This window comes from Brugia malayi (genome assembly GCF_000002995.4).
Source record: "Brugia malayi strain FR3 genome assembly, contig: Bm_v4_Chr3_scaffold_001, whole genome shotgun sequence".
NCBI lineage: Eukaryota > Metazoa > Nematoda > Chromadorea > Rhabditida > Onchocercidae > Brugia > Brugia malayi.
The window spans coordinates 5,690,394-5,834,572 of NW_025062477.1; the positions used below are offsets into that span (position 1 = coordinate 5,690,394).

Genomic DNA, 144,179 nt, shown 5'->3' on the forward strand with positions numbered 1-144,179 from the left:
TGATCAGCGAAAAGATAATACGGAAAAAAATCAATCAACAATTGGATAAACTTAACAATAAAACTATTAAAAAAAAACTTAAATAGCTTGACTAAGCGCAGAAATCTTAACATTAAATCAAATTTCATTTTTCTGAAAAACTAATAAAAATAGTAATTCATTTTAAAACAGTTAAGTAGTTTCAAACTTATTTTTATGAGTTATTATTGACTTACTAAGCCAGTTCGTTGATATAAGTACGAGAAAGTGGTAGAACGAAGAAAAGAAAAGCTTTACAATACTCTCAAATGTATGTGTATTACATTGAGATTTAAGTGATTCTTAGTGATAAAACTCCGTCAACTATTTAAAATATTGCTTGAGAAATCGAAACAAAATTATTTGAAAGAGTTATTCCTGATTAATTAAGCAAGTAAATTACAAAATAATTCGAAAAAAGATCAATCAGAATGGTAAATTTGAAAAACACAAATACGAGTGTTTTTGTACAATGATGAAAAAATATCAATAAAGAATTACTTTAAATAACTGCTGCAATCATTAGCTTTTATTATTTCGAAACATTTTCATGCTTTTTTAGCACCATTTACTAACCTTATAATTATTATTAATCCTATCTCTTTGTGATTTATATTTTTTTCTTTTTACTTTGAACCATTTTCCCAAACATAAACAAACATAAGAAATACTGGCTAAATGTTTATTTTTCTAGCCTATATACTAGAATTTTATTTTTTTCTTAAATGACAATATTTTTTTTTTCATTTTTCATCCATTAGCTTCATTTGAGATTTCATAATTCATTCCTCAATTCACAGATAAATTTCAAACTATACAAATTCATTAAAATGAAAACAAAATACATTCCACGTTATCATATGATTGTTATCATTGTACTTTTTTCCGGATGGCATTACAGTGAAAATTCCGTGTACCGTACACGTAATCGTCTACGAGATAAGTAATAACTAGCGTTGAAAAGAAGAAATATCACGTATTCCTATCTTTATCGCTACCACAACGCTATACAATTAGCATTTCCACAAACCTGAAATGACAGACAAATGACAATGAAAAAAAAAAGAGTACGCACCAAGCACTTCACGCGTTGCGGATCCTCTATGACAAATGGTCTCACCATGCAAACATAAAAATCCCACAAGTATAGGGAGCATTTGTTACTTTTACATTTCTCTAATGTTATACTTATGATTGTATTTGTTTGTTAAGTCAATTAGCATTAGCTATTTCTATGCTAATACATATTTTGATTCAACAAAGATTGGAGAAGGAAAAGGGACAAATAACTTTTTTCGAAGCAAATAAATGTTTAAATTTATACAAAGAATTTAATTTTATTTTATATAATTTTAGCTTTAAAATTTAAAGCTTAAGATATCTACAATTGTTCAAATGCAACTTTACATGATTTCAACATTTAGGTTATTCTTATATAGTGTTAACATGAAATAATTTTCAAAAAAGATTCTTATACTGTTAACTGTTACAAATATTCCTTTAAATGCAACCGTTTAAATGTTGGATGTTAGATAGACTTCCGGTCATTCCGGATGTTTCTTTAATTAGCACACTTTGATAATAACATGCATTTTGAAAGTGTTAGACTGAAAGTGAAAAATATTCGATAGTTTTAAACTCAATCTTCGATAACTTTAAAATACGAAACCTTCTTATTTCTTATTTATCCTTTTTTCTCCCTCTCTCCCTCTCTCTCTCTCTTCCTCCCAATTATTAGCACAGTTTATCGAATATCCTAAATTAAAGTTGATAGAACTGTGTCGGTTTAAATTCCAATTTCATTTATTCTTGTTAACAAAATCTTTATCAAAATCGGTTTAATTAAATCATCAATTTTAACTATCAATTTAATCATTAACAAAGGAAAATTCATACTTTATAATTTTATAACCATTGAAATCAAAATGAATCATTTTTTTCTTAAATTCTTTAAATTTGCATAAGAATTTAGGCACTATTATTTATTCCAATACAAAAATATAACTTATAAGGTTATTTCAGTTTACTGTTAACTTAATATAATGTCAAATGAGGCGGTTGATACTAAACCAGTTATGCTACGATGTCCAATTTGTGAACGTTGGCAAATGGTTAATGAAATGCGTCAACTTTTACCTTGTTTACACCTGTTTTGTTCTACCTGTCTCAATAAGAAGAAAACAGATAAGGTTAGGTTAGATACTATAATTTACTTGGAATAATATTGATTATGAACGAAAGGAAAAGTTGGTTATTTCTTACAAAATCGATATTCATACAGTTTCATTTTTATTCCGGTTTTCTGAAATTAACCAAAATCAATAAAGTAGACAAAATTTAAAATTTTTGAAATATTAAATAGCTAAAGTTAAATTTGAAATTAAATAAGAATTGTTTTTAATAAATTTTGCGAAGTATTCAGATATGTCTAATGCTTCATTGTTTTTCCAATATTTGCACCGGAACTCTCACACTGAATAATTGTGATAACGATATGTGTCCTAGGTAAGAAAGCTTTTTAATTTAAATAATAGTTTAAAAGTTGTACAAAAATAAACTAAATTTTTCTTTTAATTAATAAATTTAAATGCTTAGTAACTCACAAAAATTCTTACTTTTATTATTGTTTTTCGTTAAAACATTATTTTTCAAAATTCTTATCACATAAATTCATTTCTTTTCTCATTTTTTATAAATGTCAATTCTACGTTGCATACTTCAGATTTAGCAGTATGATATTTACTTGAACAAATAAAAAATTGATCAAACTCGAGATGCAAAGATTGAGAGTAAAAGAGAGAACAACATGTAGAAGGGTTGCAAAGATTGAAAGTAAATAAAGAAAACAGTATATGAAGAGATAGTAGAGATTGGGAGTAAAGTAAGAAAACAATATCTGTAAGTACTGTAAAGACTGAGAGTAAAAATTAGAAATTAGTATTCGGAAATTTTATAGCAGTAAAATAATAAATGTGAAGAAAATTTTAAAAAAGGAAAATTAATGAGAATTATAGTGCGTAATATAGGATAAAAGTAATTATTTAATTATCTACAAATAATTGTTTGTCATGATGAAGCTCTCGAGATTATAAATAGTCTTTAAAAAAAAGTAGTAATATTAGCTATCAAATTTTTTTCTTCTGTTCAACGAATTTAAACTTGTATGCATTTTAAAAACTATAAAATAATCAACTGATGAACTTTGCAAAGTTTGTATTCCGTCCACATTTTTCCATTGATTTTAGAAAGATAATAGAAAATCTATTGACTTTTAAAAATAATTGATAATAATTGAAAGTTAAAATTTTAATGGAATTATCAAAATTTCAACTGAATCATTTTAGATGGCAAAAAAAAAAAAACTGATAATGAAATTTTTATTTTTAAAAATTTGAATTCATGTGTGCTACGGAAGTGAAATAATTTCATTTTATTTAAAAGTGGTTTACTTGAAAAATGTTTATTTACTGATAATTTAGAATGATGATAATGGTAAGTATACGCTTATTGTTATATTTACCACTTACATGCTTTAGTGAAATCAGTGGAGTTTAAAAAATAATTTGGATATAAACAAATAGATAAAAGTAATAATATTCAATACTAACAGAACTCGTAAAAAATTTGGGATAAAATTTGAAAATTAAAATTAAAAAAAAGCAAATGGAAAGAAAAAAAAATCTCTGTTATTATAGGAAATTATCATTTTATGACTCAAATCCTATAGGAAATTGCAAGCATGAATTGTGCAGTCCGTATCCAAAATTCAACCAGCAGGTTAAAAAAAATAATTTGAAAATTTTTTAGAAAAAGCAAAAAAGAATTAAATTAAAACTGTGTGGATAATTTATTAGAAAGAATTAATTATCAGTATAAAAAGGAAAGATTAAAGATTTAATATAATTTAGATAAAAAAAATTTTTTTTTGAAATTTCAAAGATTCATTATTAACTCCATCATTTATTATTGACAATAAATTTTATAATTAATTTTATGAAAAAATTTGTAATAATTTTTTTTAATAAACAAAATTATGGAAGGAAAAAAACATTGTTCTAAATATGAAAAAGAACATTTTTTATATATTTTGTTAATCTTTTAATAAAACAATCATTTGATATTGTATTATTTGTTTCAGTATGCCCAGTATCAGACTGCAATGAGCCATTAAGTGACAGTGACACTACTGAATTATGTGATGGTTGTAAAAAAATTTTATTAGATGTCAAATACATTGTCACCAAATGTTGCAATGCACGATACTGTCTTCAATGTGCAGTTAAAAAATCATTTCTCAGTTTAAATCGTTTGTTTTAATTTTTCAAAAACAAATAATTAATTATTTGTTAGCATTTTTTATATTTTAAAATATTGAAATATGGAAAGGATGATGAAAATTACATTAAAAAAAAAATACGGCAAATTAATTTATATCCAAAATATAAGTTTAAAAAATGGAATAAGTGTAACTAGGGTGAAAAAAAGCCAAAAACAAAAGTAAATGTAAGAATAAAAATAAGTTTTTTCTTTTTTTTTAAAAAAAAAAAAAAAGAAATTAGTATAATACGTGTTTTCACGTAATTAGTATCGTATAAATATTTGTAAAATAATTAATATCTTGCATACATTTTATATAAGTTAACATAAATTTTCTGTTTTCTTTCTGTATTAATAATTATGTAAAGCAGTAATTCGGTTAAGTGTTTATAGTTCAATCGTAAATTTGATTCTTATTCCGTACGTTTATGCATTAAATTTTTATTAAATGAAATTACAATATTTTATTTGATTTACTGAATTATATTTGGTCTAAATTTTTTTTTCTGATTTTAATAATAAATGTGTTACATATAACTTGAATGACTTACAAAATTTATTTTTAAAGATTTTTTTTTTTTTTTTTTTAAAGAATTTAACATTTTTGCACTAATAAACTAAACTAATATAACATTTATTTCAATAAAATATTATACCCAATGTAATGAGTATTTAGCGGAAGAGAGTTATGCAAATGTCACATGTCCAGAAGGTAAATGTCTCGAAAAAGATTCTCGAAATAGCAAAAATAATCGTCCTTCCCTTCAAGTTCGTTTTTCATTTCATATTTAATTTTTTAATTTTATTGTTTTTTGTCAAAGTAAAATATTATGTTAAAAAACAAAAAAAATATTACAAAGAAAAAAAAAGAAAATTACATTTAAAAATTTTTGAGAATTTCTTAACAATGTTTGATGATTAAAATAATAAAAATGATTCGTTAACCAATCAATCGATCAATAAACAAAAAAATTCATTAATCAATCAATCAATAATAGATTACTCAATATTACATATCTTAATAATCTAATAAAAACTTTTTGTTCATACTACATTTGATTCTTGAATAATTTTTGTTCTAACCATCAAATATTATTAAGACCACATGCTAGCATGTAAATAAATTAGCAATTGTTAGAAAAAAAGAGCAAAAGATTTGAAATAAATGAACTAAAAAGTATTAGTAAAGATGAGCAATGCAGTACATCTAAGTTAATCTTTGTGACAAAGCCAAAAAGATTAATATAATTTGACAATTTCATTCTCAATTTGTACGATTGTTATTGTCAGTTAGAATAAAAATAACCCAATTAAAACAAAATTTGTTTGAAAAAAATAAATATTTAAATAGAATTTAAAAATTTTAAAAAAAATTAAGAAAGATGAAAGAGAAAAAAAGCTAAAAAAGAAGGAAAAAATTAGTTGAAATAAATGAAATAAGAAAATTTTTAAGTGATGAACATAACGTAGCGTTATTGTACTGATTAAAATAAGTATTTGAGGATACAATTTTAAGATTTCACATTTTATTTTTTTTTTCATTCTCTTTTTACTCTTTAAAATACAAAATGTAAATTTTAAAGTTTAAGTAAATATGAAAAAAAGTGGGCGACAATTCTTCATTTTTTCTTCTTTTTTTTCTCGCTATTAAATATAATTGTTTGAGTATGAATAAGCAAGTATTTAGATATGAATAAGATAAGATGGCATGAATAAATTATTATTTAGCAAATATTCTCTCCGAAAATTTTTTTTCTGATTATTTCCGACTTACTCATTCAGTTTGACTATTTTACTTATTGTTTATTTTAAAGTAGGTTTAAAGTATTTGATTTGCTTAATGATACAGTTTACTAATTTATATATATATATATATGATTAAACATTCGACTGATTGATTTGCAAATTCTTAACTTATTCTGATTAACTTTGCAAAATTAAAATGAACAACTTTAATTTAAATCAATAGTTTGGTTCTATGTAAAATTGATTTAATCACATTTTAAATAATTAAGTCCTGAAATCTTTAAAAATTTAAATTTTAATGTTTGAAAAAATTTTAATTTTTTTTTTTAATAGATTTTTTTAAAATAAATCATTAAAAAATTGCACTACGGTTATTATTAATTATTTCCGGAAATATCATTTCATATAAAAACGATTAAAATTTATAATTTAAATTTTATCTAAATTCGAGCAAAATTTCATCATTATTTAAGTGATTACTTTTGATTTCATTGTTACAGTTGTTGAATTTAATAGTTTTTAATTTCTTATTTTGATATTCCAATCAAAATTTTCCATTGTAATCTCAAAATTTAAATTTGTTTCACTTTTTCATTAGCCTAATTTCTCTTTCCCTTTTTTTTAAAAGATAGCTCAATGTATGGGCCAAGATGGTTGTGAAGGCCAAGCACTTAATGGCTTCCCATCCAGCAATGAGTGTGACCACGAGATTTGCATCGATTGCTTGGACAAAATGCTTACTGAATGTGAAATTACCTGTAATTACATATTTCATTCATTCATTTTTTTTCTAAAATTAATGAAATAAAAAATTTCAAAACAAAAATAAAAATTTTGAAAATTTAAGCTTCACCGCCAGTATGTCCTAATGCATTATGTCATCAACCATATGCGATTGATTCAGTTATTGCGCTTAAAGCATTTTTCCCACAGCGCACCAAATATTTCAATCATTTTGCGCTTGAAAATCAAACTTATTTTCTCATTAAAGATGAATCAATTTCTGTTAGCGCTTTTTTTTAAATTTTTATTTAAAATATTATATTTATTATGAAAATACTAAAAAAAAAAATTAAAATTAACATGCATATATCTTTCAATGTAATTAATTTTATAAAATAATTTTTTAAATATAATTTAGAAATCCGAAATATCACCAAATTTTACGGTTAGTTCACGTCGAATGGAAGTGAAATGTGAACTTCAAGGACCAGATGAAAGTAATCAAACGACTGTTATTTTTGACCGAAAGGGTAATGTAGCAGATTTCATACGTGAAATACGTCGAGCATTGAAAATTTTACCACTTGATAAAGTGATTGTTTAAATTTTTTTTTTCATACTTCAACAGTTTTAGAAATTCAACATAAAATTTATATGTAAATGAATTTACAAAAAAAAAAGCTAAAAACGCTATGAATGATATTATCAATATAAATTTATCATACTGCTATTAACAATAAAATTTAATATCAGTTCTGTTAATTTTCCAAATTTTCCTGACAAAAAGTTTATTAAATTATTAAATATTCAATGATTTACTACTGCAATTGATAATAATTTAAATTAATTTAATTGTTAATTCATTTCATTATTTTCAGTTGTAATTTTTAAATTTGAACACTAATTTTAATGCACTAATTTTTTTTATGTACTGAGAAAAATATTTATTATCATTTTGATTAATATTTATTTATCATAAATAATCAATTTATACCAAAAAAAAAAAAAAAAATTTTTTTTTCATCAATTTTTTTAATTCCTTCATTAGTAGAAAAGTTAAATTTCTTTCTTTTTTGAATTGTTAAAATTTATTTTTTTCAAAAAAACAAAAAAGAAATAAAATTATGGCAAATATATTAATAATTAATTTAAGGTTTATGGATATTACATACGACGCGATTATAACAAAAACGACGAGAAATGCAATGATCGAGAAGAATTAGTGATGGATGCAAAATCGATCGATCGTTCAATTAGTGAATTAAATTTAACAACTGATAGTGTAGTGATCGTTGATACAAGCGGTATTGTACAAATGAAAACATTGTAAAATGTATCTCGAAAATGTTTTTATTAATTAATAATATTTTATTATTAATTAATAATATTATTTCATTTAATATTAATTTCTAATATATTAAATGGAATCTTAAAATTATAATTTTTTTAGAACAAAAAAAGAACGAAGAAAAAACGAAAAATAGAAAGAAAAAGTAGCCATTTTCTGTTTCTTTTTAATAAATAAATTTAATAATAGGTTTTTTTTTTTCTTTCTTTCTTTTCTTTTTTTAAAATATAAATTTTATTTTTGCAAAAAAACTTTAATAAATAAAAAAAAGAAAGAAGAAATTTTATTTTTTGTTGATTTTTCATAGAATTTTTTTCAGAATTACAAGTAATTTTTTTTTTTTTTTTTTGTTTAGAAAGACTGCGCAATTTTTTTTAATAAAAGTTAATAAGCAAAAATCAATTCTAAATTAAAATTAATTATGATAAAAAATAACACATTCCTATTATAATTATTTGTTGAACATTTATTTTAAAATTTTGTTTCTGCAAAAATTTCAATAATTTTTTTCGTAATAATAGTATATAACACAAAACTAAAAAATTGAGAGATAATGAAATATATAAAAGTATTATGTTGTAATAATATTATAAATAGTACGAAATATTAAAATAATAAAAGATAAAAATAAAAAAAATATAAGTTTGAATTCAAATTTTTGGTTTGAATATGAATTTTATTCCATCTGTTTACTTTTCACTTCTAATTTTTTCTTTTTTAAAATTAATTAATAAAGTATCCATACAAATAATAACAACACATAAAATTATTACACTTTAAAAAATTACTATCCAAAAAAAAAAAACGAAAAATAGGAGAATAAAAGTTTTTTTTTTTCATTTATTAATTTGATATAAAAAATTGTTAATAAATTAGATTTGAAATTATAATAGGAATTTAACGAATAACAAAAAAATTGATTGAAAAAAATTTCTTTTAATTGTTGCTGCTTGCTTTTTTACACGTTTTAAATTGAAATTTAATTTTCATCGTTAATTTTCATCGTGAAATATTTTGATATATTAAATTTAAATCATTTTTAATTTTCATTTTATATCAATAATTCTTATTATTCAGTCTGTCATCTTTTTACCATTTCAAACTTTTTTTTAAAAGATTGTTGATTATTTGTTCCATGATTCATTCTATATCATTTCTCCTCTTTACTATTATCATTTATCAGCAGGTTTAAGACTGTCATTCTCATTTCACTTATCATATCAGTGTTATCAAGTACTTTTTACTTTCTCTATTGATCTCTTTTTCATTTTTAAATTTGAAAATTTCTCTGCAATAATTTAAAAAAACAAAATTTAAATTCTACTACATATACATATAAACGTGAAGGAAATTTGTAGAAAAATCACGAAATATTTCAAATTTTAGAATTTTAATTACATCAGCGTTTCATTTAATTAAAATAATGACACTGCGCAATCATTTTTTATTGTTTGCATTTAATCAGTAAGTTTAAACTTTTTTCTATTGAAACACTGAAAATTTTCCACAAAAAACTTTAAAATTTTAAAACAAAAATTCAGAAAATTTTGCAATAAATTAATTAAACCATAAAATTTTAAAGTAATAATAACATCATTGTGTATAAATGCTTTTTTTTTCCTCTTTTTTCATTCTTTTGCATTCATTTCTCTCATTTTTTTTCTTTTTTTGAATATATAAAATTCTCTTTTTCTCTTTTTTTTTTTTACAAATATTTGCTATGAATTTATAAAAGAAAAAAAAATTGTTGTGATGCTAAAAAAGCCAGTTTGATTAATATTTTATAAACCTCTTTAATATTATCTTTCTTCTCACATTTTTGCTTAGTTAATAATCAGAATAGAAATTTAAACAAAAATTCAAATGTCATATTTTTCATATTTAAACAAAAAAAAAATGATTTAAACAAATCTAACGAATATATTTCGTTTCTTAATTTATTTTCTAATTTAAATTCCTCTGATATTGATCTTGTAAAGTCAATTATTAAAATACGTATTCACACACACTTTTGAAATTTAAAATAAGAAAATGAATTAGAATTTCAATTTAATTTTTTTCATTTCATATTATCATTTAAAAGTAAAAAAAAATTCTCTCATCAAAATAAGTGCAAATAGTATGAGTTATCCCATAGATTATAATTGAAATTTAATAGTATTTTAAAATAAATTATTCAAATTAGTACAAATATTTTATTCAGCAAAATTTCATCGAACCATACACTACGCCAATTTTCCTTTTTTTTCCTTTTTTTTAACAAATCTAAAAGTGTTTTTGTCAAATTACACATTACTTTTATGTTAGTGCTTTACTTTTTTTCATGCTAATATATTACTTACTTATAAGTAAATTTAAGTATACCAATAGAAATTCAAATTTATTTCACATTTCAAAAATAAAAAATTCATTTGCTGTAATTGTTGTAATACTAAAAATGCTAATATTTGCTTCATTATTTTAAAATTCATCAAAAGCTAATAAAGATTATTTGTTTTATAAGATTTATCTCCGAGAAATCTCGAGATTTTATTTTTTTTTCTAATATGCATAATTTGGTTTTAGTAGTAGCAAAAAAGAAAAAAAAAACTTTACAACTGTTAAAAAAATCAGTGATAAAAGAAGAAATTATCATTTATCCATTCTTGCTTATTACACTTTATTAAACGAACTTGCAAAGTGTCATCTATCATTCATTCCTGTTTTGCCGGATCGAATATCAATCAGTAATAAAAGTAAATTTATCTACCGGAAACAGTAAATACGGCAAAAAGATTGCTATCCATGAATTCATTAATTTCTGTCATGTAATAATCATCATCTCATTAACATTCATATAATAATAATTTCTGCTTCACATCAAAATTAAAATTTCTCTTCAGTAATTATCGTATTCTTAATTAATATAATAATTTTAAAAATGTCCATCCGTTTTGAATTTAAAGCAACTTTAAAATTAAGATTAAAAAATAATTATTGCTTATAAATTAAATATTTTACACAAAAAGTATCATTTGAAAAATTAACCGATGATAATTTATTATAAAAATCAAAATTAGAAAATCATCAGCAATTATTAGTATTTATTCACAATTTTAATTGTAGCATTTCTTTAAAATATTAAATTTTCGTATAATTTAATAAAAAAAGTCTGAAAAAAAGTCAAAAATTAAGTAATTTAAATTCATTAAAAAAAATATTTTTTTTTTCAATTTTCATTTAACTCTCAAAAAATATTTCAGGAAACAATTAGAAATTGAAAACGAAATTTAAATGAACAATAAGCAATGAATTGTTTTAAATATTATTGTTCAATTAATAATAAAAGAAAATGTGTAAGATATCTTTTTGTTTTGTTTTGCTGATAATTTCAATCATTTAATATTCATTTTTTTATTAATAATTACTTATTACCTTACTAGGATATTTATACTACAATCATTATTATATTATACTAATCATATTGTCATAAAATTTGTACGAAATAATTTTACTTCTCTTTATAAATTGTTCCAATCAAATTATTATTCGATGATAAAATACTGATAATATTCTAAATGGAAAATTATTTTGTGAGTTTCAAATAATGATAATATTCTAGTTTATGCATATCAGTAATGATATTTGAACTTACTTCAGCTAATATTAATTATTTCATTTAAATTTGTTTTGCTGATATACTGAAATTGCAGTAAGTTTTTCATATAAAAGTAAATTAACTTGCAAACTTTTCCTTTTTTTTTCTCTTCCTTATCATAATGATATCATTTTTGATTCATTCATTGCTTACTTTTTCTCGTTTAATTTTTCAAATTAGAAGAATTTCCTTTGATGTGTTAGATTAGTGGCAACCATTAATCAACCAGCCAACCAGCCAACTGGCCAACCAGCCAACTGGCCAACTAGCCAACTAGCTCACTGGCCAACTAGCCAGCTAGCAAACCAGCCAACTAATTAACCTTTAATCTGTAGCTAGCAGATACATCATTCATCCCTTTTGTTTCAAACGCAATTTTAAAACAAAAAATTGATAAGAATAATTTTAGAACTAAACGAAGTCAATAGATGTAAGTTTTGACTAAAGATTAAAAAAGGATTATTACACTAAGCTAATTTATATATTATCAACAATGATAAATGATCGCTTGATTGTTTTATTTTTTTTTTTTTTTCATCGTTTTAAAATATTTCGTTAAACGTTTCATTTACGTTATATTATGTTTATACACGTTTTTAATGATTTGCAGTACTATATATTACTGATAACACACGTAAACGTGTAAACTTGCGTCTTTTGTGTATTTATTATTTATCAATAACATTTTTTTTTTTTGAATATTTAAAAAAAAATTCTCACTTTATAATGTTTGAAGTGTAATACAGTGATATAATTTTGTTGAATTAAATTAGTTATTGCAAAAATTCCAAAAAAAAAAAATGGCTTAATTAATTGATTGTAAAGTTTGCATTATTTTTCTAAACATCAATCTGCAACGTTTATATTTCTCCAAAATTCATTAATTTACTAAAATCTTTTTTTTTCGAAATTTACTAAAAATTTTAAACTTACTGCAATATATGTGAGAAAAGAATTTTAATATTACAACTGAATATTACTTACACATTTATACATGCACTATGCATGCAAACAAGCAGTAAGTATACATATGCAAATTACGCTGACATTGCATAATGTCGTGAAGAAAATTAGCATATTTGTAAATAAACAATTAATTAGTTATCAGCATAATGTGGAATAGTCATTATATTTTAGAAAGATCTAACTATTTCTTTATTTATTCATTCTTTTATTTACTTATTTATTATTTGTTGATTTATTTATTCAGTTATTTATCCACTCTTTTATTTATCTTTCGTTTATTTATATATTAATTGATTTGTTTATCAAATTATTTATTTTCTGTTTGCCAACGTCTTTTTTTTTTCTTTTTTGCGAATTGATTAATTAAGCCTATTTATTTTTTGATTATTTATTTAGTTATTTATTAAAATATTCATTTATTTTGCATCCAATTATATAACTAATTCATTCATTTATTTATAGCTACAGATATGACCAAAAATAAATAAGCAAGCAAATAAACTAGTAAACAAATAACAAATATATCCAAATAAGAATTAATGTAGCATTAAATTCCTATTAGATATGTTTATATTGCAATATAGCGTTTAATTCTTATTTACTTATTGCTGTCATTTTTAGCGATATTAATTTTTTGCTTTAATTACTGACTTATTAACTTTTATTATATTTCAAACCAAATTTAATTTAATTTAGTTTTCATCATTCATTTCAATATTTTAATTAAACATTATAATAATTAATAATTAGTATTACTGAGCTTTAATCTCTCATTTCAAAAAAATATAATTTATTCGAAAAGAAAAAAGCATGCATACATATATTTATGCATACTTTATTCACTTCCTTTAAAATTTTCACAATTAAATATTTATTTGTTTATTTCTCTTCTCATTTCCTAGCACATCACTATTTCTTCTTTCATAATAATAATAATAATAGTAATTTTACTTTAAGTAATAAATTATCACATCTGCTAAGAATTAAAAGTTATAGTTTTCGTGATATCAATTTTCGGTTAGATGAAATTTCATCCTTTGCAATAGCAATGATTCAACCACCTGTTTCATTATCTATCTCAAAATGATCAATCAAAATGATTGGAAGAATTGTCGGGCAATTTTGATATCATTGGTTTGCTTGTCAATTTGTTTTATCATATCACTAGTGTCATTGCTATTATCAAGTAAGTATAATTTGTAGGTATCTTAAATATATTTTTGTTTTGCATTTAACTTTTACAAAAATTTTAATCAATTTTAACTTATTCAATTAGTATGGCAGTTCTTTAATAAGACTAGAATTGTGCTATTTTAATAACTAATAGATAAATGAATGCATTTGAAATGTAAAAAAGTATTAATTTAATCTCCTTTTTTTAAAAATAATAATTTCCGACTTTTTTTTTTTTTTTGTTTACAAATTAATCATATGATCTTCTATCATTACAAAAAGTTACATAATTACTAAGAAAAACAAATAGAAAAATTCATATATATAAGAAATGAAGGAAAGAAAATAAAACAAAAATAATTGCTAGCAGCAATTTAAGTACAATTCAGTTGAAATTTTAGTTAAATAGTTCAAAAAAAAAAAATCTTGAAATTGTCCAAATTCATAAATCAATCCTCTGAGGTAACCTAAAAAAATGAATGAAAGGTTTTTTGATAGATAAAAATGGATGGAACAATTATAAAAGTAATAGAATGGAATTCAATGTAATAACATTTACTTACTTACTTAATTACTCAATTTATGCATTTTTCGAAAATAAAAAAAAGAATTTTCAAAATTTTTTTCGTTTCAATTTCATAATAATGCAAATTTTTTTTTTTGCACACGCAGTTTTCTTCATTCGTCGATTCATTATTTCAGGTAAAAAATAATCACAGCAATTTTACATTAAATCAACTAAGCGATCGTTATAATCTTTATTTCGAGTAATCTAATTCTGATTTATATCCGTTTTATTCATTTATTTTTTTATTTTAATCTTTTTTTTTTTTTTTTGATTAATAAAATATCTGTCATATAATACCAAACATAATTAATGATAGTGATAACATTGCTACTTAAGGTTCATTTCCTAAAATTTTGCATCTTTCTCCTTAAAAAAGAAAAAATTAGCAATTGATTTAGGTGATATTCAAATTTTCAGTATTTAATTGCAATTGCCTATTCATTGGTCAAAATAATTCGATCAGTTTTTATCTTTTTCAGAATGAATTTATCTTATGGCAACATTTTTGCTATTGAAAAGTAATCCAATTTTCTTTTTATCCATTCTTTTTTAAGTTCTATTTAATAATTTTAATTAAAATATTCTGGAAATTTCAGAATGTCAAAACACTAAAAAAATTTATTGAATAGTAATTCTTTCACAAAAAAGTATTGCACAATCATAGAATTAAATTTTAAAATGACTGCTAGCCCTTACTATAACCATTGCCATCTGTAATAATCAATATTTACTATTTTATATCTAAAATGTTAACATATACAATATCCATTCCTAAAATTTATACCTGAAATGTGAATACTGAAATAGCCATTCTCACCTAAAATACAAAAATCTATAACAGTAATTGGTAGTGTAATTTCAGTGCAATATTTTTTAAATTAATTAAAATTTTTAATACAGACATTTTTATTAGTTCGATTTTATTTTATTTCATTTTTATTTTTCTGCAACTTATATTCATTCAATAAGTTTTTTTAACAAATCACTATGGTGATAGTTGTATATATTTGAAATTGGAAATTGAAATTGAATAATTCATAGAAATATCTTAAAATTATGACATATTGTTGAAGTTAATTATATGCATCGATAGATGAAAATAGTAATGAACTGAATATAATCGTTAAATTGAATTGAGGTTGACGGTGGCAGCTGGAATCGGTCTTGTAGATTACCTTGAACGATTCCTTTCAACAGGAAAGGAAGCATTCAGCACAATGCTCAATAAATTCACTTCTAACTGATCCACCCACCCACCCATCCATCTTACAGTTCAAAATTCAAAACTATCGGTCATATAGTAAATTGGAAAAAATCAGTTAGTAAAATGATTTCTAAAATAATTTAGGATAGTAATGATAATAATAATAATAATAATAATAAATTTAATAAAATGAAATTGATTGATTAAACTTTATTCTTAAAATTTAAATTTGAATTTCAAATTAACAAAAAAAAAAAATGGAAATTTCCATAGTATATTTGTTTTTATTTGAATTCTTTTTTTCCATCTATCTAAAAAAAAAAAAGAAAAGAAAAGCCAATTTCATTCTTTTTCTTTTATTGTATACATATTACTAATTTTATTTGTTTATTGTTTCGATCAGTTTATTTCAAAAAAAAAAAAAAAAAAAAAAAAAAAAAAAAACAATGAATAAATAATGAAGAAAGAGTGTTAAAATAGCTAAATAATTTTATTTTAAATTAGTTTACTTATCAGATAAGGTAAGCATTTCAACTGATTCATTGTACAAATATATCAGAATGCTATCTTTTATTTGATAATTATTACATTTTAAGGAAGTAAGAGATGATGAGATGATACGATTGAAGAGGGAATGATAAATACAGGTGGGGAATAATAATATGGGCAGGTAAGAAGAGATGATATGGGTAGGTAAGTAGGAAAGGAAGAGAGAGAGAGAGAGAAATACGACAAAAAGATTAGTGCTATTGAAAATGGAACAATTATCTTTCAATGAAAATTTCAAAAATTACAACCACTATTTTACCTACTATTATTGCAATATTTGACAATTCATATTTATCTTATTATTATTTTTTTTTTTTTCTTTTTTTTCAACAAAATAAGAAAAAAAAAGTGCCGAATTTTCAATAGAATTAATACTGGCTATTTTAATATAAATAGGTGAATAATTATCGGTTAATTATTATAATTTAGGATGAATAAAAAGTATGCAAAATTTTATTCCTTTTTTTATTTTTTTTTTTTTCAGATTATTTCAATGATAGTTTATGAGTTAAATTTCTTTAATGCAATTTAAAGTTATTATTAATTTTAAATCAAATTTAACTTTATTATTCGTAAGAATATTAATGGCAATTCAATTAATTCAAATTTGAAGCAAACATTAATGCATAATATATTTAATGAATAGATGTATCCGTAATTTCATTTACTCTTATTAACTTACAATGTTTAGATTAATTTATTTAAATCAAATGATTGATTACATGTGTAATTAATATAATTAGCATAGTTTTTCCATCTATCAATCTAATATTTGACGCAATGATATATTTCACTCACGTGTTTCATTCACGTAAACGTATACGTCTCCTTCACATCTTTTCTTTCTTCTTATTCGACTAATCTTAGTCACAATTTTTAAATGCAATCTTTTTTTCACTTCAAATTTTCAATTATTTTTTTTAATGCTTAATTTAAAACTTACATAAACACATATTTCCATTAGCTAATGTTACTATCTTTGCTAATTATTCATTAACGTTAATTAATTTAATCTAAATTCATTAAAATTAAAAAAAAATTTTTTTTTTAATATCGCTTTTATACGATAATAAAACAAAGAGAAAAAAGAAATATTTCTGATACAAAAGTCTTTCATCAACGAAGAAAAAATTTTCATTTATCATTAAGAAATGAAACAAAGGAAGAAAGAGAAGTATGTGTGTGCGAGAGAGAGAGAAAGAGAAAGAAAGGGAGGGAGAGAGAGAGAAAGAAAGTGGAATGTTACAATAATTTGAGTTTTGACTTTAAAAAGGAAATATTTTCTTATTTTTTTCTTACTTTAACTAAATATTATTTGATAGATTTGTTTTAATAAATAATGATATATTCTTTTTTAATTTATTATTATTATTTAAAATTAAATTTCTGTTTAGATTAATTTATTTGAATCAAATGATTGATTATATATGTAATTAATAAAATTATTAATCTAACCTAAAATTCATTAACGATAATATCGAATTGTTAATTGCAAGAAGTAAAGCTTTTTGTGTTATTTCAATAATTTCAGTAAGATAATCAAACATTAACTGTAATGTAATACAGACACGAACAAATAGGCAAGCACACATACACATACACACACACACACACACACATACGCACATACATACACATACGCACACGTACGTATATACGTACTAACATTTAGATATGTCTATACAAGCATATCTAAACATATTATTCATTAGATTGTTGACTACGATAATTGAAGCCTGCTAGCTTTAATAATTAAACTGTAATTTGAATCTAAATACACACACACACATACATACACACACATACACATACATAACACACACACAGAGAGAGAGAAGCATACAAACATACACGCACATATATACATAAATACATACACAACCATAAATATGCATAAATATTAATGGCAGAATATTTCAATTTTAATAATTTCAATGAACGATTAAACTACAACTTAAATTCAAACATACACACACAGTTATATAGACACGCACGAACACGTATGTATACGTAAGCTATATATTTTACGGATTACTGTACGGAACATATCACACATTAAATAATAATAACATTTCTAATATTAGTCTTAATTATTGTCGAATTTTTTTTCGTTAAATTTAAATTTTCTTACACTGATTTTTAGATATTAAAAGCATATGCATATATTCCTTATATTTAATTATATTTTGTTTATCGTTGCTATCTATTTGTCATTTATGCATTATTTACTGATTGAATAAATTATTTCTGTATGATTTATAATAGTAAAATACGATTTATTTTACTATCATTGGGTATTCATAAATTACTCTCATTTTATTCCCATCAATGTTAAATATTTATTAAATATATTAATTGTATGTGTTAATTTAATTAATTAGAAGTTTGTCGAATTATGAATTATTCATATATTAATAATAACTATTTAATTTGAGTAATTGATAAAATATTTGTAGTAAAAAGTGAATAATTTATGCATAAATTATACATCCTGATGTGATTTTCATAAATAATGCAAAAAGTTACAGTTATCAATAATTTGAAATAAAAGTTTGAACTATTATAGGAAAACTTTCTATGCATAAAAAAAAAAAATTTTGCTTATTGACGGTTAATTAACTATTCAAATTGCACCTATTCATTCCATTTTCATGAAAAAAGTTTCTTCAAAGTAAAAATTTTTGCAAAAATTAATGAATGATTTAGAAAATATTTCTTTTTCTTTTTTTAAAATTACGTTCATTAAACAGAATAGCTTAGATAATGCTGCAAACACAATTTTGAAGATTTTTCGATGAATTAAATTTTTTTAAACTCATTTTACATTAGCAACGAATCAAATCACTGAGTAATACAAATAAACTATGGCATAAAAAGTGCAAAAGTTGATAATAAAGGATTATTATTATTATTATTAATTATTATTACTATATTACTATAAAAACAATACTAATAATTATATAAATAATGATAATAGCAATAACAAATTTGCATAATTTTGATATTATTAAATTTGTCCTTCCCAAAAAGAAAAATACAAATAACTCTTTCATTTCATTTCTTACGTACTTTTCCACGTTCTTGTTTCGTTTTTAAAAAGTTAATCAATTTTACGATGCAATTATTTTCCATAAATAATTCCTAATTACTTATACATTTCGTAAAGTATATACTTATGTCATAAGTTATTGTTGTATTATATTTCAATTGTTATATTTGTTGTTATATTTCAATAATTTATTAATGTTCGTTAGTTAGTGAGCGAATTTGTGCTCCAATTGATATGAATAATATTTGTTTGTTTGTGCTGTGTTACCCGCAGAAGGATAGTGTGACAGACGGATTGGCGGGTAAAGATGCTAGTCAGTTGGTCGGGTAGGTAAGTTAGTGGGAAGTAAATGAAGGGAAAAGTATAAAAGTGCTGTGTTGATGATAGTTAATGATGAAGAAAGCATAAATTACCATAAATCGAAAAAATCGATAAGCAATAGCAACAATTTGCTGGATGAATTCGTCGAATCAAACTGATTGCATAATGTGTTTACTTTCTTTATAATGAATTATCTAAAGTAATAATTATTTGTATTTAGTAACTATCAGTAAGTGCGTTTTTGTTAATTATTACTGATATTTCTTAATTTATAGTTCAAATTATCATAAAGAGAAAAAATAAGACAATAAATTGCACAAATAGATCAACGTTTAATATATGTTAGTTAATTTATTCATTCATATAAAAAATTCATTAATGTTTCCATTCAATAAAAAACTTAATCGCTTTCTTTCAATAAAAATTTGATCGATTTAATAAATTCCATCTAATAAAAATATGAAATAAAAACTTTCACACAATAATATTTCTCTTTCCCTTTATCATTTTCCTATATGATTTTATCATGAAAAGAATTTAGTTTTGTATCCTTCAGAATCCCTAAATTTCTATCAGAAAAACTTAAGTGAAAAAAAATTTTCAGTTTCCTATTTTATTGAATTATTATGCATATTTAGACTGTCTTGATCGTTTGTTTTATTTTAATACAATAAAATTATATTAACCAAATATTTTCATTTTATGATTCTCAATTTTCAAATTCAATTAAACAAATAAATAAGTATAATTTCATCTCTCTGTCTTCATCTTTTCCTTCCCTTTTTTTCACTTCCAGTAATTTCATTCGCTTATTCCGGAACATTTTCAAATCACCAAAAAATTTTCATCAGAAAGTTTTTTGGTGATACATTAGTAATTTGTATTCATTAGATATAACATAATGATGAGAATGTAGGAATTGAACTGATGAAATCAAAAGGGATAAAATAGCGGAAGATAGAATATTTGAGATGAAAGATGACCAATTTCAGAATGCAGAAGAGGAAGGAGAAGAGATGACCAATACAAATTTCAGAATGCAGAAGAGGAAGGAGAAGAGATGACCAATACAAATTTCAGAATGCAGAAGAGGAAGGAGAAGAGATGACCAATACAAATTTCAGAATGCAGAAGAGGAAGGAGAAGAGATGACCAATACAAATTTCAGAATGCAGAAGAGGAAGGAAAAGAGATGACCAATACAAATTTCAGAATGCAGAAGAGGAAGGAAAAGAGATGACCAATACAAATTTCAGAATGCAGAAGAGGAAGGAGAGAGATGACCAATACAAATTTCAGAATGCAGAAGAGGAAGGAGAGAGGAATGAGTGACCATTATGAATTAACCGACTATGGCAAATCACTTCATCCTTCTCATTTCTCCCATCAAAATCCATCTCTAATAATTCCCACTTCAAAATATATAATGTCATAAAGTTGCTTACTTTTAAGCTTCTTTTCAATTATTTTCTAAAGCTTCTTAATGAATTATTAATTACTCTTTTATTTAGTAAAATAAAAAAATTTCTTTCCTACTTTTTCATTTGTTCATCTTTTTCGGCGAACTTTTAACACTCTTTCAATTTAATAAAATAAAGTTTTATTAATGAAACATTCAAATTTCTAAGTTCAAATTTTCAATTTTTGATATGTCATTAATTCCAATTAACCAATAATATTTCATTAGTGAGAAGAAATTTTCGATTTCTGATACGTAATTCATTCCGGTTGATCCAGTAATATCTTAATAATGATTCATTTTGATCATTGAATTTTCAGTTTACGATTTTCGATGGGTCATTTGTTTATTCTAACTGAATAACATTTAGTTAATGAAACATTTCAATCTCTGATTTCCAATTTACGATTTTCGATGGGTCATTTGTTCTAGCTAATCCATTAACATTCGCTTAATGAGACCTTTCGATCTTTGATTTCCAATTGTTAATTTTTGATGAGTGTTCCAAACTGATCCAAATATATTTGACCAATGAAGAATTTCGAAATTTAAAATGATTAATTTTTTTAAATTGAATTTAATTTTAAGTTTCTTTCATTTCAGTTTTTTTCTTCGCTATTTCCCTTCTAATTTTCCTATGTACTATCCCTTTTTCCCTCAGAATTCCCTCAACTTACACACACATTTCTACCACTTCCACTTTCACGTTTCTTTCTTTTTTTCGCAATTCGATCCACAACCACTTCGCTCGCGTGCAACGCATCCGTGTAGATACGTGTGTTACGTGATGGACTGTATCCTTTCAAATGCTACACGCATTATGTTTAAATTTACATATGATTGTATATGGTTATGTCTTTGTGCGCTACGTTTCAATCTTAAGAATTCGAGTTTTTTTCCTACTAAAATTTTAGATCTATGTATTCATATAATTTATCCTTATTCTTATCATACATTATTTCGAAAAGTGTTTGTCCGCAGTGCACAGTATCACGTTAAAACGTGAAACTTCACACGTGGAATTAAAGAGATTAGATAGAGTAAAGTTTCGTTATCATACGTATAGCATTTTGTTATTGTTGTAAAATTTTGGTAAACATTAATTCCTTAGTTTTATGCATTTCATTTTATGTATTGCTGATTTATCATTTTTTTTTTATATTTTTAATTTTTTAATAAGTTTATTCAAGTATTGGAATGGAATGAATAAATTATATAAATTAAATATTAATGTTATACTTATACATTTTTTTATTTCCAAAGCGATAAATCCATACATATATAATATTTTTTCGTTCTAAAACATTCTAAAACAATAAATCTTTATCTTATATATTTTTTTCTAATATTTGGCAAAATTTCAGTCCTTTGTAGAATTCCAAGTTTCTTTTGTCAAATATGAAGTAAATTAAAATAAGTGATTAGTAATTTTGATAATTCATCTGAAGTTTTCGTGTGTAAAGTTTTCGAAAAATTGTGTTTTTTTCAATTTTTAATTTTAATTAGTACATGTATTATATAATACTAGAAATGGAGCATAACATGTTATATCTTACATTTATATATTTTATTTTTTTTCCAAATGATTCGTTAAAGTTTGTAATCATAAATAGTTTACATAAATATATTTCAAGAAATGGATATTATATATTTACCAATAAGTTTCAGTGTTAATAATGGTCAGTTTGTTTTATCTCTTTTATTCTTTCTTATTAATCATTTTCGTGGTATTTATTTTATATTAATTATTCATGTTGTATTCTTATCATTTGATATTAATGATAATGATATTATTTATAGGACTATCAGCTCTGCTTGTATATCATTGTGCTAATCTTATTGTTGAAGTGATATAGCTAACAAATATTTTGGATCTTTTTCTTATTAATTTTGAACTTATATTTTGGCTACGAATTGCCTTAAGTTAAAATTACTAATACTAGTAGCACTGCTGGAAATTATTTATATTTAAGTATATTTTTATATGAATATATTGCCAATGATAAAGCATTTTCTTAATTTATGTAAAAACTTTGGGATATTCCAGTTCTGATATGTTGTGATCATTCGCAAGCTGATTTCTATTGGACAAAATTCTGAAAATTTTTTGGTGCAATTTTTTCTTGTGCAATTGGAGTAAAGATGAAGAGAAGAAAATGTTTTATTAAAATAAGAAAATAATGTTAACCAGTTCGTGGAATTTAATATGTATTGATATACCTATAATTTCTGTACTTATACTTCAAAGACAATTATCAGTTTTTTCATACTGAGAAATATTTGATGATGAATAATAGACTTCTATAGTTCTATTACCCATTATTATCCTAGATATGAGTTTTAGTAAATTGCAATAATTCATTTACCTGTCGAACATCGAAATGAAATAATCCATAAAGATGCAAAATTATCTGAAACTAAATTATCAATATTATGGATGAAATAAAATATTTTTTCGTATTTTTAGAATATTTTCTTCCTTTCTTTCTTTTTCTTTCTTTTTGGTTTCAGAAACAAATAAATCAACAGAAGTGAATAACAAAGATTTATCTTATAGAAATGTTAAAATTAAATTTAGAGAGTTAGTTTATTGGTATTAGATTGATGCAGTTTGGAAAAAAATGATTTGAATTTTAGGTTGCTTTCTTTTTCTTTTCTTTTCATTCTGCTTCAAATCACATTAGATGTTCCCACAATTGTAATGAACCATACGACCTATTTTCTTATGACATATTTATTCACAATTAAAATATCAGTAAATATTTGGATGTTTATTTATATTATCATGATAATTTGCAACATTTAAAACTATTATCGTTGGAGAAAACTCTTTCAATCTTTTCTTTTCTCATTTTTTATTTTTATCGATTTTAATATTGTTTTCATCTAACATAATTTAGGAAAAATCAAATTTTCAAAATTGTCAAAAAATTTGATACACTGAAGTTTTTATTTTTGTTTGAAAATTATATCTTACGATAATTTTTGCGTTTGTAAATGTTGAAATTTTATTTCAGTTTAATATTCGGTATCAATCGTTTTTGCTGCTTTTTTTTGCTTCATTTCTTCAAATAAAGATTCTTCATATATTGCAGGCGGCGGACGACGGTATCTTTAGGACCGTCAAGTTTTCGTAATGGTGGATGCTATTGATATATCAAGTCTACCATCTGACGTACGTGAACGCCTCGCCCAGCTTGATTTAGAGTTATCAGAAGGTGAAGATATTTGAAATTTAATCATATTGTTATCTTCATTGATAAAGTTTACGTTTTTCTTTTCTTTTACTTGAAATCAATAAAATTGTTCGATTTATTTCACGTAAACACTCCACAAAATGATGCATGCGTGATCGTATATGTATATATAGCATATATTAGCAGTGGTTAAATCTGTTTGTTTGATAAATGCTTTGATAATTGGATTATTGATAATGTTTTTTCAAAATGTTTAATAATTATTTGTTCATTTCAGGTGACATCACGCAAAAAGGATATGATAAGAAAAAACAGTTGTTATTAGGACCCTACTTACGAATTAAAAAAGATGGTATGATTGTTGTTGTTGTTTTTCTTTTTTTAAGCTACAAAAAAAATTTTTAAGAAAAAAATGAACGAATATCAGTTTGGTTTTTTCAGTAAAAAATTTATTTCTGCAACAGTTAACATTGTTATGAATATGCTGAATATGTGATATTTATGAAACAGAACATGTAAATAAGTTCAAAGTTATACTAAGCATTAATTTCCTGTGTTTGCAGGTAATAAAGTTGCTTCAAGTCCAAGTACAAAAGCACAAAGGAAACACCAGCGACGTCTTACGCGTGATGAATCACGTTTTCATTCTGGTATTCCTTGAATATATATACAAAACAGTTGACGAATTTTTGCATTATATTTATTCCATTAAACTTATTCCACTAACTTCACACATTCAATAACATTATTTACAAATAACTCTTTAGTTTTTGGAGAGGAAGATAAAACTCATTACGTGGAAACCTTTCGATCTTATTAATATTAGATTCATCTGCTTGATCTATCAGCCTGTATCATGCCTAAGATGCAGGACTGACTCATCAGTTACAACCTCAAATAATACCTAATTCCAAGCAGTATTTGGTCTTCTCTTGCTCATCCATTTCTTTTGACCTCATTTACGATCGCTATAAAGTTGTTTTGGCCAGCTAGTTCGACAGATTATTTATTGGTCAATCTAGTAAATTGAGTTGATGGTTTTCTTTCTTAATTAGCAGCGTGGAATTTATTTTATGAATGCTTGTATAAGATTATATCTAACTTGCATTCACGTCATATTAAAAGAATGACTTTAGTGAATAGCTTTCCAGACAATATTACAATTTTTTTTAATCATTTTATTATATCTTTGGATATTTGCATCATTTTTTTTTTCCTTTATTAATTGATTAGCAAATTATAAATACTTAAAAAATTTTAGAAATACATGCTGAAGCAGTGCAACAGGCATTAGCAGAATATTCGGAAGGTTTTGTTTTCATTGCCTTTTTTTAAAAAATTTTCGATAAAAAATAAAGCTATGAAGTAAATTAGTGAAATATAGAGTGAGGAAAAAAGATCGTAAGGAATTAATGGGTGTTGCTTTATCTCATTGATGTTTTATTTGCTACTAATAGTATTAATAGCGAAATATAGATGAAACATCTGTTCAAAGTTGGAAGAGGAAAAGATGAGCGAGAATATTGAATTAGCAAAGAATGCTTTTGTTTCAAAATTTTATAACTAACGAATCAATATTTGCAGGGAAAAAAGAAAAGCCGAATATTTTACCACCCTTAAAACGACGTGGTACTGAGATAAAACGAGAAAGGCATCGAGCATCTGGTAATTCTACAAATATTTTTGATAGTTTACTGAATATAAACTGTAATTATTACTATGAAAATTTACAAAGAAAAAAGTTTTCGATTGACAATTTAACTCCTTAAATCTTTTACCTGATATACAATGATTTTTGAGTCTAAAATCATATGTAGTTGAAATTTGCGATTATTCAAGAGTTCGTAATAATTTTCGAAATTCTAGTTTTATTAAAAAAAAAAAAAAAAAAGGAAAAGAAAAGATGAAATTGAAATCGGATTTGCTTTCACAAAATTGTTGTACAGATAGCAGTTCCGAAGATGATAGCATGTTTGGTAGTACTGATCGTAGCAAAGGTACATCATCAACGTTATCATTAAATGAACAACGAAAGAAAAATTTAGCTAATGGCTCACAAAAGCCAGGTAGAGCTTTTGATATCAATTTTTTTTCTTCCCATTATTTATATTTATAAATAACTGGAGGAGTAAGTTAAATTTTAAAGATTTTTTCTAAACCATAATTAATTTGATGACACCATTGTCAAATATTGTCAAATTTTGAGAGTAATAACAGTGATGAAAATTTTGGCTTATATTTTTCAAGTAAGGGATCAATTTTTTGAATTCCGAATTTTAGATGCTTCATCTCCACCTCCTGATATTACAGCAACTGCTTTGGCAAACGATGCTGTAATACGAAAGGTATTTCAGGATCGGAGAAAACAAGTAATATTTATGCGTCAAATAGTGCATTACTAGTTTGATTTTTTTTTTTTTTTTTCAGTTATTTTTATTGTCTCTGAAATGTCTGAAATAAGACTGCCCTACTATTGCATAATATAATTTTTGTTTCTATTACTTCTAGTAAATTTCCATCCATGTAATTCATTGTAGATTTAAACAATTTTATCATATTTATATATTTGTTTTCTTTCTTCAATATTTTGAGAGAGTATAGGATAACTAGAGAGTATAGCACACTTCAAATAGTTTGCCATAATTATCTATATATTAACTTCAAGTAAATTATTGATGCAAAAGTGTTCTTTGTTTTTAGGTGATAATTTTCAGGATAGGAATATTATAAGTGAAAATGAGCGGAATGCTATGAAGAAAGTGGCAGATGCTGATGAAACCGTATTGAAGACTGATATCATTTATGCAAATGACGTTGCAGGAAATGATATAGCTATAACAAATATAACTAACCAAGATTATCAAAACGCAGTTGTGCGTAAGTTAATTTAACATCTCTTATAAGATGGTTCATTTACTACTTCTAACGTTGATAGCATTTTAGCAAGCATAGAATTATATTCATTTTGCTTTTTGACTGACAAATGATTTAAAACTTTGTAACTTTTTGAAATCAATCAAATCTTTTAAATTCATATATAAGCTGATGCTATATAATTGCTATGCAGTTTTATTATCACTGTTTTTCTGTAATGCACTGATTTAACTAATAGTTTTTATGTTATGTTATATGCTTTCTTTAATTCGAATAATTTCTTTTCAATTTAGTTTCCTCGTTGTCAGCACTGAAACCGGTCAGAGTTTCGTTGAAAATTCAACAATTAGTGCATTCATTGCAAGTAAGTTAGTTTGTGTTTTCATTTCATTTTTCTTGTTTAATTAATAATTTCATATACTTTAACTTATGAATAGAAAAAAGAAATAAAGGAGAAAAATAGGATGGGAAAGGGATGAATAATCGTTACAAATTTTATTTGTAAACTTCTGTTTCTCAACTTATTTGCTCAATCATTTTAGTCAGTTTTGTTGCGCTTTGTTGAATTATCAAATTTGATTAACTTTTTTCTAAAAATCATTTGTAATGCATCAAATTTGATTGGAATACTAAATTGTGTTTATCAATTTTATCGATCATTGCTTTGATATTACATTTCATATTTTTTAGCAGAAAATTACTTATTTAATACTCTTAAAAAGCTTTATTTTCTTATTTATAGCAAGTTAACATTTAGGAGAAGAACCAGCATTATACTTATTGGTTTTGAAGTTTAAAAACTTAGTTATTATCAACCAAATTTAACGCCAAATAGAATAAGATTATAAAACATGGCTGAACATTTATCTGTTGTTTTTCCTTACTTATTTCAACTTAGTAAGTAAATTATTGCAAAGGTATATTTCCTATTTACATAAAGTAGAATTCTTCACCTAATATACTTTTTTCGGACATATAAAATGCTTAGAATTTGTAAAATTTTTGTGTTAGAAACTTTTAATGAAGAAGAGCTTTAATTTTACGCTGCAAATTTTAGTATTACTAATGAAATGAAATTGTTCTAAGTTTTCTTTTTCTCATATTAATATTACAGTGTAATATTTAGGAATAATTTATCATTAGGAAAATTTTCACAGCACATCATTTTATTTCTTTACAATCAAACATACTATGGTTTAATGATTAATGACTGATCTACGACCATAAATATGGTTTTCAATAATTTCATCTATTATTATATCTAAATAATCTAAAGCATTTTTATTAGAATGGAAATTTTTTATTAAAACTTTTTATTTATCATTTCTTAGCGATTTATTATCAGTCAACGTTTATTTCTATGATTTCTTCATCTTTTCCATGATTTTCATTCATTCTTATGGTTTTCCCAAAATTTCATTACCCTTAAATTGATTGCTATATTTTTATTTTAGCACAGCTCCTATATTCTTCTTAATTTTTATAAAATGCCTTCATTAACTGTTGCGACCGAGAAATTAATAATCTTGTGGACTGTTTTTTCCTAAGATTTCAATTGATGTACAATTACTGATAACAGCATAATTTAAAATTAATCATATATGTTACATTTTGTTATCCTTTTTCACATACTAATGTACTGATTTTTATTATTTAAATTTATTCGATTTATAATACCAAGGAAAAATTGGTAAATATGTGTATCCGAATTCTTTCCAGTCTATTCATTATAACATATTTTGAAAGCAAATCATAGCTCTGATAACCAAAAGTTCTCATCCATCCATCATCTCTTATCATATGTGATTATATACCGTGATGGTTTGTTTTATTTTCTCACGATCTTAATTTTTTTTTTTTTTAATTTGAAAAGAATAAAATTTTATATCTTATCATTTTAATAAATTCTTGAAAGGATATCACAAATATCATATAATACATTTATCAATTTGCTGTTTATCCACTAAATCTGCTTCATTAAATCTATTTATCAATTAATCTATATATGTATATATTTATTTATTTTATTTGTTACATACATATTTATTCATTTATTCATTCACTCATTAAAATTTATTAGAATTTTCAACTTTTTTATTACTCAAAAATGTTGTAAGCTTTGCTATTTTGTCATAAAATTGAGAAATAATTTTATTTTATATTTTATAAATCAAATATCATTACAAAATTAGTGTAACAAATAATATCAATTTTTATGTGTTACTAAAATAAATTGATAAATGCTATTTGTAATAAATAAATTATAGAAAAAATACGATCAATAATTTTGTTATTGTTATATTTGTTAGCTAAATTATTTAGAGCAAAGAATGAAGAATTACAATTTACACTTGATTTTCATTTTCTTCTTTTTTATTTTTTGTTTTGTTTTGGTTTTTATTTTTACGTTTTCTTTTTTCCTACTTTGTTTTGCCTTTCTTTTTTCTTAAAATTATATTTTTATTTGTCACACTTATTTTTTCTTTGCTCAATTTTTTTTTTCTTTTTGATTTTATTAATTAACATGAAGATGACATATTGTATTTTAATCTATGGAATACATCTCTATTGAAATCTTTGAAAATAAATACATTGTAATTTAAATGTACTATGATGTGAATTAGTTTAATCACTTCAACATTGTAAATAATCATTAATTATTTTGTGATTTTCATCTCTTATTTTCAAACATACGCATACATATATATAAGAAAAAAAGGAAAAAAAGATTTTTTAAAAGAAAGTTTTTTTTTTTTTGCTTTTGGAAGAAGAAAAAAGGAAGTGCAAGATGATGTGAAAGTGGAAAAATAATTATATCAATCTGTAACTTTTTTTTTTTAATTAGCTCTAAATCTTTAAATACATTTAAATTCTTAATTTATGCCATTTTTCTTTTTATTATTATATGACTAATACTTTTCTCATCAGTTATTTTTCTTTTTCTTTTCCCTTTTTTTTGTCTTTACTCAATCTTAAAACATTTGAATTGTTGTTACACCGTGTAAATTTATCTTAATGCATTTCAAAAAAGCTAGTCATTTTGCATTAGCTTCAATCATCAATTCATCTTAAATTATTGATTTTGAAATTAGATGACATAAAATGTTTCACATGATACAATCCTATCTGATATCTTTTCATTTCTAACAACGCTCTCCTCAATTTTTTCTCAAATTTAATTTATTATTTTATTACTATTAATCAGTATGTCTTTACTACTGATGAATATTTTTCATCCACAACAATCATCATTACTTCATACGCAGTCCAATCATCCGTTACACTTCACGTATCAGCTATCATCATCACGTAATATCACATCGAAATTTGTAGCTAAAATTTCGAAAAAAGCACATGAAGCTAGTAATATTCGAACAAATCTTCGTCATAAATTGGAGTCACATGATATTAGTAAAAGATCGAAACGATTTGGCATATGTAATATTTGGAAGAGAAAATTTTCATCGTTATTAAATGAAAATGATATTATTAAATTTAACACTGTTAATATATTGCTACAAAATTCCATTGCAACAGTAATGCTTCCTATAATGATATTGCAACATTTCTCTGAAAGAGATATGATGACGAATAATTGTAATAAGGTGTCAAGTGATTATCGTAATTATAATCATAATCATCATCATGCTATCAATGAATCAATAAGTAGTTGTCTGAATGATGGGAGTAAAATTGATGTTGCTACTGAAACAAAACCTGGATTATTTATTGTTCAAAATGCTACTACCAATTCATTATTCTCAAAATCTTATCATCTATCAATGAATAATACTGCTACATGTCGATTATCTAGTGATGCTACTACTAATTTAACATCAGCAGAATCTTTAAATGAAACATTTGAAGCTGTATTGGAATCATTACGACGTTCATTGAAAAAGCATCGTCCTCGAAATACATCATTTGAACGAACTTTATTAACACAAGGATTTTCAATTGCTGTCAAAAAATTTAATCCATTACATGCTTATAAAAAGTTATCATTGAAACGTTTCAAAGATGAGCGTAATTTTGTGGAACAGAAGTTAAATACATTTATAAGAATTTCGGATTTGGGTTTGGGTCGAAAATTCATCAAAGTATCTGATCTAAAATGTTGCAATTATTTCTATCAATTGCATATAATACATGAATGCCGATTAATGGGTTTACAGAGACCAAAGAAAAAACCTTTGCATGAATACTACAATGATGATGATGCGGAATTAGAAGGTTATTCTTTCTAAAAAAATAAAAAATTTCATTTTCAATTATTTTAATTAACGTGAGGAAATGAAATTATGTTAGAAAATTTAATTACCAGAAATTTCAAAATACGTTCCTTTAATTTTTTTTTTTATAGAAAGGATTTTTCTGAAAATTTACATCCTGAATTACGAATGAAATTACAGCATTAGCTAGGGTTGTTGATCCGTTAGCACCACGTCCGGAAGGTTCTATAATCTGTCCAGCACGTGGTGATCATGCGTCCGTATCTACAAGTTTACCACGTTCTATTGATTCCGCATTGCATAAGTATGGTACATCACAACCAAGAATGGTAGCTGCTGTTGTACTGGATCATTCTGCTCGACCGGCGTACTCACTTACTTATGGTATGTGTTTACTGGTGCAATTACTTTAGTATAAAAGAAGTATTTGGGATATCTCAAAAAAGAAAATAAAATGAAAGTGACACTAATGTGTAATATTATTTATCTTACATTTGTGTTATCGTTATGTTTCAATAATTATTATTTATTTTGTGAGATTGTCTTTAATGAGTTTTTTTTTTTCAACTTTTAGGTAAACTTCTAAATCGTGCTACAAAAGTTGCTCATATGTTGTTAACCAAGCTTATTCCTGGCGTAGTTGGCAAGGAAAAGGTTCAATTATGTAAAAGTGGTGATCGAGTAGCTTTGGTAAGTGTTTTTAATTAATAGTCATTGATATTGTACTGATTTGTTTTAAATTTGAAATTTATATGTATTTCTAAATGAGTTTATGAATAAATTCATAAAACATATTGTTAAGTGGAATAATTTTACAATGCATTTCAATTTTCGAAACATTGAAATTTTGCTTTTTTCTACAAATATATGCGGTATGATGACTGCGACAATTTAACACATAACTGAATATGTCACAGTTTATTTTAGTCTTAAAATTTGATTAAATTTATGATTTTCTTTTTTATCAGGTTTATCCGAATACGGAACCTCTTTCATTTTTGGTTGCTTTCTACGGGTGTATTCTTGCTGGAATCATTCCAGTACCAGTTGAAGTGCCGCTTACTAAACGGGTATTTTTTTTTTTTTGTTGAGTAAACAAACAATTTTACTTATTGTTAGCTATTTGACTAAGTAGCAGTTAGTCTATTTGACTAGTATTTTTAAATGTGTTTGTTCTCACTTTTATTGGAACTATACTTTTAATGTAGTAACCTATGAAATATACGTTTACTTATTTCAGGATGCGGGTATCCAGCAACTTGGCTTTTTGCTTGGAAGTTGTGGTGTGAAGGTAGCTCTTACATCTGATGCATGTTATAAGGGTTTACCGAAACGTTCATCAAACAATCAAAGCTATCCTAATTCGAATGTTTCATTATTACCTGGCAGTGAAATTATTGATTTCAAGGGATGGCCACGGCTTGTTTGGCTTACAACTGAACATTTGGTAAGTTTGGTAGAATTTATTTAAGACCATCACATAACTACTTAAAAATTTTAATTATGCATTATTTCCGCTGCTTTCCAATCCTAGTAATATGCTTTATTGAATTTTTAACAAATTATCATTGGATAATTACTGATGTAAATGAATTATTGTTTGAAAATACTACTCTGTGAGTGCCACATTTTATAAGAAGTTAAATTGTGCATTATCTTTTTAGATTTACAGATGTTTAGTTATCATATGAAAATAGTAATATCTTCAGTTTGTATTTGTATTGAAAAGCGAGAATAATCAAGTTCTTAGATATGGCAAATTTTACGTTTTTAACATTATCGGTCATTTCTTTCATAGCTTCTGTTTGTTTTATTGAATACCTAACACGAGTTTTGGCGTTTTGAAGAATTTTACACACCAGTGATTATTACTTGAAACTGGCAATTAATTTTTTAAATTCAAGAACTATTTGTTATGTGCTGGATTAAAATACTTATTAAGGTTACGAATCGACTGATGACTTACTGAGAAGTTAAAAAGAAGGTGTTAATTCATTCATTTTAAGTTAGGCATAGTTTTTTTGATTTAACTTACATTGATTGTGTAATTGGTTGCTTTAAAATACTTTAAAACTTATCTTCATTTCCCATGATTAGTTCTATATAATACTATCATTGCATGCGCTAAATTTATAGAATAAGCCGCCAAGAGATTGGTCAGTACCGCCACGGGTTACGGATGATTCTGTTGCATATATTGAATATACAACAGATAAGGAAGGTAGTGTAAAAGGTGTATGCATAACTCGACAGGCTTTACTTTCACATTGCAGGTATGTTAACCGGAATTATATGGCATAAATGAATGTTTATTTTTCGGGTTACATTTTCATGCTTCATCCATTATGCATTCCAGTTTAACTGAAGTATTTCAGGTCTTTAACAATAGCAATGAATTATTCAGAATCAGATACATTGGTATCAGTTCTTGATTTCAAACGTGAAGCAGGCTTATGGCATTCAATTTTAGCGGTACAATTCATTTATTAGTTTTTATTCTATAACTTTCTTTTTCTTCTTCTCGTCAGTTATTAGTAACTTGATTGCTTTACTCATTTAAAATATATGATCAATTTCAAATCTTTTGTATATTATATGAAATAGTTAATTTCAGAGTGTTTTTTCCGGTTTACGTGTTATTTTTGTTCCATATTCATTGATGAAAATCAATCCGGCATCATGGATGTTGATGGTCACAAAATATCAAGGTAAAAAAAAAAAAATACTTTTTCTTTTGTTAGGAAAAAATAAAAGAATTAGCTTTTATGCAGTTAAATCTTTTTAATTCATATTTTATTTCATTAGAAATATTTAGAAAAGAAAATTGACACCAATTAAGTTTACTTTTATATAATTTTATTTATATTTATGTCTTATCATTTCTCGTTTTTATAAGCAATCACGAAAATTCATTAAACATGATTAATTAATGCTATATGGTTTTTATTTTGCTTTAGCAAAAACAGCTTTGGTGAAATCACGTGATTTGCATTGGGGCTTGTTGGCAACTCGTGATCATAAAGAAATCAATTTATCATCGTTACGTTCAATCCTAGTAGCCGATGGAGCAAATCCATGGTCTTTATCATCATGTGATCAGTTTGCTTCCGTTTTCCAATCACGTGGCTTAAAACCTGATGCAGTTTGCCCGTGTGCAGGTTCTTCTGAAACTGGTACAGTATCACTACGAAGGTTTGCTTTGTTACATCGATTAATATACAAAAGATTTGAAATTGATCATATGTTTTAAATAAGCAAAGGTATGTTATAAATATGCTAATGAATATATTTGAAAAAAGAAAAGAATTAGCATAGGTACTTTATAATGCAACTTATCATTTTACTTGTTAGTTAGCCTTTTTACAAGCGTTTTGATGCAATTATATTTCATAGTAATATATGTCTAATATGAATAAATTTGACAGATTTACTTATATATCGTCTAAAGGTGACATTTTTGGTTTCTGTTGTAGACCTTATACAGAGGGAAGTGTTCATAATTCTGGTCGAGGTGTTCTGTCGATGTCTGCTTTAAGTCATTCGGTAGTCCGTGTGGATCAAGAAAATTCATTAACATCATTAACATTGCAGGTAAAAATAAACCTATTTAAATTTTATTTATTAGTCTTAATGCTGAATAGTTATTAAGAATATAAATTTTAAATTCTAGGATGCTGGTCAAGTTATTACTGGTGGTGTTGTTGTTGTTGTTAAACTTTCTGGACCACCACGATTATGTATGACTGATGAAGTTGGTGAAATTTGTTTGTATGCACACAGCACAGGTTCTGCTTATTGGGGTTTGGATGGTTTATCAGCTAATATTTTTAAGGTTAAACAGATTTTTTGATTTTCTTTTTGTTAATCTAAAGTATGGATGAATTATCATCAAGCTAATTTTCACTTTTCTAAAGTTATTTTAAATGATATGCCAAATTCCATTTTTTTTCCCTAATATTTTTTACTGATAATATTTATATTAGTTCGCATTATCGGACTGATGACTGATTTTGTACTTTTCTTTTTTTTTGCTTTGAAAGAATTTTTGTTATAGGTGGAACCCTTGGGTAACGATGACAAGCCATTGGGACCAGTGCCGTATGTTCGCAGCGGTTTGCTAGGATTTCTTGGACCGGTAATGTATTTTTTGTAAACTCGTTTGATGGTTCATTTATTTGTTGCAGTAGTATTAAATTTTCACTCAAATACTGAAGCTTTAAATTTTAGAACGGTTTGATTTTTGTGGTAGGTAATCGTAATTCACAAATGTATGTATCCGGTCGACAACATGGTGCTGATGATCTAATTGCTACAGCACTGGCTGTTGAACCAATGAAATTTATTTATCGCGGTGTGTTATTTGAATTTTTTTCAATATGAATTTGAAATCAAATTTAAATTAATTCTTCATGTCTTTAAAAATGCCTTATTGTCATGTATCAAAATATGTGAGGGAAGCTTATCAGCATTTAGTGAAATAAAAACAGCATATAAGCATTGATATTAGTTGTAAGAAAAATTATAATATTTGATATTTAATTAAAAGTAATTGTTGCTTGCAGGTAGGATTGCTGTATTTTCTGTGAATGTTCTCCGCGATGAACGAATATGCATCATAGCTGAGCAGAAACCTGGCGTATCTGAGGAAGATTCTTTTAGTGTAATGTATTTTATTACTTTTCTTTAAGAAACTGTTGGCATTTATTTGGATTTCAAAATAAATTTTGGGTAATATTACTTGATAGATAGAGTTATAATATAATGGGTATATTTTCAGATTTTTCAACTATTGTTAGAATTATGAGAGCGATAAATAATTAGACTACATATTTTATTTATTATAAAAAAAAGATACAGTTTTTTTTTTTTTTTTTTCATCTATCTTGCGCTATGCTTATTTTGAATTATCTTAAATCTAATTTCAGTGGATGAGTCGCGTACTGCAAGCAATAGATAGCATTCACCAAGTGGGCATTTACTGTTTGGCTCTTGTACCATCCAATCAGCTACCAAAAGTAAATTTTTGAAAAATTTCTTTTGTAGGATGCTTCACACAATTGTTATCAAATACATAAGTAAATTATTCTTTATTCCTGAACAGGATTTAGCACTCTACTGAGTGATATTAGTTACTTTTTCTTCACGAGCATATAAAATGTTGTAATTAATTTCAAAATCTTTTGAATATTATAATTTATATTCTGTAAACCAAACATCGAGGCATAACTAGAACTGTGTTAGATTTTTTCAAAAAAAAAAAAATTGTTGAGAATGAAATCTCGAAATATTTCAGACACCATTAGGTGGTATCCATGTGTCGGAAACACGGCAACGATTTATTGACGGTGTTTTGCATCCAACAACGCTTCTGATGTGTCCCCATACCTGTGTAATAAATTTACCGAAACCTCGCGAGCAACAATCAGATGTTGGACCAGCAGCTATGTTTGTTGGTAATATTGTTCAAGGTGTACGAATTGCTGCTGCTAAAGGGAGACAAATTAGTGCCGATGATGAAAAGGTTTGTTAATGTTTTGAAATCTGTTAATGTTACTTGTGTCAATTTTTAAGTTTCATTTTTTAATGAATAGCTAATAATACGTTACAGTTTTATTTGCTTGAATTATAATATATAGTATAATGTATTATTATAATATAGTTAAAAATTATAACAATTTAAAAATTTCGACTGTTTTGTGTTGATAATTATATTTCTCAGCAAAGTTTACAGTTTTTGTATGCACAGTATGGTTATTACAGGTGACTAGTTTGATGGAAGTCTTACGTCAACGTTCACAAACATCTCCTGATCACATATTGTTTACACTAATGAATTCACGTGGAACGGAGATAGAAAGTATAACTTGTGCACAATTGTTAAAAAGAGCAGAACGGATTGGTTCGATGTTAACTGATAAGGGAAGATTAAATCCAGGCGAACATGTTGCTTTGATTTTTCCACCTGGGATTGATTTGATTGCAGCATTTTATGGATGTCAAGCAGCAGGTGCGTTGATACTAATAATTTTATGTCAAAATTACTTAAGTTAGTTGTGATCTTTGACTCAATATGAAAGTATGAAATTCGGTCTCTGTACGAACTCTTTGGTATCGATGCTAAAATCCAGTGCTTGTCAAGTTATAAATTTAGTTATGATTTCAATAAGAAATTTGAAAATAATCGATCTTGCATAAGCATACAGTTTGGCGGAATGTTTTATCGGTCAGTTTTATGAGTTTCTTTTCAGAATTTGATATCAAGTTGTGACCACTATGTAGTAGTAACTTCATTGCTGGAATATATTACTCACTAGTGACAAAACTATTAAAAGTTTCATTTCCTAATGTCGTGATGATTTCCAATGCGCAGTGAAGTGTTTTAATTAGTATTAAATAAGTTGCATTAAAGGATTGGTACCCGTTTGTATACGACCACCACATCCACATAATCTGCAAATAACTCTACCGACAGTACGAATGATTGTAGATGTTTCAAAAGCAGTTGCAGTGATTTCGACTTCATCTTTAATTAAATTACTTAAATGCAAGGAAGCTTCTCTCAGAGTTGATGCAAAGGTAAGTTTTCTTTTGATGTCTGTTTACCTGTTTTATTAAAAAGACGTCGCGCTATAGCTCTAAATTAATCAAATGATATATGATAAATGATATGTGCAAAAAAAAAAAAAAAACACTGATATATGAGTTAGTTAAAAGAACGATATAAAGAACATTTCCAGGCATGGCCTACCATTTTAGATGTTGATGATCTTCCATCACTTAGCAGAAAAAAATGGGAATCTGAATGTTTTGAGAGAAAATCAACTGATGTTTGTTATCTGGTAAGATAGTACTACTGTTGGAGTAGTTCATAAATTTTTTAATTAGTTCCCATATTTTTTTATTAAGCTTATGAATTATTTTCATCATACTGCTTTGTATTTTGATCCAAATTAATCGAATTTATCACATAATGTCATTTTTGTTAATTGTAAATGAATGTTATTTGACAGTTTATGTAAAAATTTCAGGACTTCTCAGTGAGTACTACAGGACAATTAGCTGGGATCGTTGTTAGTATTGCTGGTGCTACAGCATTATGTAGGAGTTTAAAAGTAGCCTGTGAATTATATCCATCGCGACATATTACTTTGTGCCTTGATCCGTACTGCGGTCTTGGATTAACACTATGGTGTCTCTCTGGGTAACTTCATTTCCTTTAGTTATTTTCATCACTTTTTTCTCATTTCATTTGTCAAAGCGGCTAACTTGGGTGATATGCGTTCGTCCAATTGCATTTCCCTTTACCTACTCATAATGTTAAAGTATAATTTAGATAGAATATGTAGACATTGATATAACTGTCAATTTTATCATGACGATTATTTTTTGCTTATCTCCGTAATAATATTACTTGCAATATATTACATATTGACATCACAACATGCGTAAAAAAAATATATGATTATATAAGTTTCATTTCAGCGTTTATTCCGGTCATCACTCATTGTTAATTCCTCCAGCGGAAGTTGAGCAAAATGCTGCCTTATGGTTGACAGCAGTTTCACAACGAAAAGGTTTTTATCTCTTAGCTGTTCTTTTATACTTTTATGCATGGAACTAGATTTAAGTAAAGAAAAAATGTATTTTTATAATGGTTATATTGCGAAAAAATTTTTAAATTTAATGTTGGATAGATTGAAGAAGAAAGGAAAAACAAGATAGTTGATTATTAACACAGTAAATTTCCTTAATATATTAAAATGTAATATTTAAATTACTTTTAGACAGTTCACGTTAGGAACGCGAGAATAGATGTAATAATTTAAAAGAAAAAGTTTTTGCTTCATTTTTATGATAATTATTAGACTTATTTTTATATTTAGTTCGTGACACGTTTTGTTCATATGGTGTAATGGAATTATGTGTCCGGGAATTAGCACCTCAAATTTCGCTTCTGAAAGAGAAAGGTGTTTCACTTGCATGGTAAGTATGTACTTTTTTTTTTGCAATCATTCTTTAGTTTTTTAAAATTTTATCTGATGTTATTATCGTATGATTGCTCCCTGTATTCCAAGTATATCAAATAATTTAAATTAGTTTGATTTCAGTAAACTATGACCTTTTGAATCATAAACTATATTCAATTACTAACGAAGTTTTACCTTTACTATGTGTATCACAGGAAAAAATGAATCATCACATAAGTAACACATTGTTGAAAAAAATACAAAATTTCAAGTCATTAATTTGTTTACGTGAAAAAATTTTTGTTGTAGCGTGCGTACGTGTGTTGTAGTTGCGGAGGAACGACCACGAGTTGCTTTATGTGCAGCATTTTCGAAGCTTTTTGCACCTTTAGGTCTTAATTCGCGTGCAGTGTCTACATCATTCGGTTGTCGGGTATTACACTTTATGCCATTTAATTTTAGACTTTTTCAGAGACAAATGAGATTTTGATCAAAAATGGATTAAATTATATTTCGGAAATATAGCTATCTTGTCTGCATATTTTGCTTTCTCTTTGTAGCTATTTGACAAAATTGCATTGAAATTCTTGGTTGTTCTGAAAATTTTAAGCTCCGGTATTGCTTTCGTAATGGTGATTGTTATTTTCTACTAAACACTGGAGCATTTCTATACTGGCAAATACTGGTTTTCTCTTGACCCCAGCATTTTTTCTAATTCAATGTTTTGAAAAGAAAAAAGTTTGTATATAAATTGATGCTATAGGTTAACACTGCAATTTGTATGCAAGGAGCAGCAAGTCCGGATCCGGCAACGGTATACGTTGATGCACGAGCACTACGTAATGATCGCGTAACGCTTGTTGAAAAGGGTGCACCACACAGCATAGCACTAATGGAAAGCGGAAAAGTATTCATTATTTGAAAGATATATTTTTAAAACTTGACATTTATTTGCATTCCGGTCATTTATTTTTCAGGTTATAAAAAATACTCCGTTATGGTAGTTAAAATGAAATAATTTTAGTTGTTACCTGGTGTTGAAGTGGTCATTGCAAATCCGGAAACTAGAGGTCAGTGTGCTGATTCACATTTGGGTGAAATTTGGGTTGCATGTTCACATAATGCAGTTGGTTATTTCACGTTGTACGGTGAAGAAGCATCGTTACATATTGATCACTTTAATGCAAGGTAATATTTGTATGGATAAACATTAATAGTTATTCACTAGTACACATTAATTTGACTATTTATATCGTCAGCTTTATTGTCATTTTATTTCTGTTTCATTATTTATTAGTTGGCTTGTTTTGAAATTGTATGTATTATTTGTATTAGTGTAACTTGTTTTAATTGTATCAAATGAATATTTTGACATTGAAAATTCTGCTTAATTAATTAGTAGTTATGAGTTTGTTGCCATTTTATTTTATTTTGAATAATATTATCTTTTTGTACTTTTATACTCGAAATTATTTCAACTTTAGATAACAGTTTTTAGTTAGCAACAAATTTATCGGTTAATGCGTGATACATTAGCAGAAGTAATGGAAGAAGATGCTTTCTCGTTGTTTTCAGTTGTTAGACACTTTTTATGTTTTGTTTTATATCGATCAAACTTACGTAACTTTGCTGACTGATATCTAACGTGCTATTTCAATATATGAAGCTACTTTTTATTATCATAAATTCATTTTTAGACTCTCAACTGGTGACACTCTTAAACGTTTTGCACGTACGGGTTATTTGGGCTTTCTTCGACGAACACAATCTATAACAGCTGATGGAGGTTATTTTTTTATACATTACTTTTTAATAATTGTAAATTTCACTGATATGTTAGAGTGTTCGTATCTTTTCGAAAATTTAGCTTCGTTTTGGTAAATTTTTAATTAGAAAAGTTTGTTATTTCAAAAAATTTTACGAAAAAATGACTTTTGTCGAAATTTTTTACAAAAACTAAGCGATTTCTGGACTTAGTCTGACTGTCAAATGTTATCCTTTTGGAGCCCCCTAACTTAGCTTCATTTTACTAAAAGTCATAAACTTGTTACTGATCGTAGTTTATTATAAAGAATATAAGTTGTGTTATTGCAGAGTTACATGATGCAGTGTTTGTCGTTGGTGCATTGGATGAAGCATTGATGTTGCGTGGAATGAGATACCATCCGGTGGATATTGAAGCAACTGTAATAAGAGCGCATCGGAAAATTTCTGAATGGTTAGTTAGTGCTGGTTGTTGAGCAACTTGTGAAGTTTGGCAATAAATTTAAATAATAAATACTTTTATTCTTTAAATGCTATGCATTAAATATATTTATTTAAGATTTGAAATATAATTGCACATACTACTTCAAATATATATAAACTATTAATAGCAGTAGTATGAGTGCTGGTTTTCATTATATTTAAAAATTTTTAATCTCAACACTTCAAAATGCATCATTTTCCTTTTCATCATATGCTATATATCGATGCTGAAAGGAAAACGGAAGCGAAAAGAGATATGTAATAATAAGCTTGATGATAACCTCTAACGACTTTAACACAATGACGAAACAAATTAGCTTGTTGTAAATCAATCATAGTAATTTGATTTTTGAGAAAAGAGATAATTTTTGACTTTTTTAATATTGATAATTTTATTATGAAAGAGATGGAAATGATTTATCTTTTATTGTTAATTTAAACTTGAGCAGCATGTTTTGGGAGAATAATGTCAAATTATTCAAATTATCAGCTTATTATTTATTTTTTGATTATAATGAATATAATTAAATTTTCAGTGCGGTATTTACATGGACACATCTTTTGGTTGTGGTTGCTGAAACGGAAAGTGCTGAATCAGAAGCATTAGATTTAGTACCAGCTATCACATCTGCTGTATTAGAAGAGCATTATTTGATTGTTGGTGTTGTGGTAATTGTTGATCCCGGCGTGGTACCTATAAATAGTCGAGGTGAAAAGCAACGGATGCATTTACGGGATGCTTTCCTAAAAGATATGCTTGATCCTATTTATGTTGCTTACAATATGTAGCTGATATATATGATAATTCGAAATTAAACTTAAACCAAATATAGAATTAGGAACAAAGGCGATAAAGTATAAGTAAGCGTTATTTTTATTTATTTATATTATGTCGAGAAAATTTTTCGGGAGATAAATCTTTCTGCATTTTTTATTTGTTTTAAAAAAAATAAAAAGTTTTGGGTGGGAAAATGAATATTTTAAGGATAGAAATTTTCAAATGATTTATTCTCAAAAATCGATTTTTTTGTTTTGGAAAAAATTTCAATGAATTTAGAATTTGAATAAAAATATTACATTAGGAATAATATAAAATTCTGTATATCAGTTTTGTGAAATAATGTTTATATAATTTTACATTGCTCATTTATTGATATATTACCTAAAAAAATTGTATGATAATAATATTGCCTCTTGATTTACTTCCAGTCTATACAATATTAGTTTCTACTACAAAATTGCTATTTTCTTTTCCCTCTTTCATTGGTTTCAACCTCAAAAATTATTCTTCTGTAATATAAAAAAAGGTTTTTTTAATTACATAAATTTTAATATTCTTAATAGATTTCGAATTATTGTTAATATTTAGATCTGAATTCTTTTAAACATTTTAATGTAAATTATGAGGAGAAATGTGAAATCAATATTAGTACGACTTATAAAATACTGGAAATTTCAATTTGAAATTGAATTCGCTTTGAAATTTTTGAAGTGATGAGGTTATTGCATAGAAAGATAAACGAAGAATATTTGATTAATTTTTGATAACATATAGATTAAAATGTTGTGCAAAAAATGATTTAGAATAAGTGGTTGAAAGTAATTTTTGGGATAAATAGCTACTAGCAATTATTTGTTTCATCATGAATATTTGAAAAATTAACTTTTAATTTGGATTTATTCTTTTTTAATTCAATTTCTTTCAAAATTTGCACAGCAATATTTTTTTCAGTTGTCGCTGTTTTCTGCCTCTATTGTTTACGCTTAATAAGAATATTTCCATGTTTATTATATTACTTATACTTTTTTGAAAATATGCATCATTTATTGATTAGATATTTAACAATCACATGTGATATGTCATTCTAAACTGATTTTATCATTATGAAAGCGATAATGGTATCAGTGATCGATAATGTTTGAATTTCATCTAGGTTATGTTATTCAGGAAATATAATATTAAAGTGTGAATTTTTGAGATAATTTGTGTAATATTATAATTTTGACTACTTTTCTAATTCTTTTAATTACAATTGTTGCAATTCCTGTGATTGCAGTATGATATGATATTTCATTTTATTATCATGTTTTCATTTTATTATCAATATTAATTTCATAAAATTCCAAATTATTTCCTAAGGAATAAATTATGTTAAAAAATAAGTACAAAAAATATTGTGGTTTTCAATTTTGATTGTTAAGCTATTTTGATTTCTTAAAATTAACAATCATTTAATTTTGTATATTTTAAATTTTTACTTATTTGAAAGGATGAAATTTCTCACCCTTTATTTTTTCATTGGAATTTTTTTTTTAATTTTAACTTTTTGACAAATATCTTTTGCGTTGAATAGGAAAAATAAAAAACAAAAGAAATTCGAAAATTTTTTAGTGCGCTCAATTTTACTATATTATTATTGTTTACTGTGTATGCTACGTCGATTTCATTTACTCATCGATTTTTCTTAATTTCAGTTTTTTTTTTTTTAGGAACTTTCAGTTAAAAAAAAATGTTTCTTTCATGATATTACTTTGAACGTTTCGTATGTATAATTTTTTTTTTGAAATTTATGATCTGTGCATATGATTGGAAGCTTTCTTTTTCCGCATCATTTTTGTGCGCAATTGTGACATATGTATAAATTTGTTGTCATTTGTGTAGGGATTCTCGTAGTAAACTTTTTTTGCAAAAAAAGAATAGAAAAAAATTTGATAATTTTTTACCAAATTAAGTTTGTGATTACGTGATTTGTTTTTCTTCGTCTAAATTATAATTGTTAAAGCAATTTATAAAAATTATACCATTAAAATAAAGACTCAACAAAGAAATAAGAAAAAAGAAAAAACATTATTGCGAGAAAAAGTTGGAATTTTTGATAATTTGCATGGAATAAGATATATCCATAAATTCTTGTACATTTCTATATTTTACATCAAAAATGCTAGCAGTGGGAATCTTTACTACCTTATTTAAACATCTAAATTTTCTCTCGGACGAAATTTAAATTTTGTTTTCGGTGGGACAAACTTTAATGTTTCACAGAGAAACGTGAGGATGGTTTTTTCTGCGTGGTTGGGTTTCGTACCTACGTGAGATTTTCTTTTGTTATGTTGCTAGATTTTATAATATTTAAATTTAACAAATTGAAGGAAAGAGAAGTGTTCAGCGTACATATACGTTAATTATCATATTTTTTTATTCGTGAAAAGGTATGTAAGAAGTGCTGAAAAATGCGTGGTACTAGCTCATAGATTTTCTGGTAATTCTCGAATTAATATTTTTTGCATTTCATTTCAATTCAAAAATTTTTGATATTTTATTAAAATTATTGATTTTACAATTCCAATATTTGAGTATATTGAAGGTGATAACATTTATTAAGATTTTCGTCAGAATAGTGCCATTACTGTTAAATGAATGAATTCGTATTGAAGGAAGAAAGATATTTGAAAAAGTTTAATGAAATTTTGACGAACTAAGAAATATGGTTGGTCGTTCAACATTACGTAATCGTCACCATGCTAGTAGATCTTTTGCTTCTGCTACGTCATCTACGCCTAGTACTCTTGCACGCGTCGATGCTAGAAAAAGGTATGGACTATTTTCATTTAATTTAAACGTTCAGTTAAATAAATTAGAGAATAAATTTTACGAGATATGCTAGATAACTTAGCTTTGTAAGAGAATATGAATTGATGGAGAATTTTAGCTGGATTCATCTTTGATAATAAAAGTTTTTAGAAAGAAGCTAATACCACCAGTACTAAAATTATAATTAGATTTGCATTACAGTTTATAAGTAAATAAAATATCAATTAAATTTCTACAGTTTGTTTACCGTAAAGTTTTTCAAGCTTCTCGTTAATTATTATCAGTAATAATAACTTCTTATCTATTTAAATATAAGTAAATGATAAGAATTCATTTGCAGAAATGAAGTATATGGTAGAGCCCAAATTCATCCAATTTGGCCAGAAATGCCTCAAGGACAAGGTGAATTATTCTTTGAATGTACGCTATTCCTTTATTCCGTATTAGCACTCTTCTTACAATATCTCAATTTGTACAAGACAATGTGGTGGTTACCAAAATCATATTGGCATTATTCATTGGTAACTTTTTTATAAATGTTTTATTACTTATTTTGTTTATTCCTAATAATTAATTAAACTTGTTGCTTATTGCTAATTATATTTATGATACAGAAAAAATACAAAGTGCGAGCATATTGCTTGATTAATTCTTTTTTTAACTTTTAATTTTATTTATTTCAGAAATTTCATTTAATTAATCCATATCTGCTATCATGTGTTGGTCTTTTACTTGGTGTACGAGTGACAAAATGCTTTTGGAAAACGGTAAATACAAATGACTTTGTTTGTTTGTTTCTTTTCTTTTTTTCCTTTTGCTTTAATAATTTTTGAAATAAAAATAATTAATTGTAAGTTTTTTTTAACTTAATTTAATAAAATCTTGGTTTAGATAACCGAATTAGCATCAAATGCTCGACAAGATGCATCAAAAACTCAGTGTTTGTTATGGGATATCATTGAGTGGGCGGCTGTTAAAACACCAATGTTTACAATGGTTGCTACATCATTTTTATTCAGTTTTTCACGTGTTTATTTTGATTTCCCCTTCAAATCATTGCTGTACTTTGGACATCCGTAAGTTTGTCATTAAAATTGAAATATACTTTTTTTAAAAAGCGAGTTGATAGAAATTATCAATAGATATCAAAAAATAATTTGAATGGGAAGAATTAGATATATAAAAAGCATTAGCAAAAATTATAAATAATATGGCAATTTTAATTTTTGGAAATGAATATTAAACGAAAGTGAATATATTTAATGCTTCAATATTTTTGAAAATCCTTCTTAATAGTTTGCACAGAAATATTGAGATGATTTTCTCTTTATTCCAATTAGAAGTATAAATTTCATCTCAAATGAAATTTAAATTGCATTTTCACTTTTTGAATGTAGTTTATTAAAAAAATAAAATAAAATAAACAATGGTAGTTTTAAATTTTTTTTTTTGTTTTTTTTTTGTTATCCGTAGTATCAGCCAATATCAACAGCTAATTTGATTCGTATTATAATTTGCAGTTTAATCTTCAATTACAAATTAATTTCTAGGATTCTTTTCTTCGTTTATTTATTCCATGATACCATATCATATAAAATACGCTGTTGTGTTACAAAGTTATGGTTTATTCTTAATGGACAATCATTATCAGAAATATCGAAAGTAAATGCTACCTATCGTAATATTATGCCTCCACCAGTGCTTATTGATGTTGATAGTGTTGTGCATATGTGTAGCACTAATCCACGTATGTAATGATTTTTTTTTTTTCTTTTTCCATGTCATTTATAAAAGTTATGAATTTTATTTGTTTCTTTTTTCAAAAAAAAAAAATAATAATAATAAAATGACTTATAAAATTTTCAGTACAAATACGTGAAGAAGTTTCTGTTTTGATGAAAGATTTTAATCTACGGATCAAACATTGCTTCTTTTCTGGCTTAACAACGGCATATCTTTCAATTTTTATTCCATGTGTATTTACACCTGTAAAATTTTGTTATTGTCATTTTTTTTTTTTTCATTTATAGATTTATACGGATTTGTTTTCTCAAGAATAGTCTTTTTAAAAATAATTGGTTGATAATGGTATATATCTTTTTTTTTTTTTAAACAAAAAGCATGAAATTAATAATTAGTAATTTATAATGTTTGTAACTTTTTATAGTTTTATTTCTTATTAATTTTTGAAAATTACAATTTGATAGATTTTCAAATTGCAATAATTTTAGCAACGATCACCATCTGGTTTACCACAACTAATGTATATTGATATTTTTTGGATTATGGAATTATTTTGTGTTGTATTTTTAACATCTTTTTCACTTTATGCAACCTATTTACTACCATTACAATACTGTGATTTAATACATCGTTGTGCAGCACATCTTGGAAAATGGGAACGATTAGATCGATTAACGATAGCTACAATTAATAGTAATAGTAATTGTTACTATAATAGTAATAATATTAATGGAATTAATTGTAGCAGTAGTAATAGTAGTAGCAATAGTAGTAGTAGTAGTAGTAGTGGTGTTATTGGTGGTGGCGATGGTAGTTTGACATCAACAACGATTTCTACCACAACAAATGCTACATCTGCAGAGTAAGTGTGTAATTTATTTAGTTTTTTTTATTCTAATCATTAAATTCAAAAGAATTAATCAGTTCCTAATTAGTAAATAAATTAAATGAAATGATTTTAAAGTAGAATTGATTGGTAAATATATTATTATTATTAGAGGGTTTTTTATAATGATTGATGATTGATTAATTTATAGCTTCCAAATTTTCAGCAATTCATTGCAGACTTTAAATAAAATTGTTTATTCCTTCTTTTTTCACTTTTTGGTAGTAAAATTTAATGTAATAATATTTAAAAAGAAAGTTTCTTTTGGAGTAGAAAAAAATAGGAACAAAATTAAATATTTCAAGAAAGTTTTTAAAATGGTATTATAGCAATTAAATCTTTAGGGTTAATGTTTGCAGTTGGTCTGAGAATGATGATCTTTATGCACATGGTTCTATTGTTCGTCATCATGGACAGCTTTACAAAGCTGTTTCTAAAATTGGTACATTAGGTGTAGCTGCTGAACCTGGAGATTCGGATCATTCTCGCTTTTATGTGAGTTTATTTTGCTAAGCAAAAAAAAGTTAATTTGAATATTGAAATAACTTTGGTAAAATTTATTTTGTCATGTTCTTACGATATAATATCTCAGTTGTATATGCAGAAGTTGTATAGTAGAAGCTTTGTTAATTAACTTTTGTTTGTGCAGCAGATAGCAATGATCAAATAGTTTCAATCACTAACAAATGTTAAAAATAGAATACTTTAATTTCTTTAATATCATAAAACTTTTTGAGATGTTATTACCGGAGCATTTATAAGATGGATCGTGTATAAAAATTATTTTACTATCAAATTGATAAACGATATAGATTAAAAATCTAAGTTTGTAATTTCTTTCTATATTCAGCGAATTGGTGGTGATCCGATTACTTTGACTAGTACAATGGTAATTTTTCAAGTTATTCTAATTGGTATCCAATTTTGGATGCTGATACTGACAACAGATTGGCAACATATTGTTACTCTCGTACTACTTATATTTGCAAATTATCTCTTACTAGCAAAGGTTACTTTGGAAACTAATTTTTTTTTTTTTTGTTTTTTTGTTACTTTGAAAACTAATGTCTATGATCATAATTGCTTAATTGTGATATCTTTCCTCCTGACAACTATTTGATGATATGATACGAAATAAAGTAGTACTAGATACATTATTAGAATAGTCATTATCAGACAAGTGTATCGAATATTCTAGTTAACTTATTTCACTGTGTGAATGCAATATGAAATATGGTTTAGTCATTTCAAATTATAAATAAATTTCGAATTCAGTAACTCAAATTTTCTGTCAGTTAAATTTTATGTTGGCTATAATCTGTTTATTAGAATTATTTTTGCTTTTCCTTATTTAATTGGAACTTTTTAGACATTTAAAGATCGTGTAATTATTGGAAGAATTTATAAGCCTTCGCCTGAAGATCTACAATTAATTAAGCAGATGCAACAATATGAATAACAGAAAATATCCACAGTGATTTACTTCAAACTGTTATTTATAAGTAATGATAATGCTGAAAGTATGTCTTCCTTATTTGTACACTTATTGTAATGATAACGTGTGATATTTTCTACGAGTTTGAATATTTTAATTTATGCAAGTGTGCTTTATATCCATATGATGTTAAAAGAATTAGTATAAATTGTTCATATATGTAGTGTATTCTGAGTGATTTCGCATGTTTTACTTATTGTTTTATGCCAGTTACTGTTTCCTTTCCTTAAGTAAGTTTTTAAAAAAATTCTAGCAATCTTAGCAAAATTTGTAGTCGATGATAAATTATTATGAGATTTGAAGATTGATTTTAGTTGCTAGATTGGTCATTCCATTTAGCATTTTACTATATATGGAAAGGGTGATAGTTTTGGATATTGTCAAATATGCTAGTTAAATTACTCTTAAATATACCAGTTACGCTAGTTAGTTACTCTTGGATTTGGTTTCGATATCACAACTATTTGTAGATAGCTATTACATTTTTTTTAGTAGCAACTAAACTTTGAAAGTAAGTCATTGAGCAAGCAGGTGAGTAGTTTTCCGGTAAATAATTTGAAGCAAAATTCGAAAATGATGCAGAAATAGTCAATATGGCGGGAGAATTTATTCTCCAGATGGATGTAGTATGGGAAATAATCATTTTCCGGTCATATAATTTTTCTCTTTCTTTTTTTCTTTTATTCCTTAAAAGAAAAGAAAGAAAGAATTAAATGAGTAGAAAATTATGCCTTAATTTTTTTAGGTCTTTACAAACATGAAACAATACAAGTATGTTTCACTTGCGGAGTTGGATGAATTATCAGATACAACTAACGAGAATTTCAAGGTAAATTTTATGACGACATAATTTTCAACAGTGCTTGATGCAGAAATAGTCAAATGATTAATAGGAAAATAAAATGATAAGTGATTAGTGATAAAAGAATGCTTATAAGTACATTTTCATTTATTGTTCAACCAAAAAAGAAGAATGAAGAATTTTATGTCTAAAAGAATTTCTAAAGTGTTGTAAAGTAATCCAGAAATTGTTTTATTTATGCGGTCGATCAATGGTTGATTGTTAAGCTGTTATAATTGATCATATCAGAGACTTTTATCTGAAATATAACATAAATTGTATGATAAGGAACAAAAGTATTTGTTAGTAATTATATAAATAAAAGTGAACATATAAATTTAAATGAATATATGAATTTAAGTGAAAACGAATATATAAGTTTAAAGGGATATATTTAAAAGTCTTTATCGTTTTAATATTTGAAGAAAGAAATATTTAAACTGTTTGTTGTAGGTTAACATATATGCACTTGTAGTCGATGTGAAAATACGTTCACAACCAACAAGCGCGTCAGAAGATAGTAAGATCGTTTATATTTTCATTATTTATTTTGAAATGTGTAAGACAAAAGAAAAGAAAAAAGCTTTGCAATTATAGTTATAATTAAATTATTTGTCGTAATTACAACAGTTTTATTGATGAAAATTAATTAAGAATTTTTATTTTTATTCGTTCAGCTCCTGTTATTACGCAATTGGAATTACGTGATCGTAGCTCGGATATCAGTACAACTTGTGTCATTTATAGTGATTCAGTAGAAGGTTTCTCGGATCAGATACAAAATGGTCAAATCATTCGAATGCATCGTGCAAAAGTGCTGCATTTATCGATCTTATTAATTAATATGAATTAAATTAACTTTGGGATATTTTATTTCTTAATATTGTTTTTGATCTTATTCATTTTGAATATTTTTTAATTCCTTATTTCTCCGTAATTCTGTTTCCATAACTTTTAAAGTGGGATAGTTTTGCAATGTTTATTTTATATTTTTATTTTCATTTGTCATCGTTCAATACTTTCTCGGAAATACCTAGTTCTCTACAATTATGCTATTATTGAATCAATATTAGGTACTAAAAGGATAAATAGTTCTAATGGTACTTCTGATGTGAACTAGTTATCATTAGAGAATTTTATCAGTGCTCATTATCTTTAAATCTATTTCAGATCAAAAAAAATACAGATGGAAAGTTAGTTGTCTATGGAAAGCTTAAAGTGACCGGTTTTGCTGTTCTTCTCTTCAGTGGAGAGCTTGGCGATACTTTTGCTCCTGTCTATCAGTCATCAGCAACGTTTACTTTAGTATCAAATTACGAAGAGATGGTTGGTTTGATAATTTTAAAATCACTGTTGTTCAGCGCAAAGAAATATTTGGTAAATGTTTTATTAATTGACATTATAAGACATTTCTTAAAGATTAAGAATAGAACCGATTGTTAGTTTGTTTTCATTGAGAAAAATTGTGGAATTAATTGAGATTACTGTTTGATAATGATTTGATAAAATATAAGCTAAATTCAAATGGACTAATTTTTGGAAGTGATCAAGAAGAAGAAGAAGCATTTCTGACCCTTTATATAGCTAAACAATAAAGCGTAATTCTTTTGTATGACAGATGATGCTAACTGAACGGAGAGAAGTATGTGAAAGAATAGTTGTTTATAATAATTTAACTATTAAATATAAGCTTAATTATCAAATCGAAATTAATTAAGGTATACTCCGGATGAAGTAATCTTTATAATTTAAACTTCTATATCTTAAAGTTATTTAGTCATTCCAAGATATTTTCACAGTACAAAAGTACCTTTTTATTTCGACATAATTTGTAAAAAAAACATTTCGGTTTCTTCGATAAGATCCAAGACTCTTTTGAATTGATCTATAAAAGTAAAAATATCATATAAATTTTAATAATATTTTGAATTACATTTAAATCCGTCAATCAAATGATGTACTGTTGAAGGTAGCAATAGAGAAGATAAAGAAATAGAGATGCCTTTGTTTCAGATAAGTTCGTTGCGGATGTTATCAGTAAGTAACCAACTGATGACAATACCAATAGCACCGCTGAATTCAAATTTAGGACATATCAATGAGGGGGAAATAAATGAAATAATTAAAAATGTGAACGTTCTTCGCTTGAATGAGCTTGTTTTGGGTGGTTATGGTGATATTGTCGTCCAGGTAATTTTTACTGACAGTTTTAATATTTAAAAATAACTTTTGTTCATCCTTTAAACTGCTGGAAAAAAAAAAGAATGACAAACAGAGGTGTCGTAGAATGTATTGACTGCCAGATATTTTATTTTGCCTCAAACTTGGGTAATTAAACCAACAAATCAACATTATAACAACGAGTAACGAAAGATATGATATAATTATAAAACATTAAAATGATATCAAAAACCACTCCAAAATGTAGAACGAATAACTGTAATGGAGGTGGTTGGTTTATAAAGAGAAACTGAACTGACCAGATATTTGGCAGAGGGCATTTAACTGATGTGAAACAAAGATTGCTAACAAAGAGTTTTTTATTGTGTGAGAAAAAGGAATTAGCATAATGGCTTAAATGATCTACACATAGATTAGTTATAAATGCGAATTTCGCATTTGGACAATGAGTTATCAGACATTTGTCAAAAGTATTAGAATTTGAATGCAGTTGAAATGTATCGTTTTTTACGACAAGAGGAATATAAATATTGCATTATTCTTCTCCATCTTATCTCGTATTAAAATGCAAACATTTTAATCGTACACATCTTTTGGTAATTTATTTATTTTCAGGCAGTATCTCTATTTATTGATGATCGAAACTGTGTGATATTGCGTTGTTGGGATACCACTTTACCATCAAAGTATTATTCCATTGATAACAAATTTTTTATAGAAATACGAAAACTAAAATATTAAATACATAGTATTTGTTAATAATATAATAGTTACATTTGCTATAGAGAATCATTCAAATGTTACATTACTGAATTTTATTATCAGATTATGAAGTTGGAATTTTAATTTATATATATTATTATTCAATCATTCTTGCCACTTTAATTTACATACATTATTCAATCATATGCATAGTTAAGTTGTTATAAAATTAAAATGATTGAAGGAAAATATTTATGTTTAATGATGATGTGATTACCGAAGTAATATATCAAGATGAAAAAATGGAAATGATACCGATAGACTATTGTTGTGATATAGTGTTATATGAAGAGCATGCTAATTTCGCTCGAAATAGTGTAAAGGTAACAAATTAAAGTGTTTATTTATGCATGATTTCAACGAATAAACAAAACAGAATAATAAGTAGATTGGTTTTACCTTAAATTATTAATCAGCATTTTTTTTTCACTATCTTCATATGATTAACTTTAATTATAAAGTCTTTGATGTGTTGTTGCTTAAGTAATCACAAAAGTTTCTTAAATTTATACCGAGAGAATTTTGTTTATGAGCAAATAATGAAGTATACTTGTAATGTTCGGTGATAATTTTTTTTTTTTTTTTTATGAAAATTGAAATTCTGACAAATAATTTTCTACTTTTTTATTGTTGCATATTGATAGTGTGGTGATGTCCTACTGCTTATCAACACTCATTTATACTACTCAAAGGATAATGTTACTCTAGTAATGCATAATGGTGGTCAACATTACAATAGGTCAATTGTCATTCTTGACGCTAATAGCAATTTGAAGCGTGACCTTTTGCGGTTGGTTAATTGTTTATTATCAAACTTAGAGATTTGTCTTGTAAATATGTCTAAGACTGTTAGCTCCTTTTTAGTGTTAATCAGTTCAATTTAACGATTTTTTTTCTCTTCTTTTAAGTAAAGTTCAAAAAAGAAATTCTTTTTGAGCCATATTTCTACATTAGCGAAAAATATGAAAAATATGGTAAATATTTAATGAAGATTTTTTCTATGTAACGGCAAAGCAATTTTTAGTAATATTGATGACTTCAATACACAAATTGATACTGAAGATAGAAGAAATGTCGAAGACATAGAACAACATCCATATACGAGCTTACAGGTAATTCTTGCCGTTTACTAAATTTATTTTTATGTCTTATATATATATAATTAGGGTATTTTTCATTTAATTTTTCAGGTTCAAATTAATATAAGTCTTGATTTCAATTTCAAATTATGAAAAGTTATTTCAATGTTGGCATTTCAATTTCTTTTACTACTATTATTGTTTTTATTATTATTATTATTGTTGTTATTGCTGCCATTATTGTTATTATTACTATTATTGTCAGTAATTATTGCTACTATTATTTTTATTTATTGATTTTTTAGAAACAAAAGTTTTTAGCAAGTCATTCCAACACCATCACTTGACGAATTGAATGATTTTGAGAATGAACAAAGAGAACTGTGGAAATATTGGGCTGGAGAACGAATGCGACAAATTCACGCTTTACAGTTAGCATGGATTTATGCTTATGCTTGCAAAAAAAAAGAGAATAAGAATGCGCAACTTCAGCGACCGTTTCATTTAGCAACGACGGCAGTGCAATTCATTGTTCAACAAACTCTTAAACGTCTTTTTAGATATAATAAAGGTAAATAGTTATTTCTTTTTAATAATAGTTAACAATTTTTTTTTTCATTTCTACTTAACTAGGATTAATAGGTTCCATTGTATTTAACACATATGAAATGAATTTTATTAGCATGCGTGATGCTATCACCGTTTCAATTATTAGAACTGATAATGGAATAGCATAGTGTATTGGTTGATTGAAAACTAAATAACAAATTATCGAAATAAACTTTATTCTTTCGGTTATGACGCACTCCATTTCGTATTGTAGCAAACTGTTGGAACTTAATCGAATTGTTAATTACTTTTTTTTTTTTAACTTGTTCCTTAATAGTTCGAAACCATTTAAATCACAAATATTAGTGCTAAAAAGTATTAATTAAAATGTTTTGAAGATCTCTTCGTAAATTTCACGAAGTTATCACGTAACCAACGGAATACCATACTTAAGAATTTCTTGCTGACATATATGGAGGGAGTATACGACGACGGAATAATTTTGAAGCTAACAAATGTAAGTGGTTTATATAAAATCATTGTAAGAGTATAAACACTATGATATTGTTTCTTATCCTTCTTCAGTGTTTTTCATCTCTTTCACATTCAGAATTATACGGCACCGAAATTTTGAATACCAATAATAATTTTTGTTGAAAGTTATACGATAGTTGATGAAATCCACTTTTTGTCTTATGTTGTGCTAATCGTCTTTTGCATTTCTCTCCATATAAATTCTATGTAGCTCAGGTGATTCTATAAAATGATTACAATAGCATTCTATCTACTGCACTGATATTTGTCTTCATTTTTTAATTATGCCATTTTTTTCATACATTTTATGCTTAATGATTTTTTTTTTTTTCAATTTTAATCTATTTTAGTCTGTTCAGGAAACAACTGGCGAAGATAAACAATCGGATAACAAAGATTTAAAAGTGATAGGGGATGAAAATTCAAGTGATGATTATGCATGGAATTTGTTGTGCAATTTATTGCCTGGAACAATTTTGAAGTTTTCAAGGTTCTGTTTGTTTTTTTTTTTTTTTTTATTTTTTTTTTTTATTATTTTTTTTTCTTTTTATTATATCGTTAATCAAATTTGTTGTTGAGTTTAATGAACTAATTCAATTAACTGGTTTTTAAAAATGTCTACATAGTTGTTAAAATTGATTATATTTATCGTGTAGTGGGAGTATTGAATGCATTTTATTAAATAATCATTTGTAATTTTTTGTCGTAAGCATGTTTTTTTTTTTCCTAGAGATATCATTTTGCGTATTTAAATAATAATATAAAGTGTAATATATTAAAGAGTACTAAAAGGGTTATGTAATTTTATTAATTTCATAGATATGAAAAAATATTTGGTTCATCTTTTAAAAAATTTTCAGTTGGCAAGTTACTTTCTCGTACAATGAAAAGACGAAGATATTGTTTGTATTGATATGTCATAGATGTAATCTGTGGTGCACAACATCAGCTAAAAATTTTGATATGACGCCATTATGTCCAGTTTGCTTTAAACGTACGCCAATTTTTCCAGTGCTATCTTTAATTTTTGATATTTATTTTAGCTATATGTTAAAGAATTCTGAAAGTATTGTTCTAATTTAAATGAATTACTATTCTATAACTATTATCGTGTACTGTTTCCATGTGTTCTCTATATACTAATAAGTGCAGAAACTTTTAAACATTTATTTCAGGTGGAATTACTGACTCTCATTTATTCCTTCAGTGCTACTTCCTTTTCAGTGGGATACCACGTACTGGGGTATGACATTTGAATTTGAATTAAAGAAAAAAAATCTTAAAAAGAGAGAGAGTAGGAAAGAACTGTGAGCATATTATTTAGAAGTGGTAATAGCTTAGTTGAAAAAATTGATGTGAAGTCGTCATTTTTGTATTTATTCCTTTAACACATTGTTCGCTTTCATATCATTGATAAATGAATTTATGAGGTTTATCGTTCAAGCTGACATCACTGTCCCAACATATAATGAAAAATTTTTAAAAAATTACATATTTTTTTTTTTTTGGCGGAAAAAATCTTTGTTTCATAAGAAATGTAGAAATTTTGAATTAACATTAGTTTCAAGAACAAATCATGTTCCTTCTAACTGAGCAAGCAAGTTGAATGAAATAATTTAAAGTGGAATCTGAATTGCACTTATATCAGAGTCATTTATCTTTAGGATGTTCAAAGCAAAAAGTATTATTTTCTGTTGCCGATTCAACTATTGGTAATAATTAATATTTTGACTTAATTTTTTATTGCAAGCGACCGTAATTAACAATTAAAATTTACTTAAAACGTTGTTCTCCAATTACTGTTTTCAAGGAATTCATGTAAACACATAGGAAGAAATTCTAGTTAATATAAAATTATTCATTTTCCAAAATTTTGGATTTCTTTGCATAACAAATATTACATTTGAGGACATTTCCTGAAATGACAGTCATTCCAGAATTTTTTTCTTGTTGATGTACCAGAGAGTCCGCTGAAAGCTGCTCGAAATTACAGAAAAGGTATCTCTAGCGATCAGAAAAAGGCTTTGACTGCATCAATTCAGGTCTACTACTATATTCCATTGTTCAAAGCTGATTTAAACTTTATTCATTTAAAGAAAAGTAGTTTAAGAAAATACTGTCATAAGGTGTTCAATAAAATTTAAATTGAACATTTTTTTTTTTTTTATTCATCAAACCTCAGTAATCGCTTTATATCAAAAAAATTTTTTTTTCTTTTTTGCATCTCATTTTTCTGTATATTCATTATTTCAAAGGAAAAATTCTGCAAAATTATTTCAGTATCGTTATATTGATTAAATAAATTGCATTAAATATTAAAGTTTGAAAACAAATTTCCTAAAAAAGTACAAATACATTTTGCAGTCGTCTTTCTGTCGACTTCTTTTTTTCGTTTTAAAATGTTCACTTGCGAGTTTTTTGGATGATACTTTTAAAAAGATTTAACTTTTTTTTTTTTTGATTTACTTAAATAATGAAAAATATGATGAATTTTTCAGGAAAAAATGTTGTCCAAATATTCCTTTGCTTTGAATGAAGTTATCGTTCGGATAATTAAGGCAGATGTAGCAATTCTTGAAGTTGGAAAACTTACATTTGCAGATCGATGAAATTGATCAAAAAATAGCATTGTTTTAGTCTCCTTTTGTTTTTAAAATTTTCCTTTTGGAATAAATTTCTGACTTGATTTCAAGTTTAAATTTCAATTACATTGTGTATTATTGCCAATTTTCGTTTTATTTTTGTTGCTACTTTGCAAAACTTGTCCATTTGTTTATTGTGAATATTACAAATCATTAATGAAATGGATTAATGTTGTAACCATTGTTCCAAAAATTGAAATTTTATTATTAATTGAATTTATAGAAGTAATTTATCATATGATATCAACTAAACTTTTCAACTATTATCAGTTATGATAACACATGAAATTTTGTAATTCTAGTCTTTCACATTTTATTGCCCATATAGCAATAGTTGAAAGAGAATTTTTTTTTTTTATATTTCTTGCTTTAAGGTGAACATCATATCTGATTATTCATTTCACTACAAAATTTCACTTTAAAATGACTGCAAATATTTGTTTTGATGTCTTGTTATCATGAAGTCGCTGAAAGGAAGAAAAGTTTTACAACTCCTATTACTGTTGACAAGAAATGTATGATCATTTATAGTATATGTTCTTTTTCCTTTTTTTTTTTTGTTTTCATTTCTGTAGAAAAAATTATGTTAGAAATATATGTTGCACGAATTCGTGCATGCATGCATGCATGCTTTTTTTGTCTTTAAATATTTTCAAGAGAAACCGTTTCTTCAAAATATTACAATTGATTGATATTCAAAAAATCTTCATATCTAATGTCTTATTTTAAAAAAGACAAAAAGGAAATAGTGCAATGCCCTTATTTTATAATTTTATACGGAATATAAAGCACACATCAATTTATCATAATTAAATTTGCTGATTAAATGATATCAGATGGTACTAATGGATAACAGGCATAAAATCCTATTCCGCACATATTTTCCTGGTTTCGAGCTAATTTAAGATATCCACCGATTCCCCAACGTTTACTCCAACTGAAATTTCCAAAATCGTATAAGAAAAAAGAATTATATATTTGACTAAATGCCAATTAACATTATTTTTCACAAATAACAGACCTATTCTTAAGAAGCCAATAGTCAACTGATTTTTTGGTTCCATTTTGAAGTTTCACTTCTTCCGTTCCATAGCCAACAGCAAGTAAAGCATGGCCCATTCTTGTTGTGCATTTCGAGGTTGAAAAAATACCTAAATTGTTTATCGTTATAAATCTTTTATCAAAAAGTAAACTTAAAACGATTGAATCTAAAACTTATTAATATGGATTATCTTAAATGATACATACATGCAAATTAGTTGGAATTTTTTTGATTTTTCTTTTCTTTTCTGAATGATAATTTTAAATATAATCTTATATAATTTTATTTGTATTTTTTTTTATTCGTATAATTTGTTAATAAATAATTTTGTTTACATAATTTGTGCTTAAAATATAATTTTATTTGAGAAAAAAAAAAAAAAAGAAATAATTGAAATATGTATTTCTGACATATTCTATCATATATTCCCTACCTCTTCTGTAAAATTTCATAAGTTTTGCATCAACGGCGACAGATATTGGTCCAATAGTTGCAATCGCTGCTTGCAATTGTAATTCATCACCTTCCGGTAATAATTTACCGGCATAAGCTGTTGTACCGCGGGTTGAATTTGAGTAACGACAGGTATTTTGATAACCCTGATAAGGATATGATTTCTCCGTATCAATCCCATCATTTTTTACTACATATTCAAAAGCCTAAAATAAAAGTTTCAATAATAATTAAAATGTATGGAAATGATGCTCATTTGAGTGACGCATTATTTTTTAAAATTTATCTATCGTTTTTTATTTACACTCTTTTAAAGCCAATTTTTTCTTTTTTTTTTTTTTAAATTACACAAATATGCCAAATATGCCATTCAATTGTTTTATAATTGATGTAAAGAATAAAATAGCATTGGAAGAGAAAAGTCTAATTAAAAAATATTTGAATAAAATGAAATAACATTGAAGAAATTAACTAACTTCCATCATTAGACCACCATCGCATCCATAATTACCGTAAGTGTCATCGCTACAGTCAAGAAGATTTTGCATCGAAAGTTCAACCAATTTACCTGTTTGTAAAAAATGTTGTCCTTCTAATGCGCCCACTGCGCTAAATGTCCAACAGCTTCCACAGTAACCCTTTAAAAATAAATAATTTAATTAGAATAAATAAAAGAGAAATGTAATACTTTTTTTTCTCAACTTTTTTCTTCCATTTTTTAGCTTTTAAAAGCTAAAAGATTTTTCCAGGAATTGTCGGCATTTTTTTTTTCTTTGTTAAAAAAATGCTAATTATTTTTTTAATCAGTAAATTCTACGTACCTGATCTTTTACTTTGGTTACAGCACCTGAAGTACGCCAATCAATACTTTTTGGTAGTGGTCCATTAATTTTCATGCGAATAGTATTTTTGAAGTTATTTTTTGAAGTTATCTTTCTTGATTGAAAGCCGTGAAGTTTACGAAATTCTTCAGGAAGCTTCAGATTTTACAAATTACATTAATTTTGTTCAAGAAGGTGAAAAAGAATTACAAAACAAATGGATAAAGCAAGAAGTATATAAAAATCAGTTATCCCTTTTCATATTTATTCTTAAATTAAATACATAATTAAAATTTAATGCTCTCATTATGTATTACTCTCTTAAATTAATACTTTTTAACTTGCTTGTATTATATCTATAATAATATAATAATTTTTTATAATAAAAATATATGGATATAATTGAATGAAACTAAATGATATAATAAGTAAATAATGTATAATTTAATGCTTACAAAGTGATCTTTATACGAATATATTTGAATGAAATTAAAAATTTCAAAAAGTGATAATCTATCTCATTCTTCTTTCTATTTCAAATGAGAATTAATGCTATATTAATTACTAAAAAATGATAATAAAGGAATAATAATTAATATTTGTAATCAAATTTACCATATCAGCTAAATGATTGATAGCTAATTCGTACGTTTCTTCATTACGTTCATAACGTTCATTATGTTTTTCAATTTCTTTCACATTTTTAAGATATGTCATAAATCGACGATGTTCCAAATTTATTTCTTCATCACGCTTATCTTTAATAGATTATATTAATTATATGCAATGTTAAGATTAATTAATGTATGAGAAATATTAACCTCTAAGGAAAAAGAAAAATATTAATACATTTTCTAATTTTAAAAATTTTATATTTATTAAACTTACTATATTTTCGCTTATAAAGTCTGTAGCTAGCATATTGTTTTATTAGACGCTTACTGCCTAATTTTTTTTCCATCAATTTGATATATCTAAAATAAAAAAATTATTTTTGTTTCAAATGTAATTTACTATTTATCACGTAATTTAATTTCATTTTCTTAAACATATATATATATATATATACGAACAAAATTGAAAATGTCAAAAATTTACAACCTACCACTTGCTTATTTCTATTTTAAGCAATAATTAAGACTATATGAATTGTTAAAAACTTAAACTTTTTTTAGATTACAACTTTAAGCAAAAAAATTTTTTAATGATTAATCATTAAAAAATATTCTTATATTTAGTAAACTGATTATTTTGTTTAAAAGTAGTAGAAATTACAATTATACTTACTTTGTATCATTTATCACCAAAAAAGGCTGAATGATTATAAAAAACGATGATAAAATGATGAGATGAAGAAGGATGAAGTAACTTTTCATTGCTATCATTTTTTTGATAATACTTTTTAGCTATTACTTCATTGCCTTTTTATACTAAAGAAATTACTGATAACAATGATATTAATATGTTGTCATATCATATGAAGAAACCCAATTTTGTTCTCTTCCTTTGACAATAATCATTTGTAATAGTTTAAGTGTCAAATATTAAAATCTGAATGTAAAGATGTAACTTTTACTTATAAGCTTCTCATCATTATAATACTTTGTAAATATTATAATATTGTCGTCATATTAATAAAAAACTTTTTTCCCTTTCTTTCAGTTTTCTATGCCTTCCGCTTTATTCATTTTTTTTTATTTTTGGTAAACATTTTGTAACAATTTGGGATTATATTAGCAAAAATTTACATCTTATAATACTTTTCTTTTCTTTTTGATTAAATATTAAAAATTGTTAAGCTTAACTGTAAAGATATAACTTTCATTTATAATCTTTTAACCATTATCATTATAACAGGTGTCAACGAAAAATTACTGATAATACCAATTACAATCTTTCCCTTATATTTTTTTTCTTTCCTACAATTAAATGTGCGATGACAAATAATTCCATTCCTTTTTCTCACCAATAAAAAAAGAAAAAAAAATTTGTCAACAAACGTTAGTTAGTTAGTTTGTTGACAAATTTTCATTTCAATTTTGCACATCAAATGCCCTTATCTCAATAATAACTTGTCATACATAATCAGTTTTAAAAATGGAACAGGGCGTATTGTAAAAGAAAAAATTACATTGATTCTTAAAAAAGAAAAAAGGAAAAAATCAATCTAAATTTCTTTGTAACTAATTACTCAAATCTATTTACTCATCAAAATAATTCATTTAAAATTCTTGATTCAAGGATTGTTATTAAATTAGATGATTAACAATATTATTATAAAATGATAGAATTTGGATAGTTTGTTAGTACGAAAGACTAAAAAATCATGCAAACAATTCTGCTTTATTGTTTTCCTTTTTTTTTTTTTTTGAATGACATACCCAGAAAAAAATATATATGAGGTTATCATTTAATATCAATAAATATGAAGGAAATTCTGAAATTTTGTGCAAATCAAATGGACATTACCGCCCAACAATAACACCGTAATATAAGTTCATTTTGTTTGTCAAAGAGTTTATTTTTTTTTTTTTTTTTCACTGAATTTAATTCATTGTAAATTTGTGGCACATCAGCTTAACTGAGGTCATATAATTTACTTTTTAAGAGATAATAATATCAGTGAATGAAAAATGATATTCATCATCCATTTTATTTAATTATCAAAAAATACTTTGGAGCGCTGTTAAAATCATCGACCAAACAAAACCAAAAATTCAATTTACAACTTTTTGAAAATTTCAAATGTGATGCATTCTTCACTTTAATGACTTGAAACATTTTTTTCAGGAATTATAAATTACGAGATTTTTTTCAATTTCCTTTTAATGCTTTTATAAAAACAAAAGAAACAAAAATTTCGTAAACATTGCAAAAATTTAGTCCAAATAATATTACAATTAAGCATTGAAAAGATATTTGGAAAAAAAAAACATTAATGCATTGTAGATAATATAACTAATCAGATATTATCATATTATTATCAATGTTAAGATACTGGTGATGTACGAAAAGAAAATATAATATATTATAGTAACATAAGTTATGCTGATTATCAGTACTATTTTCCCACTTATGCTAATTTCTTCGTCAAACACAATGTTAACACAAAGATTATTTAGTTAATAAGTTCTGCAACAAAATGGAATATTTACACAGTTAATCATAAATAATCGAGTTTTCTAACAAAATACTAATATTTGAACTTTATGCTAATTATTAATACTACTATTTTACCACTTCAATTCTTTGCCAAATATAATCCCATGTACCAATTTCTAGTAAAGTCGTACTCGAAACAGAAGGTTTTCATACTGGTCTCACCAGAAATATTCAAAAAGTCATCATTGTCATGCAGCGATTGGTCTGCGTTTTAGTAAAGTGGAAGAGGGATGAACAATTTCGTAGCGTCTATTTCTTTCCGTGTTGTTCCATCACATGTTGTCGTCGTTGTCTTCAAGTGGGCATTTTAAGTATTCCATTTCTAGTTTTCATGTTTTTCATTATTAGTTCCTGTAATGTGAGAATGCAGAAATTGATTGAATGGAAAAGGTTTGCAGCGGTTACGCACTGATTGCTACTGGATAGTTGTTTACAATCTCAATTTCCTGTCTAAGTCTAGCGAAAAGAAAAACGAATTAATTAATTGGCATATGTTAATTGATTGGGCCATAACAAGCTTCGATAGGTCGAACAAAGTTCTGGAAAGTATGTTTTTTGGAGTTTTCGTTGAAGATTTGCAGTGTATATTTTCACTGTCTCAGTATTTTCATCGCAATTAATTTTTCTTTACTGCTTTATATTATCTAGTGTTTCATAGATGTCACAGCTGTTCTAAAATTTCTTTTTTTCCAAGTGATTTTAATACGTTTTATGACGTGTTTTACTTTTTTCTAAAACTGTGGGACTTAAAGTCAGATGTCTCGGCTTACATTATTGCATCATTTAGTTTTCATTGAAATTTGATTATTTTCTGAATATAGTGGTTATGACCAAACAATTTGATTATGCTTTTCTTGATTCATGTATTGTAAATATATATATACAAAGTTAATAGTGATACAATAATCAAGTTTACGAAATTTCGACGTGATTCTCTTTCCAGTCGTTTAACACACATTTCAATTCACTTACGGGAAATGAACCATGATAATATGGAAGAAGCGTGTACATCATCAGTATTGAATTTATCTGTGTCCTCAATGTACCTTTTATGTGGTCAACCGGTAGCTGTCGATTTGGTCAATAATAAAACTGTGTGTGGGAATATATTCACGTTTGATCCGATCACTCACTCAGTTGTAATTATTGCTTTCGCATGTAACGCAGGTATGGCCTTTAATGTCGGTTGCTTAATTCTGATTAAGTTAATGCTACTGATGAATGAATTCTTATAACGAATATCTTTCGTAATATCTGTAGGAAATGTGGTAGATTTAATTATGAAATGTAGTTATTTGTAGATTATTTTGCGCATAATATTGTATATTTAAGAACCAAAGACAGTGAGAGTTGTTCCTGGTGCTTCGATAAAACATTTGAGAAAATTGGATGATGACCATTTACCGGATGGATGCATTAAAAAAACGCCGGAACTGGAATGTTGGCTTGGAAAGTTGTTGAGAGGTGCACCGCAATCATCCAAACAACAAGTTGCGGAGAGGTATTTTTTATAGATTTCGAAGTTCAGTGCAATTCCTTTCATCATCCAGTCTTTTATAAGGCTTTAAATTGGTTTCATCAGCCTCTTTAATTATATTCAGCCTTCTTTGTCCCAACTAATCTCTTGCATTTTTATTTCTTGTATTTTGAGGATTTGTCTTTCCTTTAATTATTTGGGAAGATGTGTTGTACAGTAACGTTGGTGATGAAAAGTGACGCATACTTTCTGAAAATTTTCAGCCATCAAATATTTGATTCAGTTCATGTAATTTCTTGTCTGTGCACTTAACTACTCCATCTAAGGGAAATTCGATCACCTGATCTATACACCAATTTTTAGACGAAAAAGATTGATTGAATGGTTGGAACAGAACCAAATTCGAGTGAAAAGCAATAATGACGGATCAATTACTGTATTTGATGCTGTACGAATCGTCGCACCTTTTACTGCAGACGATTGTTTTTGTGATAATACTATCATTTTATCGAGAATGAAAAGACTGATTTCAAAAGTCCCCGAAATGAGCTGTTCATTGGAAATTAATCCATCTGTATAGTTTGTTGGGAATTGCTGCATTTGCTGCCTTTGTTTTTTTTTTATTGAAATTGTGTGTGTAAACTTATTAATAAATGCGGAAGATATGAATGTTGTTTTGATGATTTGCTGTTTTATGGTGCAGTTTAAATAATATTTGCAGAAATATTCCCTGCTTTTGCTATTTTATCGGAAAACTTCAGCTTCATAAAGATGTTTTTCATGTTTAGATATTTTTTAAAGTATTTCCGTAGTTTTTAGTTCCAAAATTTTATTTCTATATTACGGATCGAACATTCATTTATTAGTTAGTTAATTTGAAGTGAAAATGGATATACTAGCGTCAATAAAAAATTACCTTTTAAGAAATGGTTCTTCAATTTATTAAAGAATTTTTTTTTTGTCTGGATACTTATTTGTGATAGGTTTTCCGCACTACTTTTTTCGCGCTAAACAGGTTACGAAAACTTCGATAAATAACGGTTTGTAATTTTTGTCTATTTGTATTGTAAATACTTATTCGAGTAATTTGAATTGCATAAATATTTTAGGAAGGAATAACGCGATCGGAAGTAAGGAAATGGAAATGCTTTACAATGAAAACAAAGTAGCTGCAGTGGTAAGAATCGAACAAGGTAGTGAAGGAAATACTGACAATCGAGTGGTGATCAATGAAGAGCTCTCAACGGAGGGTCGGAATTTTAAGAAAAGATTTTTAGACAGTAATCAAATAGAAGTAATTGACAAAGAACATGAAGATAGCAAATGTGACAATAGTGGAGCTGTGGAAGATGCATTAGAGAGGACGATAAACGAAGTTGCAGAGGTATATGATTTAGTTGTATTTACATTAGTTTCATTTGATGATCTTTATTATGATAGAGCGACAAATCAATCCTTATAATTTTCGTTATTATCTTTAGTTATATTTTGCAGACAAGTTTGCAGAGTGCTGCTGTTGAAGGGGAGGATCTGACGAGCGAAGGTTCGAGGTGTGTTGAATTTAGATATGAAAATCGATATTCTAAAAAATCTTCCGTGTTTCAACATTTCAAGACTAAATTAACACGATTAATAAATTTGACTGAGCTTATTTTGATGTGTTTATATCATTGTTTGAGATAGACCTGAAGAGTATAACGAATAAAGTTCACAGTATCGGTGATAAAATAATACATTCATTGGTTAGGCTACAATTCATTGAAGTAGCTAGGTTGCAGAAGATCGATTACTCTTCAAATGAAAGATTATTTCCTGTATCTTTGATTAAGGAGGAATAGAGCTCTTACTATATGAGTATTTGTTTTTAAATTGAAAAAAAAGAAAAAAATTAAGAAAGAGAAGCAAATACGACTGGGATGCACCCATCGTTAAGGACATTGTTCGACGAGTTAAAAATCATCGTTTATCTCATGCCAAAGCAGCTGAACAGCTTTCTCTACTAATGGATGCAAAAGTAACATCTATTGGAGTTCGGTTGCAAGTTGTTAAAATGGCAAATGATGAAGCACTTGCGGTGAGAGTTTTGAAATTGTAACTGAGTTGCCTTATGCATGTTATTTTCTGTATATAATGTGACATTCACTGAAATATGTTATGTGCATGTAGGCACTCTCAAATATACGAGAAGTACGTATAAACTGTTTGTATGCATACTTAAAAAGCATTTACATGAAGAGAATATACTTGTAATATGATTTTTTTTTTCAGTGATTTTCTGGTTTAATGGAAATTAAAAATGGCATGAAATTACTTCATTAGTGATTTTTAGAAGCAGGATCAGCGGAGTAGCTGCTCAAAAACATTCAAGAATGGCAGTTCCTCCCCAAGCAAAGTTGAGAACAAAACAGCAGGTGTAATGAGAGAACGTGAAAGTAAATCACCTGTTTCTTATCGTACCAGAAGCAAAACTGGTGTAAAACAAAATGCAAACACTTTACAAACTAGTAAATCGGAAAATGGTATGGAAGTTCACGTTACACGATCAAATATGGACGAGACTAGCAGTCAATGTACAGGAAATATCAGCAATGGAATTAGGTAATAATTTTTGTTTTAATATTTGGCTTAGCAACGTTTCTTTAAAAAATTGCTTAGAACTAGCTGAATTTATTCGTGCACAAAATTTTAAAATATTTTCAAGTAAAAAAAGAATTGATCGATGGAAAAGAGATTTTTTTGCTTCTTAAATTTTAATTTGATAATTCATTTCTAAGTAGCCAGTTTTTGGAATACAGCTTCTCTAATCTAATTGTTAGTTATCAAATGCTTAGTTAGTAATTTTTTTTCAATCGCATTGACGGTAGTGATTTTAGCTAGCTAATCCATTTAGAAAAACGAAAAAGAACGAAACGTTTGCAGTTTGTCTGTAGCAGCAATGCAGAGTGATGCAACAAACAATCAGCTTTATTTGCCTATCATCATTTCACAGCCACCAACCACAACATCAGTGGCCACGAAAATGGTACCACCAGTTATTCGGCTTTTGGATAATGAAGGAAAATTGACACATATTGCGGTTGCTGAAAATGGCAGCTACAAATTATACCGTGTGAATGAAGGAGGTACAAATGCTGAACATATGCAGATGGTTAATCAAGCTGTGTCGACTGGCAATGCATCATGTATGTATTGAGAATGCATTCACTCTTTCTGAATATTTGAAGAAATTTCTTGCTAGTTTCTGTCGTAGCTTTAATATAGGGAGTAAATTAAACTAGGATTAGAGAATGGTTTTTAATGAACTTTGAGATGATTAGCAATATTTTGTTTGGTGCTGCGCTGATTCAAAAAGGAAGATACTCGTCATGTTTCGGTATTCATGTTTCCGGTTTCAACTAAAGGTATTTAACTATCTTAGCTCGTTACCGATATGATTTTTTACTGCTTACTTTTTTCTTTTCTCCATTATCTTCAGCAAAAAGGTTTCCAGTGCTGTATTATTATACTGAAATGCGATATCGTCCTATGGTACTTGGTTTATATCGCTATTTTCATCAAATGTTAGCCAGAGCGGTAACGGTTGAATTTCGTCCTATTGATTAATATTTTTATTTAGCAAATACTGAACCTTCTACAAATAATATAACCGTGCCGGATACCCAGGAGACGACGAAATTGGAAAAAAGTATGACTCCTAGCTGTAGTGCAAATTATTACATCGAAAGTGTTCCAGCGCAACAAACTTTGGGAGCCCTGGTGGGTATACCGAAATTCGTCAATCCGCAACGGTATGGTGGAAGTAATGTATACACCAGGACAATTGGACCTGTATGTTATCCGTTTAAATGCCTTAATATTTTTTCTTTCTTTCCTTTGTTATTTTATAAAATCTTGTCAAAGTTGAATCTCCAGCGATTCATGGTGCTCAAATTTAATTGGTTATGAAATAAACAAAATGTGCTTGCTTGAATGTCTTAGTGTTGACTTAAATATGATTAAAAATGTCCTTTTCAGGTAGGCACAACTAGTACAATTCCATGCACAGGCGGCATACGGTGACTTTTTTTTTTTTCAATATAAAAAGTTTTCTTCAAAGATATCACGTTTAGTTCATAAATTAAGAACTAGAATTAAAACTGTCGATCCAGTTATTGCAACACATTTTCAGGTACTGATAATGCGAATGAACGTTAGTTCATTTTTATTATAAGATACGATGTGGTGTGTTTGTTTTAGATCTCGAAACGAAATAAAAGAAGAAGTTAAAAGATTGATTCATTGTTTGAAGTCTCAACATATTACTTGTGAAGAAGCTATGAAACAGTTATTCGAATATGTTGCACTGAATCCATCAAACCTTACTTTACCTATGGAAAAGGTAAGTTTTTTTTTGTGAAATATAAAGGTTTCTGTTTTGTATTTTACGAGTATTAATTTTTACATAGTGTGTAGAATTTTCAACAGAATTTCTGCTAAAATATTATTGTAGGGATCCCACTGCTATTTGTAAAAACCATATATGTTTAGTGATGTTTTGATTAAGCAAAATAATTAACATTTTGTGCAAGTGGCCTTCTTTTTCAACACATCGAAAACAGTTTATTTATAGCAAGTGAACGATGTAGACGAAAACAAGCAGAAACCGGACAACAGGTCAGATTTGTTTACTTGCAGAATGGGTGTTTATATAAAAGAATGGTCTTTCGGATAGGATCGAATTGATTGTTTTGGTTTATGAAGCCTGTTGGTTTATGTTTTAGGAAAATGTTACACATGCGCATGAAAAATTAGCTAATGGTTAGATGAAATAAGAAATACCTTAGCTTTGTTGTTTCACCATTACAAGGCACTTACGTTCCAGCGTGCGTGTGTTTCATTAGTTAATTGTGATATGAGGAGCTTTAGGGAGAAATTTGTTAGGCGGCAAAAAAATGTTGAAAATGAAAAATGTAGAGCTGACATATTGGTATTTATTACAGTGTAGATTATGAGGTACCACCGCAGCGGGAATGTAGTGCTGAAGATGGAAACGAACCGTATACAAGGCTAGTTGATGAGCAGGGAAATATGAACATTGCCGTTGTAGAAGGCGAAGGTTATCGGGTCTATCGGTTGAATAAAACAGCGCAAAATCGCGAATTATATAAATGCGCCGATTGTGATTTATTACATAAAACCAAAAAAGATCCAGTAAGTGATACATGACAAATGCGGTGATCTCTTGATTCACTCACATAAAAATGCTTATTACACAACAAACAGATTCTTTTTAGAACAAAGATAAGTAGATAATAAACAATATCTGCATAATGTCAATAATGACTGTTAGTAATTGTTTTGGGACATAAATAATTTGTTGTTGACAAGTTAAATTTATTTCTCTGGTAATTGGCTTAAATATATATATATATATATATATGCTTAGTTGTCGAACAATTTATCAGGCAATGTAAAAAATTAAAAATTCATGTCCTTTTTCCTGATCTATATTCTTGACAAAAATCTAATTCAGAAAAAAAAATTATTGGTTATCAAAAAATTTTTTTCTTTAAGATTGCGCAAGTTGAAATTGTCGATGGCATATTGATTGGTGACATCCATCCTTCACATCATCCAAGATGTCCCTTGCAAACACTATCAGTAAAAGATTGTGAACAAAATTCGGTTAATGACGAACGAGAGTCTTTGTTATTTCCTGAAGCGACTACGGCACGTTGTTTTCATCGATTCTTCTACACTTACTTTGAAAGAGAAGAAGTTAATTGTAGCACAGCATATCTTAAGCATTTTTTGTGCTAATATCCGTATTTGTCTTTAGGATGTTGAAGAAGGTCGAAGAGGAGATGAAGCGGGAAAAAGTACTAGTGCAAAGCGTACACCAAAACAAAGTGGTCGTAGAAGTCGACAAACGACTAAATCACCAGTCAGAAAAAGACCTCATGTTGTACCGGAACGAAGTTTGGGAATGACATTGAGAAAACGAAGAGCGAGGACGTTAACAAGTCCGGGAATTTATGACTCTGAAGTAATGAGTTAAAAGTAAATTTTTTTCACTTTAGGTTTGTATGTTGTGATATGAAAATGTATTCTCATATGTGTTATGTATTCTCACTTCTTAGGTACTTGTTGCGTTTGAGAATAGCAGAATTTCTAATGCATTAGAATAAAGTAGAAGTAAACTTAGTGTGGAATTTAATCTTCACTCATGGATGCTGTTTATTGAGTATTTTTGAGAATTGATAGAATTTGTATGAATAGTTCATAACTATAAAGTAACTCCTATCAAAAAATGTTTTAATTTCCAATTCACCATATGATTTTGGTTTCTGCCATTTTCTAGCAGAAGAAAAGAGAAATATTTGTGAGAATAAATAGGGGATAAATTCGATATTATGTAATCTACCACAAATATAGTGGGAAATAAGTATCGAAGTCATTATAATGCTGTTCGATATTCTTTTCATGTTTTATATTTGAAACAGCCACCGCAATGAATTGTTTTATGTTTTTCCTTGCATATCCTCAAGTTTTGCTTTTGTAAGGGCATGGTTCAATATTATTGCTTAGAGTTTTTTTTTTTTGATTACATTTTTCAGAATTCCCTGAATATTTCTGTCTGAAACATTTCCTTTGCACCCTTTTTATATGTGCAAAAAATATTTGCAACCCATTCATCCGGTATCTTTTATTTTGTCAGTGTTAATATTATGATTTGCAAGTACAAAGCATAAAAAAAGTTTGGCAATTTGAGGAGTAAGAAAAATAGAATAAATGATTGCCATTGCTCCATAATTATCTCTGATAGTGTTCTTTCGAAAAGATTGTGGTGACGGGATTATTTCACGGGATTACTTCACCAAACCAGCTCAGCTAATCTGGTCAAAAAAGATTAAAATGAAAACTATCTGATATATACCTGGCAGTGGTTAAAGCACTTTGATTTATTAGTGGCTCCTTTACATGATAGTTTATGAAAAATGATGTGCAATGATTTAGAATCATAATAGAAGTGTTTCAGAATACCATTCGTTATATTGAATTATTCTCCATATTGATTCGTTTTCATTCTGCCTGATGTATTTTTATTTCTCATAGTTATCAATAAACCAATAAATCGGCTAAAACAAACTTATGTAACGCAAGAAATTCTCCCACAATAACTGAATACTTCATCATTCCAATAGAATTAATATTAATGAGAATTTTGACAGTTGAAAAATTCCGGCAATAAAAAAAGAAAATAATTGTACTTGGATTCGTTTTAGCCGTTATTTATGAAATTCAAATCAGTAATATTTAGGAAGGTAAATAAGCGGATAAAATAGTGTTTAACATATTATCTTTTATTCTTAGTAATGAAAATGTCGGATTTTGGTTATACAATGATAGAAAGATAGAAGGAGGAAGAGTGAATGTTAGAGAAGATTCGTGAAAATTGGGTTACCATTGTAGTATGCAAAAATTTAGCTTCGTATTGATCTACATTAAATTCGAGATAGCGCATGAAAAAAAAAAATTCTTTTTCATCTCTTCCATTTTCTCTTATAACATTTAATATGTTTCATTCATATTAGAGAAATTTCTCAGTTTGTTAAGAAATTTTTTTAAAAGATTCTTTGAATAGCATTAAATTTTACATTTCGATTAATTTTGTGGATACAGCAACTCTCGATGAATTCAATATGCACCGAATATATCATAAATGTAGCGACTCTTTTGAATGAATCATTGTATGATCAATATGAATTATATTATTGTATTTCTTTTGCTTGAATATATCTTACAATCTCGATTCATTTCAAATTCTCGACATAAATTCTATCATCCAATGAGGGTAATTATCTCAAGCATAACAACAAATGTGAAAAATGGAAATTTTGAGAGAGCTTCTCCTTTCAAGAGCGAAAGAGACAGAGAGGGAGAGAGAGTCCTGATTCCTCGTAAAAAGGTAGCAAAAGTGGGATCGTATCTGCAAATATACATTTTTCAAAAAACTTATCACTCATCACTTTATTGGTTATGTGTAGCGAAGCGAAAGAGAGTGTGATTTGTGGAGAGTGCGAACGGTGGTAGAATGGAAGAGAGTGTATTTGAGATGGTAAGTGAGATTAGTGGTTTGAAGTTGGTTTGTCTCAAAGAGCACTTTAGAAAACTGTAGGGATGGATTGGGATGTGGTGTGTGTGGGTTAGTCTCGATGATTGATGAAAGTCTGGGTATTTCTGTGACTCCCATATTAGTAGCAGTAATTTGTAGGACGTATGAAAGAACAATGGAATGTGTCAGAATTGATCTTTGCTTGTCTAGAACTATCTAACAAGTTATCATCCAGAAGTATCAATTTGCTCAGCTAAGTGACAAATCTGATAGGAAGTAAACTTTATGATAGGCAGACTTGAAATACATTACTCTCAAATATATTTATCATTTTTATGTTCTACATAATTTTTGAACTTTCCTAATGAGTTCATTCAGATTCTTTTCATTACTCGGTCATTTTTGAATTTCATTCACTTTTTCTATATTCAATAATAGATTGATGGTCTAATTGCTGAGATATCTATTAATACACTATTAGTGCATATATTTTTCATTTTTTTGATGATTAACAGAATTACATGTCAAGATTTTATCAGTTGAGCTCTATTTGCTAGTTCCTTCCTAACTTTGCTTTTTTTCCTTTTTTTTTTTATTTATCTGTGTGATAATTCAGTGGTATTTCTAGCTTCAAACTTGTGAATTTTTGAATTAATTCTTCACATTCACTCTTTCCATACCAAAATGATGAAAACAGTATTCCATATCCTTTTCAGAAATTTTTGGGATAACTATTTAATTGTGGACACTAATTAGTCCTTGTTCCATTTATTATTGCAATCTATCTATACTTGATTGCAATCTATACTAGATTGCAATCTATCTTTATTACTTTGCCTTCCTTTTTTTTTTTATACTGTCTTTCTCATTCTTCTTTTGTCTCCTATTTCATTAAACCGTATGGTAAATATATCGTCACATATTCTATATTATCATGAAACGCAAAGGTGTAGTTGTGTTAAGTTGAAGGTGATTATAACGTTGATATTTATTTGATTTCTTTTTTGTACCTAACGATGTAATTATCAGTTTGATTAAAATTCAACCTAAAACTTCCCTGAATTGAAGAATACACGTGGAAATCCATGAGATCAAGTGATATATTGTTAGTTCATGAAAATGGCAGAAAATAACGCGAAGTGGTTGGATGCATCCTATTATCAAAATATACCGAATTCAGAAGGTAAGTATGGCATGACCAATTAAATCAGTTTGAGATGTAACGAAAAGTTGAAATTTGAAAATCACGGACAAAGTACACACAGGTGAAGTTAAAAAACTCATTTCCATCTTTTCTCTACTAATTCTTTCTGGACTTGATCAACTTGGGCATTAAAAACACTGATATGATAATGGTGGGAAAATAAGGATAATGATCTCTTTTATCGCACTGTCTTCTTTCGTAATCATCCATTATGAATTTATTGAATTGATTTCGGATGATTAGAAATCTATGCTTTATGCTTTGGGAATTTGGCACTATGTCGATATCAGAAGCGCTTTCAGATAATAAAGTAGATTTAAACAACAAAAATTCAAAAAAATTTTTGTACTGCATTTATTTTTGGAGTTAACAGTTCATGTTTATCCATAAACTGCAGTAAATTGGGCGCAATTAGCACAAAAATGGATGCAAATGCGCGATGCCGGAGAAGTTCCTCCAGTAACATCTGATGATTCTATACCGCCACCGCCAAGCAAGGAGCCGCCACCACCGCATCCGCCACCGGCATCCGATGGACTACCGGTAAATGGGTCTTTTTTGCCACCTGGTGGGTATTTGCCTACTATGCCTGTTGGTACGTTTTCGAATTGTATTGTTTGCTTCAGTATAACTTAAAAACTTTAGTGAAACTGTATGCATTTATATGATATTGCCTGGTTATTTGCTCTTGCTTGATCTCCATATACTTATTTTATCTATGAAAGTTTCAGATGCTAATTTTGCTGCACCATCGCCTTGTTGGATACCACCCTTACCGCCAAGTAATTTCGGACCTCCAGCTGCCGGCGCATTTCCTCCTTTTATGCCACCAGTTCCGCCATGGATGGGCGCCACACCGATGCCACCTGGTCCCTTTCCGCCAGCGCCTCCTTACGGTGAAGCAAAGATAGGAATTGACGATGAGGAAGGGGGTGAGGCAAGTTTTTTTGTACCATTTTTGACACACGTTATTAATGCATTTTATGTTACTCTAACCTATTTATATTTTCCAACTGTTGCTTCGTGATGTAGGACAGATATCATCTCGTTGAAATAACTCAAATAATAGTTTATGGAGATAAGCTAAATGTCTGTATATACTGTAAGCCAGCTACAAGCCAAGTTTATAAATGAATAAGTGGACATTATTTATTTTTTAAATGATTATTTTTCAGTATTCACATTATTATAAAGAATGGGACGAGAAACAGAAAAGTGGTAGGCGTGATAATGATTCGGATGACTCAGAAACAGTTCCAGAAGGTGCTATGGCTCATTGGCTTAAGCCAGGTCCTGGTTGGGCGCCACCACCAAATTGGTATCATCCTTCACGTCGTGATTCACCTTCGAACTCTCATCCTTTGCCTTTCATCGGTTGGTTTTAGCAGTGTGACTTATTACTTTTGTTCTTCATGGTTGTAGTTTCAAATGACAGTGGCATAGGTACAGCAGCAGCGTACTGTTTTCCGATACTGTTAAAATCATGTTTTTCAGATCAGCAGACACGAAAAGCTTTACCAGCCTGGATCCGTGAAGGTTTAGAAAAAGCTGAGCAAGAAAGGCAAAAAAAACAAACTAAAGAAGCCAAGTTACGAGCTGCTGAAGAAGCAGCAAAAGCTCGTCGTGCTGCTAAAGGATTGGGAAAATTTGTAGGATTATGATTTTTGATTGTTGCACAATGTATTTGAAATTTATATTAGAGAATAGTTTTTATTAATACATGATGATGACATCGTTCTGGACGAGTTTCAGGATTCTGATAGTAGCGAAGACGAGAACGGGAACGAAGATGCAAAAGAAAGAGCCAAACTTGATCAAGAACCAGTGTTCCTCCAGAAAAAGAAATTAGAGAAGCAACAGGAACAGCCGTCTAAGGACACAACGGAAATTGATTGTAGAACCGAAGAAGAGACACGAGAAGATGCAGTAAGTATCTAGACATTTTTACGCTTATTCTTACATTGTCTTCGAAGAGAATTAGATAGGAAGTTGAGAAGTATTTGCTATTGAATCGTAAATCATGGTGGCACTTATGTGTAATTAATTGTTCTATATCTTATATTTGTTACATTGTTGAATGCTTTATACTTACTTTACTGCCGTACTGCATAATTTTCTTTATTATTTAACAGAAGAGTTGCTATTTCGCGAATTGTTATATCCCACTGTATTTAATACTATCTTAAAGTTAGTCACTTCAAGTTGGATATATCTCATTTCGCGACATAGTATTCTTTTGTAGTAAAGGTTTGAGATTGATTCTCATTCAGATGCTTGGGATTGTTTGAAAATATAAAATTAAATTTCTGACAAAGTAAAAGACAAATCTTCATGATTATTTGTACATCCATTACCCAACGATTTATGCTAATCTAACTTGTTTGCAGCTGATGCTTTTGCGACGTTTCATGACTGAAATTTTGCTGGAAACAACGGATGATGAGTTGAATCGTATTGCTAGGGAACACATTGAACTTGCTAAACGTTCTGGTACATATTTTCAATTTTAAAATTTAACGTTCAACAAGTGGTTGACAGCTTTTTTTTCGGCCATTCGTCACTTGAAATTGTTCCTGCAACAATTTCTGCTTTTTTCTGGCATCGGTGATCAGAATAAAAATATCCCAGTTTCCAAGGTAGCAGGTTAAATTATTAATGTTCATTTTAAAACTTACAAACAAGTCGCTTTCTTCTGTGACTTCCACATTGTAACGTCGCAATTTCGATTTTGAAAACGATCGATTAATGAAGTTGAATATATGTTTAGCCCAGCCAAAAGTTCTCGCCCAAAGTTCGGCTCTCGCCGCTTTGTGTACACTTGGTAAGCTTTTATTACATTTTGTGTCGCCTTTTTGTTCTTTTTGACTAAACTGTTTAATTATTTATTCTGACCATATTCCGGTATTTCTGTTCTGAGAGTTCGTGTTTTGCACTGTTCAATACGTATTTTCCAAATTGTTGCCAGTCGAAATTAAATTTGCGTCCTGTTGAATGTCTGTATTTTATGATTAGGACGCTGTTCTCCATTCCACATCTTAAGTCTTTTTATGAATGAAATAACGTACTCAGTTTGAGTAGATCAAGTCCTTGTTTCAACCTTGAGCATACATCCAGCTAGTGTGACGGTTCGAGTTTGTTTGTTTGTCATTTGTTTTCATTTGGTACGACTTATGACCTTCGTCAAGCTCAATCGTCCTAGCTTTCAGTCCTCTTGCAAAATATGATAATTTAGATTTAGCCACATTTCTGACATTGCCTCTAATTACAATTCATTTGCCGATCCCTAACTTAACATCATATACGAATCTTTTATTTCATTCATTAGTTCAAAAATACGATTATTTCAGGTGCTGAAAGCGATGATGAATCGAGCGAAGAAACTGATATGAAGCAGTCGGACGAATCCAATAGTAATACGAAAGGCGAAGAATTCTCGAAGTCAAATATTAGTGGTGATGGTAATGAAGGTAGCAATGAGGATGATGCTTTGTTCAGTGTGCCACTTCTTCCAGTACTATCATCGGGTGCTAAGAGTAAGGCCAAGTTAAGTAGCAATGATGGATTCTCTTCTACAGAATCCTCCCAAGGTATTACTATGCATCTCAGCCCATGTGACACACCTCACTAATACATATACATCTTCAGTTCGAAACGAAGGATAAACCAATCACCTACCGTGGGTGCCATCTTTTCAATTTTCAAACAAAAATAAAAAAAGAAGTTACCCCACGGAAATGAATAAACTTAAGGACCTTTTGAGAAATATGCGGTTTCCTTTTCAATAAGAGTAATATTTTAAGGGGTTTAGGTTTTTTCGTTTATGCTTATTTCAGAAGGCTTGGCACCCATGGAATTTCTGGGTATGGATTAACTTCCGAATTACTTCCACGTGTTTGTGGCAGCATTTATAAGTATGGCTAAACTGAGAATTTTTATTTTCAGGTGTTGAAAAGAAAAAAACTGCTGTCCAGGAAAAGAAGAATGGCGATGATGCGTCGTCACGTGTTGCGATTACGAAGAATGAAATTGATGCATACAAGGAAATAGGTTGAGTTTCAATGCAGTCGGTTTTTTCAAAAATTTTCTCTTTCGTGGCAGTGGTCATTGTCTTGAGAATTATAGGCTGGAGTGCTGGAGGTTCATTTTATGTGCATTCTGTACTGCTCGATCAGGCATCATCTCTTGCATTATATATATGTGTATGTATGTATGTATGTGTATGTGTGTGTGTGTGTGTGTGTGTGTGTGTGTGTGTGTGTATGTATGTATGTATGTATGTATGTATGTGTGTGTGTGTGTGTGTGTGTGTGTGTGTGTGTGTGTGTGTGTGTGGTGTGTGTGTGTGTGTGTGTGTGTGTGTGTGTGTGTGTGTGTGTGTGTGTGTGTGTGTGTGTGTGTGTGTGTGTGTGTGTGTTGTGTGTATGTGTGTGTGTTGTGTGTGTGTGTGTGTGTTGTGTGTGTGTGTTGTGTGTGTGTGTGTGTGTTGTGTGTGTGTGTGTGTGTGTGTGTGTGTGTGTGTGTGTGTGTGTGTTGTGTGTGTGTGTGTGTGTGTGTGTGTGTGTGTGTGTGTGTGTGTGTGTGTGGTGTGTGTGTGTGTGTGTGTGTGTGTGTGTGTGTGTGTGTGTGTGTGTGTGTGTGTGTGTGTGTGTGTGTGTGTGTGTGTGTGTGTGTGTGTGTGTGTGTGTGTGTGTGTGTGTGTGTGTGTGTGTGTGTGTGTGTGTGTGTGTGTGTGTGTGTGTGTGTGTGTGTGTGTGTGTGTGTGTGTTACAAAAGCATGGAACAATTTTAACAAAATTTAGGAACTTTTTTGGTTTAATTTTATGTAATATAGCATTTGTTACATAATCTGGCTTACTTTCTTTTAGGGATTTGTCTATTAAAAAGTACTCGGAAAGTAATGCGTGCTAGATTTCACCATGTTTTAACTACGGCTGTCTTACCAATGTTACATTTTGTATTTTCTACACACGTGATCTCCAATGTTCAGTTAAACGTTTCCAGATGAAAAGAAATTAGGCTCCAATATTGATGAAGGCAATAAAAGAAACAAGAAGGAAAAGCATACTAGCGAGTCAAAGAAGCAACAACAACGGAAGAAATCACGAAGTAGGGAGCGTCTAAAGAAACGGTAACGGGGTTTTTTCTTTGAAATTTCCACAGGAGATGTTTGATATATATTACTACCTTCTTTATGGAACTTCGTCATTCTAACTTTATAAATTCCCCCCATGATCATTTGATCATTTGCCTTCTTTTTTAAAGAAACAAATTCAGTGTAAGGGCACTGAGTTTTAATTATAAAATTTATTGTTATTTTCAATTTCTTACATATTTCTTTCAGACGACGTGGTAGGAGTAGGGAAGATTCGACGAAAAAAGGCACTGGCCATGCGTAAGTTCAAAAAATTTGATTCCCATGTTTATCTTTATTAAATTATCAAGATAAGTATTTTAGATCGGATAGTGATAGAAGTGAATCCCAAACTCCCGAACGTTATCGTCGAAGGTCAAGCAGTGGAGAGTCTTATCACAAACGACGTCGTTCAAGAAGTCACAAAAGGTTGAGATCACGCTCTCGATCACGTACTAAAAGAAGCCGAAGGTATTGTTTTAATAGTTTGCTTGAAATATACGAGCAGAACATTTACATCGATGATAATATGAGCTCAGTTTGTCAAATGCATGTTATGATATGTTCTAATTTTTAGGTTTGAGGAACGACATAATTCACGTTCACGAAGCCGTGAAAGGAGACGATCAGACGAAAGACATCACCGAGACAGGCATTCCAGAAGATCACATTCATAAGCAATGCCTGTGTTCTACATATATATGTGTAATTATGTAGGAGAAGCATTATTATTGATTGGTTTGCCACAGGAGTTCAAAGCATTTTGTCACTGTTTCTCAGCCAGGTCTTTGAATTAGCATAAACGTGTGTTTACAATTCCAAGCACTCATACACGGGTAAACGTGAATAATTGGTAAAAAATGCTTAAAACAGTCTGCGTAGAACTAATGTGTTCAGAATTTTAATTGGATGTATTTGTTTTTAGTTGTTATCTGCTTAGAATCAGTTAACTCATCGTGTTTTTCTCAATGTCAGCTCTTTTTTTTTTTTTCTTGTATTTATGTAAGGATATCATCTTTTTTTTTTTTTTCGAATTGTCATTTGGATATGATTGTTACGTAGACTAGTTTGAAGCCCTACCATATTAGCCGGTGGTTGTTTAACATCTTTGCGATAGATAAAATGAAGTGATACGATTGATATTGGAAATTATGATTGCAAGAATACATGTATGATGGTTGTATTCAGCGTTGACTACGTAATTACACTGTTTTTGAAAGATGAATCATATATTAATAACCGTTGATGGATATTAAAATGAATGACAATAGTCGTTAATTATTGTACTGTTTACAATTTTTTCTGAAATCTATCGTAATATCCTTTCAGGGATTCATTTGAAAGGTAGTGTAAAGTAGCGCTTATTGCATTATTCATTTCATTAATGTACAAGTTAACAACTGAGGCATATATTTAAAAGATTTAAACTGAGTCATATATTTAGAAGATGCTGGAATTTTCGATTAAATTATTCATAAGAATTTCAGCTTTTGTTGTTTTCTATTCATGTTATCCTTCTCTTTATTGTATTAAACCAGGAACTTACATCATTAAAGGAATATCTCAAATTGATCAGCTAAAATACTCCTTGCATCCCTATTTCTTTTTTTTTTTTTTTGCATCTATTTGTTTAAATGCTATTGGAAAGTTTGCAACAGAATTTTCCAGTCTTCCATTCGAATTTCTTTTTTTGAAATCACTCGAGCAAGAAATTCTTATTTATGCATGAAATACTGCACTAATAGTTTAGTACAGAAAAGAATATGAATGCAAGATATCAATTTTCTAACAGACGAAGAAGTAGAACATGTGTATTTTGTTGATTCATATTGTTGTTTTTTATGTAAAGTTCAGAATTTTTCATAATATTTGTAATTACATTTTTAAACTTTTTTCGTCATTTCTTAAAAATTAGTCTCTTTTTTATTGGTGGTTGAGTATTAAAAAAAAAAAAAAAAAAAAATTACGTTTGTGTTATCAATCTACCTTAGCCATCTCTTATTTGTTTACATGCTGATCCTACTATGTGCGTAAAACGTTGGAACAATTTGAACTACACTTTTGCTTTGTAAAGTTGGCTTTTTTTTAAATTCTTTTTTTCTTTTAACCTAAATTATTTTATCCTTTTCCTTTCTTTTTCGAATTCTACCTCGGAATATAGTTAAAACGGTTGAATGAATTTACAAAAACTCATTTTACTTTTAATACAAATCCACTAAGCTAATTTGATGTTTTATTACTATATTGAGATAATTTCTTGTTTTCATTTATTTTCTTACAAATGTTTGCAGAACTATTTTACATTTTACATTAAAAGGAAAATGTAGCATGCCAGTCGTATTGTAACTTCAATCTGTACACTTATTTCCAATACCATAGCATTACGAATTTGGAGTGGATCTCCATCCTTTGGTTTATCTTTTTTCCTTAAATCATTTCCTTATTTTCTTTTCTTTTTTTTTTCGTTTTAAATTTATAGTGCTAATTAAATTGGTTTTCTCTTCCCTAATTCATATCTCTATAAAACTTTTTTTGCTTAGTATCCATTGTTGTCACATTAAATGTCATAAAATTACCCAAGTATCAGGCATGCTTAAGTTATAATTGGCATCATCAGTGTTTAATGTTAATTCATGATAGCACAAGCATGCACAGGAAATACTTCCTTTTCTTATTTATCTGTTGTTTCCTGTCCCTATGCTATCTTTTTTTTTTCTTTTTTGCTGCGTTAAAATTGGCGAAGAATTTCTTATTCATTAAATTTCGATTTTTTTTTAAATTGAAAACGAGCTGTTCTTTTATATTCGTGGTTTCTCCTTTCTTTTTTCCTCTTCGTTTTTTTTTTTTTCCTACACATTCTACTTATTACTTTGTTGTATATTTCAGCTTTTCAATCTATGATTTATTGATTTCTTCGATGAAGTACTGAACAGAAGTACTTGTTTACATTTGCCACGAACAATTCTACAAATTTAAATGATTCAAGCAAGGATGAGATTGCTTTTGCATACTTCCACCCACATACATATATGTGAAATGAACCAAATATATATAAGTTGAACATCGATTGGCCTGCAGCCTTTTTTGATTTGAACAAATAAATAAGAAGTGGTTTTACACTTAGTACCGCTTGCAACTACAATGTATTTTTGTAACACATTTGCATAAATGACATAATCATAAATTGCTATTAAATATACCATTAAACTCATATCTGTATCATTTTATATAATAATTATTCCAAAGATACTTTCATGACAATTGCATAGTTGGCTTAATATTTTGCATTTACTAAGCTGATTTGTCATGTAATTTTATATTTATATCGTTTTTTTTTTACCTTACAAAAAGATGTTTAATTAATAAATTATCAAACTTAATTGATCATAATTTACATCACAAATACACAAAAAATGAGAAAAAAAAAAGAAAAATGATTTTTTAAAACCAATAAAACATGATGTTATTATTTAATATTCATCAGTCATTAATTTGCTAAATATTTCATTATTTTTTTTTAGTTTCCATACGATGTAAATTAATCAGTTTCATGCGAATTAGAATTATAAAAAAAGTAGAGAGAAGGGAGGTCAGATAGAAATGTTTTATTATTTTAAGTAAACCAAAGGTTTTAAATAATAATTTCTTGCTATTTCAGACATAATATTATATATATGACAGAATTCGTCCACGCCTAAATTATTCAAATTTCAATTTAAAATCTTCGCTTATCTTTCCAGATTTATTTTGCAATAATAAATATAGTATGAAATTTAAATTGCAAAATGTGAAATTTAAACCAATATAAAATTTAAATTAAAACCTAAACATAATACAAAAAATTTCTTTTCCTGCTATTTCCTGTTACTTCAGACATAATATGATAGCAACACAACAATAATTTAACAAACAAAAAATCCTATTTCAATTTCATAAGCTTCCATTACAAAGAGTCTTGAAATTGAATGAAATTTTTGAAATTTGAGAAAAAGTGGAAGGGAGGAAAGATTTTAAATGTAACATTTGGTAGAAACATAAGTAATGATTACCTTCTCAGACAAACTGCTAATTTTGTATTTATTTTTAACATTATCACATTTGATATTTTTTCTAAGCAAGAAAAAAAATAACAGAAGAAATCGTTTGAATATTTTAAATTATTTCTTATGAAAAATTTCGTATCCTTATATTTTAACAAAATAACACAGAATTTAGACTAAAAGGGGAGAAAAAGAGAGAGAAGAAGAAGAAAAATTTCTTCTCTTCATTCAATTTTCAATAATAAAATTTCACTCTCATTTTATTGCTAATGAACAAAATATAATAATAATATTTTATTCTTACGATTATGATGTTATTCTTGAAAGAGTAATGATTTTTATCATTTTCAATTTGTTTTTTTATCACTAATTATTCATTCATTTTTCTTTCATATAACTCCCCATCCTCCTCCCCATCCCCCTCCTTTTCCTCCTCCTCTTCCTTTTCCTCCTCTCCATCCCCCTCCTCTTCCTCCTCCTCTTCCTTTTCCTCCTCCCCATCCCCCTCCTCTTCCTCCTCCTCTTCCTCCTCCTCTTCCTTTTCCTCCTCCCCATCCCCCTCCCCATCCCCCTCCTCTTCCTCTTCCTCTTCCTTTTCCTCCTCCCCATCCTCCTCCTATTCATTATATTCATTTTCATGTTTGTCTTATGAAAGAAACATTATGATATTGTTAAAATAACAAGTTTAATTAAATCTTATTGGTTCGAAAGAGAGAGAAATGAGTGAAGTAAAAAAAACATTTACAAGTTTAGTTCAAAAATTGTAAATATTAGAAAAGCTTATTACTTAGCTTTAAAAAAAGCAATGACATTTGCTATGAGGAAAATTTACACAAACTTTCTTTTCCTTTTTTTTCTTCTTTTTCCACCCTTTCCATCTCAATCTAAGTGATATAACTCATCCATTTTATCTATCTATCTATCTATCTATCTATCTATCTATCTATCTATCTATCTATCTATCTATCTATCTATCTATCTATCTATCTATCTATCTATCTATCTATCTATCTATCTATCTATCTATCTATCTATCTATCTATCTATCTATCTATCTATCTATCTATCTATCTATCTATCTATCTATCTATCTATCTATCTATCTATCTATCTATCTATCTATCTATCTATCTATCTATCTATCTATCTATCTATCTATCTATCTATCTATCTATCTATCTATCTATCTATCTATCTATCTATCTATCTATCTATCTATCTATCTATCTATCTATCTATCTATCTATCTATCTATCTATCTATCTATCTATCTATCTATCTATCTATCTACCTCCCCTGTATCACACTAATGAACAATCTTAAATTTTAAGAACTTCCCCTTCATCTTTCATTTGTCAAGCAAAAATACCATCAAACTCTTTTTATCTTGCTTTCTATATGTTATCATTGTTACAAAGATATTTAACAACAATACACACACACACACACACACATATATACACACCTATTACATCTTCAATTTGCTTTATTTTCCAACAATATTTTGCCAAAACGATTGAGGAAAGAAAAGTTATTTCATTCCGAATTTAAAATATAAATACTTACTTCTATTTTTTGTATTATTTCATTACTTCCATACGACTTATTCTTCATTTTGTTTGTTTATTCTATGATTAATTCTTTAATTCTACACATTCGATTTATTCTTATCTTACGTATATAAAAAAAACTAAAAAAAAATATCTATTACGTAGTGTATTGTAAACACATTCAAATTTCTATCCTTCTATTGTTATTAATTAAATAAACAAATTCCTTTTTTATGAATAATAACAATAGTAATAATAATAATTATTATTATTATTGTTATTATTATTATTAGTATTATATACATATATAAGAGAGAATTTAAATATTATATTACAATGAATTACTATTCTTCATTATTAATTCTACTGTTGTCATCATTATGTGTATTGGATGCAAAACGAGGTAAATCATCAAAATCAGATGAAACACATAAAGAACAACAACAATCTCATTCTAATAATAATAATAATGCTAAACATAAGGTAAACTTATTGTTAATTTTAATTGTTATGCAATCAATTGCTATTCTTTTCTTTTGATTAAATATTTAGTTTAATAGTTAAAATGGGGTTAAAATGAGTTAAAATGAGTTAAAACTTAATTATTTTTAGTTAAATTCAGAACAAAAAAAGGTTATTGTAATAATTTGTAAAATCAAGATACAATATTAAAAATAGAAACTTCTGAATCGCTAAACTTAAAGAAGGGAGAAATATTAGTAGAATAAATTACAGGATTAAAAACAGATATAAAATATTCATCAAATTGGTTACTTTGATAGGGACATTTAAATAATGCTTTTAAAAATAATTAATAAAACAACTAAAACGAAATGTTAGTTGCATTAATTATTTCATATATATTATTTATAGAAGGAAGCACGTCGGATAACGCCATCACGTCAAGAATTTACGCAAGATGAAGCTAATACGATAGAAGACGTTGATGAGGATAAAATTGATGAAATTATTCGTGATGCAACCAAAAATCTTGTCATATTTTTTTGTTCGTTCTCCTCGCTTTTCATTTTAAATTAAGACAATATTTAAAAAAAAAAAAACTTGTTAAATGTCTTCAAATAATAATAATAATGAATAAAAACGAATAATAACAATAGTTTTAATAGCAAATGCAACAACAATAATAAGAAATAATAGTAATTAATTAATAATAATTTCTTTTAATAAAAAGAAAATAAGTGTATTTCTGGGGCACTGATTGGAAACTATGATAATTTTTATAAATTTTGTTTAATTCGATGACTGGAAATCAATTTTATCATTATCCTAAATTGATATTCCTAGTATAGATGATGGATATGCGAAATGTCCAAGTTGTGGTGAAGCACTTGCTGTGGTGGAGGAGATCGATGATGATATTGAAGCAACTGGATATATTGAAGTTTGCTTCAAATTCTTTTTTTTTTTTATTTTCCATTTTTATGAAAAAAAGAAATGCAATTTTTTTTCACATTAAAGAATCGTTATAAATACTTAAATTCTCATTTATTTAGGTTGAAATCCCAATAATTTGAATTGTTTTTTTCTCATAAAATTTTGTTGTTCGCGTATTTAAGTGAACAAATAAAATATAAAAATGTAATTTCTTTCAAATATTATTGCGTTCGAAAAGTATGCATTAATGTTTGTTTTTATTTTCTTTGAATATAAAAAAAAATCATTTAGTTATTATTGAATTTTAATTCCAAATAATCAATTCTGTGAAATTGTTTAAAGGTCGTTAAAACGGATGATCGAAGTGTTGCACGTGAACTTGGTGTTGCCACATTTCCAGCCTTAGTTTACTTTAGGCGGAAAAATCCTGTTACATATGATGGTGAGTGCATGTACATTTATTCATTATTAGAACATTTGAAATTTATATTTTTGTCAAATTTGCTAGTTTTAAAATAAAATTTAACAATTTTAAGTTCTATTTTCTTCTCTTAGGCGATTTCAAGGAATCGGAAGCAATACTACGATGGCTACGATCTCATGATGAAGTAGTTACATGGGTTCTTACTGATGATAACTTTGAATATTACACTGATAGCTATTCACCTGATGAAGGTGCACTGGATTGGTTTGTTATGTTGTAAGTATTTCATATTTCATTTACTATTAATAATTAAGACAACAAAAAATTTAAATATTAACCATTTAAATGTTTAAGAAGCAATTATTAAGCTTTTTATCATTGTAAAATTTAAACATTTGTAAATTATTTTAAATTTTCTTAAATTTTGAAATATGTAATTAAGAAATTTTCTAATTTTTATAGTTATAAATCAGAAGCACCGGATTGTAATGCATTTGTTTCATTATGGGAATCAGTGGCACATAAGTAAGTAACAGTTTTCTTTTCTTTTTTTTTTTTTTTTAAATCAAATTCTAAAAGTTTATGAATGAGAAGTTCATAATTTTTGTTCATTAATTAATTTTTTTTTTTTAGATTACGTGGTTTAGTCAATGTCGGCAAGGTTGACATGTCAATCAATGATGATGTGACAGATCGTTTCCGTCTAGATGATGCTCAATGTCCAGTATTCTTGCTGTAAGTAAATAAAAATAGATACTTATTGTTCATATAAATTAAAAATTTTAACTTTCAAATTTCAATTTAGTTTCTAGTTTTAATGTTTTCCCATTTTTTTCCATCGATTATTGTATGAAGGCAATCACTTCGACTTTTAAAAAGAAATTTTATTTTTTTAAAGTTTTAATTTTATAGCTTTCATCGAGGAAAAATGTATCGCTATAAAGATGCAGCCAAAAATATTCGTAGTTTGACAGAATTTGCAATGTACAAATTCAAAGATTTACGTGGTTATCACGTACCTGAACCACCAACAGCACTTGAAAATTTTTACGAGCACGTTAAGGAACGAATTGCTGATATTTTGGTATACTTTTTCATTTTCTAATTCAACATTTTATGACTTTGATTCAATTTATCACATTGTTTTCTTTATCAGAAGAGCTCAGTATTATGCATAGATTCTTTCTTTTTTTTTTTCTAATTAAGAATCTTGCATTTCTCAGTTTTATTACTTTATTAGAATAGTTATCATTTGTTCGATTTTATCAATTTCATTAGCTATAAAATCTACATGTGACTGTTTGTGATATGCAATCATAAGATGTACAATATAAAGGTTTAATGTAAACTTTCAAAATTCATTCCCAAATTTGATGAATTAGTTTAAGTGATGGTATCTGTTAATGATACATTTAATATTTGGTATATAATTTCATTAAGCGATAATTAACTTAAAATAATTCATAGTAATAATTTCATCCAATTTCATCTTTCATTCATTTCTTCCTTTTTCTTTTCTTTTTACCTGTACAAACATTTCAGGAAGATAGTCAAGCACTTACCGTAATTGGTATCGGTGGATTAATTGCAATTGTTGCTGCAACAATTTATGCAAATGCTAGGAGAAAACAACAAATGATAACTATAACTGATAATAATAAATCAAAAACTAACTAATAATTGATATTATTCAGGATTGCTTCTTATGATCAAAAAGAAGCAAACATCGTTGCTAATTAAGTATTAATGAGAATTTTAGGCTAATAAAAATTGACTATTTTGCTTTTGCTTTTGCTTTTTTTTGATTAAAATCTTAATCTAAAATTTAAAAATTTAATTTTGAATTGAAAGTTGATTTTAATGATCGGTTTTAAGAGTTGAAAAACTTTAGGTAAATACATAATTTTATTTTATTTACATATTATTTTCGTAAATGATATAATTTATATGATTGCTGAGTGATTTAATTGTACCCGATAGTTTATTATGTCTGACTGGAATATTAATCTAAGATTAGTTTATCGCATATCGGATACTCAATTAATCTTGATATTACTACTTTAATTTTATGAAGTTTTCGACGGATTGTAACTTTTATCAACAGTTTGCAATTTATTATATTCATTTCCATTTGTGGATACATCAATGCATTCTTTTTCTTATTCAATTTTTTCCTTTTTCTTGTCTTATAATTTGAATAGTGAGCAGATCCAAGAATAATTGTGTAATCAAAGATTGAAGATAAATATTGAAAGTAAGTCAATCATAAATGATTGAGTGAAATTTTGAAGATTTCTGAGCTATTTCAAATTATCGTTACTATTGCATTGCATGCAATTTTGTTTCCCTTTTTTTTCATAATACAAAATTGCGTTATTTCAATATCACAAATTATCAATTAAGCTTTCTTTTTTTATCTTCAACATAAGCGAATTATTAGTTAATTTCATTTGTTTTTTTTTTACCTCAACAAATTATTAATTAAGCCTCTTTCTTCTACTTTAGAATAAGCAAATTATGAATTAAACAATACTTTTTTTTTGGAGATGAAGTACCTTTTAAATATTTCTTCACCAATTTAAAGTACAATTTAATACAATACTTCTTTTCGTTTATTCTCATACTTAACAAATAATAAAGTGAATTTAATGAAAAAATTGGAATTAATCAAATAAATTGTTGGGAAATTTTTTTAATTAAATAATACTTTCAGTTTTATCGTAAGTAATAAATAATTCCATTTGTGCAATTCATTGATGAATCAGTCTTGATGGATAATATAATTCAGCGATTTTTCTTGACTGTTCTTTTTCTTTTCACTCTTTGCTTTTTTTTCTTTTTTTTGTATGGAAAAAAAGATTTGAAAGATAAAATAACACGTTTGTGTAAATAAATCATCTTAATTATTATTTCAGATTATAAATGACATTGCTATTATTATTATTAATTATTAATTGTTGTTAATTACTTCATATAATTAACATAACTATGGTTTATGATGAAAATCAGCAATGAAGTGAAATGTGATGATTAAAGAAAGTAACGGTATAATAATAAGAGAGTGAAATTTTCATAAAATTCTTGTCTTGGTAAAAGAGAAAGAGAAAAAATCTGATGATTCATTCAAATGCAAATTATCCATAATGGCAATTTTTCTCTTTTAATAATAGAAATAATATTAGTTTTTTTTTCTTCGTATGATGCCATTGATGTACAAGTAGTACTGATTGCTTGTTTATTATTATCACATTATTTAAATTTTTTTTTCCGAAATTTAAATTGAAATTTTGAATGCGAAGCTTTATTTGATTCGTATACATAAGTGAGAAATATTAATTTCTTGTAATGGTAATAATTTGTATTATTCCAAAAATACATTATCTAATATAAGATATAAACATTATACATATATGTGAATGATACTTGATATCATTTAAATTGCCTCATAATAATCAATGATTATCGCATACTTCGTAAATCATAATCACTTATAAGAAGAACTATAATTTCTCTTATACATTCAAAAATAAATCAAATCACTATTCCTACCTGAATTCTTAACTTAAAAACTCAGTAATTGAAAATATCAGAAAGAATGAATTCAGTAAAGTTATCATTTATCTATTCAAAAGTTTCAATAAATTGCTTCCTGCTAAAAGGAAAGTAATAAATTACAGAATTCCTTTTCTTTTTCTTTGCATTTTCTTTATCTCTTTCTCTGGAATTTAAACTGATAATTTGTAAGAGACATATTTCAGTCTATAGAAGTTAATTTTTTTTAATTGTAGAAATAAAAGACTAAATTCCCCGCAAACAATATAATCATCTTAACAGAATGATAATTACAGTAAGCACATATCAGTGGATTGTAAAAAGAAGATAAAAATTAAAATACCTCACATGTTTACCCAATTATCTTCATATTACTATGAAAAAAAAAAATGGATTTTCCATATCATCAATGATACTAGAACATATCACAACTCTAATCATTATGAATTTCTCTGTGAATCAGTCTCTCCTCGTTCCATTTATCAACTACATATTAATTTTCAATATAAATTCGGAAAAATAAACGGTTGTATTTCACTACCTCACCTTTAGCACTAAACAAAGAATAGCTCCTAACTTATCTTTTGTTTTGATTTTTTAATTAGTAATATCCGCTTTCATAATACATTATAATTTTATAATTTCGAAACTACAATTTCCTTCATCCAGTTATTTACTTTTCAATTTAACTATTTAAATTAGAAATTCCTACAAGCATACTTTTGTAATGATTGTCTAATTTATGGACAAACATATTTTTTGTAATTACGAGATAATAGATACTTACTACTTAACATTTAATTACTTTCGCCTATTTAGATTACTTATTTCAAGTACTTATATTCTTTTTGTCCATTCCATCCACAACTCAACTGCTTTTCCAAATTAAGATCATAAACTTATCAACCACAATTACATTAAATTAAAAGTCAAGAATCAATGGATCCTTCTAAACTTTTACTTCAACTGACACAGAATATGGTAAATTATTTGAAGCATTACTAAAATACATGTCTCACATGCTCTGAATATACAGCGAAAATTGACAAAACCCAAAAATCCTTATAATCATTACCTCCTTCGTATAATATTATTTGTTATACATTTACATATTGACAAGTACCTAAAATAAGATAAAGAAATCCCTAAAATCATAACAATACTATCTTACAACCGGAACACAACAGCGTTAACGATTTCTAAATAACAGTTTTTCCGTTATTCACTCCTACACAATTCCCTGCATTCATCATCAAAATATTCGAAATCTAATAATATGGTGGATGTTACGGATCGAAGATTGGAGATGTAACCTGTCGAATTTCATTTGCTGATTCTGTGGGTGGATGATAGGCAACAAAAATAGATTGGGCCTCTACTGTTTTAAGCAAATGCCGTGCAACTGCTACCTTTGAATTCTGTGTTAAGAGTGTCGATAATCGGTTCCAATCACCAATACTTGCGGCTAATAATGAGCACAAATTCTGAAATGATGTTTAAGACAATGAAAAGGAGACAATAATGAAAAGGAGTGATAAACAACTTGCCTTTTGCGATTTTGATGTTGCTAAATGTTCCACCCATTTGTTGCCAACATCTTTCCAATCATCAAAACCAAGCTTAAATAGTATTAAATAGTACTGGAAATTGAAAATTTTATTAATTTAAAAAATATGCAACATCATGAATACTTCAGCTCAGGTAAGTTTCTCCCTTGTAACATTTGGTAATTTTCATGTTTGGTAATTCCTTTCAACTTAAAGCAATGAAATCCTATGCGAGTTTCATTACTAGACCAAAAATTCTCATAATATATATATATATATATATTTTCCCATTTATTTACTCACTGAATATATCTCATGAATATATCTTTTGCGAAATGTAGTAGAGGTCTGACGAATATAAAGATGATGCTTTTCTAGAAAAAAAAAATGGTGCTAATATAATGTAAACAGGCAATTATGAGAACTTCCACTTCTCTCAATTTTTACAACATTTAAGAGGAATAAAATCTCTTAATGAAGCGCCGAATTATGATGGAGAAGACTATTATATTCCAGTAATTAAGACATATCCTAAAGTTAAATTTAATAGCGTAGAATAAATGACTTTAGCAAAATGAAAGCTTTTGCTCCAGAAGCCATGAGCCTGTAGATAACGACAAGCATCATCACCATGTCCAATTAAAAATAACATTTGTACACCATCTGCAAGAGATCTTTACAAAATAAATTTAAAACCAATAAAACCAGAAAAAAAAATACAGGAAAAAGTATTAATAGACATGTAGTAGAATGTTTACGCACAATTTATGGAAAAAACAGATTTTCAAATTTTCACCAATTTATTTTAACAATAAAGAAATTTTCATACCTGTCATGCACTCATTTGCAATAAGATTAGTTGCAACAAGTTTGATGATACTTTGAGCTCCTTCCGAAGAAACATCTGAAGCAAGAAGGCAAGCGCGCAAGGCGCTAGTACGATATTCATCATGTGAACCAAGTAATAATTGCATCGCCCAATCACGCTTAAAAAGATATCAGTTTCTTGCCAAAAATTTATCAAAATCAAAGAAAAAAATTTTTTTTCTAATTTCATGCCACCAAGTGAAGAAAGTTTCGTTTTTTCTAATTTCATGCTATTAAGTCAACAGAACTTCGCGAACAAAACTCAAATAGTTAACCAACCTTTTGTAAGACAACTGCAAGATGAACTAAAGTGTCGACTTGAACAGAATTTAAATTGGATAAGCTCATCAGACATGCAAGGAGCTGCTCAACTCTTCGCTGAAGCGCATTAAACAATTAATGTAAATAAGTAGAGAACGAAAAAAAAAAAAAAACACTGGATTGTAGATGAAAAAAGTTACTTTTGAATGGCATGGATTCCAAAACATTTGCAGTCGTGATGGAAGTGTTGTACCATGAAGTGTAGATATTACCACTGACCATAGATCATACAACCATCGTTCGCCGAAAAGTCGATGTACTGCAGGATACCGATGAAGGCTATCAGAATCAAATGGAATCCTTTCATTTCGTCTTAAAAGTCCGTGCAAGAACATAATTTTCGAATCATCGTTCAAAATTGTTGTTAAAAGTTGCGAGGAATCAACCTCAAGTAATAGAGGAAGATCTGTAAAATATTTATAATGAGGATAACAAGTAACAGTAATGCATTACAGCAACTTTAAGCGATCCGAAAAGTAATTAAAAAGTCATGAAATTCAGAATTCTATGGAATACCTAAGTTTCAAACCTGAATGATGTCGAATTTCTGAAGGAACGATCGATAAACAACGGAACGAATTATCCGAACAAATTACTAGCGGACATACACCATACAAATCGATATCTAGGAATGAAACTGAAGTACCGATACTATTGCACTGCTGAAAAATGAATAACATTTAAACGCTCATGAGAGTAATCTTTGAAGACAACTCAAGTTGAAGGTTTTTGCAAATTATGCTCGCCATAATTGAAGAGGAGAATTTTTGAAAGGTTGGAGAATTTGAAACAATCAAATGTGTTTGCTTTAAATACAATATTGTCATCATCATATGCGACCTAAATTAAGTGGAACAATGATCACTTTAAGCTACAACAAAGACATGCTAAAACATGACAATAAAATTCTTGACAAGTGAGAGAAGCAAGAAAACAAACTAATTAGCTTCTTGTTGAACTAGATTTTATCCTGCATACCTGAAGTACGACAAGCTGTTCGGAATCCCACAGAACAACGGTATGCTGGTGTAGTACTGCAAGCGTATGATCACCTGTAATTCGTGAGAAAACAAGTTTAAGAATTGGTCCTCTTGTAGTGCTACGTGTTTGATGACATTGCCGCCGTCCTAGATCCCATACACCTAAACGTCCCCAAGCATCACCCATTGCCAATAAATCATCTTTCCACACCAAACATTTTACTGCTGCGCCACTTTTCCACTGCAAAAATCATTTAAGGAAATGTTCAGTTGGAAATTTTAAAATCCTCATTTCAGTGCTTTTCGTAAATTAAGAATAGTTAAAATCAATAAACGAGTGAACGAAACCGAAAAATTTGCACAGTTCACAAAATATATGGAAATTTCAACTACAACAACGTACATTGCCAAACACACAAAATGATCATCTTTTTAAAATCCTTAACAGTGAAATTCAAAAAATTTAGAAAAGTTTCTACGTAAGAAAAAAATACCTACATATAATATATTCAAGATGAGACCATGTAAATTTGTGTTTAATACCTGTGAATTCACTTCTTTTCCATCCCTCACATGTAAACCTTTCACTACTACATGGTATAGATGGCATTCCTCATCTAAAACGACAAGATTCTCTCGGAAGACAGGTTCATCTCCATGTGAAATCTGTTTTGCCGCATGATGCTTTCCAGACCAAGCCTGTAAATCAATTTTGAAAATTTAGTCTCAGAAGCACAATGAGCTTCAAATAAAGAAGTCGAAATGGATTTAATTGGAACTTTAAACGAAAGTACCAACAAAAAAGTACCATGTCAACAATAATAGGGCATGAACGAGACATTCTTCTTAACAAACGCATCGATTTCAGATGCCAAATCTCCAACGGTTCATTACGGAAACCAATTGCAACGTAGCAACTAAACACGTCATAGAAGATTACATTTCAGAAGACTGAAAATATACAACCTTAACACAATAATTCAAGAATTAGAACAATAAGTTGCGCAAATTTTAAGAAAAAGAGGCTAAAATGGAGAATTTGATTACAGTAAGAAAATATCCCTAACGGTCTAATTGCATCGAATGATACCGATAAGGAATCAAAATAAACAAGGAATTAAATTACTGGTAAAACGATACTCGCAACATTTCCACAGCAGTCTCCTCCACTTCTGGTCGCAATCTCCTACTTTCACCTGCAAAAAGAAAAAAAAATATATTCACAAGTTGTGAAAATTTTTAGCCAGCATCGAAATATTATACCTGTTCGAATATCCGTAATAAAAATATCATTTTTAACTAGTGATGAAGTGCTCAAAGAATGAACATATGCAGCCGAGATAAGTTTATGTGGTCCACACCAATCCATGCATCTGTAACTGCTTTACATAGTTTTTTTCAATTAGGAAACTTGAAATTCCATTTCAAAATACAAAATTTTTGACTTATGAAGTTGACACACCTCATCGTTATTACAATGGAATACATAAGATATAGGCCAAATGTAGTCACTAAGTGTGAGTTTTGAAGATGAAAAAATTACATCAGAAAACATCAGAAAAATGACTGCACCGAATATGAATAAATACTGGAATTAAATGAAATATAATAAATTACTTAATAGGACATGTATGGATATGTAACTCTCGGAAGATTATTCCTGTTGAAATGTCAACCAAACGTACAATTCCCTGATTATTTCCCACAGCAGTTAATTGTATTATTTTACTATTTTCATCAGCATGTCCTGGTTGCATACGTACTGTCGTTATTCCTTGACCCAGTGAAAACATCTGTGCTATGTTTGACATCCTGAATTTGATATATTAAATGAAAAGAATCAATTGATTTGAATAAGAAGGAATAAACGAAATATCACTTACTTCAAGTGACCATTTACTGAGCAGCACAAATCTTCATCAACACTAATTATATCTGTAATATAGCATGCTCGATAAGGCAGTACCATCTCATCTTCTTCCAAACTCTACAAATCAAAAAAAAAAAAAAAATCTAACAACAGAAATCATCGATATCCCAAACAATGGTAGAATTAAGGAAATGAAGACCACGCTTTTAAGTAAGAGATACTTACCAACTGGTAAATAGAAATATTCCCTGAATTATACAGTAAAGCAACAGTAGTTTGCGTAATAGGGCATAATGCTGCGGCGGATATTCGACAATGTTGTGTTTGCCGTTGTGTTTCACCCGAATACAGCAACTCATAACTCAGTATCGTTTTGATCTTTTCATCCTCCACTATTTTGCAAGCTCGCCATTCAATGGTACCATTGGAATGTATGGTTACGATAATGTCACGTTCACTACAAGTCATCAGGCGCAGTAACGGTGCGTGAGATAAGTATCGCCAAATAATACAACAACATTCCAGTTCAATACATGCAATCTGGAACATCAATAATTTGAAAGTTAATTTTAAATTTAAATTTATATAATTTATACTTTATAAACAACAAATTACAGAGACAGTTGAGGCTATGATCATATACAGATTTAAACAATCCTCATCGAAAGTGGTCATTAATAGGTAACATAAACATGACCTATTTCAATAAGTTTAGAATAATAACCATCAAACAGTTACATTTAACCAGCTCTTCAACCTATTGTACTACTTTTCTGTTCTGCTTAAAATAAGTCTCGAAAACTATTTCTCTGTTCAAAAACTATATCTTCGTCTTTTTAAGGTAAATTTCAAAAATGAGACAATCATACTAATAAAGCAATTTTGTCCTATGCAGAAATTTTAACAACTTTCAAATTTCATTTCTCCATTCCTCCTACTGATAGAAAAAAGAGATTTCAAAATTCAAATTCGAATCATAAATTTCGTCATCTCTTTAAACTTTTATCTTTTTACGAATTGAAATAAATTTTGTTATCTTAATTTTTAACAGAGTAGTACTGCTTAAAATTTTTAGAAAATTTTATAACGGGAATATTTAGAGCAAACATGATGATCAGACCTCATTCTGAGTTGCTGCAAAAAGAATATTTGGAAAAGCATTGTGATATTCGATTTGTATAATCGGTATTGCAGTTGATACAGTACCGAATACCAGTAGCGAAGTACCTCTTCCTAATGGAGCTTTATGAAGTACAACATTATCAACGAACATCAAGGAGCCAACATTGACTAGACTAACTGCAAATCAACGACTTTAATCTAATGTGGGAGAATTTTTAAAAGAAAAAACTTATTATTGAGAAAACTCTGCAAAGCTCTGGAACACATAACTATTGCCTAAAAAGAAAGAATGAAGCTTAACAAATCAAATTACGAAAGAAAACGATAGCTCGAATAGTTAAAGAAAACTAATCATTTTCTTTAACTAATCTAGTGAATTTTTCTTCAAGTTCCATATTTTTGTTACATCTTAAGCTGTAAATTTAACCGAACAAGATTTATATTTAAAAAATTGCACCAACAAGTAATATTGCGTGGATCGAATGGATCAATTGAAAAAGCATTAAAAGTTTGTGAATATGTAACACTCCAAATTCGATCCCCAGTCACTATATTCCATAAAATTAAATTATTCGGAGAATGTAATACTAAAAGAAAATCACGACTTGTGTCTTCCCAAGGAAACCAAGCAAGACCTGAAAAACTTTGTAGGCAAAAGAAACCAAAGAGCAGTATCGGCAAATGTAATACCAAGAGAAAATCATATTTCAATTGATCTTTTCTCTCTGATAAGCAGTAAATACGACAATACTCTGATCTTTAAGTCTGAAATTTGATTCAACAGTGGGAAACCAAAAAAAAAAAACAGACATACTTATTTGCTTAAAATTGATTTTTGTTAATTAAAATTAATGTCACGATTGTATTAAAAACTAAGTCCATTCTATAAAACCAACATGCCACAATTTCAATTCCATTAAAGATGGATAATTTTAGTTAAAAATACATAATTCTTAATTCAAAAAAGCCAAAACTCACTCAAAACTGCACTATTCGGAACAGAAAAAGACGACAGTTCGACACCTTCCACAATATCCCATACAACCACCGTACCGCCAACATCAGCAGATGCACATCGCAATCGTACTTCGGCCGAGAAACCTACTTCTTCCTCTGATGAGCAGCAAATCTGAAAGTATTCCTAACATTATTGATTGAATATTTAAACGACTATCACTTCAGAAAAACTATTAGATTATATATGAGATTTTATAGATTTTCCAAAAAAAAAAAAAGACAGTTCCACTAGCTGCTATTACCTTACTACATATTCCAATATGCTATAAATTTAGTGATCGTAACAAAATTAATGACATCGCTGTATTGTCATCATCAACAAATAACAAAAGCGAAATTCAACGGAAAAAAAATCAACTCAAGAAAGTTTTAATTATGTTAGGAAACTTATGCTGAGCCTTAATGGCTTACTATGTGCTAACATTTCTGAATGGAGACAAAAAAGAACCAACATGTGTAACAGCTAAAGCATGCCGCTCGAGAGTGTGGATGATTTTATTTCGAAGTACATCAAATACTACAACGGTACAATGAGCTCCATATACGAGTAAACCTTTTTCATTCCTGAAACAGATAATGAAATCGCAACAAATAACATTCATCATTACAAATTTAATTACTCACAAATCATTTTTAAAATAGTATAATACTCATAAGAATATAGTGTTTCAAAATTCAAACATCCAAATTTCCTTCTGTTATCAGTCCAAAAGTTATGTATTAAAGACTTCGGATATTTAGCTATTATTATTTTCCAAGAAATTTTTCAGTTTCAAATTCATTAAATTAAAGAAACAGAAAGTTTTATAATATTACTTTCTGGAATGAAAGAAGAAAGAAACTACCGTTATTTTTTACTTCATCCTACTGTTTGTTTTCTGCTTAATGCTACGGCAGCTTCGACCGGCTTACAACCCCGCAGTCAACTGATTCAGTTAATTCATTTCTCAATGAGAAAAAGAAATGCAAGTGACCAAACAAAGACAAAATTTCATTTGTCATCATACTGACGAACTATAAGAATTATTTTTAACTGACCACGAGAATGCGTCTTTATTGCTAGGATGTAAGGAACCAGGTAACGTCATCGTCAACATTCTCCTTCGTTTTAACGGATGATTATGATATCGCTACTGCATCATGAAATTATGTAGGTAAGCCAATTTCCCTTTTTGTCCATTATAAATTAACCGCATTAGTGGCCCTGGAAGAAACATCCATCCTGTACAATGGTATTTGCTTCAGACGAATCCGGTCAGGATATGTTGCAACATAGCACGATTAATTATGAGCATATCGCCAAGGGCACAAATGAATTTCTCTTTTTGTCCATTCTAAATTAACCACATTAGTGGCCCTCGCAAAGGTTATAGTAGGAAGAACAACTTGGTGAGTATCTGCTTCAAATTTCTAACATTATTGAAAATGATATATCCATTTTACACAAGAAAAAAAAAAATACGGATGTATAAGATGGCAGTGCTCTTTACTATTGAATTACACCTCACATCTTGAATCGTTGGTAGGAAGCTCCCCACAGTACAGAAACAAAATTCTTGAATTAAAACAATGTTATTTCCAGGATAAATATTTTCGGGATATTTTCTATGTAATTTTTTTATGATGCAATAGCAATAATGTCAAAAAGGAACAAGCCATATGAAAAAATTACTTTATGACAAAGAAAACATGAATTATCTTCAAAAATATCTTCCCACATTAAACAACAGAATCATTCAAATTCTTCAAAAAAATCTTTCTCTTCATCAAAATCAACCATAAATTTACGACTCGAATGAATGCTTTGTATTCTGACGCAACTGTGACGCAATACGATCCAAATCTTTACGACCCTGGAATAAAAGACAAAACTGGAACTAGCAATACGGAATGCAATTGATAATTAAACTATACACCTTTTTAAAGCACATAATTTTTTAGAGATGATAATATATAGCAAAAAAAGAAAGGATTGATAGTGATTATACAACAAAGATGAAAGTTATAAAAACAACCACAAACATAAGGAGATATCATCGACTTTGACAGTACTAATAAAGAAAAAACAACAAAATAAGTTATGTTGAAATTAAATTTAATGATTATCCGAATAAATTAACCACAAACCTGCTTAGTCAATATGCGTCCCTTACCATCAGGATCTTTTTCTACCCATTTGATGGCTTCCAATGTTTGCAGAGCTTTACGTATGACCGAACCAGATGACCTCACAAAATGATTCGGTGTAACACCATGTCGCTTATTACCACCATATACACGTCTCAATGCACCAACACCTAAACGGTATTTAAACTATTGAGGGAAATCGTCCCAGCTCTTTCAGCGTTGTTTGTTGGTATTGGCCTGAAGTTACTGTTCATAGGAAAATCAAATATGAAGTTAAATACAATTTTGCTCAAATTCATAATTTACAAAAAAGTGATAAAACATTATGTTAAATAAATCCTCGATTACCAGAAATGATCGTTTGATATGACACCATTCCCAATGCTAGTAGAAAATCAAACGTGAAATAACGAACAGCCATGTAAGCTGAACTTAAATAATGGTAAAAAAATACAACATTAAACTTTTACCGGTAGGTGAACGAATGTACAAACGACGTGCAATGCTTGCTGTTCGGATGTAATACCAGTCGTTATCAACCGGTGCTAATTCCTTATTTTGACCCAATTTGACGACATCAGACCAATCTGGCACTCTTACTTTGCCACTTTTCTTCAGGAAACCCGCAATTTGACGTACAATTTCATGCTGATCAACGTCCTTAACGCTTGTCGGTTTCACCATATTCCTTAAATGTATGTACAGACTTGATGTCTAATGTCTTGTTTTAAATTTAATTTCAAGATAACGAACAAATGAAGTAATATAAATCAACTTCATCAAATTCACATAAATCTCACAATTTATGTTTACTCGTAAAGTATATTAAGATCTTATCCATCATCGAAGTCCTATTCAAATATTACATTTTATTCCTTACTTCACTTACGCTTACTCAAATATTTCACTCAAAGTTAATGAACACTTCCATATTTTAAAACTTCTAGTATTCAGCAAACCATATAGAAGAAAATTTATCATTAATATACAAATTCTCTGAATTTTCCCATTTTTACTTTTTTTTTTCACTAAAATTATCTGTGTTAAATACTTCAGTAGTAAAAATACTTATCCTGTTTGATAAAGATTTCAATAGTTCCGAATGAGTAATAAATTTTCTCTTAGATTGTTTGATGTTAAAATGCTAAAGGTTTTAAATTTAGAGATAATTATTAAATAAGCTTGGATAAGATATTCAAGTAAGTAAGAGGCATTAAAAAGGTAAGTGTTAATTAAGTAACAAGTGCATAAGTGAGAGTAATTAAGCGATAGAAACGGAATGAAAATTTGCACTATCTCCCTAACATATTTTAAGCAATAGATGAGGCCGTATAATATTCAATCCGCTTGCTTGTTTGTTTATTGTTTCGTATATATTTGAGTGTTTACTATCGTTGAGTTGAATTACAGGGTTGTTAGCTAATTAGCCGAGTAATTATCTGAGTGATTAAATTAACATACAAATACGAAATCATCTAACCGGAAATATAAAAATTTTGAATGGATTGGAAATAAAACAGAGCTTTTAGTTATGAACTTAATTCATGCTAATTTCATAATCAATGAACAACTTCTACTTCCTTTTAATTTTTCTCCAGTTCGAGTACTGTTTTTATCTGATAATATAATTTCTTAATTTTATATCGAGTAGTTAATTTGTTGTTTACACATACTCTCAAATTTGTTTTGCAGTTTCCTGCGTGAAAATTGAAATTGTGATGATTTTTTAGCAAAACAATTGCTATGAAAATTTTCACATTTTATCTAGAATAAAGTTAGGGTGTTTCAGCAATGGCAACCAACTATCGGCAAGATATGCCACCTGTAGGTGGATATAGCAAATTTAATTGGTCGCGAACCTTTCCAAAAGTTTTTTGGAGAGGTAAATATTATCTTTAAGTTTTATTCACTTCAATACTGGGTTCATTAATTCCATTTGAACACACATGTATTTGCGAATTTTCACTCTGAAATATTTTTTTTTTTTATATTTCAATGTATTGGAAATGACTTACAGCATTCTTAATTATTTAAATATAATTGCCGAATTGATTTACAGTTTCAAATTTCCCTTTGAATTTTAACGCATAATAGTGTCAGTAATAAGTAGGATTTAGTTTTAATTGTGAAGTATGTTATTAGTAATTATGCAATGAAGAAGATTAATGATTAAAATAAAATTGCTTTATTGAAGATAAAAAATGAATTGTAGGAGGGACTGCAGAATTGCTAATTCAGAAAAAGTTTTTTTTTATTTTTGTTATAATTTAATTGATAATGATTGACAATAAAAAAATCTCGAAGTGAGAAGAAAATATGCTATGGAAGTTTACGAAAACCAATAAATTGCATTTTTCCTTTTTTTTTTTCAGCTGAAAAGCTATTGGGTGTTGTTATTTTCTTATTTGGATATGGTCTTTTCCAGGCTCGAGCTCTTAAACGTGCCATCCTGTAAGTTTCATTTTCCATTATATCTCATTTATAGGTTATTCATTGAGAAATTTTAATTGAAAATCTGCATGCGTTAGAATTCTTGTTGGATATGATAACGAAATATCTGCCTTCCATTATTAAGTGAAGTACTACTAAAATTTCGGTAGATGTATTATAAGTTCATACATATCGCACTACATATAACATATCTTATTGATTTGTTTCCTTGGGTAGTCTCCTTAAGTATTTTTTTTTTTCTCTCTCTCTAGTAAAATGCTCAAATATTATATTTTAATTGAAATCTGAACCAGAATGATCCATACATTATGTTACAGTACGGAAAGATTTGAAGATAAGGATTTATACGTTGCGATGACGCCATTTTTATACGCTGAACGAGATCGAAGGTTTCTTTTTCTCATTTCCTTTCTGTGCAAGTAACTGTCACACTAGTTAATCATCCATAATTTAATTTCCTTAAACTTTCGTATGAAATTCTTTTCTTATACAATGGCCTTATACAATTTAGTTCGACCTCATTCAAGAATTACTGCACAGGTATTCTAAAAAGTTATGATCAAATACACCATTTAGCTCACTACATAAAGGAACTATTAGTAATTTATGCTGTCTGGGAATTAAGAAACTTCTTTTTTCCTTAGCTAATAGTTCGGATAACTAGTTCTGTTGTGTCTGGAAGGCTGTATCATAACCTTATAATTGAAGTCCTTTGTTTTGCCAGCTTCACTTACAACTTCTAAATTGATTTTTCGAAACGATATGCTAAAACGCTTTCTCAAAATTTTCGAGTATTTATCATCTTTTCCTGACTTTAGATTAACGCAGTATGGACGAATAAGTAATAGATTTTGAATTTCATTCAGAATAAACAAATTTTGTAGATGGCTGAAACTTCTGAAGCAAAATCGCGATTACGAAATGAAATTGGCGGAAATTAGTGATGATAAAGCATGGAGAGTTGGAACCTGGTATGGCGAACCTGTGTATTTCACATTACAAGATCGATGGTGGGATCCAACACCTCATGTCGGTTCTTTTCGTTAGAAAAGTTGAAGTTTATTTTTTGGTGGTCACAAATATGGCTACATCAAATAAAGCTATAATTTCAGAAAACGGTTATAGCTTTACTTGATATATTACTTAACTGCTATTTTAAGACCTAAAGTTTTCCAATCAGTAGAAGTTGAGATCATTATTCGATGACCAAATATGCTTTGAATAATAACATTTCTTCCACTTATGTTTCCTGTCTGAAAACAACGTAAGATTAGGCGGATCAGATGTGTGAACGTATATCTCATTTTTTTTTTAATTCAGTGAATCTTTTTTCGATGACGAGTCATGTACCTGAGATGTTACTTATCATTCTGTCATATATTCAGGATTTCGAAAAAGATGAAGTCCATACAAACCAAAGTAAAATTATTCTATTTGTAGGAGGCTTATGCCCATTCTCCGATGAAGAATATCTACGACGACTTTGAGTTTATTCATCGTGCAGATCATGTTTAATGATGAAAGCTAGTATAAATTTTAGATACATTAAAATATGTAGTGTGTGATATATTCTGTTCATCTTTTGTTATTTATACGAATTAGCTTCGTCATTATTAGCCAGGAATTGTAATTGCTTCATATTTTGGTGGACATTTGAAAGAACTTCAAACTCCAATTATGTAATTGTTGGATCTTATGCATTATGCTACTATGCATATTTCTTTAATATGCATGTTGCAGTTTGTTGTTGCCGTGAGCCATTTAGAAACACATATAAATACTTTGTTTCATATACGATGCATTGGGAAAAGAAGTGCTGAGATAATTTTGATGATGGTGCGCTTCTAGAATTTTTTGTATGCCTCTTTATCATGACTGATATGCAGTATTAGAATGTTATTTAGAAGTTTGAAGTTACGGTCAAATTTTGCAAGCTGCAAAAAATGAATTGTTTTAATTAACGCTTTAATGAAACACTATTCACAAATGAAGCATTATAATATGGAATACGGCTAAACAAATATCGAATATTACTGTTCTCTCTATGATCGCTTTATCTATTAAACATGCGACTTTTCCTGCTTTTGTATAGAGAATAATATCAATACCACATGTATCTTAATGGAGTAAGTATCATCATATGCTGACTTATTATCAGAAAGTAAATGACACATGTCTACGACTTTAGCGAGAACAATCAATAGTACAGTATAGCCATCATTATAAAAGAACATCAAAATTATTGTGCAAAACATGATGCCCATAAAAATAAAAACTCATGTGACTGAGAAGTATCTGGAATTAGCATAATAAGTTGCAGGTGCCGCATCATTCGTTAATAAGTCGAGACTGTAATTTAACGAGAACTCAGCTCAACATAAGAAAGGTTTCTGTTTCTTATGGAAATGAACTTATGTAGCTTCAAAATGAGAAATGGAACATAAAATTGACCAGGATATAAGCAAAAAGCATCATTTTTTCATATTTATCGAATATCCTCCACCAGGTTGTTGCACCATTTCGAAGTTATCCGTTGATAAACCAAAAGGTTTCAAGCACATATTTCCAAAATCTTTCAGTTTCGAAATCATTTCCTGAAATACTTCTATTACTGTTTCAAAGCTCACGTGAACGTCGAACGTCATCAATCTTTTAAAAGCGCCAATAGTTGAACATTAGCCACATGAATCTAAGTTGTTAATGAATACTATGTAAAAGGATTAAAGGGAGATCCATCCGAGAAAGTGAAGTGTGCCGGAGAAACAATCTTGCATTTTAGGCAGGTTAACTGGTATTTGCAAAAAATTATATCCTTTTATTATTTGCTTATCTCTTAGTTAATTTTAAGCGGCATGACCTGAGGATCATAAAGTTTTGATGCTTTTTAATCATAGAGTTTTAATGCTTTTCCTTGAATTTGGTCTTTCTTAAAATTTAAAATTCGAAATCAGATCTTTCATTAGAAAATACCACACCTTCTTCATCCTTTCATTCCGTTCATCAATTGCCTGTTTTAAATCAGCAATTCTCTTGGCATAATCCTTCCTTCTTTCAGGATACATTTTTAATAACGATTCAAAGTCTTCAACGGCTTGTTCATATTTCTCTTCCAATTGAGCATAACAGTGAGCACGTCTTTCTAAGGGCTTATCATTTGGTGCACCTAAAAAGACAAAATAAATCCTAATAGTATAGCTAAGTTAAAAAGACTACAAGATTAAATTTCAATTTTATTTCCTGTTTTATATAAGCAACAAAACAAATTGGAATTTTAAGAGCAATGACCGAAACTGACCAATTTCCAACGCTTCACTACAATCTTCAATAGCTTTTTCCCAGTCCCTGAGTTTCATATGTGCAGCAGCTCGATTGCTCAAATATGTTGCTCTGAAGGGAAAAAATTTTTTTTGTTCTCATTTATTGTTTAAATTGTGTAGAGAAAGCGCATGACAGTTAAAGTAATAAAAGTTATTTAACATTTGTCTTTGAAAAGGAGCTAAAAATTAAGAAACAAAACATAAAAACCTATCACTAGTGTATATGAGTGGACAAGTATCCAAAGATTTTGTGTAAAAATGTGCTGCTTCGTACCAAAATCCTTGGCCAAAATAATCATTCCCCTGAAAATCTAAGAAATATGAACATTCTTAACTAAATATTCTCCACTAAGATAAATAAATAATCTCGACTAGCTGAGTTGAGATTCGAGTCAGGCGATTTGGAAGAATGAAAAAATATAATCACACTCATAACATATATTAGCATAGTTCCAGAACGGAAAGAATCCATGAATGTCACAAAAAGGATTCGTCATAATTACATTATAAATTTAAGATTTCCTGGATGTACCTGTGAAACCGGAACTTAAATTAATATACGACAGTTGAAGAAATTTACCTGAGTTTTTAAAGCTTTAGACTTTTCTCGAAGCTTGTTTAATTCCTCCTCGGTCAATGCTGCTTCTCGTTCTTTACGCTTCTCCAATTCTTCTTTTTTCGTTTCACCTATTTTTTTGTCGTTTTGCTGCGTATTACTTCCATCTGCAAATTGCATATAATTCATAGAAATACTAGATCAAAGTTGTTCCATCGTAGTTCTATGTAAGACACAAGAAACACTGTAGACAATTACTTATCGATTCTATCATTCCCACAGAAATTTCAGCCTAATTTCTATCGTAAACACCAAAAAAAGCAGAACCTGTTAATTCGCATAATGAAGTTAAGTCAAAAGAAGGAGTGAAGAAAAACTTCGCACCTATAAAGTTTGAAGGAATTCGAAAAAATAAAATAAACCACCTTTATTACTTCTGTCTTGAATACCGTCATTAAGCGCTTTGTGCACAATATCATCGCCACCAATATCTTCCACCTTCGCATTAATGCCAGTCATATCATTTTTCGCAGATGAATCAAGTGATTTAGTGAAATCACCACCATCATCAGCTTTACTCGTGCCAGCCATCATTGACAACGCTTGTAAAACCTATGATAAGATCAGCAATGTTTTATATGAATTAGTTCAGAGTATCATCTGATAACGTTACACCCTTATGTCGCGAATGATTCTTCATGAAACTTCGGGCTACAAAACTGAATTACTGTTACTGGTTCGCCAAAAAGTCCATCCACAAAACTAGTCAATATTCTGCTGTTTATATTCTATCTTGAACGTTAATCTTCATATTACCACTGAAAAACGACCCCATATTAATACAAAAACCTATCCAGAGTAACTAACTCTGGGAAATAAACTTGAGAAATATAGACATTTAAAGATGAGACATATTAATTGGTTATAGTTAACCAAACAAATAAGTGACTCAGATCATAAATCTATTTTCACATTCACATATATTTACAGAATATACCATAAAATTACACATATATTTACAGAATATACCATAAAATTACATTCCCACAAATATAAATATAATTTTCACAGTATAATAGATAAACTGGAACTGATTAAAGGATTTAAGTGTTACCAGGTAATGATTTTGGTAAAGTTATTTCAAATTTCAGATATCGTCATATTTCAACATTATCATAAAGTTATTTCTTTCTAACAATAGTTTGATTTTTTGAAAGAGATCATTATAATATATACTAGGACTAAACCAGTACGTTCAAGTTGGCTATGACATATAATTTCAAATCTTATTCAAGATAAATTATTAAGGATTATGTTAAGTAAGGAAAATGTTGCGTAAGAAAGAATCCTTCAGACGTATAAAATGTAAAACCAGAAGTTTCCCGTCTCCGATCAACTCATCCGCTTCGTAAGATTGAGATTAACTTATTATTAAGGTGATAATAACATAACATTACAGTACTTATCAAGATCAGAACTACGTGTATTTAATACCGCAGTAGAACGAGAAAGTAGTAAATGTAAGCATTGTATAAATTTTTTTATATCTTTACGAATTAATCATTTCTAGCATTGCCCATATTACAGTAAACCTTCACAATAGCACATAATTTAAAAAAAATGATAAAAGAGTCATCTTTAATTTATGTAACCGAATTATTATTACTACTTTTTGTTAATGTTAACTAAGCATGTTTTCTTCAAAATTTTTAAAAAAAGAATAATAACCGACAAACTAATTTAATAATATTAAATGAAAAATCTTATAAGCAAAATTGGAAAGATTTATTGGTTGTTGCCAAGTTCTTCGTTTATTTGATCTTTGTCAAATGGATCTGTCGACTTAGGAATGCACAGATTTTGCTATATTCCAGTTGTAGAAATATAAGGAAAAAAAATGCTCGATGTCAAATAAAAACGTAGAACTTGGTTCAGTTATCCTGCGTTTCAAATGCAAATACGAGTAATAATGATTTGATGAGTTAATGAGTAAAACCATCGTTTATATAAAGCATTAAACATAAAAATATTCATAATGAGGAAAAACAATTTACTGGCTGTCAACAACCAAACACAAAAAAGAATTAAGGTAAAGAGATACTTAAGAAATAATAGTCACTTTCATGTTCTTTCATCCAGAATCCATTTTCAAAACTATTTTCAGTCGTATATTTTCGATCATTGTCATCTTGAAATCCTTGCTCAATCCTTTTCGATAATTTTTCAATCATGAAAGGCCTCGAACATTTACCGAACGAATTGTTTGAAAGCATAAATCCATAAATGGGAAATAATGACACCTATATTTCGTTTTCGAATGCAGCAAGACGCCATTTGATATCACGTTTCGCTTCAACTCTAGGATCTACTTTTACTTCACATTTTTGCTGACCATCTAAAATCTCTTGACATTCCAGCATTGCGCTGCGTAATTTATCAATACAGTCAGCCATGTTCAGCTGCTCCGAATAAGTTCGACATGATTCAATCACCAAAAAACCGTTCCTGAAAAGGATAAAAGTGACTTTATTCAAACCGGCTTCAACTGATTTCACATCATTTGTGATCAATTACATAATATTCTTATCCTAATAACAAGGAACAAATTCGATATTTTGAAACAAATAACACTATTGCAATTTTAAGCATTTATATAACAAATCGTGAAAAATAGAAAAAGAAATGAGCAGATCTAATCACTGTATTATACACTTTTACGTTGCAAAAAATCACCAGTTCAATAAATTTAATTTCTTTGAAATTGAAGCGATAAAAATCTACTTGAAACAATTTATGTATGTGAGGTCTCTTTTTGAACGCATCTTACATCGACGCTTTAACCACTTGATATCGCGTACTTTGTTTTTATCCTCGTCCTTCCCACATGTTATCTTTCAAGGAAATTTTATTCCAAATTTATTCATAATAGGAAAAGATTTATAAACAGTGCACTGTTTAATGTACCGCAAATCTTAAAGTATTGCTAAATGAACTTCAAAGTTTGAATTCAAAATTTAAAACTAACCGATCAATTCTGTGTGAATATCGTGCTCTCATATCATCCGCTATTGCTGTTGGGATCCAATCAGCTTTAAGGGGAATACGAAGTTCAACTTGAGGAGCTTGCTGATCCTCCCGAAAGGTGACTGTCTTTTGCAAACATTCCAAAGGAATTCTGCCATCAAATCTTGTTGTGGAGAAGTGACGACGTAAAAGTGAGCACCGTAAAAATAATTGAAATCTCATAGCTGAATTCAAAATTATTATTGTATCAATCAACTAAATAAAAACATGATATAATAGAAAATCTTCGAAATGTTAGGACGCTTCATGAGACTCCTCCAAGATATGCTTATTTATTTAAACCAAAGTGCAGACTGTAAAAGAATAAACTTTCTCAGTCCCTTCAATACATCAAAGGTCAATTCAAATGAGGAGACCTAGGAAAATTACACTTGCCTATGCATGACAATAATTTTAAAATATGGCTAAAAAATGAATCTTGAAGCGACACGATTTTAGCAAATTTTATATCTGCATTTTTATTGCGAATGATATTTTTCAAACGCATACCACAAAACAACATTATCAAGATGTCGAACATGGCGTGCAAAATTACTCTACGTTATTGAATATTCGTCATTTTAAGTACATATGATCATCATGAACAATCAAAATCTTAAGTGATGAATACTCTAAAATCATAATTCTATGGAATGAAATTGCCAAAATCCTCAATCGTCCTTTTTGTTTTCTTTTTGCTACGAATACAGTTATGCTTTTGGTTTTAAAATATTAGGTGTAACTCTAGCAAAAGATCAGTAAAAAATGAAGGAGAAAGAAAAATTACCTACAAAACGATAAATGTGCACTGAGATATAAAATACAGGAGTGATATTTCTAATCAAAATTTGATAGACTTTTTTCAAGAGTTTTTTATTTTTAATAAACATTGTGGAAGTAGTAAAAGTTCAAATCATATAAGCGTGAAAAAGAAATGCACAATTAATCATGGAAATATCAGCTAATAAACATAACAAATTATTAATTTCGGAATATGATGTCGTATATTTGGTCGTAATGCGAAACAAAATGTACATCCACATCTTTTCGGATAAAGTCTGGCAAGTCGGAGAAATCTTTCCGATTTTCTTCCGGTAATATAATACAATTCACTCCAGCTCTTTTAGCCTGAATGAATCAACAGATTAACTACAGGAAAACATTAAGTCTGCAACGTATAAAAGCAATCGACTCACAATGAGTGCAAAAAAAGATAAAAAAGAAGAGAAACATCCCTTTACCTTGAGCCATATCTACAGGCAATAAAAACCGCTCATAGACCTTTTTTTAATAACAAAATTTTTAAAATATCTACACTTGAATAAACAACATTTGATTTGCGCAGAAATCCAACATTCCAAGGTTAGAAACCTATTGTACATAACTAATAGTCAAACAATTTTTACAAAAATTTTCGTGCTCTTTTAATAAAATAAAATGCTGGAAAATTTCAAATAACGTACAGCAATAACTTTTTCTTTAATTCCACCAACTGGTAATATTCTTCCAGTAAGAGAAATTTCACCGGTCATTGCAACATTTTGCCGAGCCGGCTGATTCAAAGCCAGCGACAATAAAGCCGATGTTATTGTACAACCTGCAGATGGACCATCTTTCGGTGTTGCACCCTACAAAAACAAATGAACGACTGTTAGCTAGAAAATATCCCAATCTCGAAACTTGTACATAAGATAATATTCCCGTAAAATTGAAACATCAAAAGAAAAAGAAGAAATTGAGACAAACCTCTGGGACATGAACATGTATATGCGCCTTATCGAGAAAATCGTTATTCGGAAAATGATTCCTAAGGATATTTTTAGCGACCGTATAAGCAATACGCATACTCTCTTTCATAACATCACCTAGATGTCCAGTTGTTTCTAAACTACCGAATGGAACGGTTGCATCGGATTTCGATGAGTTGTCTGTATCATTCAATGAATCATTTGAAAATCCACTATCAGTACTTGGATTTCGCGATAATGAAGTTTTAGATATAATTAAACTCCGACGTAAACATGCTTCAATGTATAACGATGAACCACCTGAAAATTTTTGGTATGCTTAAATGTAAAACTATACTATTAACATACTAACAGTATCAGTGGAAAAGAACCATTTAAATACAATTTTAGTAGCTCTTCTTATATTGCTTTTTCTTGGAAAACTGGCAAACTTACCCATAGCTGTCCATGCAAGACCCATTATTACGCCAACCGGTGTTGAATCGTATAGACGATCGCTGGTAAATTTAGGTCTTCCGACGAAGTCTTCGATATTCTGATTGTCAACAACTACTTGAGCAATTTCTTGACTAATTCCACCAGCTATTTTGAAAGCTGCTTTACGAAATATCTGGAAAGTAAACCACACGATATGCATGGATTGCATGACAATAAAAATTAATGAAGATTTAAAAACATCCTGTGATTCACACTGCAAGATACAAAAATTTCATGCAATAAATTCTAACCATTCGCTGACCAATACCTACATCTTAATCTAGCGGATGAATTATCTGTTAAAAATGTAAATGTTAAATCAGGTGAAGATGAACAAATACTGATCTCATCACATTTAATAGTTGTCGACACATAAACCCATAAAGAAAATCGACCTATAAAATCTCAATCTTTCGTCAAAAAACACGGAAATTTTTATATTTACCTTTTCAATATGCTTCTGAAGATTTCGAACACCAGATTCTCGGCAGTAGTGTTTGATAAGTGTTTGTAATGCTTCCGGAGTTATCTGAAGCTGGTTTTCTTCCAATGAGCTGGAAAAGAAAGTTTTTTTGGACATGTGCTAGTTGCACAAACATACCTAGCAAATATCCCTATTTATTTCAATACTAGGAGATAATTTGATGTCACTGACTTTTTATTGCTTGCTTTTTCAAATTCTCATTTTTTTTAATCTCTATGCTGAATTTAAATTTGGTAATGTTTTCAGTCTATCAAAACCACGTCGTCTAAATAAAACACAGGTGTCTTGTACATCAGAAATAATATTAACCTATCCTTTCGACACTGAGGCACCAAATAACTCTGTGCAATATTTAATTTCTCTTCTGCAACATAACCCGATACTTCGATCATTTCCATGCGATCTTTTAGTGGACCAGGAATAGTATCCGTAATGTTTGCAGTGCAAATAAATAATACCTGGAAATACAAGTTTATCTCAATCCAGAAATCAATTATCTAACAAGTTCCATTTATGAATCGATTCACTGAGTTACCTGAGTTACAGGTATGAGCTAAGCAATTCGGTAACCAATTCTTAGGACATTTTCTAGCAAAATAGGCTATCGGACCAACCTTTGACAAATCGACAGGGACATCGAGAAAGTGATCACTAAAATTGGTGTTTTGTTCTGGATCTAACAGTTCTAATAACGCTGATGATGGATCGCCATGATAACTTGTGCCACCAATTTTATCCACTTCATCAATTAAAACTAATGGATTTTCAGTTTGTACCTTTAAAAAAATTAAGAATTTACCAAAAATTTCTAGTTGGAAAACGGAACATACTAAGGTCAAGGCAGAAGCCAGTCATAAAAAATCCAACTTTTTTCAGACACTGAATCATTTTTCCAGGCATCGCGCCAACATATGTACGGCGATGTCCTTTGATTTCTGCAACATCTGTCATTCCACCAACCGAAAATCGAAAGTACTGAAAATTTTCAAAAATTATGAAATTTAACTTGATACAAATATGTTTGGCGATAAATCTGATAAAAAATCCTACCTCCCTATTTAATGCTCTGGCAATTGATCGTGCAATACTCGTTTTACCGGTGCCTGGCGGTCCATGTAAGCATAAAATTTTACCACTTACTTTCTTTTTAAGTATACCAATTGCAATGAATTCCTAAATAGTACAAGATAAAGGATAAAAGTCACTTTTATTTTCTAACAAAATGTTGGAGTTATTCACATATGAAAGAGTAAAATCAGAAAGGAGAAAAAAGGGACAGAGATAGAGGTTCTAAATTTATTCACTTTTAACAACATACCAAAATTCGATCTTTCACATCTTTCATTCCATAATGGTCTTCATCTAGGACAGCAATCGCTCTATCCAAATCAAGCACATCCTCGGATGTCTTACCCCATGGCATATTTGTTAACCAATCCAAATAATTTCTAGATGATAAAGAAGCTCAAAAAAAAAAAATCGAAATTCATTAGAAAAGAAACAGCGTCACGTAAATCCATACCTTGCAACTGAAAATTCACTGGAATGTGGATCCAGAAAAGACAGTTTGGTTTGTTCTTCCTTAATTACTTTCATTACATATTCAGGAACATTAAGGTTTTTTATGCGATCTTGCATTTTTTCCGTCAAGGCTTCTTTGTCATCCTTTTCTAATCCAAGTTCTTTTTTGATTGCTTTCAGCTAAAATTTTTCAAATGAAAGAATTTGAAAACTCTAATCATAAAAAAAAAATCAAAAACGTTCCTAAGTTACTTCAAATTCCAGGAATGGTATAGGTTTGCCGGAATAATCAAAACCTGGGCAGATAATCCTTACTAAAGAGTTAGAAAAAAAAACTGATTTACCACCTCAGGCTTACAAAATCTTTGCATCACTGTTTTTACTGAATATATAATATTTGAACAACTGTAAACAAAATCAAATCTCAAACCATATCCAATACATTAAAAATCACCTGTTCATTCAAAAGGAATTTACGATGTTGATCATGAACTTTCTTTTCCACATCCTTATTAATATCATGTTTCAGTTTTGCGACTGTTTTTTCCTTTTCAATCAATAGCAATGCTAACTTCAAACGATTTTCAATCTAAACCAAAAAAATTACAGATCTCAAATCTCTAAATACAAATCCGTACATAAAATCCAATATAATGAGAAACCCAGGAAACTTACAACTTCTTCATCCATCAAATTTTGTAAATCGCTTGGATCAGCGCTTACAAGCGACCCAACTAAATCACATAGATATACAGGATTGTCAACCACATTCCTTGATGGATTTGCCGTTAAGCCAAGTTGCTGTGCAAACAATGTATTATATTGCATTACATCACGAATCGTACTAACTATAGCTTGCATTGTTGCCTGAAAAATTTTAAATACCGTTTTAATAAAAATGAAAAAAGAAATCATTCAACTCTAACTCAAATTGACCAACTAAAATTGAAATACAGTTCTTCGCTACTTTTATCTGTCATCATAGGTAAATTTCAGTTTCAAAGTATAAAAAAGTTTGCCAATAAGGATATAAAATAAAGTGTATGCCTAAGATTTGAAAAACCAAATCATTTTTAGTCATAACGACATTTCACATAATCAATTAAAAATAGAACAGTCTATATCAACTGTAAAGATAAAATTTACTTTAACTTCTGTTGTCCTTTCAATAGGTTGCGAAACAACATTTTCGGTCCGAGCTAAAGTAACTGCTGAAGATGCAGTTAACGAAATTTGATCTTTTCCCTTTTCCTTCAGTAGTTTACGACGCTCTTGACGTGCCCTTCTGCCGTTGATTTTTCCAATATTTTCACTGAACAGGGCAAAAAATTTCATTGAAAAATTTTGGGAAGCTGGAAGCAAGATATTTTTCAGTTATTATATTAAAATCAAGAAAAATTCCCTATAAAATGTAAATGATAGACGAAAATCTACAGAATCAAGCTTACTATGAATCAACATCATCAGCAACCGGTTCTAAAATGCGTATGCGCCTTTCAGCAACCAGAACCAATTCTATTTTGTCACCATTATCACCCATAACATTGATTTGTGCGAATGATCCCACTGAATGAAGTTCAGACAAGGATTCTACTGTTTCCGATTCATTCCTGAAACTGGTTCAAAACAATGACAAAGTCGGCTGAATAATCATAATAACGGAAATCATTTAACCACAAACACCGGCTTTATACCTCTCAAACTTTCATCTAAAAAACTTAAACCAATGTTTAAATTACAATGATGGGTTTTCCTATATTTGTTTGTATTATGAACATCCCCTCTCAATTAACTGAATATGATATTCCAGCAAATTAGCTAGGTTTATGTCTCAGTTAATAAATCTCTGCATTAGCCCAGCCTCAATACACATACAGATAACCTACAAACTTATCATCCTTATAATCTTCCTTCGATTTAGATTGTAGGTTTTTAATTCCAAGCTTCACAACAGCAACCATTTCCAAATGTTCCAAATTTATAAGCCAGTTCCTCCTATTCAAATTATGCAACACCGTGATTTCGTCACTACTTGTTGTTAAACCTGCGTCATAAAGAAAAGTTAATCGAAAAGAAAAAACTGACAAACAACTTACTCAGGATCTTTTTTCATGAAAACTCCAACATACGGTTGACGCATTCGTACCTTCCTTCTTAACAATTCTTTTAGTATTTCGTCTTTAGCGACCTTAATGAAATTTTCAAGATCATAGTATATTCTCTTTCAATGCTTCAGTACTACACTACCTTAGTTTAAATTAATTGACATTCAGAACATATCTTTTTTCCTTTTTTTAGGACTGTTAACTTTGCTTTATATATTTGTTTCTTTAGAAACTAGACGAGTGATATTTTTTGCTGACTTCAGGAAATACACCAGAGATGTAAACTTTATTACTGAGTGACTAGTTACTGTCCTTCGTTTATAGAACTTCTTAAGATATTTCGAAAACCTTAGAAGTATAAAAATGCTTTGTAAAAAGCTGAAATGTACTTACAGTAACCCGTGTGATAAAGCCAGGAAAAAGTGGTTTTCTTGAGATGGCAATAATTGGTACAATAGGCCAAACTTCCGGAACTGTTATCGTACTCATTGGCTGAAAACGCATAATTTATATCCTTAAAATCCTCTCGAAGAAAAAAAATTTTTTCAAAAATGAAGTTATACTTCGAAATCAATCTTAGGTTCCCTGAAAGCTAATTGCGTCTGCAATTAAAACCAAAACTACTTACTCCCCCTAACATATCTTCAACCTGTTCCACGATTGCCGTATCCTTATTTTTTGTATCACTCGAAATTTTATCATCATCATCATCATCTTTCCCACTTTCATTGGGACTAAAAAGAAAAAAGTACAAAAAAAAAAAAAAAATTGTTATAGTAATGGCAATTTTGTAGTAGTCTTTTACTTTTTAAGTCAAACAAATAATAAATAACTTTGTTAAGACAAAAAAAAATTTCTTTACTTGCTGTAAAACCGATGGGATGTAATAATTGGTCGTCGGTCTCCGCAAGAAGCTAAAAGATGTCGCCCTGAACAGCTATAGCTTCTAGATACTGCAACGTGATAAGGTTGAATCGAAAGCGGTCTTAACTGTTGATAAAAACGACTACATCGTTCGAAATTTCTCAAGCATCGTGTCGTTGCTTGCAAAGATAGGCGCATATATATCCTACAACGATGAACAGTTTTCCAATTAGTAAGAAAAAATATGGATTTCCGTTCTAAGGATCTTTAATTAGCAAAACTTACAATAAATTATATCAAAACATTTAAACAGCTGACCACTCTCAAGAATAAAATTGACGATCTCTTGATCTCCCTCAAGACTAAAATCGTTTATTGAATTTATTTTCGATTTAAGGCAGAATGCAACACAGAAGGTTATGGGAAGTATAAAGCCATAAAAACAAGGATATTTAAAAATGTGGAGTTCCTAATTAAAATCAGAATCACCAATACTTTACTCGCAATTCTGACTCATTTCTGAGTATTCTATCTGATATGGAAATAAATCCATCTCGAAAATAAGTATATCAAGCCATGATTAGACTATAAAACAGCTATTAAATAAACACAGCTAAGAGAAGTAAATTTTATTGATCTTCTCTTGGAAAAAAGCAACCAATCAAAAAATAGCCACGATACAAAAACAAAAAACAAAAAAGTTAATGATTAAAGAGGAAAACAAATAAGTGGAAAAAAATCTAAAACAAAAGACTACAAACTATTCCATTTATTTTGTTTTCTTTTTTTCTTTCGATGAAGCATTTGCAGACGATGGTGTAACTGTTTGAACGGGTTGCCACTGTAAATTGGTAGATCGAAATTAGAAATAGAAAACTTAAAGTAATCGCTAAAGTAAGCAATGAAATATCTAAGAGAACAATTTATGTCGAAAATTTTCATGAATTACGAAAAAATCTGAAGTACAAAAGTTCGGTCATTATATGCTGTGGATATAAATGATAGAAAGATAGCACTTACATGTATTGGATTACGTCTCAAATATGGCCATGGTGGTATAACAAGAATACATGATATAATAAAGCCACAGCATAATGTATAGATGGCGTATGATAGTTGCTCCGTAACATAGCCAATACCATATCCAATCACAGCCGTTAACACTAATATCAACTATAAATGGTAATTTAAAATAAAATTTCATAGAATTTATAGTTGCCAAGGATAAAAATTCAGAGATTTTAGCGATGGAATCTACAATTTATGTATTTGAAAGTTAAACATGATTATAATTATGCAATAATTAAATATATTTTCAAATAATTCCAACGGAATAATTCCTTATCATAAAAACTTTAATCCGTTTTGATAGCATGAATGGTATCCAATTCTTCAAACCATATCTCATATAAGTACCGAGATAAAAAATTCCACTGGATTTCTCCTGAACTATGAGAAACTATAAAATTCATCTATTAAATAAAACGATTAATGAGTATATTACCTGAAAAATTCGTTCCGCTCTTCGCTGTCCAACAAAATCAATATATGTGGAAAATTTTCTTAACGATGGCGGTAACATTTGTATTAGCCCATCCATTTTTCCACTACCTTAAATTTATATGACCCATTTTTTGCCATATTTGCATACGGCATAGTATAAAAATTGAAGACAAAGAAAGAAAACAAATCAAACGGTTTTCTCAAACTTCAAAAATCGTTTAATCATAAGAAAGATACAAAATTGAAATCACCACTGTCATCATCATCGTCATTAACGGAGAATGTTTTAGTTAAGCATCTGAGAACAATACGCGATGTAACAAAAAATAACACAAGAAAAATAAGCAACTGTTAAGTATAGCATTCCAAAAAATACAAAATAATAACAATAAAAGAAAATATTGCAGAAGGAGAAAGGGAGGGAAACGGAGAGAGAGAAAGAGGAAAAGTGTGAAAAACTACAACTGATTCCGTACGATATTTATAAAGATATCTCACATCTAAATACATCTAAGTGGATTTTCAATAATCAAACCCCTAAATTCACTTCCTTTCTTTCATATTTGATATTGAAACGAAAAAAAAGTTATTTATTTTTGAAATGAATCCGCACCAAAGTTTTTTGAAAATTATTCTTGGAGAAAGAAAAAAACACCGTTATTAACTACATAAATAATGAAGATCCAAGTTAAGTGGATCGCCTATTGCTAATAAATTATTGCAAGCAAAATGTCAAATATCATTTTGCTGCGAAAATTTCACCAAACATTGCAATAAAGCTTACGATTACGTAAAATTTTAATAAGAAATTTTAAATTTTCATAAATCTTAATACAAATTCTAACATAATAAAATGATATTTGACACGAAACGACATATGATATTCTTACGTAAACAAAGTCATACCATTCGAATTTTAACTTCAAGCCTACTTAATTGATCAATGCAAGATATAAACCAAATACGTAATGTGTAAACCTTTAAAAGAACACACAGAAGTCCGAAGTTTGACTTTTGTAAAATTCGCACTATTCCCGTTCATCGTTCGATAATTGTTTGGAGCAATACGCTTACGTGAAACGTGTTCGTACGTCGTTGCTCATTAATTTTTATATCCCATTTATTGTTGTTTTTTATATTTCACTTATTGTTACAATACAATAAAGATTAATTTTTATATATTTCATTTATTGATGTTTGGTTTTGTGCTTCTTTTCTTTCTCTTAAAAATTTGATTGTCTCTAAATCATGAAAAAAATTGTAATAAAAAGATTGTACTTTCATACGACTTACTTTTTTCTTTCTAAAAAAAAAACTTGTGGTTTAGTTATATTTTTCAAAAGATTAATAGACTAATGTCTGGTAACAATGAAGAAGAAAGTGATTCGGAAGATGACGAAGAATATGTACCATCCGATCCCGACGATAATGAACAGAATGAAAGTGGTGGAAGTACTGGCGGTGATGGTGTTACAGTGAACAGCAATGCAATGTTAGCATTACAAGAATTAAAGTAAGCAGTTATAATTTTAATTAAATTTTGATGTTTTGAGTGATTTCTTGGCTGATAAGTAATGATCTCCGATAATTTGGCTTCTTTTTTTTATGGAAATGAAGTTTATAGATTCCGAAATTTACGAATTTAGTGGAGTAGTTATAAGAAGATATAAGTCATTGTTTGATCTTTTGTTGGAGCTTTGTCTCTTTAATTTCAAAACTTCTTGCATGATAGATGACATATATGATTTTTAATGATTTCACTATGCTTTCTTTCTAGATGTCTTTCATCTGCTATTTTCCTTTTTTGCTGTTAACTTTATTACAGCAAATAGGTGTGAAGTTTACTTTCGGAATTTATGCCAAAAGTAAGTCAAATAGCCAAATTTGACTCTTTTGAAAACGTTTTTTTTTAATTTATCATTTGAAGAGAAATGAATAAATCAGAGGAAACGGAAGATGAGCGAGCGCGAAGGTTAAAATTATTGTTTGAAGAATTCATCGGAGGAAACGATGCTATACCAAAACCGTCAACTAATGAAACTTTACCTACGTAAGATTTTTATGTGACTTGGAAACGATTTCTTTATTTTCATATTCTATGTGTTTAAAATTTAGTTCAACTGCTGATAGTGAACGAGTACCGATGAAGATATGTGAAATTCCGAAATTAGCTGCAGAAACGGTTGACAATATTTTTGATGGCGTACTGGACAAGGGAAATGTTTCGTAAGTTCCATTTCGAGATTTATAGTTAATCAATTCTTGGTAAATGAAGTAGCTAAACTAGTGATTAGTTGGAAATGAGTCATATTGTTTTGAAAGGCTAGTGCTTTGGTTGATGGGATATTGTGGCACTGGAAGTATACAGTAATTAATGTAGGTCTTTTTGTTGTGTCTTATTGATCTGTCAGTTTTCAGATCGCATTCATAATTTGATCACGGCTCTTATTTTATTTTTTTATTTCAGATTGAAAAATAAACCAGAACTTTGTAAAACGGAGGAGAAGCTGTCCGGACCATTACAATGTGAAAAGTTAGTGCTTACGAATGAAATGAGGTAGGCAAGATTTTGAAAAGTTAACGCTGATTATTACCAAACATTTAGGAGAAAAGCTTCGGATGGATTAACAAGCGCAATCAGTGCCTTGTCGAAGAAATCAAAAGTGAGTGTGCTTGAAAAAACAGCGCAAGATTGGAGAGCTTTCAAAAATGAAACAGGAATTCAGGTATCTGCATTATTATTGTTTTTGTTTAACAATACTCTTGGTTGCATTCTAGGCTAATGTTCCAATTGTTATTATTATTTTTTTTTTTGAGTGAAATTCGTCTCAGAATGATGAGAATCTTAGAAGGGTGTACTGCGTTCATGAAGGAAGGTATGAATTTGAAATTCACTGCAAAAATTAAAAATTACAGGAAGAATTAACCAGTCATAATAGAGGAAAACAGGGTTACGTTGATCGTGTGGAATTTTTATCTCGAACAGATTATCGGCAGTTTGAAATGGAACGTGATGCTCGTAATGCTGCTCGTGAGAAGAAATAATCTGCTCTACCATATATTATTGGCTTTAGTTTTCTTCACAGGTTTTTGTGATCTCATGAGCGAGGAAAGCAATCAGTCTTCACGATTTCTGTGGCAGCGATGATCCTTTCGAGTTGATCTGTTTAGCTGGTTGCGTCGTAAATGGTCACTCATCAGGAAACTTGGATCATTTCATTGTTTATGGTATAATAAAACGACTCGAAGTTATAAATCAAGAGAGAACGACTTCATAAATTGTTCTTGATTTTACTGCTAATGAAAACTTGTCATAGATTGCATTACTTAGATTTACCTGGCAATTCTATGCTTAGGCCTAACATTAGCCACTAATTTGTGAATATTATGAGGCCAAATATGATTGCTGTCCATCACTGCGTGACACTTATATTACTCATAAAAATTTAATTTTCAAATCTTTCAAAAATTTTTTTTGATTTTTATTCATTTAAATATGTATCAATAAAGCTGATTTATGCATTGTTCTTTCATTTTATCTCCATTTAGAAATCTTTTTCCTCTTTTTTGAAAGCCTATTAATACCTTTACTTTTTTTCTAAAGCGCATCCGAATGATGTACTATAAATTAATCTACCGAATTTCATATTTATCGATCATTCCCTTTGCGAGAAATACCTGTCATCGAAATAAAATTAAAGTATTTTACATATTTTAATTTTTTATTTAAATACCCGTAATTAAAATAAAATTCTACGCTAGGTCGGAAATATAATGATCATCGTTTTTTTTTTTTTTTCAGTGAATAAGAACGTTGAGTTTCTCTTTAAAGTGCGCGTAATATCATAGTTGAAAGGCTGAAAAGATCAAGAGATAACAAAAAAAAAATACTGATAAGCGGTAAACAAAAGGGCTTCAGTTTTCATTATATTTTTAACGAAAACAAAAACTACAAATATACTTTGGTGAATTTTATTGAGGAGCAACACAATAAACATTTTACAAGAAGTAAGGTGTCATGCTTAGGAGGCGGCATATGCATTTATAATTCTAGCATGAAAATGCGTTGGAAAGAGGACAGGCGTAGAGAAGAAAGAATTAAAATAAAGAGAAAAAAAATACGGAGTTCTGACAGGCGGAAGTTGTGCTTTATAAAAGGATGAATGGAGGACAGACCGAAAAAGCAAAAAGGAATGAGAAAAGAGCACAAAAATTTGCTGAGTGAAGAGAATTTCTCTCATTTTCAGTTTTGATAAAGTACATACAAAGCAAGGCTTTCCATAAAAGTTTTACATATTTTCGTGACTAATTAGATCAAACTATTTGTCTACCAATTCCTTCAACTTTTCTCTCTTTTTTTTTTTCTCAATGCTAAACATTCCATAGTAATCAAATGACTGCACATTACATGTCCAATTTCACTTCAGTTTCAGTTCGGTTTCACATGTGTCTCAAATTCTTGACGCACTGCTGAAAAAATGAGAATTATTTCTTAAATTTTTCACATTGATATAGGTATCTCTGATTATTCTAAAATTTACACTTTCTTTTTGTTCATATCTCTACTGCAAACATTTTCCAGTCTAAATTGCAAAATAAAAAATCTGCTTGAATTTTCAGATCAATCTTTTTCTACTGTAAAATCTTTGAACACTATCTGATAAATATATCTGCTTCATACATCCATTATTGCTAAATGCATATACTCTTTGAAGAATAATGTGCTTGAAGAAATGACTTATTCTGCATTCAAATTATTAGTAAAGTTTTATCAGTCATTAAAGTAACCCAAATTATGGGCAGAATAATTGGTGAAATAACAGCTGGCACACTCTTTAAAACCGTTAGCGGAATGGTCATTGAAGTAACTGTTACTACAACTACAATTGCTGATATAGAATATTGCAAAATCCCATAGCTAATTTGCCTTATTTCCAATATTTTTCAAAATCTTTTTTGGGAGAAAGTAATTTAAAATCTTGTTCAAATAATTCAAAAACACTAATTTATCTCTCATCCTTTCAATTAAAGAAAGAAGAATGATAGTATTATTAAATGAAAAAGAAAGAGCAAACCATCAAGTTTATTTGTCAAATTTTCAGTCATACGACCCATTTGTTTCTCAATAGCTGATTGATGTTTTTGCATAAATGACTGTATGAAGCGATAGTAAACTTTCTGCGCACCTCTTGTCATTGGCAAATACAAATATAACATGAAGACGCACTATAATTAAAGAAAATTTTGCTTTATTTAAATTTTTTTGAAAACAAAATAAAAAAACCTGAGAAAAAATCTTTTCAATCTCTTGAAAAAGAAGAAACTGAAGTACTAAAAGATATAAATTAACATATACTCAATCTATAAAGCGAATCAGCTATCAAATGGAAATAGTTCCATTACAAATCTTTTCATTGCACTTCCAAACATCACAGCATTGTAATAAAAGTAAAATTTGACAAAAAACAATTTTTCTAAAAACGCATGTTTTTTCCCTAAATAAAACAAGAAATTTACTCTAACAAAAGTAATTAAGTGCAGAACAAGCTGTGGCAAATGATTAATTACATACGGGATAGAACTTTAGTCGTTATGCATATTTTTCTAAATCGGTACTTTTCATGATGTCTCAGATGTTAAACAAAGGATAACCTAACAATATATTATATTAGGATTATTACCATGTGCCAAATCAAACAGACAGCTTCTATATTTTAAAACCTAATGTAACGAACATGAATTAACCTAACATCATTTTAGAAATGCATAAAAAGTCAAATAGTTATCTCGAATTAATCTAATACTATTTTGATATCATAAGCACAACAAGTCTAGAATCTTTAAAAATGTCAAATAACTTAATGGTTGGTAACACCAGCTTTTTATCAGTTAAATATCTTAATAGTCACTTTCATATTTTTAAATTTTTTTAAAATACATCTCCTATCTAATATCACTCAAATATCTAATTTCCACACAGCAAAACCAAAGAAAAAACGATTTTTATATAAGAAATCAGTAACAGAAAACAGTTTTTAAAAATTGGAATAAAAAATATACCTTGAGAAGCCAATAGATCGGGAAATATACTACGAACGTTTCCGAAAAGTGTTCTACGATGCTGAACAATGCAAAGAGAACCCAATAGGTCAGCCATTGTGCGCCGTCATCCTTATGATAAGCTTCGATTGATCTGATTCTAAAAAAATCAATTTGTTGATGACACTATAGCTACCTCAATTTCTCGCTTTACATACACTTTACAAAATAAAAAAGCTCAATATCATCCGATATTTAAACCGATATTTGATAAAACTTAGTTGTTCACTTTCTTCAAACTATATAATTCTATTCCACATAAGCAATCCCAAAATTATTTTACAAATTAGCCTACAAGCAGTTCCGCTTATATTTCTTTCTTTCTCCCTCTCTTTTTCCCTCAAAAAATAAGCAAATGCAATAAATTTAATTTTAAACAAGGCAAAAAGGACAAAAAGAATATCGTTGGATGTAGAAAACTAAACGATCAGAATTACGGATAATCTAAATTAAAAGTGATTAAACTGGAATATTTGACAACAAATATTCTATCGTTTTACGTCAGTTAGTGTAAAGGCTACATCCAATAGTGTCAAATAATAGAAGATTTGTTACACTAATAGCAGTTAGCATATGTATCATTGTATTAGTATATGAAATGACTAATAGTATAAACTGATTTGTTAAAATAATCCTCTTAGCAAAGTTATTTGAATAAGTCAGCTTGCCTAGCAGTCATTTCACAAATTCTAAACATCATTATTGTCTTATTCATTTATAATAAGAAATGAAAGCACGGAGATACACTTACGAGATATATGTCGGATAGACAAAGCCAATAATATTGCACAAAAGTTCAGCAAAAGCTCCAAATATCAAATACAGAGCATGAATTCCGACAAAACCTAAAGAAATTTCTTCTTTTTTTTTTTTTTTGTTTGATAAATATCGTGTTAACATATATAGCACAAGGTTAATCTTAATCAGTTTCTAAAAAAAAGAAGTTGGGAGCATTTTTTGAGATTATCGTAATCAGATAAGAATTATGACATAAAAATTAAAATTTTTAATATAAATTAAAAAAATATAGAGAATTCTCAGACACTGAATTTGGAAATGAAACTTATCACTGGTAAACGAAATAATGGAAGAAAGAAAAAAGATTTTAGTCATATAATGATTATTTTAATACAAAATAAACTTTATTATTTAAGCATTTAATGTGTTTCCTTCTCGACAACATTTTAAATAATAAATCATCAACAAAATATCATCAAGACAACAATAAAATTTTCCTTATAAGCACTTTTAACTAAAACTAACCAAGTACAAGAATATATATAAACTAACCAAGTACAAGATGTAATCGCTTAATTCCTGCTTTTGCTTCAATTTGCGCCAACAAATTCGTCACAGCATTGTCCTCATGCAATTTTTTATCCACATCTTGTAATAATTTATCGACCGCAGGTGGAAGCGGCATTTTCGTTCACTTTACAATACAGTTATTCTGAAAAAAAAAAGTTATAAAGTTTATTTATTAAGAAAAAAAAGCAAAATAACAATAGGCAATAATAAATGGCATATACTATCAATGTTAAATTATAAAAAAATACATAATTTGAGTCATTATCAAAGAAAAAATATGCTGCGATAGACGCAGTTAAGCAATTAATACAGTTAACCACTATTTAATTGAACATAATTAATATTATATATACATTTATTTATAAAAAATTTTTGCAAATATTTAATAAATATTTTAAGAAAGAATTAAACATAGAAGTTATTAGAAAAAATTAATTAAATGCTAAGCAAACTATTGTTTACATAATGTAAGAAACTAATTAAGAAATAGCTTAGGAAACGTACAATTCATCGGCTCGTAATTAATCATCCACATGCTTATTGTGGATATTATTTGTTACAAATGATTAACAGTTAGTGATAATAACTTATCAAATAACATACTTTTTTCATAGCTTATAAAAAGAATTCAAAATATACCGATAATAAGTTTATAAGTGACAATAAGAATTGTATGGTATCTTATTATCAACTAAATGACTTATAAAACATGTATAACAACTGAAATTGATCTATGATACTGAAATGTTCTTCTGAATTTACCAAGCAATTTTGTTAAAATTTGTTAATCAAACACCGATAAAAGCGCACATACACAGAGTTGATTATGAGGCTAATTTTAAAATTAGGCATAACATTGGAAACTTTAAACTTTTCAATATTCTTTTTAATAATAAATTAATCATTATTCTTAACCATAATTATTAGAAATTGTAAATCTTTTAGTTAAAAACGACTTTAAAAAACCAAAAATGATGAAAAGATATATAAACTATAATGAGAAAGAAAAAGTTGGAAAAAAAGAAAAAGATAACAGTAGAATGATGATGGAATACATGTCGGAAAAAAACAAATAGATAATGTATACTTAACTTAGATACTTGAAACACTCCAACTTAAACTACTCCCGTAATATCTCAACTTAAGTAATACTCAAATTTAATTTACCTATATATTTGATAGCTTACTTTTGTTTATGAGTTGAAAAACGGAAATGGAAGGGATGTGTAGGCACTATCCGTATTGTCGCAAAAAGGAAGAATAAAAAAAGTTAACACATGATTTTATAAAAAAAAAAAAAAGTAAAATAAAATGTAGAAAAACTTCCTTTTTCCTCAATAACTATCTGAAATTTAGAAAAAAAAGAAGAAAAGAAAAGAAGAAAACGATTCAATTTTTTTAGCCAGACAGATTTACGAGTAATTTCTTCAGCTTTCTTTATTATTGTCTCTCTCTTCCTATTTCGTAAAAGGAAAATGAGACTATACTACAATAACTATCAATTTGCATAGAGATAAACCATTGTTTAATAATTTATCAATAGCTAAAAATCATTCATAAATAACTTTTTATACATTTCATTCAAAAACAATCATAAAAACGAATAAAAATTTTCCCCTTAAAAAAGTGCATAATAAATGAAAAGCTAATATAATATCTAAGTTTTATAGAAAAAACAAAAGAAAAAAAGAAGGAAAAAAGAACTATAAATAATTCTTAATTAGAAGATTTAAAATTATCGATATAATTAGTTGAATGCAATAAAATAACTCGTTACATTAAATGATAATTTTAAATTTTAACAAAACGATATGATACAATATGTCTGATTAACGATGAAGTTAGACAAGAAATAATGATGAAAAAGATAACAGCAAATGATGAAACATGAGGAAAAACGAGAAAAAAAGAAAGAAAAAAAAGTGACAGAGAAAAGTTTAAAAATACAATACTTCGTCTTCTCTTCCTACCAAATTTCATCGTCTTTTAAGCTATTCATAATAATTACATGCCATTCAGTAAGCGATGAATTATGCTAATGAAGGAAAAAAAAGTATTTCAAATATAACAACTGAAATATTTTCAAATCCCATATACTATACTTCATACATTTTGATAGGTTCAAAAAATTATTTATAAATATTAATGAAAACGATAAGAACGATTGAATATAGAACTGTACAGAAGATGTTATAATAATGGAATTATATTTAAGTATTACAAAATTACTTAAATTTCGCTTTCAGTATTACATATTTTATTCAAATTTCCATGTATACACCTTATTTTATTATTTGTTTATTGTTGTCATTTTTAAAAATTTAAGATTAACTTTAAAAAATCTAAAAACATAACCTTTTCCCCATGAAAGATTTTTCCTTTTTGGAAACTTACTTCAAATTCTATTAAAAAGTAACTAATCACATTCTTAAATCTAAATTCATTTCATAACTTTTACATTTTAAATCAAAATAAATCTTAAAAAAGAAAATTCCTATTTCGTACCAAAAAAGAAAAAAAAATTTTTTTTCTTTTTTTTTTTTTGGTTTTTCAACAAATATTAGAAATAAAACAATTTTTTTATCAAAAAGAGAGAGGGAAAGAGAGAGAAAGAGAAGAAAAAGAGATAAGAAGAATGTAAATATAATTAATATTTGTACACACACAATTATACAGTAATAAAATAAAATTGAAATGAATCAAAGAAAAAAAAGATGAGGACACAATGATAAAACCCATCATAATTTATTAAAAAAAAAAACAATAATTCTACAATATATACAAGAAAAAGACAAATATATACTATCATATAGCATAACTTCATTGGAAAATATTGAAAGAAGCTTGAAATCAAATAAAATAAAATGAAATGAAATACTTCATTTTATTTCAGGCAGCTGTTTAAAATGGATCGAAAAATAAATAAAGAGATGCCTGCCATCAGTGCTCTTCCTTTCATTCATCAACTATATACTGCTTATAACTAGCTAGCAGTTCAGCATTCCTATCAACTTTAACACTAATATTTTGTAATTCACAAACACATACACATACACATACACACACACATATGCACATACATAAATTTAAATTGATCCAACTAATAATCAAGCTAGCTAAAAAATGAACAAAGCTATAACTCAACGTAAGTGTTATCTTATCAACAATGAACATTATGTAACAAAAACTATTTTAATTCATTTTGCACAAACAGACAGAGACAGACAAACGAACGGACATATACAATCACATCTCAATATGTGTATAAGATATAAGTAAAATGAATGAATAAATGAATGTTTCATTTTATATACAATGAAATGAAACAAAATCAATCTTTAACACATTTTATTTAAAAAAAATTGTCGATGAATGGAAGATACTTGAAAGAAATATCGAAATCAACATAAAATCGATGAGAAATAACAATATGGAATAAACAATACGTTCAAGCAAAAAAAAAAAAAAAAAATTCAGAAAAGAGTGGAAAATTAAAGATTTAAAAGAGAAGATGGATTTGTCAGAGGAACAGCGTGTAATAAAGTAAACAGAATTGCAACAGATATGACTGATCTATGATTTTTGTGACAAAAAAAATCGATTGGAAATGATGACCTTTGCTGGTAATCAATAAAATCACTTAGCGAATTATCTATGCTTATTTGTGTGAATTAATAAGAAAGAAATGAAACGAAGAATTAAACTTGGATTTATACAGAAAATACTTATAGATAATGAAATTTTAAAATTCTATTCAAACAAACAGTTACACACACATAATTGACATACGAATAATGAATGAATGAAATGATTTCTACTTCGTTTGTTTTTTGCACAAAAATTTATCGTACATAAAAAAAAAAAAGGTTACTGATTTTTTTCTCAAAGAAATAATGAAACAATTTAAAACATCTAATTAGATTAAAATCTTCGTCATCCAAAATCATTTTCCTCATTTCATTTGATGATAAGCACTCATATACTAACCATTCAGTAAAGTACCTCTAATTCTTCATCCTATTCTGCAAAACCTTTCAACATCACCTTCTCTTCACCTCAGACACCAATGTAATTACTGTCACATAAAGGTCACATACACATATAATGAGTTCACCCCTCCTTTTTTCTCTTTCTCCCTCCCTTTCGCTCTCTTTCTCTCTCTTTTCCTTATAATAAAAAGTTCAAAAGAGATAAACTAGCATTGCAATTATTGACTAATAAAGAAGGAATCAAACATGAGGATTCCTATCAATTCAACATAAAAATGATCTATAATCTTTGGATAAAATGGAACAATACAGAGATGAATTTTGCAAAATTTTTTAAATAAGAAGTTGGGAATAAGAAATGATCGATTCATTTAATATCGTATTTTGCTAAATATTAAATGATTTTAGGATTTAATTCTAACAATCATATCATTAGTCGTTTGATTCAGAATTAGAAATAAATATCAGTTATTGTTGTATTAGGGACACTATTATCAAACTTTTGGAATCAGACTAACAATCAATAGGTAATAAACTAACAGATTATGGTAGCACATTCCTGAAAGTCCTGAAAATTTTTGAAATATTTAAAAATTTAAAAACAATGAAGAAATAAAAATACGTTATAACCAAATGAATAATGCTCAACACCATTCTTTATATATGTAAATATAAACGACTTCTATCTATAAATATATGCGCAAAGTACAGAAAGAATATTTAATCAGATGTTCTTTCAAAACATAAAACTATGCAAATGGGGAAATAAGATGAATCACTGATCTCAAAACGTTACATTTGCATAATATATTAAATATATGAAAATAACATTTTGATGAATGAAACCAAAATATGTACCAAATCAAGCAAATATCAAAATTATATTAAGTAAATAATAATCACTCTAATCAAAAATTTAGAATTTTTGCAGATGTGAAGGCTGATTCGGAGAGCCAAGAATACAGATATTGTATGCATGGATGCGTTTGTGTCAAAATATTTTTTTTTCACTAAAACCTAAATTAGAAATCGTAATGTCTATGATGGTCGAAAATTTCATTTTATTTCGTTAACTGTAAGTTCTTTAATTCACTTATAATGTTCATTCCGTTCAATGCTTATAATAGCAAAATTATTCAAATATTTACAATTTTCAGAAAATAACGATAATTTCCTAGCAGTTCAGTACAAAAAAAGGACCCGTAGAAATAGTAAAAATAGTAAATCACAGATCAAGTGCTTGGGTTTTACAATGCAACAAAAATCAAATTTTAGAAAAGAGATTTAAAAATTCAGTAAATCATCCTGATGAATAAACAAAATCCAGAAATAACAATCATTTAATGGAATTTAAAATAAAAACCAAAATACCTCAAATTTTTATTCTCTTCATATTCAGACTCATTATTGTGATTGCCCAACAACTGAGCAATACATTAAAATGTATCATGCACATTTTTCAGCACTCATTTATCTAAAGGTCAATGTCGCACTAATCTATGCATTATGATAAATTTAAAAAGGTTACAAATTTTGGGATGAAAATTCGAAAATTTTTCGAAAATCTAAACGGATCAAGCTATTTTCATATGAGATATAAAACCTGCAAAAAAAAAAAGTAAGATTTTTTCTTTTTTTGATAAATTCCACAGAAGTGCTTATGACAAGAATAAACGAATTTCAGAAATATTCAGAATCGGTTATAAAAACATCTTTAAGTTTAAATCATATTCATCCGGTTTTTTTCGTAACAAATAAAATAGCAGCATAATAAATGACATCTGTGCAAATAAAGAACAAAAATAGCTACTGAATCATTGTTATAAGTTTTTCGAAATCACGAGCAAGGCAATCAGTTTTAACTGCTTGATCACTCAACTGCACACGATCTAAACATATTCTTACTTGGAGCATTAGCTGCTTAATATCATCCGGCGGCACCAGAACAACTTCCATTTTTGATTCACGGATATATTTCATCATCCTAAAAAAAAATTTTCAAAAACAAATTTGAATTTCAAAGCTTCGGCTTGGATATATTAAATCAGTTGAAGAGCTCTTCAATTCGTAGCATGACAAAAGGTGCCTATTTGATCCTCATCTCAATATAAACTCAAGTTTTCAAGATCTGCTTTAACATATACGATATCTTCGCGAATCTGTGCTCCATTGAACACAATAAAGAAACTGAAATTTTCAATCACTCTTTGATAGCAAGTACAATAACTATTAAAAATATCTTACAATTAAGATTAAATTATCTGTTTTAATGAATCCATTTACCGATTATCCATACATGACATTCTTAAACCACGCATCATAAGATCTTCCTTTTCATTTGTATCAAACCATTTCCGAACACGCGCAACAGCTACGTCGAAAAGCTCATAAGGCAGAAGTTCCATATTTTCCATAACTCTTAAGACATCTTTTGCTTCACTATCAAGGCCTTTTTGAAATAAAGCAATAACTTCCTGAAATGATGGAAATCTGAAAATCTTGCAGTGATTTTATCTCAAAGGAATTTTCATTAAAAGATTTCATTAAAAGACAGCAAGTTTTCTGAGTTCGCTTCGGAAAACTTGTAAAACTGACATAAATTAATAATCATGCTTCAACACTTTTGGATTTTCTCTTACTTAAAACATTTCCAAAGCTCGAAACTATACCTTGCTCTTGATTTCGTCAGCACTAAGCGTCCAATCATTAGCTAAGTCATAAACATGAAAACGTAAGTGACGGGTAAATTCTGGTGAACCATTGTGCGAGACACATTTCTTTAAGAATTCCATTCTCTTTTCTCTAATACTCTCTGTAACACTCTCCATTGGAATTAATGGATGAGCATAAAATGATTCAAAAAATGCCCGTTCACTAATTGAATCGAACAAATATTTTGGTCCTGGAGGCCATTCTTCCAGAGTAACCTGCAGATTTTATAGATTGAAACTTCAAGTTCAGCGACTAACAATTATCTCCTTTATCACTGATTAAATCAAATTATTTCGATGTATTAGGAGAAATATTTTACTGAATTAATGATATCAAAAATCAGAATGTTTTGAAGATCTTTCACTTTAGAAAAATTCTAAAAATACTAAAAAAAAAAGAAGAATTTACTTACCCAAAATTATACATCCTCTGTGTTCTGCTCTTATTTTACTCAAGTGCTACAACTAAATAATTGTAATAAAACAAGTAAAACTCTTAACGTTGAACTCTTCAACTGTGTTATCACTCATTATAAAACTATATAAGTAAATATACCTGCAACTCGATCACCATAGCAAGATCATGATGATGACAAACGAGCGGATAATTCACCGGTTTTTGAAGTCCAGCCATGAGACTTAACGGTTTTCTGAAAAATGTATAAACAGCGAAATGTCTGAAAATAATATCTTTGATATTTCAAATTGTATAAATGTTCTTTTTCTATTCAGAATGACACACCTGCATTCCAAAAGGACGAAATTTGCACATGTGGATAAATTTGTGGGGTGTTCATCGTATCATGTTAAACATGTTCTATTTATTTGTACTTAAAATTAGCTTAATGCAACAAATATCTATTGGCAGATTATAAATCCCTATGACTAGATAGCAAAAATTCTAGAACCGAAAAATCCAATATACCAAAAAATGAATGACATCAAGGCTTTTCATCCTTCTTCTGAAAGTTTATATTTGAACTATTTACCTAGCAACAATTTCAGAAAACGCATTAGCAATTCATTTACTCAGTAGATAATTGAATTACGTATAATTACGCAAATTCATAGCAGCATACTTTGGTTTTGTTTGTTTACGCCGCTGAAATTCAAACACTGCCTCAATAAAATCTTCAAATAAATTATAGACTGTCGAAGCACTTGATGAATCCTCATTTGCATCCAATGCTTCTGCAAATTTTACAGAATTTCGCAACAATCGCAAAATCTTTGTACAGCAGTAAGGAAAATGCTCCTGAAACGCAACACATTTATTTTTTCAAAGAACTTTTTATGCAATTTAATTACATGAAGAAAAAAGAAAAGAAGTAGATAGATAAAAAGTTAAATTTTACAGTCAGTATGACAGAGTCTAACACGCACAAAGAAATTCAAAGATGGGAAGATCATTTTTTCGGAGTCAAAGACAGTATATCAAAAGAACATGATATGTCACACATGTTATGTTTTTGCTGACTTCATAACTATTCATATATGCGTTTCCCAAAACTTATGTTGCTTAGCTACGGTTTTTAAACATACTTTAAAAATTCAGAAACTTTTACAAATAAATACTTGCCAGATCTATTCGGCAATCTTCCAATTTTTTGAACCTCGACGATTTCCGATTTAGAAAGTCGTAAATATATCGAAAAGGATGACGAAGAAATGTATCCCATAACATAAAACAGATACCGTGTTGCAATACACCTTTTTCACCCAAAAGTTCAACAAATTTCATCGCTTTCTGAAAAGAACAAACACATAAGGAAAATATAAAAATATTACTTGATTTTATCAACAGAATTAGTAAGCATATACATATAGTCGCTAATATAACTGAACAGAATAAGAAAAAAGTAATGAGAAGTATAGAAAGATAACGGTTAAGTAAAGCAAGATATAGTTATGAAAACAAAATATCTACATTAAGGTTAAAAAAAAAAAATTAAAACAAAAATGCATTTGTTGTTTTGTAATCTACTCAAAAGGAAAAAAAGAAAAAGAGATGATAGAAAAGGAAATACATAACAAAGCTATATAGAGAATTCATACTTCTAACAATTTGTAAGCTTCATTCTTCTCCTTTTGGCGCCTCCATGCACCAACACATTCCCAAGCGCAATCAGATACGACAAGTTCAGGTGAAAGACTTATTGGAAACAATTTACGCAATTCAGCAATTGTAACTTCCCACTTTACTTTAGAATTTACTACCGTCGGATTATCAAAAATATCATAAAGATGTTCCGGATCTAAGTTGAATCCTGCTGACCAGCTACCAATCTGGAATTTTAAAATCAATTAGAGTTTGCAAAAAAAAAGTCATAATCTAGGAACTGTTTCATACACGGATTCTTTTTTTTTTCCTCTACTAATTACCCACCTGTTAGACACGTCTTTTTCATCACCGATCCAAATTATCATTAAACAACACAGCAAATTAGAATTTTAATTTTGAAAAATTTTTATATTTCTTTAATGAATTTTTAAAGATTAAAACGAAATACCTGTTCTCTATAATAAGCTGGACCACCATTAATTAAATCAGAAAGACAGATTGGTAAGTTACCAGGTAATGCTTTAAGAATAATCATGCAGTGCAAATGTCTTAAAAGCAGATCCCACCATTCCAACGTTAATTCCACCTTATCCCAATCCTCATGATATGATTCGTCATTCAATTCACTGTTAGTGCTCATCTAAAATATCAGATTTATTATTAAATAACATGTAAAATTCATGGTAGCATGTTTTCTTCCATACATAATTTGTTCCATACTTTTTCCTTTTTTTTTTTCTCACTTTTGTATTAAATTATTCCCGTCAAATCGTTTCCTAATCGATTTTCAACCAGTTCTACACATATTTTTATTTATAAATATAGAGCACAAAACACTAACTTCGTTTGATGATACGTGCTTTTGAGTGTGTGCGACTGCTCGTGCAACCAAACATAATGTCAAAGCTGCACCAAGTTCTTGGCTGAAAATATTATGTAAAAATTTACCAATGAAAAATTACTTTTATACACTGCTCATAATAGTGATATATTATCATTCTGCGAATAAATTGTAACAAACCTGATTGAGAAAATGATAATCCAAAAAATAAAAAATGAGAACCTGTTAAGAATATTTCGTTCCACTTTGTTTAACCAAGAACGTCCATAAGAATCAAATTTAGGTAAATGCTTACAGAGAATTAGAACACGTGGTAAATGATGAACGAAATCATCACATGGATTCAGCCAATACGCACAAAATGCATCCGCAAAATCCTCCTGAAGTACACACATTACCATTTGATTAGTAGGAAAACTAAAAAAGTGCTATGTTTTAACATCTAATGATCAAATTACATTGTCGCATAATCCTATCATGCTTGATTAATACAGATGAGCGGTGGAAAAATTCATGGGATCATTATGTTATTTCGGAAGTATTTTAATTATAACGATTATCAATGAAGAGTAATTTAAAAAAACACAAAGATTATTCACCTCATATGCAATGAGAACTTACTTCTGATAAGCCAAGTAGTGGTATTATATGGTTTACAAAGTGCTGAATTGTACAACGTCCCGTCAATACACCATTAAAAAGAAGATCGCCGAATGCAACAGTTTTCTTGACCAATCTGAAACTGATCCATCATCTATCACTTTTAATAAATTTATTCAATCGGTTTCAAATGATCGATGCAAAAAAACTACTTGTTTTTCAATCTTTTTTGATTTGATGATGCCATACTTGTTTGATTCAAATCAAAATGTGATATGAATGCAGCAAATGTGAGGTTTCTTTCTTTTGTAGAATCATTCTCAGTACGGTACCTGAAGGAAATTTAATTACAGTTATCCATATAATATTTGCTATACTTCTTGTAAAATATAATATATGGAAATCTATCTTGCAACCTGATTGTTAAGTAAAAAAGGATAATATTTAATTCTTTTTAGAAAACTGAAATCATTGATCATTTCAGTGGTCAAGTCAATTAATCAGAACATAGAGAATCATTATATCCAACGAAGAAATAAAGCTGTTAGTCATAATTCTATAAAATTTTAACAGTTATAAAATTTAACAGTTATTTTTTTGTAAGTTCTACAATAACACAGACTTAGTGTAAACATACTCGGAAATTCGCTGCAGACATAAATTCAGCATTTCTTTATCAATGAAGAGCATTTCAGCAATATCAAAATTTTCACATTCTTCACTGGTCGTGTTCGGCTCTTCATTGTCTATTTTAAGCAAATATATATAAACATCAAGCAACTGTGAAACTGCAGCAGCATAAGTCACCAAATTATCACTATCCGGAGATTTCTTCTGAAAATAAAAAATGCTAACAATTCTATTAAATAAATTTATTAAATAAAGCTAACAATTCTAGTCGTTACTAATTTTCTAGCAGTTATTATCCATAAATATACGATAAAATATACGATAGATAGAAACAAGGAAAGTCTCTGAAGAATCAAAATTTTCAAAATTTTTAATTACATATGTGAAAAAAAAAAAAAAGAAATTAGATTATAAAACTTTTAAAAAATTCAAAGCTTTACATAAAAAACGTATTTCCTTTAAAAAAAAAAAAAAAAAAAAAAAAAGCTGAAAAATGGAAGCTATTTGTTAAATTGTAAGAAAAACGACAAATGATGATCAAAATAAAGCAAACATCTAAAAATAGAAAAGAATAAAACATTAAAGTTATAAATAGTGCAAAATCCAAACCACAGCATGATAACTCTCCACATGTTGTAAAACGGAAGCCATAATAAGGCCAAGTTTGTAACAGTCGACGTCACAATCTCGGCATAGAATATCAATACTTTCTCTCATTGCAGAAGTAGTCTTTAGGGCTCGGAAAAACTGCAACCAAGTTGAAAAATCTTCCACAATGCCATCTTTCATCATTTGATTAATCTGAAATTCATCTGCATCGCATATCAGGATTTTCAATCTTTTCGAGATTTCTCCTGTTTTTTCATGCTTTCGCGTCATTTTTTCAGATACCAATAAATCTTATCAGAGTTGCCAAGATTTAATCATAGTTCAATCTTCATTCCTCATCTAATAGAGGAGATGGAAATTATGTTTGTCCAGTTTTTAACTTTTCAGTTCCCGTCATTTCAACTTCAGTCGTTTCAAGTCAACTTTTCAATTTCAGTCATCTTCCACACCGGCGATTGAGATAGCAGTTAAAAAAAAAAAAAAAAAAGGTAAATTAAAATAGCATACCTTCATCTTCATGAAATAACAGTATGCTTGGAAACAGATTTACAGTATGTACTAACCTCTTTGATAATGCTTGAATCATGAATAGCAGAATCAGTTTCGTCTGATAAAGCACGATGAAAGGGAATCCGCAGATGCTTAAAATATATGGTATTGCATTTTAAATTTAATTGCATTAAAATAAGTTATGTGTCAAATATGTCTTACATAAATCATTCCATTCGACGATAGAAAAAAAACGGAGGGCAAATGTGATGAAGCCCGTTCATCGAAACCTAATAAATGGTCGCTGAGCCGAGGTATACCAATTAATCGGCCATGTCGATCCACTGTAGATGCAAAAACTCGCCTTCCATTCTGAATTTTTTTGAAAAAAGTTGGAAAAAAAACAACAGATGCAATTTAACATATTACTTTAGCCGAAAATAAAGGACGAAATTACTACATCAGATACATAAAAGTTTCCTGAAATAAATCGGTAAAGGAAAAATCAAAAAGTCAAATTAGTAATCTATCTCGATTTGAAATAAAGTCATAAATCCAATCAAGCTATAATAAAGACAGGTTTGAGAGATAAATTTTGCCTTTCCTAAAAAATATATCTCGTGAGATTTCTTACAGAATGAAAAAAATCATCAAAAATTTGCAAACTGAACAATACCTGCATGCTCCATGCTTCAAGCAAACCACGCCGTGGTGCAAATATTACCAGGAATAAAGTCGTCGACGGTTGTACTTCAAGTTCATATCTACTTTTCTTCCGGTCTAATGTGGACATACCTTCCAACCAAGCACAACGTGCATCACGATATCCCTTCCACATCCGTACCATATGACGAGTCCTAATCTATAAATCGTTCACAAATCCTTACATTTCTGTGATCTATTCACTTCCACACATAAATTCCTTTTACAATTTATGGAAATAATTCGGTAAAATGATTAAGAGCAATTTTTGTAAATTAAACACTTTTATGAAGAGTTGAATGATAAGCGACATCACTAACATCAATTAAGGCTACACGAGCTAACGAATCCGTAACTGCAGCAAGTTTATACTTTCCTGGTGCCATATATATGCGTTCACCTTCACGCTTGCCATCAACAATTGATGAGCGCATTGGTATCACCGCACTGGGTTTAATTTCGACAATCGGTTGACGATCTTTCCGGGATGTGCCTATACCCAGAAATGAACGTATGCCAAACGATGGTATGCTCGATGCAACAGACGATGTAAGCTTAAAATATGCTTTTTTCCAAAGTTCAATGTCTTCAGTTCAAAACTGTATAGTAGCAAAAAATAAAAAAGAAAAAGAAAACAAAAAAGACTGTTCCATAAAAAGTCTCTTCAGTTTTTGATTCCTTCATTTTCCATTCACCAGAAAAAATTGAAATTTTATATACCTGATTTCCAAGAGCATATAAAGCATCACTTAAAACATTTTGCGAAGCGCCTGGTGTATGCCATCCAAAACCCACATAGGGTGATCGGCCAACAAAAACATACGTCGAATAAACCGGAAGTGATGAGCGTTCTATTTTAGCCTGAAAGTCTCAAGATCACTAAAATAAATCAAGCACCTGACACTTAACATTAGGCATCAATTATTATATTAAATTAATAGAATTTCAAAGAAGCAATTTCAAAAAATTTTAGCGAACTAAATAAATTATTAGAAAATATCCAAAATTACGCCACTGCCGACAAATGCAAAATAAGTTCAACATGTTTCAGTCTCTACCTTGTAACCCTGAGGCGAAAGTGTTGCGGCACTGTGAAGATCAAACCAAGTTGCTTTCAAAGGACCCGAAATACCGAAATCGACCACATTTATTCCAGATTCAAACTTCAATTTTTCAACGTTTAACTTTGCATGAGCTGCTACTTTCCCGACGTCCATCTCACCGCAGGCAAGCTAAAAGAAAGGAAAATTGATTTGTTAAGTCTTTATCCAACATCAGAAATAGATTCATTTGAAAACTGTATCAGAAACACATTCATTTAAAAACTGTATCCTTTCCTTTAGTATCATTAATTAAATGGCGAATAACCAAAGACAATCAACAAACAAGTGATACCAAATTACATGAATAAATCTCAAGAAAATTAATAACGAGGATACCGATGAGATGGGCTGCCCTGCGCAAATAAAATGCTACAAAGTTATCTACTAAATGACCTAACGAAGAATAAAACTAATGACATATAAGCAGAAAAGAAACCGCGTCTTACTAAAAAATAAAAACAGCTACAAAAAAATTTGAAACCATACTTGATTTTTCGCTGCCTTTAATGCTGCATATAGTGAAAGACCTTCAATACATGTCAAATCAGTTTGCGACAATATCGCTAATTCCTGATTTCCAGCCATCACCGATCTCCCAAGACGAATTTCTTCGATGGGGCTGTAAATCGACAGCTTATATGAAGATGGAGAAATAAGTCGGCACATAAATTCCTTAAATTCATTTCACTGCAGTATTCAAAGAAATATTTACTACTCCTGAAATGTTCAAGTCCAAAAATATCTACAATTTTTTTCCGTTCAAGAATACAGGTTATTGTTCATCAGCCATAGATTTCTTCTATAATTTTCATATTCATCTTATGTATAAATGCTAAATAATTACCTATCTGATACGTAATCCGAGCGTAGCAGTAAGCCTTTTTCTGTAAAAAAACGGACATATCCATTGCTCATTCCAACAACAATTGCCGACCAATCATACAATGATGTTTCCGTTTTTCTTGTACAACTCAGGGGTAAAACACATAAACAACGAATATAAGCCTTAAAAAAAAAAAAAAAAAAAAATTTGCATTCACTGGAAACTTCGAATTCATGGAAGTTGATTGCATCCAGTCTAAGTTAAAGTATACAAAGCTTAAATTAATATACCGGAGGAGACCACGATGAATCAACCGTGTTAAACTGAGCAATTATTTGAAATGTATTGTCTGAAGGATTTTTTTCAATTGAAACAACCTTTTGCGCATGAGCAAAAACTAGTAAATCCATATTTCCTGCAATTAAATGTAGTTAAAACCAGTAATAACTAATAGCTGAGAATACTAAGTTCTTTTCCAAAATCATGGCGGAGGGATGAAGAAATAAATCTAATAATTATTCTGATCGAAGTCTAACCAAAAACAACTTCTTCAGAGATGTGAAAGCAGAAAAATCACACTAATTTTCAATCGTGACAAGTAAAGAATAGTTTTTTGAGAATTACAAAAACTTCCTAATTAATTAAAAAATATAAATAATTTCTGACGATATTTTTCTCTTATCTTTACACTCACCTACGGCTGAAATCAACGATCCTTGTAACCACTTAGAATTTTTGGCAGTTTTTTTGAAATCTTTACTTTCCTTTCGGATGAGGGCAGGGCGTGGATCGTCAGTGTCAACCTTAAATTGTAGCACAAGTAGTGAAATAAAAAAAGACATCATGTTTAGGGAATAATTTTGCTAGATAAAATTCAGAATCCATTTCAGGAACTGTGATGAATAAATTAGTATAAAAGAATCACATCAAATGAACCGAAATCCGTCCAATCAGCAATTCCGGCTTCATCCTCAGTATCTATCCCAGCATTGGAATCATTTTCATCGTCACTTATCCATTCTTCGATAGCTAAAGAAGCAAAATTTCTGTTATTAAAGCAAAAATAGCGTCATTTCTTCATGCCAACATAATTTTCAGCAATTGGCTATTGTAAAAACTATTACTCCTTCATTTCAAAAAATTAATTTTTGCTTGCAAAATAATCACAAAAAATATGTTACCATTCACAATTGTTTACTTGAATGTCTACTTGTTAAACAAAATTCCTCAAAAAAGCAAAATTCATTTACTCTAGTTATACAGTACATTTTAGGAGGCAGACACTTAAACTGGAAAAGCGTGATAAAAATGAACTTTTTTTTTATAAATACCAGCAAAAAAAAAAGATGTAAAACAGAGAAATATTTTTCTTTTTTTTTTTTTTTCAAATATGCATTGTTCGAATATTCATTTCAGAGAAAAAGTTTTGTACAAATCCACATATTTCATATTCTGCAAACAGATGAAAAAAGCTCTGTGCAAATAAAATTAAATCTTCACCCAATATATGCTCTACACTGCGCATATATTGGATGAAAATTAAATTTCAGTCAGACCTTACATACTAGTTAAAAAGTCCAACGTGATAAATTTCAACAATTTCACTTTTTTAGATCGATTTGTGAAAGTGGTTTAAAGGCAATATTTGATTCTAAAATTCTTCATAATATAGCAACGCTGTATATGATTTATGACGAAGAATGCATCAAATATCTTATATTTTATACATAAAATAAACACTCATTAGTAAAAGTAGATAAAAAACTTTACATACGAATAAAATAATTTGCATACCGCTTTTAATGACATAATCAGATGTATCGGACATAAAATAGCGTTGAATTAACAGAAGTTGTTGTTCTGTAAGTGCATATATCTCTTTTAGATCTTTACTCATTTTATGTCTGAAAACTGAAAGCTTTTCATAAACTAACATTTAATTTATTTTCATAATTTATTCGTGTGCAATTAGGGCTTCTCGCACGTAAGTCGTCTGACCGAAGTCAACTTTTCCAAACATAAATTTAGTTATCCTCATTATTAATTCATTTCTGATGTTTTTAATATATGTCCTTTTTTGTATCCATTCAAAATAATTATTTAAATTTCCCTGTGAATATCTGAATGATATTGGAAAATTCACAGAAATTGTTTTTGTCTATGGCATACATTTCTTTCAATTAATTAATTATTTTAATAAAACATCTCAAACCATTCTTTTGCATTCTAAATTTCGATTTAGCCTTATTATTAATCGATTTCGGTGCAAATAAAGCGTATGAAAAGTGAACAAGTAAACAAAATGATTGCAATACATACTGTAACATGAATGTTACATTTTTAAAATATGCTAATTATGTAGATGTTTCGAATTGCATCAGACGTATTTCTATTGAATAAAAAATGTTTGCTGTAACACAAACTAAGCACAAACTAAAATACATTCATTCGGAATAATTCCAGTACACATACACATACACGTGGATACACACGGATACGTACGTGCATGTACACACGCACACGCAGACAAATATTAGGCTTTTATTACATCATTGGCTATCTGGTTCTCGACCGTTGGTGTTCCGATGTTTAAAATAGTTGGTCTGAGGTTAGATTAAACTAAATCAAGCTAAGTTCTCGAGAAATTGCAGCAATCAAGAGAGACAGAGACTGATAAATTTAGAGAAACATGTTGGAAAAGGAGAGACGAAGATTGTTAGGAAGCGGAGAATCTTTTGTATAATGTAGGACGCCGCTATTGTGTTTCTGATTAATTAGTTAAATTAACAGTGGTAGTTTTGGGCTGTTTTGTTGTTGTTAAGGTTGCTTTAATAAATTAGAAATGAAAAAGTGGAAATAATTGCCATTTTCGTATTCTTTTCATTATGGAAATAAAGAGTGATAAGAGAATGATAAGAGTTGCTAGATAATTTTTTGCCAGGAAATGACAAAAGTTTCTTCTAATTCCATTTCGTATAATATTTGCTGTAAGATTTTTGAAAAATTATCGAAATTGCTTGAATTTGATGTCTATCAAATTATGACATTGTTAGTTTTACTTTTCTTTTCACTTACAGGTGAAAAGAAAAGTAAATTCCCAGAGATCATTTTGACTATTCATAATCGACACATGTTTTTATATCACTTTTCCAAAAAAAAAAAAAAAAAGGAAAAAGCTCTTACTATATAATCACTTCTTTTTTTATAAAATTCGAATCATTTGTAACTGTTTAATTATAAGAATTAATTGTGAAAATAATTTAATCTTTAAATATTTTCTGATTTGACATGAAGTACGTGTATTATAGTAAACTACAAAATTCGAAATCATTTTTCGTTTCTAAATATGCATATCATTATAATCATTAAATAAGCTACTAGCATTCATATTTTTCTGTAATTTGAGACTACCTCATTTCTGGTTTCACCTAACTGTTTAATCTTACTTTTTTATCGTATCAGTTAATCGTGCAAGTGCTTCTTCATTAAAATTGACTGAAATCTTTTTAGGTGAGGTCATTATGATCGAACTATTTACAATTTTTGGTAAAGGTGGTATTGTGTTATGGTGCTTCCAAGAAGGAGGACAGCTGTTCACTGATTCAATCAATCAGCTGATCAGGGAAGTTCTGATGCAGGTGTATCCTTATTACTTTGATATAATCAGTAGTATGAATGAGAAAAACGTAAGTATATTCTGAAAGAAAAATAAGTGCATTATCATTTCAATATCAAATTAGATCTTTGTTATTTCGCCAAGAAAGAAGTGGCTAGGTGGACAGTACGAACAAATAAATTTATGTATGTATTTTGTAAAAGATTGGGTTAAAATGAGGTATTTCATGAAAAAGACTAGATGAAATATTTAGTTAACTGCAACTTCATGTTGCCAAAAATGAAAAGAAGTGCAATCGTAGATCACATATCAGCTTGATTTTGTAGAGTGTTTTTGTATTTAGTTAGCTTAGTTTTTAACATCAGCTTGTATTTCTCTTGATATGCGTTTTGCAAAAAATTTATAAATAACA

General features: G+C 28.3%; 24 protein-coding genes across 24 annotated transcripts in view, besides 2 other annotated features; 14 read left to right on the plus strand and 10 right to left on the minus strand.

The window, feature by feature from the left end:
- Positions 1 to 6,721: 6,721 nt before the first annotated feature.
- Positions 6,722 to 8,134, plus strand: Bm8692 (Uncharacterized protein; the record flags this gene model as incomplete). Its single annotated transcript, XM_043080091.1, has 4 exons — positions 6,722 to 6,839; positions 6,929 to 7,086; positions 7,223 to 7,396; positions 7,958 to 8,134. The coding sequence occupies 4 exons, from the start codon at positions 6,722 to 6,724 to the stop codon at positions 8,132 to 8,134; spliced, it is 627 nt and encodes a 208-aa protein (XP_042936025.1).
- Positions 8,135 to 24,214: 16,080 nt separating this feature from the next.
- On the plus strand, positions 24,215 to 27,522 carry Bm12802 (Disco-interacting protein 2 homolog, putative; the record flags this gene model as incomplete). The annotated part of the gene is made up of 9 exons (XM_043080092.1): positions 24,215 to 24,296; positions 24,553 to 24,627; positions 24,839 to 24,925; positions 25,537 to 25,584; positions 25,860 to 25,940; positions 26,222 to 26,341; positions 26,556 to 26,644; positions 26,990 to 27,152; positions 27,443 to 27,522. 9 exons carry the CDS (start codon positions 24,215 to 24,217, stop codon positions 27,520 to 27,522), a joined length of 825 nt encoding a protein of 274 aa, XP_042936026.1.
- A 2,848-nt stretch (positions 27,523 to 30,370) lies between these two features.
- On the plus strand, positions 30,371 to 42,384 carry Bma-dip-2 (Disco-interacting protein 2 homolog, putative; the record flags this gene model as incomplete). Its single annotated transcript, XM_043080093.1, has 28 exons — positions 30,371 to 31,382; positions 31,562 to 31,765; positions 31,956 to 32,071; positions 32,350 to 32,451; positions 32,622 to 32,828; positions 33,518 to 33,654; positions 33,757 to 33,853; positions 33,996 to 34,089; positions 34,339 to 34,573; positions 34,855 to 34,972; positions 35,052 to 35,213; positions 35,436 to 35,516; positions 35,609 to 35,732; positions 35,944 to 36,041; positions 36,307 to 36,396; positions 36,675 to 36,902; positions 37,142 to 37,388; positions 37,791 to 37,957; positions 38,119 to 38,220; positions 38,410 to 38,582; positions 38,864 to 38,955; positions 39,265 to 39,364; positions 39,658 to 39,781; positions 40,112 to 40,255; positions 40,373 to 40,536; positions 41,046 to 41,134; positions 41,443 to 41,566; positions 42,132 to 42,384. 28 exons carry the CDS (start codon positions 30,371 to 30,373, stop codon positions 42,382 to 42,384), a joined length of 4,884 nt encoding a protein of 1,627 aa, XP_042936027.1.
- A 2,266-nt stretch (positions 42,385 to 44,650) lies between these two features.
- On the plus strand, positions 44,651 to 45,056 carry Bm1004 (Uncharacterized protein; the record flags this gene model as incomplete). The annotated part of the gene is made up of 3 exons (XM_043080094.1): positions 44,651 to 44,685; positions 44,746 to 44,855; positions 45,031 to 45,056. The coding sequence occupies 3 exons, from the start codon at positions 44,651 to 44,653 to the stop codon at positions 45,054 to 45,056; spliced, it is 171 nt and encodes a 56-aa protein (XP_042936028.1).
- Positions 45,057 to 45,080: 24 nt separating this feature from the next.
- Bm2997 (Uncharacterized protein) lies at positions 45,081 to 49,275 on the plus strand (the record flags this gene model as incomplete). The annotated part of the gene is made up of 10 exons (XM_043080095.1): positions 45,081 to 45,187; positions 45,528 to 45,708; positions 45,871 to 45,954; positions 46,079 to 46,263; positions 46,738 to 46,934; positions 47,054 to 47,175; positions 47,419 to 47,792; positions 48,161 to 48,311; positions 48,667 to 48,825; positions 49,186 to 49,275. 10 exons carry the CDS (start codon positions 45,081 to 45,083, stop codon positions 49,273 to 49,275), a joined length of 1,650 nt encoding a protein of 549 aa, XP_042936029.1.
- A 793-nt stretch (positions 49,276 to 50,068) lies between these two features.
- Positions 50,069 to 57,866, plus strand: Bm17637 (Uncharacterized protein; the record flags this gene model as incomplete). The annotated part of the gene is made up of 17 exons (XM_043080096.1): positions 50,069 to 50,140; positions 50,606 to 50,672; positions 50,830 to 50,966; positions 51,323 to 51,478; positions 52,166 to 52,342; positions 52,949 to 53,019; positions 53,280 to 53,418; positions 53,740 to 53,885; positions 54,120 to 54,207; positions 54,496 to 54,745; positions 55,122 to 55,240; positions 55,617 to 55,747; positions 56,118 to 56,251; positions 56,433 to 56,500; positions 56,922 to 56,969; positions 57,195 to 57,299; positions 57,756 to 57,866. The coding sequence occupies 17 exons, from the start codon at positions 50,069 to 50,071 to the stop codon at positions 57,864 to 57,866; spliced, it is 2,019 nt and encodes a 672-aa protein (XP_042936030.1).
- Positions 57,867 to 58,721: 855 nt separating this feature from the next.
- On the minus strand, positions 58,722 to 61,600 carry Bma-cpl-1.1 (Papain family cysteine protease containing protein; the record flags this gene model as incomplete). Its single annotated transcript, XM_043080097.1, has 8 exons — positions 58,722 to 58,836; positions 58,921 to 59,050; positions 59,375 to 59,600; positions 59,871 to 60,032; positions 60,216 to 60,371; positions 60,831 to 60,973; positions 61,104 to 61,189; positions 61,503 to 61,600. 8 exons carry the CDS (start codon positions 61,598 to 61,600, stop codon positions 58,722 to 58,724), a joined length of 1,116 nt encoding a protein of 371 aa, XP_042936031.1.
- Positions 61,601 to 63,567: 1,967 nt separating this feature from the next.
- Bm1005 (Uncharacterized protein) lies at positions 63,568 to 64,328 on the plus strand (the record flags this gene model as incomplete). Its single annotated transcript, XM_043080098.1, has 3 exons — positions 63,568 to 63,675; positions 63,776 to 63,923; positions 64,321 to 64,328. 3 exons carry the CDS (start codon positions 63,568 to 63,570, stop codon positions 64,326 to 64,328), a joined length of 264 nt encoding a protein of 87 aa, XP_042936032.1.
- Positions 63,869 to 63,923: a sequence feature (Short protein (BM_BM1005, VIO95959.1) was converted to a misc_feature.).
- Positions 64,321 to 64,328: a sequence feature (Short protein (BM_BM1005, VIO95959.1) was converted to a misc_feature.).
- Positions 64,329 to 64,369: 41 nt separating this feature from the next.
- On the plus strand, positions 64,370 to 65,434 carry Bm1006 (Uncharacterized protein; the record flags this gene model as incomplete). Its single annotated transcript, XM_001895184.2, has 3 exons — positions 64,370 to 64,544; positions 64,710 to 64,878; positions 65,218 to 65,434. 3 exons carry the CDS (start codon positions 64,370 to 64,372, stop codon positions 65,432 to 65,434), a joined length of 561 nt encoding a protein of 186 aa, XP_001895219.2.
- A 558-nt stretch (positions 65,435 to 65,992) lies between these two features.
- Bm1007 (Uncharacterized protein) lies at positions 65,993 to 70,891 on the plus strand (the record flags this gene model as incomplete). The annotated part of the gene is made up of 12 exons (XM_043080099.1): positions 65,993 to 66,238; positions 66,349 to 66,404; positions 66,748 to 66,928; positions 67,184 to 67,452; positions 67,774 to 68,036; positions 68,471 to 68,682; positions 68,869 to 68,909; positions 69,091 to 69,232; positions 69,464 to 69,507; positions 69,834 to 70,044; positions 70,408 to 70,563; positions 70,673 to 70,891. 12 exons carry the CDS (start codon positions 65,993 to 65,995, stop codon positions 70,889 to 70,891), a joined length of 2,040 nt encoding a protein of 679 aa, XP_042936033.1.
- Positions 70,892 to 74,068: 3,177 nt separating this feature from the next.
- On the plus strand, positions 74,069 to 78,205 carry Bma-rsy-1 (SR rich protein, putative; the record flags this gene model as incomplete). The annotated part of the gene is made up of 10 exons (XM_043080100.1): positions 74,069 to 74,132; positions 74,551 to 74,748; positions 74,885 to 75,102; positions 75,329 to 75,527; positions 75,648 to 75,802; positions 75,906 to 76,079; positions 76,541 to 76,643; positions 76,921 to 76,974; positions 77,501 to 77,740; positions 78,096 to 78,205. 10 exons carry the CDS (start codon positions 74,069 to 74,071, stop codon positions 78,203 to 78,205), a joined length of 1,515 nt encoding a protein of 504 aa, XP_042936034.1.
- Positions 78,206 to 83,694: 5,489 nt separating this feature from the next.
- Positions 83,695 to 84,938, minus strand: Bm17638 (Uncharacterized protein; the record flags this gene model as incomplete). Its single annotated transcript, XM_043080101.1, has 2 exons — positions 83,695 to 83,940; positions 84,891 to 84,938. 2 exons carry the CDS (start codon positions 84,936 to 84,938, stop codon positions 83,695 to 83,697), a joined length of 294 nt encoding a protein of 97 aa, XP_042936035.1.
- Positions 84,939 to 85,210: 272 nt separating this feature from the next.
- On the plus strand, positions 85,211 to 88,370 carry Bm3063 (l01289 long form, putative; the record flags this gene model as incomplete). Its single annotated transcript, XM_001895188.1, has 9 exons — positions 85,211 to 85,357; positions 85,748 to 85,880; positions 86,185 to 86,276; positions 86,612 to 86,711; positions 86,825 to 86,969; positions 87,156 to 87,218; positions 87,327 to 87,428; positions 87,606 to 87,777; positions 88,236 to 88,370. 9 exons carry the CDS (start codon positions 85,211 to 85,213, stop codon positions 88,368 to 88,370), a joined length of 1,089 nt encoding a protein of 362 aa, XP_001895223.1.
- A 3,161-nt stretch (positions 88,371 to 91,531) lies between these two features.
- Bm7279 (Uncharacterized protein) lies at positions 91,532 to 99,066 on the minus strand (the record flags this gene model as incomplete). The annotated part of the gene is made up of 20 exons (XM_043080102.1): positions 91,532 to 91,729; positions 91,793 to 91,864; positions 92,358 to 92,455; positions 92,622 to 92,778; positions 92,939 to 93,037; positions 93,121 to 93,386; positions 93,510 to 93,642; positions 93,959 to 94,201; positions 94,504 to 94,659; positions 94,769 to 94,877; positions 95,087 to 95,156; positions 95,224 to 95,333; positions 95,578 to 95,772; positions 95,844 to 95,947; positions 96,056 to 96,370; positions 96,951 to 97,129; positions 97,414 to 97,587; positions 97,931 to 98,081; positions 98,422 to 98,533; positions 99,008 to 99,066. 20 exons carry the CDS (start codon positions 99,064 to 99,066, stop codon positions 91,532 to 91,534), a joined length of 3,000 nt encoding a protein of 999 aa, XP_042936036.1.
- A 687-nt stretch (positions 99,067 to 99,753) lies between these two features.
- Positions 99,754 to 100,780, minus strand: Bma-rps-19.2 (40S ribosomal protein S19S, putative; the record flags this gene model as incomplete). The annotated part of the gene is made up of 3 exons (XM_001895190.2): positions 99,754 to 99,822; positions 100,097 to 100,266; positions 100,567 to 100,780. 3 exons carry the CDS (start codon positions 100,778 to 100,780, stop codon positions 99,754 to 99,756), a joined length of 453 nt encoding a protein of 150 aa, XP_001895225.1.
- Positions 100,781 to 101,887: 1,107 nt separating this feature from the next.
- On the plus strand, positions 101,888 to 104,062 carry Bm2552 (GRIM-19 protein; the record flags this gene model as incomplete). Its single annotated transcript, XM_001895191.2, has 5 exons — positions 101,888 to 101,978; positions 102,469 to 102,547; positions 102,865 to 102,936; positions 103,432 to 103,576; positions 103,988 to 104,062. 5 exons carry the CDS (start codon positions 101,888 to 101,890, stop codon positions 104,060 to 104,062), a joined length of 462 nt encoding a protein of 153 aa, XP_001895226.1.
- Positions 104,063 to 105,018: 956 nt separating this feature from the next.
- On the minus strand, positions 105,019 to 107,011 carry Bma-ttc-1 (TPR Domain containing protein; the record flags this gene model as incomplete). Its single annotated transcript, XM_001895192.2, has 6 exons — positions 105,019 to 105,141; positions 105,523 to 105,710; positions 105,843 to 105,934; positions 106,073 to 106,167; positions 106,445 to 106,587; positions 106,846 to 107,011. The coding sequence occupies 6 exons, from the start codon at positions 107,009 to 107,011 to the stop codon at positions 105,019 to 105,021; spliced, it is 807 nt and encodes a 268-aa protein (XP_001895227.2).
- Positions 107,012 to 108,720: 1,709 nt separating this feature from the next.
- Positions 108,721 to 109,666, minus strand: Bm1008 (Uncharacterized protein; the record flags this gene model as incomplete). Its single annotated transcript, XM_001895193.1, has 2 exons — positions 108,721 to 108,925; positions 109,446 to 109,666. The coding sequence occupies 2 exons, from the start codon at positions 109,664 to 109,666 to the stop codon at positions 108,721 to 108,723; spliced, it is 426 nt and encodes a 141-aa protein (XP_001895228.1).
- Positions 109,667 to 110,464: 798 nt separating this feature from the next.
- Positions 110,465 to 116,880, minus strand: Bma-lonp-1 (Lon protease homolog, mitochondrial precursor, putative; the record flags this gene model as incomplete). Its single annotated transcript, XM_043080103.1, has 19 exons — positions 110,465 to 110,611; positions 110,947 to 111,111; positions 111,230 to 111,531; positions 111,667 to 111,841; positions 112,154 to 112,262; positions 112,502 to 112,650; positions 112,807 to 112,968; positions 113,060 to 113,167; positions 113,243 to 113,365; positions 113,511 to 113,640; positions 113,715 to 113,893; positions 114,168 to 114,302; positions 114,389 to 114,580; positions 114,860 to 115,025; positions 115,162 to 115,323; positions 115,810 to 115,901; positions 116,212 to 116,310; positions 116,447 to 116,552; positions 116,681 to 116,880. 19 exons carry the CDS (start codon positions 116,878 to 116,880, stop codon positions 110,465 to 110,467), a joined length of 2,901 nt encoding a protein of 966 aa, XP_042936037.1.
- Positions 116,881 to 117,451: 571 nt separating this feature from the next.
- Bm2553 (microsomal signal peptidase 12 kDa subunit, putative) lies at positions 117,452 to 118,282 on the minus strand (the record flags this gene model as incomplete). Its single annotated transcript, XM_001895195.2, has 3 exons — positions 117,452 to 117,523; positions 117,703 to 117,855; positions 118,187 to 118,282. 3 exons carry the CDS (start codon positions 118,280 to 118,282, stop codon positions 117,452 to 117,454), a joined length of 321 nt encoding a protein of 106 aa, XP_001895230.1.
- A 1,258-nt stretch (positions 118,283 to 119,540) lies between these two features.
- Bm3946 (Bucentaur or craniofacial development family protein) lies at positions 119,541 to 121,230 on the plus strand (the record flags this gene model as incomplete). The annotated part of the gene is made up of 6 exons (XM_043080104.1): positions 119,541 to 119,698; positions 120,113 to 120,235; positions 120,301 to 120,411; positions 120,653 to 120,718; positions 120,791 to 120,911; positions 121,102 to 121,230. 6 exons carry the CDS (start codon positions 119,541 to 119,543, stop codon positions 121,228 to 121,230), a joined length of 708 nt encoding a protein of 235 aa, XP_042936038.1.
- A 1,384-nt stretch (positions 121,231 to 122,614) lies between these two features.
- Bma-yop-1 (TB2/DP1, HVA22 family protein) lies at positions 122,615 to 125,707 on the minus strand (the record flags this gene model as incomplete). Its single annotated transcript, XM_001895197.2, has 5 exons — positions 122,615 to 122,655; positions 123,261 to 123,411; positions 124,246 to 124,384; positions 125,036 to 125,129; positions 125,575 to 125,707. 5 exons carry the CDS (start codon positions 125,705 to 125,707, stop codon positions 122,615 to 122,617), a joined length of 558 nt encoding a protein of 185 aa, XP_001895232.1.
- A 5,680-nt stretch (positions 125,708 to 131,387) lies between these two features.
- Positions 131,388 to 142,048, minus strand: Bma-rbg-2 (Uncharacterized protein; the record flags this gene model as incomplete). Its single annotated transcript, XM_043080105.1, has 26 exons — positions 131,388 to 131,565; positions 131,865 to 132,055; positions 132,251 to 132,508; positions 132,849 to 132,942; positions 133,372 to 133,547; positions 133,872 to 134,039; positions 134,348 to 134,578; positions 134,803 to 134,994; positions 135,196 to 135,277; positions 135,418 to 135,575; positions 135,817 to 135,931; positions 136,008 to 136,127; positions 136,433 to 136,629; positions 137,035 to 137,226; positions 137,598 to 137,675; positions 137,746 to 137,895; positions 138,200 to 138,385; positions 138,546 to 138,779; positions 138,946 to 139,086; positions 139,284 to 139,457; positions 139,815 to 139,947; positions 140,173 to 140,333; positions 140,442 to 140,566; positions 140,846 to 140,954; positions 141,077 to 141,180; positions 141,946 to 142,048. The coding sequence occupies 26 exons, from the start codon at positions 142,046 to 142,048 to the stop codon at positions 131,388 to 131,390; spliced, it is 4,050 nt and encodes a 1,349-aa protein (XP_042936039.1).
- A 1,624-nt stretch (positions 142,049 to 143,672) lies between these two features.
- Positions 143,673 to 144,179, plus strand: part of Bm3902 (signal recognition particle receptor alpha subunit, putative) — a gene marked incomplete at both ends in the record, with an annotated part of 5,773 nt that continues 5,266 nt past the window's right edge. The window contains one exon of the mRNA XM_043080106.1: positions 143,673 to 143,789. Within this exon, the coding sequence (XP_042936040.1) occupies positions 143,673 to 143,789 (117 nt within the window). The remainder of the gene's footprint in view (positions 143,790 to 144,179) is intronic.